This window comes from Atractosteus spatula, chromosome 5 (genome assembly GCF_055471065.1).
Source record: "Atractosteus spatula isolate fAtrSpa1 chromosome 5, fAtrSpa1.hap1, whole genome shotgun sequence".
In the NCBI taxonomy this organism is placed as follows: Eukaryota; Metazoa; Chordata; class Actinopteri; order Semionotiformes; family Lepisosteidae; genus Atractosteus; species Atractosteus spatula.
In genome coordinates this window covers 31,258,839-31,380,734 of record NC_142710.1, presented here as the reverse complement: position 1 = coordinate 31,380,734, position 121,896 = coordinate 31,258,839, and the positions used below count along the sequence as shown (strand labels likewise).

At 37.5% G+C, this 121,896-nt stretch overlaps 10 protein-coding genes and 3 non-coding genes across 16 annotated transcripts; 9 read left to right on the top strand and 4 right to left on the bottom strand.

The window, feature by feature from the left end:
• Nucleotides 1-766: 766 nt before the first annotated feature.
• Nucleotides 767-15,467, top strand: LOC148834946 (uncharacterized). The gene is made up of 8 exons (XM_088916164.1): nucleotides 767-779; nucleotides 2,915-2,944; nucleotides 4,918-4,959; nucleotides 7,074-7,121; nucleotides 8,374-8,487; nucleotides 9,895-9,915; nucleotides 11,047-11,106; nucleotides 11,946-15,467. Exons 1-8 carry the CDS (start codon nucleotides 777-779, stop codon nucleotides 12,105-12,107), a joined length of 480 nt encoding a protein of 159 aa, XP_088772290.1. The 5' UTR covers nucleotides 767-776; the 3' UTR covers nucleotides 12,108-15,467.
• On the bottom strand, nucleotides 12,701-40,915 carry LOC148834943 (carboxypeptidase E-like). The gene is made up of 9 exons (XM_088916167.1): nucleotides 40,466-40,915; nucleotides 20,527-20,723; nucleotides 19,880-20,047; nucleotides 18,916-19,033; nucleotides 18,301-18,480; nucleotides 17,822-17,961; nucleotides 17,280-17,379; nucleotides 16,609-16,727; nucleotides 12,701-15,486 (listed from the first exon to the last, which is right to left on the bottom strand). Exons 1-9 carry the CDS (start codon nucleotides 40,695-40,697, stop codon nucleotides 15,388-15,390), a joined length of 1,353 nt encoding a protein of 450 aa, XP_088772293.1. The 5' UTR covers nucleotides 40,698-40,915; the 3' UTR covers nucleotides 12,701-15,387.
• LOC148834945 (uncharacterized) lies at nucleotides 28,497-32,813 on the top strand. The gene has a single exon (XM_088917795.1). The coding sequence runs from the start codon at nucleotides 28,581-28,583 to the stop codon at nucleotides 32,811-32,813; it is 4,233 nt and encodes a 1,410-aa protein (XP_088773921.1). The 5' UTR covers nucleotides 28,497-28,580.
• Nucleotides 32,305-39,760, top strand: LOC148834944 (uncharacterized). Of its 2 annotated transcripts, XM_088916165.1 has the most exons (4): nucleotides 32,305-35,986; nucleotides 36,698-36,767; nucleotides 38,598-38,657; nucleotides 38,747-39,760. In XM_088916165.1, the coding sequence occupies exons 1-4, from the start codon at nucleotides 35,876-35,878 to the stop codon at nucleotides 38,917-38,919; spliced, it is 414 nt and encodes a 137-aa protein (XP_088772291.1). In that variant the 5' UTR covers nucleotides 32,305-35,875; the 3' UTR covers nucleotides 38,920-39,760. The 2 variants fall into 2 exon arrangements, with proteins under 2 accessions (XP_088772291.1, XP_088772292.1); XM_088916166.1 differs by lacking the exon at nucleotides 38,598-38,657.
• A 1,555-nt stretch (nucleotides 40,916-42,470) lies between the features above and the next one.
• Nucleotides 42,471-50,468, bottom strand: LOC148834942 (serine/threonine-protein kinase pim-3-like). Its single transcript, XM_088916757.1, has 7 exons — nucleotides 50,429-50,468; nucleotides 44,409-44,717; nucleotides 43,986-44,080; nucleotides 43,820-43,867; nucleotides 43,027-43,411; nucleotides 42,657-42,833; nucleotides 42,471-42,562 (listed from the first exon to the last, which is right to left on the bottom strand). Exons 1-7 carry the CDS (start codon nucleotides 50,466-50,468, stop codon nucleotides 42,471-42,473), a joined length of 1,146 nt encoding a protein of 381 aa, XP_088772883.1.
• Nucleotides 50,469-51,905: 1,437 nt separating this feature from the next.
• prdx3 (peroxiredoxin 3) lies at nucleotides 51,906-57,489 on the top strand. Its single transcript, XM_088916758.1, has 7 exons — nucleotides 51,906-52,137; nucleotides 52,603-52,723; nucleotides 53,132-53,273; nucleotides 54,381-54,516; nucleotides 55,600-55,703; nucleotides 56,472-56,637; nucleotides 57,074-57,489. The coding sequence occupies exons 1-7, from the start codon at nucleotides 52,102-52,104 to the stop codon at nucleotides 57,125-57,127; spliced, it is 759 nt and encodes a 252-aa protein (XP_088772884.1). The 5' UTR covers nucleotides 51,906-52,101; the 3' UTR covers nucleotides 57,128-57,489.
• Nucleotides 57,490-59,127: 1,638 nt separating this feature from the next.
• Nucleotides 59,128-77,839, top strand: sfxn4 (sideroflexin 4). 2 transcript variants are annotated; one of them, XM_088916755.1, is made up of 15 exons: nucleotides 59,128-59,284; nucleotides 59,870-59,935; nucleotides 60,496-60,558; nucleotides 60,658-60,684; nucleotides 61,246-61,300; nucleotides 62,125-62,150; nucleotides 62,721-62,774; nucleotides 63,454-63,516; nucleotides 64,161-64,229; nucleotides 70,145-70,235; nucleotides 71,168-71,283; nucleotides 71,669-71,754; nucleotides 72,049-72,166; nucleotides 73,287-73,400; nucleotides 77,132-77,839. In XM_088916755.1, exons 1-14 carry the CDS (start codon nucleotides 59,243-59,245, stop codon nucleotides 73,362-73,364), a joined length of 954 nt encoding a protein of 317 aa, XP_088772881.1. In that variant the 5' UTR covers nucleotides 59,128-59,242; the 3' UTR covers nucleotides 73,365-73,400; nucleotides 77,132-77,839. The 2 variants fall into 2 exon arrangements, with proteins under 2 accessions (XP_088772881.1, XP_088772882.1); XM_088916756.1 differs by lacking the exon at nucleotides 77,132-77,839 and adding an exon at nucleotides 77,028-77,109.
• dennd10 (DENN domain containing 10) lies at nucleotides 76,587-85,564 on the bottom strand. Its single transcript, XM_088916754.1, has 9 exons — nucleotides 85,501-85,564; nucleotides 83,089-83,285; nucleotides 82,520-82,599; nucleotides 81,792-81,940; nucleotides 81,124-81,235; nucleotides 79,831-79,931; nucleotides 79,279-79,386; nucleotides 77,852-77,946; nucleotides 76,587-77,551 (listed from the first exon to the last, which is right to left on the bottom strand). Exons 1-9 carry the CDS (start codon nucleotides 85,544-85,546, stop codon nucleotides 77,384-77,386), a joined length of 1,056 nt encoding a protein of 351 aa, XP_088772880.1. The 5' UTR covers nucleotides 85,547-85,564; the 3' UTR covers nucleotides 76,587-77,383.
• A 1,089-nt stretch (nucleotides 85,565-86,653) lies between these two features.
• On the top strand, nucleotides 86,654-107,961 carry eif3a (eukaryotic translation initiation factor 3 subunit A). 2 transcript variants are annotated; one of them, XM_088916753.1, is made up of 22 exons: nucleotides 86,654-86,838; nucleotides 88,739-88,929; nucleotides 90,152-90,288; nucleotides 90,702-90,865; nucleotides 91,316-91,515; nucleotides 92,399-92,607; nucleotides 93,694-93,865; nucleotides 95,446-95,550; nucleotides 95,867-95,965; nucleotides 96,769-96,885; nucleotides 97,450-97,635; nucleotides 99,545-99,892; nucleotides 100,686-100,790; nucleotides 101,367-101,480; nucleotides 101,759-101,881; nucleotides 102,018-102,171; nucleotides 102,428-102,609; nucleotides 102,792-102,886; nucleotides 103,347-104,305; nucleotides 105,884-106,028; nucleotides 106,242-106,420; nucleotides 107,016-107,961. In XM_088916753.1, the coding sequence occupies exons 1-22, from the start codon at nucleotides 86,790-86,792 to the stop codon at nucleotides 107,216-107,218; spliced, it is 4,236 nt and encodes a 1,411-aa protein (XP_088772879.1). In that variant the 5' UTR covers nucleotides 86,654-86,789; the 3' UTR covers nucleotides 107,219-107,961. The 2 variants fall into 2 exon arrangements, with proteins under 2 accessions (XP_088772879.1, XP_088772878.1); XM_088916752.1 differs by having other exon boundaries at nucleotides 103,344-104,305.
• LOC148834938 (small nucleolar RNA SNORA19) lies at nucleotides 96,157-96,287 on the top strand. The gene has a single exon (XR_016091155.1). It is a non-coding gene; the product is annotated as a small nucleolar RNA SNORA19 (small nucleolar RNA).
• Nucleotides 100,289-100,420, top strand: LOC148834937 (small nucleolar RNA SNORA19). The gene has a single exon (XR_016091156.1). It is a non-coding gene; the product is annotated as a small nucleolar RNA SNORA19 (small nucleolar RNA).
• On the top strand, nucleotides 101,053-101,179 carry LOC148834936 (small nucleolar RNA SNORA19). The gene has a single exon (XR_016091157.1). It is a non-coding gene; the product is annotated as a small nucleolar RNA SNORA19 (small nucleolar RNA).
• A 2,432-nt stretch (nucleotides 107,962-110,393) lies between the features above and the next one.
• LOC148834934 (nanos homolog 1-like) lies at nucleotides 110,394-111,083 on the bottom strand. Its single transcript, XM_088915784.1, has one exon. The coding sequence runs from the start codon at nucleotides 111,081-111,083 to the stop codon at nucleotides 110,394-110,396; it is 690 nt and encodes a 229-aa protein (XP_088771910.1).
• Between the last annotated feature and the right edge of the window lie 10,813 nt (nucleotides 111,084-121,896).

The window sequence follows — 121,896 nt, the reverse complement described above, 5'->3', positions numbered from 1 at the left end:
TGTATTGACTGGGATTATATTTAATGATCCTAAGTGCCTGAAAGGTACACACTTGGTATTAAAACAGGATTTTAAAATACCTGAAAGATTGTCCTTGTGTTATTTTTTATTCTAAGTTAAAAGAAACCTAAATCTTCTGTGTCAAGCCCTAGCAATCTGATGTTTTGCTTGTTAGTCTCAGTAAGCAGACAACATTCACCTTGCTTAAAACCCAACACAAAAGTAATGATAAAATAATAGTGTCTCAGTAAATCAGTAAATCAATTCCAACTCCAATACAGTTAATTACTATCTTAATGCACAATACAAAACACAACCCTCACACCCGAAGAAGGCTCCACGGCCGAAACGTTATTTCCTTTCTTCTCTTTTCAGCATGGAATAAACCTATTACTTGTTCCTTCGCAGCCTACGCATGCTGACGCAGCTACCTACTTGAAATACAAAAAACAATATCCAATAATTTAATTTTTACTATTTTGTTTAAAACTTTTTTACTGTAACAGCCCACAACACACCTGGTTCATGAAGACTAACCCAGAGCACCTCTGCCTCTCCCAGAGTTAGTGGACACAATGTTAACTCCCCATTTCTTTAAAGAGATTATTCTCTTTTCAGTCCATGCTAACTGCTATGTAGCCAAGGGGTCAGACTTTGATCACTAGACAGCAGTTTTGCTTCCTCTTCTTTTAAGCTTTCGTAGCAGGCAGTACCAGTGACACCAGATGTGTGGCAGATCAAATCTCTTGCTTATCCTAAGCTTCTACAACTTTAAAATGGTAAGGTCCATTAACTTGATATATGTTTTGGTATTTTATTTTATTAAACAGTAAGTGTTCACACAAACAGAACTGAAAAAGAATGTAAAACATGACTACAGATTGAATAGGTGCTTATGTGTTTGTATAGCTACTCTGTGTGGAGTAAGGTTTTTTTTTTAAGTGAGAAAATGTCAGTTCAAGAGCATGAAATTTGAAAGAACATGACTGTTAAGTACTGCTTCTGTGAACTACTGACTCTTTTTCAAGTGCCTGTGAAACTTATAAATTCTAGACTTTTTTGTATGCGTATTGAAGGAGCTGTGGCAATAATTCTTGAAGTATTCGGAAATATATTTGTAAATTGCATTGAAACTGTGAAATTTAAGTGCCATTTCCTTGATTATGAAATATAATTTTAATTAGTAGACATAATAAATGCATTATCACAGATCAGGAAATGAGCCATATTAATCACACAAAAAATAAATCTGGGTCTCAAGCAAAGTGTCTGAATCAATAAGAAATTCTCATCCAGAATAATTTCTATAGTGTGGAATATGTCACTGTGAGACTCTTTGCTATACAGTAGGTCACTTGCAGTTTGTTTCCCAACTGGTAGCACTCAACTGGTCAGCCACCTCTGGGTCTGGGGTCTTAGATATACCACACAGTAACATTTCCGGTAGCGTATACTGTGACAGGGACCGATGAGCTGTTAGTTTAATCTCCTACATCTCCATTCCAGTCACTCGTAACTCTGCTGTGGGACTGGGACTTGCAGTAGAACTCCCTGAACTGGTACCATGCGTACTGGTACAAAACTATTGATAATGACTGGTTAACAGTAGGCAATTATGTGGTTTTAAAAAGCAAAATAATATGATTGTTTCAAATTTGAAAAATTCTGCCACATCACGTTGCATTTGTTTGCTTGCTTATCTATTTGCTGTGTTCTATTTCTGATATATATTTGCATGTGCTGGGTAATATACAGTAACCTACTGTTTTGTAGGCCACATTAATTGAGATTGATTAAAAAAAAAAAGTCTGAAAAATTAAGGCTCTAGAAAGGCTTTTTTCAACAAGCATATGACAAATTCTGTAATACAATAAAGGATGAATAATGAAAGTGAAGAAAGTTTTTTCATACAGTGCCTATAAAAACCCCACGATAAGATAAAAAATTGCAGAACTTACAGGTCAACGTTCAAAATTGTCATAATCTGGTTATTATAAAGTTATTATGAAGTCGTGTTTTGTCCATGTTTACAAGGAAGGATTTTACCCCAGTAATGAAACAAATGACTTGCTTATCTAGAAAAAAAAGCCTTAAATTACATTTAAGGTATAATTTGCAAACATCCAGTACATGGTCTACAATATAACTGCAGGAGTGGGTTCTCAGTAAAACATTAAGATGGTCGGTCTTATTGAACTGTTGTTGTATACGCATCAATTTACAGGAAATAAGTTATTTCTGTATTAACAGACATGCAATGCACAGGTATGATAAAACATAATCCAACTTTTGGCAGTTAATTAATAACAAAAAGTATAGATTAATAGCCTTTAATTCCAAGTCTAGTTCTAGTATAAGCAGTTTAAGTGGTCAACACATTCACCTCCATGTGACCCGCCCACACTCTTGAGGATAAGACTTCAATATTTTTTCGGGGGGTCTAACTAACAACTGAAGATTTAAAAGAGAGCAAATGTGTGTTTCTATAAATCTGTTTTTCATCAAGAAATATGAAACACATGAATTTGGTCTGGGTCAACTACATTAAATATAGCAAAATGTTTTTAGTCTCAAGTACATACTGTACACCCAGATGGTGGTGATGTTACTAAAAGAAGATAAACTGTACTCAAAAATGGAACCGCTAATAAATATTTTACTGTAAAATGCTCACACATAAAAAATGCAGTTAATGATAGAAAGCTGATGATGTGATGAGAACTTTGTTAGCCAATCATTAATATTTTCACACTCAAATAATTAGTAAATTGCAGTTCTATGTAAAAATGGAATAGGACTATGGAAGAATGAATCACTGAATAATAATGTTATTCGGTTACAGAATTAAAATGTCTGATTTTTTAGGTCTAGACGGCAAACAGAATCTCTTAAAAAATATTTTTCCTTTTCACAGACCACACAAGATACTGTTGTGTTTTTATTGGTAAGTACTGCATATTTGGTATCTTTTTAAATTTATATTCAATGTTTAATATGCTTTGTTATTGCTAAGTCTTTCCTGTTTCCGTTTCACTGATTTCTAACAAAAAGAATGAAATATGATAGTGTAGATATTTAATATACACCACTGTAAATAAAGGTGTGCATGTGTGGTTATTCCAGTAAATCCCAGGGTAGTTTCCTTATTGGCTGCAATAAGGCTGTTTACATGGTCAATCAGTGCAATAGATTTCAGAAAAGCAACATGTTTCCTATTGCACATGATCCAGTTCTGAAATAGGAGAGTTTAAAGAATAAACAACTGAAAACTGCTGCCTCTGTTATTTTAGTAAAAACACAATTGACTGGTTTATAATTCATATAACTAAATTTTGAGCAATTTGAGGTGTCACCAAACCATTCCCTGGCATATCAGTATTTTAAAAGCAAGCAACTGGGAACTGTGCTTAAGCTATACAGTACTACCCCTTGCTGGGAAAAGTTTACAATAGAGCACAATGCAGTGTTTTACAGGGTACTTGTAATTAAAAGCACAAGAGAATCTATCGCTTTCCGCTCAATGGTTGAATTGCTAATATTTCTCAGTGTATGTTGCTACAGTATGTGTTGAGTACATCTTGAATGTCTGTATTGATTACTTTATTGTTTCTCAGCTGTCTGGGCATCAGTTTAATCAGAATTCCGACATAAAGGGGAATGAAAATATTGGTTTTTGCACAGCTCAGGTTTTTCTGATACAATAAGCCAATTGATCAAACAGGGACCACCAGATGTTTGACAACTTTTGAGGCAGGGACTTTCCGCAACTGTCCAGCCAGGTCATGTGACAAATGGTACAGTATACTCAAAATGTTGACTTAGTTGTCAGGGCAGGAGACAGATGGGATAGCAAGGACAGGAGTTGGATCCTTTCTTGATGAATCAAATACATTCAGGTATTGGGTGCTGAAGGGATTAATTAAATTTAGGTGCAGAAACTGTATTTTCCACACTTATTTCCCTTTCTTTATATCTGCAAGAATATACAAGGCAAAGATTGTCTCTCTTGCTACAGTAGTATTTAAATGCATTTTTGCAGAGGGGCCAGAGTATTACTTTAGTATCAATCTATAGTGCATTTTTATTTTTGGAGTATTATTTCCTTAATGAACATGGGTCTATTTTTAAAAAATGAACACATTTATATCTCTGAGTGTAAGCATGGATGTCCCAGTGTGTAAGGGTTTGATGTGGTGTTTTGAGCTTTGGAACATATATTACATTAATAGTGCTTCGTAAATACTGATTTTGTGCCTTGTGTGTTAGTTTAGGCAAATAAATATTTGTCCGTTATGCTATTGCCACCAAAATCATGGACATAAATGAAGCTATGTGCCTTTACTCTATATTCCATGACTAGCAGGGACATTTTATTATTTAACTTTCGGAATGTACTTATCCTCAAGCTAGGGTAATTAATTAGCTTCTATGAACACCCCCCTTTTACATTATTTACAACTATTTGTATGTTTTTACTAAGTTTGATTACAAACCTGTTGAAACAGAGGAATATACCCACTCCCATTTTGAACTTCAAGTTTGTTAAAATAAAAATATTTCTAGATAAACCCAAAAATCAGAGCTATTATACAGTATTTCAGTTTCAAGAAAATAATCAATTCTATAAAACACAGAAGCTACAAAGATTTGGAAGTGGGACTTGTTCTTGAGCCATGCAAGGTAACGCTGTAGGATCTTTCCAGTCTGAGGGATTTAGATATGTGTTTTCCTTCAGAAGGCAATTTCTCTTTTGATGAGTTAATGTCTTTCCTGTCTAGACTGAAAATTAAATTATTTGATTACATGAAAAGAGGGCAATAAGGTGTCATTCTGGTGCTGTTATAAAATTATATTAAATATGTACATTGTTTATTCAAATTATGTCTGACTGCAGGATTTTCATTTTGTCCTTTTTAGACAGGGAACACCACCTCATCACCTAATGTAACATCAAAACCGGTGAGATTCAGTACTATTCCTCTTAAAGAGATGTCCGTTCCTTGAATCAAAAAAGGAAATCTCAACTAATATTCAAAAGCACACAATGAGATTTCAAAACAATGGAGTTACAACTACAAGTTGCTGTAGTCCAGAATGTTTTTTTCTTTTTGTAGCCCACATTCTGATTTAAACACTTAAGCCCAGATCATTTTGTTTTCAAAATTTCAGCTCTTCCTGTTTGAACCCACTGTACATCTGTTACCACTAGCGACAGGTGCTTCCAATTCACTAAGGTCTCCTGCAATGTCAGCCAGGCAGCAGCCTTTGCAATAAAAGGCCTACACTAAATGGAGGTTAAGGTAATGAAAGTGAGGGAGGTGAACATACTGCACACTTGTAAGCTTTAAACCTGTATATGCTGACACAGTAACAGTAAAATCAGCCCATGGTCATGTGAAGTGCTACTTCTCTATTATGGTTGAAATTTTGGCAGGAGAAACCTGTTTACTATTATTAATTGCAATACCTAACAGAATAAATAGCTAAAAGATATTCTAAAATAATAAACAATGTATTCAGTACTACAAAATACATTTGTATGTTTTTTTTAATGAAAGCAGTAAGACAGTCTTAAACTGAATAATTATGAACACATTCTAGAGATGTTAACTTTAGAAATGCAAATACGTACAAACATGACTCTGGTGCCATCTATTGGGAAACTCATTTTGCATCATTCATAAAACAAAGACTATTGGAATCTAGATAAGTGCTTTTTTATGTGTTTTATTCACTACTGGAAAAGCCCTACTAATGTTTTAAATATACAGTTTAGCAATACAAAGTTAATGTTATGGGATCTTATATAATGTAATAACATTATGTCATTTATAATGTAATAAACATGGACATACCCTCAAAACTGTAGTACAGACGATGAAAACCAACAACCACGTTCAGAGAGTATTTATATGAGTCTTACACAATGAAGTCGAGATTAGATGTGTAACGGATGAAATGGTCATCACTGGGGATTTACATTTTCTCACAGTGGTAGAGAAATCACTGAGACTGAAATGACAAACATGGCTTTCTTTTTTATCAGTTTGGCGCATCATCTACTAGAGAAAATGCTATATCGATCTAATCTTTTCCCAATGTTTAAATACTGTAGAACAAGGAGGAGAAAGGCCAATTACGAAACTATAATAATAATAACTTGGTATGTTTTGGAATATATTTTGGATCTGCATATGTAATGTCTAGAATAAAGGTTAACATTTTGAGGACATTATACTATAAAGAGTTCAGAGAACTGTGGGAGTCTGTTTACACTGTGTTATTCGAGAAACTACTGGATGAGATCCTCAAATTATTTAACTGCTAGCTAGCTCAGTTTTTAAACTTTTTTCATAGACACTTCAAATTTGCCCAAATAAAGCTGTCTTTTTCTAATATATAGTGCATTCCATTTATTCAGTTGAATATTACATCTAATATACAATAATATTTAGTTGTGTTTAAATATGTATTTATATGTTTAAATATATAAAAACATAGTGTATTTATATATCACATATATACATATTTATATAGTATTGTTTAAATATGTATTTAACCAATAGCTTATAGTTTGTTGAAATATAATTTTCTGACAGATGACGTTGCACATCATATATGGGCTTTATTGTTGCACATTATACGGATTTTCATAAAGTAAATAAAAGTGGTATTTAGCCCTTGTTGATGAAGACTTTAAGTGCACTCCTACTTGAAACTTACTCTCAAGAGGTATTTTTAAAAATGAGCTCATATTATCAATAACTGTCAGTTAAATAGAAAAAAAATAATAGACTTGATAGATGCAAAATTGATTATTTTATATTATTTTAAGCCACTTGCTTGGCTTCTCCTAACTGCAGTTTGATGTGGCAATCAGATGAAAGCAGTACAAAGGTAGGATCTTGGAACAATAACTATTAATTACAGTGGTTAATTAACAGTGGTTTAGTGATAAAAGACTTTTTGAAGGACATTATTCTTTAGATATCTAAACACATACCAATGACACAATTAATCATTCTAAAAGCAGCCCTGAGCCTTTGAATAACAATGTTTAATTTTATCCTTAGCCTTCAACTTCACCTACACCAACCATAGTCCTACTTCCACCAGAAAAGGTGAGACTCTTACAGCATACACCACGCTGTAAGGCAGGAGCAGCATGTTTTATTATTTGTGAAAATCACTGAAAACTGAATTTTCCAATTTTTAATGACCATATACTGTAGGCCATTGCAAGTATTTATAGTACGTGTTATTCTGTTGTTTTTTCCTTCACTGGCATTGATCCTAAGTGTTATTAAGGATTTTGTTTTTTAATGTAAAACAAACATCTATATCTTGCATGAATGCCAGTAGGGGCCAAAGTGGTATAAAAGTATGTGGTACTTCCTGAAATTGAACAAGCTCATGTTGATGCAGTAGCACCCGGGAACCAGACAACATTCATTATGAGGAAATTTGTCACTTTTATGATGTAGAAATCTGCTGATCACTTCATAAATTCATAGCTGCCTACACTGCAACATGATGTGCCATAAATCAGACAATGTGGGGAAGCAATAAAAGAATAAAATTAAGCAAATAAAAGGTAAACAGAAACATACTGTAGGATTCATCATTAAAAGTGAAGAATTGAAGGCAAAAATTTGTACAATGTACATGTATGTTATCTCTTTTGTAATATTTTGTACAATGTTGGTCAGTACATGCTAAAAAACAATAGTGCTGGTGAGTGGTGCAGTGGTTAGCATTGCTGCCTTGCTCGGCTGAGGCCCTGCATTCAATTCCAGACCTGGGGTGTGGTCTGCATGGAGTCTGTATGGTCTCCTACACTTAAGTGGTGCTCTGGTTTTCTCCCACTGACCAAAAACATATCTGTTGATCAATTTGCATCTGGGAAAATTGGCCCTGGTGTGTGGTTGTGTGTTTCTGTGTGTGTGTGTGTGTGTGTGTGTGTGTGAGAGAGAGAGAGACTTCTGATGGACAGCGTCTTGTCCTGGGGTCTGCCAAGCTTTTCACCCTCTGCTTGTTGTGATAGACTCCAGCTCCCCAACAACCCTGAATTGGAATATTGGAATGTTAGAAAATGGATGAATGGATATTGCTGCTCTGGAATCAGTCCAGAGACAAGCAACCAAAAATATTCCAAGACACCCAATAGATCAATGGACTTCCAAGCTTGCTGCTCAACTCCTAACTTAAATATATGAAATAACAGAACTGGGAGCCAAATGTTGCATTTGAATGTTCATCTCTGAAATAATAACAGACAGTTCAAGTTTTTACTTGTAAGATAAATTTTTAGGTAATATAAATAAATGTGTGGCTTTACTGCATAGAAAAAAGACTAACATGCTTCTTTTGAAGGAAAACTGTAATTTGGCAATTGGTCTGGCTGCTGGATTCCCAAGCTTTGTGGCTCTCTGCCTCCTGGTGGCTTTGATTGCATTACTGGTCTTAAAGAAAAAAAGAAATGCGCAGGTAAATGTACACTTCACACATTTTTTTCTAAGTCTGGTAATTTAAAAAAATTACAAAATTGTGCATACAAAACCAAAAGCTATCAAAAATCTTGTAAGGCTTGCTGGAATTTATTTAATCACGGAACAAAACAAAATAAAGTTTTGCTAAATGTATCCACATATAATAGTTAGAAATGTAAAAAATTCATAAATAAATCTACTCAAAATAATACACCTTTTAAAAAGTCTGTCTATATCTTTCTCAATATCAGTTTGTGTTTTCTTTTAATTGTTTTAGAATATGTTGTAATAAAAGCAAAAGAACACAAAACAGAATACATACTGTAGAAAAAGAATAAAGTCAGCAAAAAGCACTCTTTTAATCATGAGAAGGAGAGTGTGTTAAGAAGGTTAGATGTTATCTTATAACAAAATGTCTTTTCCAGTCAGTGATAAAGTTAGAGGAAGTACAATGAAGGTGTTGGTCTGGAGCTGAGGCAAGATTTCACAAAGAATAAGTGGTCTAACAATTTCCAATGGTCATATATTACTCTGCTGGTCCTGGAGCTCAGTGCTTTATCACTGTGATATATACATTCCTGTAACAGTTTCCCTGCAGATCAAAGTGCAACCTTTTATTTGAGGAACAGTCTATTTTAGTCAACTGAAAGTACTTTATATACATTGAATGAAATTAACATAAAAGTATTACTTATGTTACTTGTAACTTGTGTTTTGTTTCATGAGATATATATTTATCAATTTTTAACATATATATAATATAGGGAATATATTTTATGCAAATAGTGAACCTTAAAATATTTTGAATAGATCAATCTCACTAATAATCCCCAAAGTAGAACCAAAAATAGATTTAGAGTACTAGACTCCTGAAATATTGCTGCCCTGAACTCTTTGTTGGTGATTTTTGGTTTTTGTTCTATCGTTGTGTTTTGTTTTCCACAAAACATATTTCACCTAGGGCATAATAAAGCTTGAAATGAAGAACTTCTGCTGAAAATGTATTAATTACATACAGCTGTACTGATATTTAACTTTGTTAAATTATGCGTCTATGAAAAATAATGCTTAAACTACACTAGGATTCCATAAGATATATATTAAAAAATCGCATTTAAAATCATACTTTAATCAAGTAGTGAGTTTATACCTTTACTGTTTGTACTGTATAAGTGTAAGCATGCATACACAGACCATTGGCTTACGCCACTAGTGAATTCAATTTTAATTCTTCTTTTTTTTTATGAAGGACCTTATCATTCCAAAATAACAAATGGCTTGATATGAAGTTTGTTTTGTCTAACCTTCAACTACAGTGATTTTGGTTACTTCAGAATAAGTACTTTTTATTATGATATGCTTAAACATTTTGTTTTGATCTGCGTTTGTTTTCCATTTCATGTAGGTACCTCCGCAGGCATGTGTGGTAAGCCAGACGTTATTTGAAGATCATGTATCTTTCTGTGTCTTTCTGCTTACATACTCAGCCACAGTCTGTTGATTTCATCTGTCTCATGAGTCTGGCTTTCCTGGACTAAATACTACAAAATAACCTACAGCACTGCCTTTCATCATTCCTACACATGCATACTTACACCCATCCATCCAGTTTCTAACCACTTCTAATTCTGGGTCACGGCAGGACTGGAGTCTATCCCAAAGCATGCAAAGCAGGGTACATCCTGGACAGAATGCCAATCCATCACAGGGCACACACAGACACGTACACACTCCCATGTGGGACAGTTTTCCGAAAAGCCAATTAACCTACCAGTATATTTATGAAGAGTGGGAGGCATCGCTCAGAGGAAACCCAGACAAATCTGGGGAGAACATACAAACTCCACACAGATAGCACACCCCAGGTCTGAAATCGAACGCAGGGTCCCAGCACTGCGAGGCGGCAATGCTAACCACTAGACCACTGTGCTGGCCCACAAACATACATGATTTATCTTATTTCCTTTCTAAAGAGGAAATGTGTTAGCATTGTAAGTATGATTAGTATTATTATCTATAAAGTGTCTTTTGTTCACATTTTCAAAAGGAACTCAAGGTGTTTCCGTGTTAATGTAAATAGTATGGTGCTGTGTTACCTGTGGTTGGTACCAGACTTTTCTAAGTGTTTAGTCTTACTGGCAAGCTCTTGAAAAGGGCTTTAAATGAGATAACCAGATTTTCTGAATTTATTGCTTTTTTCAAACAAGTCCTTATAAGCTAGAGAATAATACAAGCTATATAATTCGTGTGTTAAAAAAACACATAGCCCAATATTCTAATGCCAAAAGTAATGTGAGAAATATTTTGTCCATTGTTATTTTTCACTCATGCATGAAGCTGTTTAATCAATTGAGAGACATGTAGAAGCACTATTAATAAATAAGCAAGTTTTAGTGTGACAAAAATTTTGTATATATTGATATATAAATGTAAATACTGTACAGTATGTTGCTAAAAACAATAAACCTGTTATTTCATAGGAAATTATCTGTTAAATAAAACAAATGTATTCGTTATTTTAATATTCACTGTTACTCCTCTGAATTATTTCTATTAGGAGTCTACCAGAGAGGACAACCGTTATGAAACCTTACAGTTTGGTAAAAACCAGGACGAGGTAAAACAAGACTAATGGTCAATATATATAGTTACAAAGATACGTATATAGATATAAAGGAAGACTTCAAATGATCTATCTGCTGTAGCTTGGTAAGGAGGATCAGTTCAATCAAATCATTGTAGGTAGGTCATAAAACTGCAACATCCTTGGTGCAAAACTCAGGCTCTGGAGAAGTGCCAATCTTTGGAAATTTATCAGATTACCTAGAAGAATAATTCAAACAAATACTTGCTGAGACTTTGAATACACCTGAACCATTTTATTTATTGATGTAAAATTGTAGACTGTCTTTTCAGACTTTGACGTTAAAAAGCTCTGAAAAAGATCGTAAAAGGAGGGTGTGGCGGGCTGGTCAAAGGAAAGACTGCAAGTGCAGGCGATCTGCCACTAGAGGCCGCCAAAAGGCCCTTATGTATTGTAAATAAACACACAAGGTGATAATTTTATAATTGATTAGATTATCTGAGGAAGGTTTTTGATGAACATACACATAATTTAGATTGTAATCAGATCATGTTTGATATATAAAGGGTGGCCAAGGCACCAGTGGTGGTTGGGGATTTTGAGCACTTTGTGGGAAGTTCTAAAAAACACCCTGCTATAAAGCCTCCTGCTCTGACTATGATGACTTTAAGGAAAATACTTAGGCTTTTTCATATACATATAATATATATATATTGCTATGTCCAATTAATATATAAATTTAGATTGTATTTAAAAAATGATCAATTTCTAAACAGCAATTTAAAAATTAAAAACAGTTCAGTTTTTATATCTGGAGTCTAATGAATGTACACAGTGAATAACCTTGGTGTTGTTCTGTCTCATTTTCTTAGGTATACTACAATATAACATGTACAAGTACGAACCGTTCCAGTTCAACCTTACCACCCGCCCAGCGCCCCCTGCCGCGGCCCCCTGGCCAATCAGAAGGTTCCTATTCCACACATTTACCTGGGACTTACTCCAATCACGCGGCAATTAAAAATTATAGATGACCTGGAAAGAAAGGAATGGGCCGCCCAAATTTAAAAGTAACATCTTCCTACAGAGAAATTCTAAGGGACAAATGACTAATTCCAACAATCCCGGCAAATTCCTATACTCATTTTTTAATTATGTGATCTTCTAAATGTTACCTACAGTCTTTCACAGTAGAGCATAGGATTGGTGGACAAAATCTGTTGTGCATGAAGTTAAAATAATTAAAAGCAAAACTAAAAATGATTTTCTTTGGAAAAACATGCAGTGTCAGATTGCATACAGTTTAAAATTTAGACAAGGGGAAGATTTATTTATTCATTCATTTTTCATGAATATCCTTAATATTTCAGTGACAGAAGCATCCACGTTTTTAAATTCAATCATGACAGGTTTGTGTTAAAATTAGGTTATTGTATTTGAGTCAATATAAGAATACAGTGCTGCTGTCTATGGATGACAAAATGGATGATTAAAGCACCTTCTGTAATGGTTTCTAGATTAGTTTTCAGAGGCATTTAGGTAACAAAATTATGCAGTTTGTAAAATGTTACAGTGAGATTCAGCAAATATTTCAGAATCCTGTAGGTGAGGAAAAAAACACCATTCTTCAAGATGAAATGAATAGCTTCATTTATTTGCTCCACAGACGTTTGGCACAGGTAGAAACTACTACAACGATATCAGCTTCTATTTAAAAAAATAATTTTCTACATAGTTATGTAAACATTCTCTCTTATTTTGTGCAACCTGACATCCACTATAACACTTGGAGTAATATAGATTACTGAATATATATAGAGTCTGAAAACTATACATTAAATAAATAAACTTTGAGTTGTACAGTATATAAATGTTTAAAAAAATGGTTTTATCCAGAGTATCCAATCAAATATTTATAACTTGTAGAGCCCTGAAGCACATTACAAAGATTTTCTGTCTCACTTGATAATATCAGAGAGATATCTTGTCACATTGGACATGTGATTTACTCTAGTCAGTCTACGGGATCACTGAGGTTAGTGAGGTGATCCTTGCAGATGAAAAATTAAGCTTGGCTATAGTGTCACCAGCCAGTATCTGTCTGGTTGCTAGATACGTGCCACATGGTGCTTTGATAAAGTAAACCTAGACCAGGGTAAACTTGTACATAAAATTTAGGAAGGAGGTTGGAATAAATTTCAACATTTGCAATTAAATTACCTGCTTTGTGAACTCTAGTGAGTTTAATGGAGCTTGTAAACTTTATTAAAAGATCATTGGTATAATTATCAAACTCCGTTGCTTATTTACTCACATTATCATTCAGTACTGCCATACATTAAATGTACACAGTTTTTAACATACTAGTTAACAGATTATTAGGTGTACATTATAAAGCATATTTTAGTTCTTGATGACTGACAAACAGCTTATTGCTAGTTTGTTAGGTATTAATGTCTAAATATGCCTTACCTTCTGATACTAATGAAGTATATAACAGGTATTATTACCGTCAAAAGGCAATTACACAGTAAACCTTTGTACATTTACTATCCCCGGTATGATAATTGCTAGTATGTTGATAATAAAGTACCAATGATTGCCTTATACTGTATACAAGAAATAAAGCATTATGGATTTATAATTATTCTTATGTTTAAAGTAATGTTAAAGTTACCACTATTATTTTCTAAATCCCTCCTACTGTACATGCAGTATATATTGTGGTTATGCAAACACAAAAGTCTAATCAGAATTTTCAGCCATTAAAAAAGGTTAAAGGCAAGGGCGTTTCCAATTTAAACATGACAAAGCTTTCACTGATGGATGTTACCTCCTTCCCACTAAAATGACCTATTGTATCTTTTTGTAACAGAATGATTCATTCTTATCATCTGAGCTTTGATTATTTTAGGCATATGGATTTGATAGAATCCTGTTTGTATCATGATTTATAGCTCATAGTGGCACATGTAGCTTTGCCATTTTGACTCAGATGTTACCAGCACCAGTATATGTTTGTACAATATGAGATACAGTTAAAGCGTATAAGGGAAACAATCAAAAAGTCTCTCAAAAAACTGACTTTATATTATTTTTTTGCTTGGAAGTACAAAGCAATGTTTGATTCAAGAGGACTTAAGATGTCGAAAAACATTTCCTAGTACAATAGATACCAGTGTTCTCCTTGTATTTTTAAAATATATGTATATATACTCATGGAAAAAAGAAACTCAACACCTACTCCTCCTCACTCTGGTCCTCCCATCTGCGTGGAACAGGCTGAAGAATGACTCATTCGTGAAGAGGACCTGATGCCACTGCTGATGAGTCCATCACAGCCTCTGTCTGGCCCAAGCCAGTCGGGTGTGACGTCTAGGAGGTGTGAGCAGAGGGCCTCTGACAGGTCGCCTTGCTCTAAGGATAGCAGCATGGAGCCTCACTGTCCTGTCACTGATGCGGGCATTGTGTCTGCTGGCAATTTCAGCAGCAGTACGGGTGGCAGACCTGAAACAATCTCTCAGATGGACCAGTCTGATCTGTTGGTCCTGCTCTTCTGTTTTCACTCGAGGGCGACCGGATCTTGGACGGTCATCTGTCCTGCTGGTCTGCTGAAACCTTCTCTGCAGTTGGGACACAGTGGAACGGCTTACTCCATAGTATCTGGCAATGCTGGCACATGCCCTCTCCCTTGCTTCTGGTGACATTCGAGGAATTATGGAATGCACAGAAAACTGTGGCCTTTTTTTGCAGTGACCTAAGCTTTGAATTAAGGCCTTTGTAAAGGTGACCTGATCAGGCATTGTTCGACCTGGTAAATTGGGTAAAAGTGCACCTAATGAGCTTTCATGTGATCGGCAACTTACAATGCCTCACTGCACAAGATGTATTGCTGGTCAGGGGGCTTAAAACAAATTGACAACTTTTTGTGAAAGTACACCACCTATAACTATAGTATTCTCATTCCAGAAAATGTTGCGTTTCTTTTTTTCATCAGTATACTTTTAACATCTTACAGCAAACATGAGCAGCTGAATCTGTTTTCAGATTTTGTTTTTCAGTTTTACTTCCTGAAAACTATAAAAGAGAAACACTGTGTATTATAAGAATAGATAATTTGGGGAAACCAAACTTTAAAATTTTTGCTTGGGTTTGTTTCATGGAGTCTGTGCATACCAAAGAAGAGAGAATCAGACTGAAATATTTCACGAGAAAAAGCCAATGATTTACAAGAACAAAGATTCACCAGTACCCCCTTACTTGTCTGAAAAGAAGAAAGCAACAGATTAAAATGGCTGAAATAACCATGACTGTTCAGAAGTTCAATGTTTCTGACATCATCTTCCACCATCTCTCCAGTTCCTGCTGTTCTTCATTGTTCTTCTGCTGCAGTGCCTTCAATCTGAAGTCCACCTATTAAAAATCACAAACATACTTACAAATTACAGCTAAACAGAAACAAGCTGACATTAAGAAAAGTGAGCAAAGGAATAGGTAAAGCTTTATTCCACACTGAAAAGAAAAGAAATGAAACACACTATTTCAGCTGTGTCGTGTTTGTGTTTTGAAATTGTGTAAACTTTTTTCTATTTATGCCAAATGCTCAAATAACAATCCCAATGTCATAAGGTATTATTATGAGGTACTACTATTACTACTTTATATTTTACATTTTAACATGAAGGATTTTTATGGTCACAACTTTGTGTGATTTGGTAGTTTTCAATATAACCTTATTTATAAATTGCATGAATGAATGATCAGGAAATGTGCTTGGCAGCAAATGTTTTCTTAAAATTATAAAATGTTTAAATTGAAGAGGACTCCTGTGAATGCAACTGTGGGTAAGACAGGGACATGTTAATTTTTAAATAATTTTCTTTTTCTGATATATCATAGTTGAACACAATCTTTTAGCTTTTTTACTTGTTTTTTAGTTAGATGTGGGGAAAAATATCTATTAACTCAATATATTTTATCTAATTATTAAAACCATGTACAACACCTTGCAAAAGTATTCATCCCCATCCAATTTTTTTAATTAAAAATGATGTATACACTTTCTAGAAGTTAATATTTTTAATGAAACACTACTGCTGAAACTGGACACTTGTGAGTGAAAGTATGACAAACCTACATTAGTCTAGGTGGCCAAAATGTGGAAAGTCACAGAGTTATCGAATGGCCTCTGTGTGAAATAGTAGTGATTCACATGGTTATAGAAAAAATACACTTTTCTCTGCAAAGAATCAACCATGAAGCCCAAGGAGCTTTCAGAGCAAGTGAGGGATAAAGTTGTATAAAGGTACAGTATGTGTCAGGAGAAATGTATTAAAAATAGTGTCTCTCCAAACTTTGCTGCTGGACAAGGAGGAAACTGGTAAGAGATGCTACTGTGAAGTGTTTTGGGCAAAAACATTTGCCAAATAAAATAATATTATTCAATCCCAGAATAGAAAGAAGAGAACTATGATTTTGTGTTGTTTTATAAACATTTAAAACAAACATAAAAAGCATCCCTTGAATCTCTATTACCTTCTGTGCAGGATTATGTGGGACGATCACTTTCCTGGTGACACTTTCATAAGATGGAGAAGAAGCTGTGACTTGATACTCCCCTGGTACCAGAAGCCTCCAGTAGTCTCCATCCTCAGCTGGTGAAGAGTTGAAAAGGGTACGAGTTCATCTCAGTTCTTAGACACTCAAGCATTGTACCAAGGCCATAAAGTCTTCCATTTACTTTTGTGCCAGACAGGGAATTGAAATCAGTCTGTATAAAGAATGCATCTAGACATATCATAGGATACTCTGAGGTGATCATTCACACTACGCCCTGATGTTCTAATGGGAACAGATTAGAAATATTGAGACCAGATTTGGTTACATTATAAAAATAAGTTGCAGTCCCCTAAGAACACTGCATTAGGACAGCAGGACTATGAAGGTAAGGACTCCAGACCTATTTAGGGAAGTGTACATCTACATTTTTGTCATTTCTTATTTTTGCATTTCTATACGATTCCCTTTTCTTAGTTGTGAAGAGTCAAAGATTGGATACTTGATCTACTGTAAGCTAGCTTTGTGAAATTTAGGACAACTTTTCTTCTTGGAGAAAAAAATTCTGCCAACTACATTTCGGAGTGAAAAGTTTGCGAAGACACAGAACCATTTCCAATTATTTGGTGGTTGAAAAGAAAGTGGCAAACCTGTAGTGATGTCATGGTCGATGCCTTTGACTGAAATTGTTGCATTTGCTATTGGGTTTCCCTCGCTGTCAGTAACAAATCCTTTGATCCCTCGGTGAACCTGAAACATTAAACTCAAAGTAAACTCTCACACGGAAATGTATCACTTCTGACAGATTTCAAAGGAAAATAAAAAATAATTTTCCTTTTCATTATTTTTTTTCAGTAAGATTCATTCTGCTAGAAGTGGACATGATGATTTTTTGAGGTTGTGAAGGCTTTAAGTATTGATACTCCACAGCCCTAAGTAAATATCACAAAATGTATGCAGCATTGGAGTCACGCTTGACCAGATAAGGATGAATGACCCACATTGTGCTACATAAACTGTTTGGTTAAATGAACCTATATCTCAAAGGATATCTCTGAATATCTAGAGGAATCAATGCAGCAATGTGTTGTAACTGTAATCACTTCTGGAGGCGAGCCAGCATGGTATTAGAACAGTTCTCTGAATTCCTGTCTCAAACAATATGTATGACAAATGAGAATTTATTCATTACCTGCTGAATGTAGTTAATGAGTGAGGCCTTGTTATCAAGCCAGTACTTCCTTAAATGTGACGCAGGGGGGAACTTTTCACAGCTCAGCTCAACCGTTATCTCAAAGCAGTTAGTGCTGAGGTAGTTGAAATCCTGCATACCTGTGAGAAAACAAAATTGTGGAGAAGCTGCCCATTTTGACTTTAAGGCTGATTTGTTGATGTCCATATGAAGATTTTGTGAGTTACGCACATTATTTTCGCAGTAATATTAAAATGAATCTTTGTCCCATGTAACCACAACCCCAGGAAATTTCTGAAATACAGAAAATCCCCAAAATGATTTGAGATTTTAACAGTAATACAGCTCAGCCCTGTAAAGATAAGCAAAGGGAGTTACTTTGAAAAGAGTAAATTGCGACAAGTAATATGCCACAGAAAGCTAGAGGAAGTCATTTCCTTGCAACGGTCAGCTAGTCTGCGGGCTTTCAGCAGCCGTACCTCCAGGGACACTATACCAGGCTGCCCCGTTGGTCGTTCCGTTTATAAACCTGTCATCTCCCTCCATGTCACAAGGGCGTCTGTGGGGGTTTGACATGACGGGGTTGTGTGAAGCATAGGCATGAGCCAGGCTTTTGAACATGGCGTCGTCAGGACACGGGGTGTACTGCTTATCCACGCCTGCATGTTTTGACAGAAAACAAGGTGTATCACAACCACAGAACGAATAAAAAAAAACTTATTTTGATGTTGAATCTCAGTCTGGCATGAAGGGCATGGTCCTTGAAAACTGAACTCACTCCACAATCAATTAGTTAATTCACATATTTCTTACATTTTCTTATATGCGACATTTTCAAACTTCTAAGGCACACGTGTTAAGGTACGAAGGCACTGCACTGCAGCCCACCAGTTGGGAAACTTTTACCTTAAGCATGGTATAATCCATCGACAAAAAAATCAAGCCTTTAGAATATTGCTCATTAAGAAATATACTACACAAGTTGTGCGTTTAAACTTTTATCAATACCTCTACATTTGGGCAAAGCAGCTCTTCTGTCAAGGATTCTGTCAAAATCCTTGTATTGCATATATTTTAGCAACATTTACTGTTACCTGTTCTTGTCTCATCATAGGGATAGTTAGCAACAATGTCTCCACCATGGAGATTAGCTGACATAACAAATGGAATTTGCATTATCCACTTGATGACAGCCTTAGTCTCTGGGGCCAGCTGCAAATTGAGATGTAGACAGATTAATATTAACAAAGTATTTAGAGTGTAACACTTGCAGGATACAGTATTTGTACACTTGCTTTCACTCCCTGTGTGTTACATACTGGAACGTCTCTCACAGTCATCTTCACAGTAGTCTGGCATAAATTGGCTTTAGGTCTGTTTGCATATGCTTCTGGGTTATCTCGATGGAGTGTTTTGGTTTTGTACTAACACACCACACACCATAAGGGGAATAAAAAGCTGTAGTGAAAGCTGCCAGTTGTTAAAACACTTACAAGCCAGTGTTTGACTCATGTAAAGCATACTGCAGGAGTGGGTGGAGACTCTGAAACTTCCCACTCAGCTCAAGTGTTGAAGAAGAGAGAGCAGAGATAGATGTAATTATACTGAAGAGAAAATGCATGAAAAGCAAAAACATCAACATAAACATTGATGAGCTTTTCATTTTGTAATTGAGGTTCTTACGTTTAAAAGTCTCCTATAAATAACATTTGCAAATGTCTTTCCTGTTGATGTCTGTGTTTGTGCCAGGAAGAGAAATACAAGTAAGCATTAGAAATTACCATCTTAAGTAAAGGCAGAACTGCTCAACCTGAGCAAAGAATGCAAACCAGTCTGGAAAGTTTACTGAACCGGGCCTAGTGGATCGCTTGTTTACTGATACAGTTAAGTCACATGTTTAGTCACAATTCCATTCAGACAAGTGTGAATTCAAGATGGGAAAAAATGCAGCAGAAAACTGCAATTGTTTTTTTTTTTTCATGGAGGAAAATTGATTCAATTTGTATTACTAATTTGATTTACTATGCCAGTGACATGAAACAGCAAAATAGGAAGTACCTTGCTGTTCTCTTTCACACGGTTCTTGATGTCCTGGAGAAGATGGTGATTAGGGCCTCCTGAGCGCTCGTTCAGATAGGCTATCTTGTCCAGGTCAGGGAAATTACGGTTGAGGTCGATGCCCTGGCCATTGGCTCTTCCTAGAAGCCAGTCCTTCACACTGCCTCTCTATATACATGAAGGCATGAATTACTTGTTTACTTAAGCTGCAGTCTTAAAGTGTACTGTATAGCTGTGTTGCAAGGCTTTCTTTAAATTGAAACGTCTGTAACATAAAATCTGTCGAAGTTTCCATAGCTGTCAATTTCAGAGCTTTAACATTCATTTCACATGATTATGATGGTTTTCCCTTAGATGCACTAGAGATTAACAAAAGGGGAAAAATCCAAAAAGCTTTTGGAGGCTAGCAAAGTTAAAAGACCTTGGTGCACAGGGAAAACAAGTATTTGAAGTGCAGAAGCCTTCAAGCATTATAACATAAAAAAATGAGAATTACATTATTGCCTTGCCATTAGATTTAGGTTTGGTTTTAAATGTAAAAAAAATGTAGTCTGTATCACTTGTACCACAGATTCTGCTAACTAGTCAAAATGCTTGTTTGGAAGATATGGGACAAGCTACCTTAGTCAGAAGATCACAAGACTGACCTGAGAGGCTGCCAGCTCAAAGCCATCAGGGTTCATGGAAGGGAGAATGTGAATGCGTGTGCTCTGAATTAAGTTGAGGATGGTGTTGTTCCCTCGCTGGTACTCATCACACAGGTATTGCGCTAAATACACAAGCAGCTCCCGACCAACAGCTTCATTGCCGTGCATGTTGCCCACAAGTTTCATCTCTGGCTCTCCTAAAAAAAAAATGAGAGTAAAGAATTTGAGTGGTCATGCCTGGTTGGGGAAAGCTAGCAAATGAAATAAAATAAATGATCAAGATTAGACTTAGGATAGAAAATAATACCATATTAGCCACCTAATATGGCATTAGCTTACCTTTGTGTGCTATCACCACAGATGGTTCAAGAGTAAAGAGGTGCATTGTTTCCAGACTTAGGTATTTCTGTGCTTACTGTAAATCAAGTGTGTACGTGCAATGGTATAGTTTAAATCATTCATACAGCAGCATTCAAATGGGCATTGATTTTCAGGCATTTTTGAACAATAAATCTTTCTGTACTCATGTTTTTAGTATGGTGTTAAATGAAGAAGTTTTATTTTCCTACAGAATTATTAAAGAAACACTTTAGTGTTCGGCTCTAAAACAAGCGAATTCTAAACACAAATATCCCAGGTTTTTAGCACCATTAAGATATTTCCTCTCTCTCAACATCTTAGCCATGGACTTAATAAATGTGAGCAACGGTGTAAATAATACTGGGTTTGCATTCAATGCATTTATTAGAACTCTTCTACTTAAACCTAATGACCCAGAAAATGGCCCATGTGTTAAGATGCATATCCCAGAAATCAGCTCTTGATTTGAGCAGTTTAGAGAATCAATCATCTTCCATGCAAACATAAACACGTACAACGGAGAAAACTCATGTTATTCATGACAAGAATAATAATCACCCCAAAATCTGGCATATGAAAAAAAAACAAGATAAAAAAACACATATGAAAAGAGCAATCAATATAAAATGTTTTTCTACTACGAGTTATCTTTTTTTTGGCTCACGGTTTGAGTTACAGTTTTTGGATGTCACTTCCAACCACATCAGTAAAATTCCACACGCATGTTAATTATGTTAATTAAGCAAGAAAGCTGCTTAAATTAGGTTTCAAGATTGAGACTTGTGCAGCAGCAGTACCTAGAGCCACAGGTGCACATGTGTGCATTGAATCCATGAGGTCAGCAGTGATATTCTCTCCTGTGAGATCTCATTCTGCTTTCACACAACCTTTAAGAGGCTACATTTAAATACCTTGTAAGGGCAAAGAGACATTCAGAATGTAATTATGATCTGCAGCACACAAGGAAGACAAAAAATGATAAATGTGAGTAATACAAGGTAGGTTAAAAATCTACTTTTAAAACCTCAACAAAGTGGGATGAGTACAGAAAAAATACTGGCATCAAATTTGTTTCACCTGTTCACCTGTCACCTGAGATCCATGTTTTATTTTTTTTTGCCTTTCACATCATTCCTGTTTTGTCTTAATTGGAACGATTGATCCTTTTTCCTTTTCCAAAGATGCGTTCTCCTCCCCTGGAGGAGAGGCTTGAAAAACAGATTTTGACTGGAGGAACATCATGAATCTTTATTACTATGGTAACAGCACTGATCTCATGGGCACAAAGGAGGACTCCCACTGTCAACACACTCCACAGTCCTTTCACAGGCTAAAAATAGACTTTGGATCGCAGCAGGAGCAGAAAACCACTCTGCTCTTTCCATAGGTTACATGGATGATTGCTTTTACAGCTCAGGCAAAGAAAAGAATCAGACCTTCTCCTGACAATGACTTCTTGTAAAGGGTACTGGATGAAACACATACTATAAATGCAAAGATTTTGTCACAGAAACAGGTATAAAATATTATATATGATAACAGTAATCCACCCACCAATATAGTTACCTGTAGCTCCATCCACCCACACTTCTTCCTACTTGTTCATATTCAGAAATCTGAATAATACAATTCCACTAAAACTTTACCACTTCAGCTAATTTACCAAATTCCTGCTTCATTTACCATACAGCTGGATGGGAAGCAATATCAAATGAAGAACAAAACATATATTCCCCTATAGATTGTTACAGGTGTACAGATGTACAAATTAATTAACCATGAAGTATGAGTAGATCCTGTATACCAATAATATAATACAGTATTCTGTGACAATTTAAGTTTAGACAAGATTTACATATTAAATATTTATTTTTTTATGTTTTCTAGAAATCCATCAGTTTAACATAACACAGTATTGCTAGATATGAAGAGCTTTGTGAGGAGCTGAATCAGTGCGTAAGCTACAAAGGAATGAATACAGGGTCATGTTTTACAGAAAAGTAAAAAGACAAAAAACAGATTCTGGCTGCGAAGCCATCTTCATACACACCTGAAAGAGGTTTCATAACTGAATTTTTTTTCTCATTACTGTTTAGCATGCAATTAACATCTGCTTGTTGTATATAGCTTGATGCTTTTGAAAAATTCTACAAGTTACAGTCAAATTTCTATGAATAAGGGTGAATTTTCAACATTATGGTATACAAGGATCTGTACTAGAAACACCTCCCATCCTATATTATAGCAATGATTTAGAATCTTGTATAATTTAATAAACTAGTCAAGTTTGCAGATGATACAAAGAAGAAAATAGCAAGCACTGTAGAGCCTGCAAAGCCAATTAAACAGATTTAAATCTATGATAAATTTAAATTAGATTTGATTTAAATTTAAGAATGGAGATAAATATATCAAGATAACCTGTTTGAATACACCATCAAGTACTCAAAATTGACATTTACAACAAATACATTTACAAGCCTGTACTTCACTCTTTTTAAAAGTCAAACATTTCATTGACAACAGGACAAGAAGGAAGCAGAGCACAAAGAAACAGCAAGACACCAGACTCACATTTGATAAACAAGCACTGATAATGATAATCAAGACTGGAGAAGATAATAACATGCATTACCTTTTCTTTGTCAAAATAATGGAGATTAAATTACTCCCTCGCAACTTTTGTGAAGATAAGCTTCAAATACAAGGTTCAAATCACAGATGACACCAAAATTCTTGAACGGAGTAGCTGCACAGATCCCTGAACCATCAATGATCAAACTAAGACATTTGAATAAGGAGAGCCAACTAGCATATACAAAACACTTGCTGTGTGATAATGTTGATAAGGTACATTGACTACTTGATCAATGTGAAGCTTTGTATGAACATAATCTTTCATCAAAATACAAATGAAAACTTGCTATATTTATAGTGCAACAACTTTTCCCCAATGGTAACATATAATGTCTAAAAAATAGAACCAAGAACGGAGCCCTATTGTACATTGCACAACACACGATTTGAACAAATTCTTTTCTATGAGTTAGTTAAGATTAAAATCATGACAGTGTCATAAATACCAAAAACCCTGTCTAATCTATTTATTTAGATGGATTGATGAACTGTATCACTAAAGGCACTAGAGCTTGACAAGAATGGAAACAAAACAACAGTTAGCAGCCATTAGCAGTTTATTATTTATTTAGTATTTAATTTTATGAGTAATTGTAACAAGCTTTCTAGTACTATAATCTTGCCAAGTCTCTGTACTATGCATTGAACTGCAAACTGGATAATAAAGCTCATTTACAGAAAAATGAGCTTCTAACTGGACAGTAACAGTCCATTTTAGAACTTTTGTCAAAGGTAAGTTGAATAATGATAAACACTGAGCAGTTTAGAGTCTATGTTCTGCTTTTTTAAAAGAGAGATAATACCTATCATTCTTAGGGATGAAGAAACTTAATTATTCATTGGTGATGTGCATGATAATGGGACAGACAATATACTCAAATAGAAATTCAAATACTTTAAATGCACAATACTGGGAACAGTGATCTTTTCAGATAATTGCTGAGGACAGATTTGCCTTAAGCATGGGATAAAACATGAAGGAAAATGGCACTGCGCACTTGTAAGATCACATCATCATCACCACTTTTAATAACTGCTTACCAAATTCTACTGTAGGTCACGGTGGCCCAGAGCCTGGGTAGCCTGGGTGCAAGGCAGGATACACCCTGGAAGGGGCACCAGTACATCACAGGGCACACACTCACACCAGGGCCAGTTTTTACATAAACCAATTGACTTACCAGCATGTCTTTGGAAGGAGCACCTGGAGAAAACCCGCATGAACAGGGAGAGAACATGCAAATTCCACATAGATAGCACCCCACCAATTCACCTCATGGCCCCAGTGCTGTGAGGCAGCAATGCTGACCACTGCACCTCCATGTCATCCCCACTTGTAAGATATCGTTTAAAATGTTGTATACTGTACGTTGGTCACCACATTGGAGGAAATTGCTGCTCTGGAATCAGTCCAGAAAAGAGTGACCAGAAACACAGCTGGAATTATTAAAGGAATGTCCTACTTTGAATGTCCTACTTCTACATAAGCAGAAACTAAGTGCATTTAAACTATAGAACAGGAAGAGTCTGCTCAAAGGCCTGTGAGAGTCTGATAAAGAGATCCAGCCAAGTTGTTGAAACCAGTACCCTGGTGTCTTTCAACAAAAGATTTAATTCACTATTAGGAACAGAAACAGCTAGATCAGCTGAGAGGTTTACTCTTGCTTGTAAACTTTCTTGTGTTCTACTTGAAACAGATTAACATGTAAAAAAAAATAATTATATTCCTACGGATTTCTAAGACATTCTTCACAAATAGAAGCAAGCAGCTTGTACTTCAATGATGAACATTTAAATGGAAAGTCTTTTAAGCTTTATACTGTAGCAGTATAATTTTTACAACATTCAAAGGTAAGGCGGGAGGGAGGGAAACATTCTTCAGAAGTTACAGTTTTTCTGTATGATCTGTTGGCTGTCATGATGACAGTGTGGGAGATAAGGGGAGGGGGAGTTGTCAAATACACTGAGCATCAAATGAAAGTTATCCCTCTTATTATGCACATATACATCGAAAAATACAGTAGCACATACAGATTTCTATGTTGATAAAATGTTTTTTTTCATTGTCTTGATTAACTGGTCATTTGTGTGACTCTCAGTGTCAAGCATGGAAAAACATCAGGGAAAGAAACACACAGATAGTAACCAAAATGACCTGGTTGTCTAAAGAAGTCTTCATGCCATGTACATCATGCATTGCTATTGTAACGCATGCGGCCACCATTGCAGGTTGTGCGAGTCGGCTCACCAGCGCGGTGACGTCACCGCCCTTCCCTGTGAATAGCAGGGACCGCAGCCGCAGCCGGGCTGACAGGAGATTTCCCTTTATCTCAACTGGCTGGGTCCCTGTTGAGTGACGCCAGAGGCCTGGGTTCAAGTCCCAGATGGTGGGGGGCCGACCTGAGGCGGCAGCAGCGAGGGCGCATACCCACGTGAACCCGAGAGCGCTACATTGGTGTCAGAAGCGGGGTGGGATAGTCCTTCGCTGAGGACGGCGAATTAAGCGGGGGAGAGTGTAATGCATACGGCCAACATTGCAGGTTGTGCGAGCCGGCTTACCAGCACGGTGACGTCACTGCCCTTCCCTGTGAATAGCAAGGACTGCAGCCGTCGGGCTGAAGGGAGATTTCCCTTTAGCTCAACTGGCTGGGTCCCTGTTGAGAGTGCTACACTATGTTAGAATCACCGCAGGTGCTTCAAAGAGCCAAATCCTCTTTGGAGATGACTTCAGAGTTTGTGTAGAGCACCCTATAGGTGTCAGTGTCCTGAATGATACACTAAGCGATGTGTATAACAGACCAATGAACAGGGAAATTCTATGTGACGGTCTGGTCAGGATTAAAGAATTTCACTCGTGACGGGGTGATTCATGACAGCCTGGCCTGCAGTTATTAATCCCGGGACCTCACCTGCTCCTTTTCCTGTGGGCATATCCTGAAGTGATAATTGGACAATGGACAATGTCCAGCTAGACAATGTACAGTATGTTCTCATACTGCTCTTGTAACAATGGTTTTCTTGCCAGATGAAAATGTGACATTCATGCCTTGATTGCCATACCCGACAGACTGGGAATTGATAGGTTTTTGTGCAGGTTTTCTGACATGAGACTGAATCCCACAAGGGAGCATTTAGAATCTGTATCACAGCTTGTCTAAGTGTAGCCACACATTCTCTCAGTTTCTGACTTAGTAGCCCCCCTGTTGATCAGACATGTTGAAAACAAATGCTAAGAAACATAAGTAAATTCATCAGTCATATTTTCAAATTGGCGATAATGCACCTGCTGTAAAAAGTCAGGTCCAAGTAACTTTGTGAACCTATTGCAAATGTAAGTAATCGGTTTCTTTTATGTCCAGTATACAGATTAAGAAAGAGCCCCCTGCTTGCGCTTGCAAAAAATTCGATTCAGGTGAAAATATTAAAATACAAAAAATATTAAAAATACCAAAAAAACTAATTTGATTCATTTAGACGAAAACAACTGGTGTTTTTCTCATAGACTTATATGTACATATAAGACTCGTACTATTTTTATTTCTTGTTAAAGGATTTAATTTAACCGAAATCATCGTGATTCTCTAATTTTATTTTTATGAACAGAACAGTCGATTTTCTATGTGAATATGTAAACTGGAGTAAATATCGATCATCTGCCCTCAGTCCCCTTAGTGTTCCGCACATTTTAAATACATTAAATATGGGTGATTAATCACAGACACAAAGATTTTCCTTCCAGTAATAACTGTAGCATGCAACTGTAAAAGCTGAAGATAATATCTTAAATGCTAACAGCGAAACAATCCTCAATAAGCAATAGGTATTGCTTATTAAGCTTTTTTCAGGCTCCAAGCGTGACTCTGTTGTGCCTCATGATTTTCTCCGCAGTAGCAATTATGAACTATTCAGACCTTATCAAGACGAAATGTACAACAAAACCTCCAATCAGGAATGAGGAAAGCAGTGTTGATTGGTCTTGCTCACAGTAAAATGCTCGTTCTTTGCCTTTCCTGGCCATTCACGGTTCAGGGGAGATTGCGTGTGATGTTAGAGCTAGACTCTTGTTTGTAAAGAAAAAATACACTTACAGCCTCTCCCGATTGCATTTGAAGGAGAAAGAAGACTGCACAGTCGTCGGAAAGAGCAAAACACACAAAAAAACAAGAGACTGCATCCCTCAAAAGACTAGGAAGGAGTAGGGGCCGAGGGAAAATCAGGTAAACAAACAACCATACCTGATAGTAAAAAAAAAGATTTTTTTATAAAGCAGTGGAGTGAACAGTTGTTGTAAGTAGGCTTAACGGAGTACCATTGGGAAATAGATTGCCCATTAAAATGAAGTTGCATTTTGCTACAGGAAAATTAGGTTTGCTTATTAGAATTGTCGGTTTGCTTTCATGAAGGTATAGTATTTTTTACTCAAAATCTTAATGTAATGGATTTTTCATTAACATGACATTTTGTAACGCACATTACCTTCATGTCTAGTCGTAGCGATAAACAATGTGTAGTCTTTGGATATTTTACTAAATGCGTAGCGAGAGTTCAGCGCTTTGAAAATAGTTCACAGTAAAGGAAGAATTAAATGGCATCTGTATAATAGTAGTTATTAGAGAGTTTTAAGAGATAACGTCAAGCAGACATGGAATACTTGCGAGCCACGTCATGATGTGTATTTTTGTATTCTTTGCTTTGAAAGAATCTGCTTGTAAATGAAATGTCCAGAAAACTAACAGCTGTAGTTAAAACTTTTAAATTGCCATGTTCGGTTGTAATTTTAATAAATATATTAGCTGTAAAATCCCATCTTAACTATTTCGCACATTTAATGGTAAAGTAATGCATTAGAATGCTTTCACGTAGTGTTCATTGTGAAAGACGTGCATCGATGCTTAGTGGTCATACTTTAAAATTGCCAATTGAAACAAAAAAAATATATAGAGGCAGGTCTGAAAGTAGAAGCAAAAAGGGTTTAAGTTAATGTCAGCTTTCTCCCTGCTGTAAAACGTTTGAACTGTGACTGGAAGTTGGACAATTCCTGTATAGCATCCAAACAGATGGATCAAGGGAAGAAATTTGTCCACGAAAAAATGTCCATCTCAACTCCTGGGCCATATCAAAAGTGCAGCCCTAATCCTAATCACCAACAAAACCAGAGCTTGTGTTTTATCCCAGTCCAAAAGATCATACCTTGCTCTTTCCCAGTAAAAATATACAATGCTTGTCCTGTCCAAGGACAGAACTATGGCTTGCTTCCTGTCCAAGGACAAATATACAGCTTGCAAACTGTGCAAGGACAGACATACAGCATACAAAATGCTCAAAGTAAGACTGTTTTTGCTGTCCAGCAGCAAATGTATAGCATGCTTGCTGTGCAAGGACAGCAGCATGGAACACTGCCTGCCCAAGGTCAAAAGGGCTCCTGTCCTCCTGTTGTAAATATAAACAGTGTGTGTAAATCTCCAAGAAATATGGAGAGCGTACACCCCATCCCAAAAGAAGTGAAGATCCCAGATTTCTTACAGAAAAATAAAAGCATGTCTCCTGCCTGTGAAAAACAAAAAGATTCATACATTCTCTGTAAAAAAATAGGAGTAGATCTCAACATAAAATCAGGTGCAGCAGAAAGGCCAAAAGTGGACAAGCAGTTGCTCACCAATGGTGTTATGCTCGAAATTCATGAATTTGTCAGGAAATCAGGCATGCCAATGAATATGTCACTCTTTAATATTTTAGACTATAACTTTGATCTTGGCTTGGAAAGTGAGCAACAGAAAAACTATTTTTCATGTAGTGTTGCGAGCTGCGTTCAAACAATGATTATGAAGAAACACAACGTTTGTGCTTCAGAGAGACTGGAATTTATGGAGCAGGTCTTTTCACTGCCTCTCCCACAAAAACCGCAGCTCGCGTCACCTGTGGAATCGATTGTCGTAGAAATTGAAAGCTGCAGTAGTGATGAAATGGAAGAAGAGCCAAGCAAGAGGGGGACTGAAGCCCTAAGGGCAGACATTGAAAAAAAACGGAAGATTATTAAGAAGCTGAAGGAAAAATGTGAGGCTTTAAAAGATCAAAAAGCCCAGTTGCTTGAACAAAGAAAAGAAAGACAACTACTGCTGCACAAGGCCAAAATGGAACTCCAGGCGGTAACAAAGAAGTTTGCTAAAGCAAAGGCAAAGCTAACCAGGCTGTGTGTCCGAAATATTAACAAAAGGATAAAGCGACGCGATAACAAGATACAGGTGCTTGAAAAGAAATTAGAGAGGCTGACACAAGAATTTGAAGCTGAGAGAGATCAATTGGAGGAGGAAAGAAAAAGGCTGGAGCTCCAAAATGCCATTCTAGAAAAGAACGTGAAAAAGTACAGATATGAAAAGAAAAAAGAGACTATGCGAGCAAATTACAATAAGAAGGTGGCACAGGAGGTGAAGAAGAGCCATCTGCGTTCCGCAACTGGAAAGAGAATCCAAAAGCTCAACGATGAGGTGTATTTTTGGCAGGCCAGATACACTGAAGTCAAGGATGAGTTGGAGGCTTTAGTACAGAAAAAGATACCCACTTATGAAAAAGCGAAGTACAATGACACGGTGAGGGAAGTCTACATGGATTTAGTGGCAAACATGGGTGTCAGCTGCAGCAAAGTGTCTCAGGTCGTTAGGACAGTGTTGGAAAAACTGGCTGGCATGAAAGTAGATAGACTGCCCAAGGGAAGTATTTGTAAAACAATGGTATTAGAAGCAAGACATGTAGCACTGCAACATGTAAAAGAAACAATTTCTAAAGAAACCGATGTCACGCTTTGTACTGATAGCACAACAAAATTTGGACACAAGTACAGTACTGCAGGCATCTTTCTGAAAGACAGAACTCGTCTAAATATAGGCCTTAGAGAACAGGCTTCAGGTTCTGCAATGGACCTGTTCAACGTGGTCAAAGAAATGGTGCAAGACATTGTGAGAAGCCCAGGAGTAGAAATTGACAAAACTGACCATTTAGAAAAGGAAGTGTTTGTCAAAATATCAAATCTTTTTGGAGATAGAGCAAACACAGAGAAGAAGTTCAATACAATTCTCTCTGACTACAGATCAAAAATTCTCCCCAACATAGTTGAAAGGTTTGTCAATTACAGTGAATCCGAAAAGGCAAAACTTTCTCTTGTGAATGAGCTCTTCTGTGGTTTGCATTTAATTGATGGGTTGGCTCATCAGGCAAATGTGACACTTGCACTGTGGGAGAAAATGATGTTTGGAGATAGTAATGTAGGTTCTCGCTGCTTGCCAGAAGTTAGCAAAAGCGACACTTCCGAATGTGGAACAGTCAGATTAATACGTACTGTGTGTAAAGCCGTCCAAGAAAAAGGCAGTGAAAAATATGGAAAGCCTGTTATTTTTAAAACATTTTTAGCCAGCAAAAATAAACAGGATTATGTGCCACTGTCCCCCTTCAGAGGTAATAGAATTAATATTGTGTTTCACAATGCAGCAGGAGTATACTTTTTATATCCTGATTTGGTGGAGTTCACTGCTGAATTTCAGCAAGAAAACAGCCTAGTGGCTGAAGTCCATGCAGATCTCAATGTTCCTCAATATGTGGCTGGGTGCAGGGCTCTAGGGCTTGTTGCCAAAATCATTACAGAACCCCTTTGGAGAGTCATGTCTAAGAAAGAACATGTTTTGGCAATGAATGACAGATACCAAACCTTAGTTTCAAAGCTTAAGGACTGGCAGAACGATGGCACAAGACTTGTCAAAGGGCAGGTATGTTTATATGATGACATAGAAATACACAGGGGGGCTGTGTTTGATAGCCTTTGTGAGTGTTCAGACCCAGAGTTTGATGAGCTGACTGTTCAAGCTGTTGAACTAATTCTTGCTAGTTTTGTGAAGGTATGCTGTAAGATGCTAGCTGATCATTTGGAGCACGGCAGATATGATGAGGTGTCACCAGATGTGGTTGAGAAAATGCAGTCAGTTCCTAAAACTAACGAGAGCTGTGAGAGAGATTTTGGAGTGCTTGACACATTAATCAGGATCAAGACAAATGCCACAGGCATTGCTCTTGAAGGAATGATCATGTACAAAGAGAATCGCACCTGGGAGTGGCTCTCTAAGCTGGATTCCAGAAAGAAAGAAGAAGTGCTGGAAGTTGCTAGACGTTCTGTCAAGGAACAAAGAGCTACATTCGGTAAGAGAATACAGAAGATTAAAGAAGTTAGGGTGAAGGCCTTGACAGAGAGGAAAAAAGTAAAAGTGAAAGATTCGAGTAAAGAAAATGAGATGACTCTCAAACAACAGCTGACAGCTGAGTTAGGCAGCTATGGAGGCCTGTGGGAAACCGAAGAACAGATTGATGAACAAATACAACTTTTAGATGAATCTTCTAGGTATGCAGCAGTAATTTCTCAGCTCAAGTTTAGAAGATTTGTCCTGGGCATGAAAAACGAGCAAGGGATTTTTAACATTTCCAGAGCTGGGAGAAAACTTGGCTTTAATGAGCTTGTGCGCAATTTGAAAAGTGCTGTAGTAAAGGTAGAGCAGGGTATTCCAAAAAGGACCTGTAGTTCATCGGCAAAATCTAGATTAACGATCTCTCCAAGCAATGGGAGCAGTCCAGCAGTGAAGAAAATTAAGTTTACTCCCAATAAAGGTTTGGGTCTAGCAGGAGAGGCTCAGGCAGAAGTCACTCTAACAGAGATGACGCCAGCAAAGGTTAAGGTAAACCCTGAAGGTGAATATACCCCAGCAGTAGCTGAGCGTGTAGCCCAAGAAAAGAAACGTTTTTTGGAAGAGGCTGTTTATCTGCAGGCCAAAGTCAGAGACAGTGGAAGAAAGAAGATGGGGTTGGGGGGGTTAAGAACCCCAAAGGTTAGCTGCCCTGAGCAGCTTCTAGGAAAGAGGGTTAGACATGCCACTGTGGAAAATGGAGAAAGAACCTGGTTCAAAGGTACTGTTATAGCAATGAGGGAAGAACAGGGGGCGCAGACCTTTCAGATCGTTTATGATGAATGCCAGATGGTCTGGTGGTTTGACCTATGGAAGGACTTTCAAGAGAACAATCTGGAGCTGTTACCAGTAAGGACTGAAGACCTGCTAGGAAAGAAGGTAGAGCACCTGTTTATAAGTAGTGAAGATGGTGCTGAGACCTGGTGGCCAGGCAGGGTTTTGCATTGTAAAGGGGATGGAAACTCTTTTGTTATTGAATATGAGGATGAAGAAAGTGACTGTGAAAGAGTGTTTGAATATCCTCTGTTGGATGACTACGTAGCAAATGAATTGAGAATTTTATCATAGGACAAGTGAAAATAATCTGCTTTTGCAGACCTACATAAGTCATTTCTCATTTCTTTGTATTGGTCAGAGGGTGGTCAGAGGTTAGAGGTGGTTAGAGGATTGTGTGTTTTTACTCTTTAAGCAAATAATGAGGGAAACAATTTTAAGAAATATATTTTGGTTTATGATAAAATAATGAAGAAACTGAATGTCAGATTGAGCAGCCTAATTGATTAGTTGTACCAATTGTATCACATGCATTTGATTTAGTTGTTGTTTGTAGTTTTATATGTAGTTTTATAAGACTAAAATAGGAAATCAAACACTTTTTGATGCTCAGTGTTGTTCAAAATGGTCTTCAGTTTATTTTCTAAATTTGTCAGAAGACAGTTGTTCTAGTAGTTATCAGAGTCTCTATTTTAAAATCAATAGTTGAAGTACAAAAGCTTATAGTGCAGCTCTGATCCAGATGTTTTCTGATCACCCAAATATCAAATTGGAACTGTTTTTCAGCAAAGTGGTTTTTGCTGTACAAAACCCAGCCTTAAGCTATGATATCTAGAATACTCTAGTGCATTAAATTACTTTAGTATAGAAATACATTTATATAGACATGTCCAAAGGCATGTTTGTTTGTGTCACATTCTTTGCATAGAAGCTATCAGGTTGGAAAACCTTTCCTCTGAACAGTTGAATAAAAATACCTCAGTATGACATTCAATGCATTTCTTTATACAGTACAATTTTTGTGTTTTTTTTTATTTAGGAGAATTAAAAAATCTTCTGAGATACTGTATAAGGCAGTACACATGGCAATTTAAAAGTGTTACTTTGGAACATTTTTTTAAGCAAATTACTTTGTACTCTTGTTTGAGCAAGAAGTAGATCTGCCATTTTAGAGTGGGAAAAGTCCAAAATGGGTTGGGCACATCAATGTAGGAAGCAGAATTATTAACCAAATAATGTAAGTTAGATTTCACTTTGAAGTAGATTAGTAAGTAAAGGAATTATCTTACAACTCCTCAGAAGACAACATGTAAATCCCTCGGTCCCCTTTTAAAAGTCCATAGAAATATTTTTTTTTAGAAAAAGTCTCAATAATAAAGACAAGCAAGAAAGATTACAAAGCTGGAAGCAACTTGAGAAAATAATTTTAACACGCACAGATGAGAAGAAGTGCTGTGCTTGATGACGCTGCAGAAGTGTTTATGTTGACACATTTGCATCTTCTACGCAATGTGGGAAGCAACAAAGGGACAAAACATTAGGATTTATAGTCAACGTATATTATGTTAAAACACAACATAAATCATCACCTGTTATGAAAATCATTTAGAATATTTTGTACCATTTTGGTCACCACGTTACAGAAATGATAGTGTTGCTCTGGATTCAGTCCAGAAAAGACCAAGCATCCGTTTTTCAAATCTTTAAGGACGCAAGGTCAACGCAATGGGTTTGAGAATCAACAGTGAAACATGAACTGGAGGACACAAGCGGAAGCAATGTTGAAGTGCATTTAAAGCCCTTACCGGAGGCACCTTAGAGAAAAGGCTGTGGGAGTCTGGAAGAAGCTATCCAGCCCGGTTGTGGAAGCTGATACCCTGGCTTCTTTCAAGAAATGGATGGATGAGATCTTTGGATCAATTAACTACAAACTACCAAAAATGGCCTCCTGTTGTTTGTAATCTTTCTAATGTTCTGAAGACTGTGAATCAAAGCTGTTTTTAACTAACTGCTAAGTGTCTGAGTTTGTTTTGGAAGACTTGAGGAAGCAGCCCTCCGGTATTGTGTACAGCTTAATTACATCTGTGGATGTGAGAAGAAGTGTAATCCTATTATAAGAATATTTTTAACGATGTGATACATGGACTGCAACACTTTATGGTTATGCAGTGTTGGTGCTGGTCTTTCAAAAGACATACATTTTTTCCAAAATGGAAAATGGGACCAATCCCTTACAAACTCTTAAGCTAATTTAAAAGAACTTCATGGGAAAACAGCACTGCCAGTTGCTTCATTTACAAATTTTAGTTTTTTTTTTTTATTCTTGCTGCTATTTCATATACTGTGTTATTCATGTACTGAATGAGCTGTGTTAGAACTGCTTTTTATCTGGTAACTTGCAATGGCTTACACTACATCTTGTGAGTCAGTGTTATCATAGACCTATATGTGAACTGTGCCACTTTAGCTAAGGTGATCCATAAGCAATTGTCAGCTGATATTTTGATAAATGAATTTCCAGGGTGTTCTAATGTATGTCCTTGTAGGTTTTATCAATGCAATCACGACAAAATTTAGCCTTTACATTTCTTGATATTAAATGTCCACTGCAAGCGAAATGTCCACTCCATAGTAAATGGATTAGGTTGGCATTTTGCTTACCTGCAACATTAGATGTAACTTACATCCAGTTATCCACCACTATTATGCACATTTTGGTTATCAATTTAATCTACTCCATGCTCAGGACTGCACCAAACTTCAACTTTTTTATTTTGCAAACATTATAAGGTAGTGTTTATCATTTGGTTTAAGAAAATGCCATTTCTGTGACTGTATTATGTGTTGTATGTGTTGGTATGGTATGGGCAAAACAATTAGGTAATATCTCGTGTAACTGTAACTTTGAGCATGAAATCTTTGTAAAACACAATCTTGTTCTGTATGTATTCTGCCATGTTATAAAGATGGGTTGTCCAAGCCACTTATAACCATGTACCCACAATATTTGCTTTCTGTTCAGAGCATAAAATGGATTAGAATAATTACGTTATTGGCAAAGTAGTCGTGGGTGGGGGGGAATTATCTGGAATATGGCCTACAATAGAGTCGTGCAGATGTACTTCTGGAGTCTTACTGAATTATTGTAAAGAAGAACCAAACTGCTCCAGATGGGTCTTTTTTGAGCCAGAAAGATATTGATTTTGGTCGTCGACTATTTTGAAGCAAGACTTACGGCTGATACTATGAATACCTCCTGGATGAAGACTACCTCTCTCTTGGTGCTAAAACGGTGAAAGGAATATCAATCACAGACTGTCTAGCAGGGGTGGGAGGAATGGCTGGTGTTGAAGACCATGAAAGAAGATCCGTGTTCCAGTCTGATGAGAAGTTCATCTGCCGACTTGTCAAAGACCCTGTCCTCTGTGGCCAATTCTTTGCCAAAGAAACAAAAAAGAACCTTAACTGTAAGTCTGCAAAACTTTTAGAGATCTTGCTAACTTGTTTCTGATGCTTAGAAATTATTTCTTCTATCACTGACTTTGGAAAAACTGCTCTGCCTTATAATACTTAACAGGCCTAGATACTTGAAAAGAGCTACCCATAAAGAAAAGCATGTGACTAAATTCAGTTTTCACTTGCAAGTAATTCCTTGCGGATCATTCGAAATGTGTTGTGAATGTCATGAGTGGCTGTGTGACAGAAAAGACCATTTAATTACTGTAGCCCATATGTAAAGTGTTCTTGAAAATGGCAGAAAAGCATATGGACAATTATAGTCCTTTTAATTAAAATACATGGCACAGTTCTCAGCATTGCATACTACAATTCAATGCTTCTCCTTGCTTTTGTATGTCTACTTATTTGTTCATGATTCAGTATTATCCAAGGTTCCTCACCACGTTCTCTACAGTAATTCAAGCCAACACTCTTTCAGAGAAAGAAATGGGCAAACTGTGAATTGAAGAATGCCAACTTGCACTCCTTTTGCTGGCTGTTTCATACATGTGCAGGACTTCAAAGTCAACTGCAGGAATAGACTTGCTGTAGGATTGTGAGTGATTCATATGGTTTTTGAATCCAATTCCTTTGGTAACTGAAACGGGTGAAGGATCTTCATATTCTGTACCATTTAGTTGCCGTTTTCCATATTCAGCAACCTGTTTGGTTTTTTTCAGAAATTTCCCATGGACTTTCCACAGCAGCAGCTGATGGGAGAAGACTTAGGTCCATACAGTTCTTCAAGGGGTAATTATATTCTGAAAAAAGCAACAGGTAGATTGTGTATAGCTGCACAATTAATATTAAGTATTTATTGTGCTTGTTTAGAATCTCCCTATTATATTATTTTTTATGGATCACATTGTATGCATATTTTACTTTCAGTAAAAGGTATAAATGTTTCTGCCTTTACAAGCCAGTAGTTCAAAATCTCTTGGTTTCTAAATAAATAAAGGAAGTTAAGCTCTGTTTTGGATAATTGTATCAATTAGAGAATAATTTCAGTTGGGCTGAATTAGATGTTACTGTATGTCTCTGCTGAGCCAAAAAGACATTTAGATGTTAGTCACTGCTCATTATTATACAAACTAGTTTCTTTCTGACACATAATTAATTATACGATTCCCCCTAGTGTGGTTTATTTTTATATTGGATTCACTTCACACTGTTTAATTTATGGAAATTTACTTTTGCATATAGCTCTTCTCTAACAGTGGCTTTAGAATACTGACCTAAACGTGCCATCTGTTCTGTGATCTCATGGAGACAAACCAGGAAAAGGGGGATAATTTTCAAATAAACTGTTTTTGTTTGTTGTATTTATCAGTACACAATACTGTATTATATTTTATATTATCTGCCATTATTCCCAAAGAGAGGCATGCAGCAATTTTAAACAGATACAATTTCAGTGAACCAGGAATTTAGTCTAACCTGTTTTTGACTGTTGAATTGCACCCAAAACCAGATTTCCCTTCTAACACCTTTACTTGTTAGAGATACTGATATGATATTTTTGCGGCACAGATAGCAAGCAAAGGTGTGTGGTCTTAGTTCATCTACTAACACATCAATGACACAAAGTTCTCTTAATAAGCATATTGGGCATGTTTATTGATTTACACCAGGCATCACATTCAGCAGGTCACTTTACCATGCCCTGTCTCTCACCAGTGAGGTAATTTAGTGCCTGTGCAACATTCAGAATCCATCTTGTATCAACTTTAGTTATGAATGGTCAATTCATCAAAATGATCCAAAAACATGTAATGAATTTCCAGATGCTGTAGGATTTAATTTTCTTCTGACATGCATTAATAGAGTGCTAAGATTCTTTTGATGCTCAGTATGACATTTTATCAAGAGTGCAGGTTCTGTTTGGGGTTTTGGGAGCTTCAATAAACTATTTCAATGCCGGAAATCTTAATTATCTCATACAAAGTGATATTTCTTAGCATCTTATATACAAAATGCTGGGTTTGTTAATTTTTATATTTCTTTATTAAAGCAACATTGTTTTCACTGTAGATTCAGATGGCTAATTTGTATAATTAAAAACAGTAAAACTATTTTTATCATTGTTAGCATATGTTTTAGAACTCTGGAAGACATGTAAATTTTCTTGAATGTAAATCACCTCAGATGAAGGAGCCAGCGTTCTAAATAAAGTAACATTTTGGGTGCAGTGGCCTGAGAGCTTAATCTATATTAAAACTTAAGGTTTGTATTGTGCATCAGTGAAATTGAAACTCTCATCGGTTTTGCCCAATTTTAATTCCTCATTCAACATTTTGAAGAAACCTTTGGAGCAAATGGCATTTAATTGCTCCACACAGTTGAGTCAGATGCTTTCAAGAGCCAATAAACGCATACAGTGCATGAGTAATATTGTTACGTTGGTACAGTTCAATGAGATTTCAGCTACTGAAAGAGGAGACGGTCAATTGCTACTACAGACTCTTGCCATTTAGAAAATGAGGGATGAGAATAATTTCTGCATCCCTCATTTTCTACATCTTTTTGCTTTGCTTGTTATTGAAGTGTGTAAAAGCTTTTTAATTCTCCATTCCTTTCTAGTTTTTCCAGACCAAACGAAAACCGTTTTACCTCTTCCCTCCCGAAAGGACAATCAACAAGGTGCCTGTCCTGTTTACTCAGTGATTAGTCTGTGCTCATGACTACCACACTGACATTTACAAATGTGCTTTTGCCATTTTGTCTTGCAGGTGCTGCCCTTTTTGACTTCTCACAAGATGGGAACTCTCAGATGCAGAAGGCTACACTGGAACTGCACAAGGAAGTGTTGGCGCTTCAGAAAGAAAAGCTCATCCTAGAGAATGAGAAACTCCAACTGCAAATTGAAAAGATAAAACTCAGGAAAGCGAAAATATGCAGCTAATCCTCCGCCATTAAATCTGTGGGATACTGATGTAAACACAGTGTACAAAATTTGATAATGTTATGTTTCAGTGTAGTCAAACCCCATTATATTTTAGCAGTTACGCAAAAGACAAATATAAATATTTAAACCACAGCATATTACCGTTATTAGTTGCCAGAAAATATAATTTTAGATCAGTCTTTTGGTGTCCTTTACTGGAACCTTTTTGTATATGAGGGTGCAAGAATCCCTCTTTCACTTACTATGTGACTAAAAGGATTCATAGTGCATTATTAACATAGTCATTCCTCCATCTTTTTCACCAGGAGGGATAGAATTGCATCTCTTTCTGAACGTTTACAGTAAAACAGTACTGACAGCACTTCTGAAAGCCTGTCAGTATAGTGTCACATTATCATTTAGAACATTTCTGCAAATGCTGTTAAAAAAGCTGCTCATGGCTGTTAAGGTTGGAGGCAGGGACTTGTGCCGTCTCAGCTAACATAAGAGGACGAGAAAAGATATCAAAATGCTCGTCGCTAGCACTTGTGTTCTCGTTTTTCAGCAGTTTGGTGATGGACTGCTTGATACAACATTAATATTTAGTTAGGGCTTGGTGATGAACTGGAAAACTGACAACATTTTTTCGGCTCAAGTTGCGTGTCTAGCAGAAAATGGACATAAACTTTTATTGTGTTCTGCTACATTTACTACTTCATAGATCGTAGGCCTAGATTCTTATTTCCCATTCTTCCAGGATAGGTTTATGTTTTAGCTGTGTTCGACTATTATGTACTTTCCAATGTTGTAAAACTTGAAGGAAAGGGATCAATAAATATAATTGATGTCGCTGAGAAAATCATTTTATTACTGTGGTCATTTTTTAACCCAATAATTTCAAATTAGTCTTTCACTTAGTGTGTGTTTTATTTTTTATGTGTGCATCTTGAAAAAATGTGGTTCCAAAATATGGAGGTCATGTTTTCTTATTTAAAGGATGACAAAAAGTTGCCCAAGTCTGTAACCAAAACGTTGTTTAACGTTTACATTTAGGTGATATACTGTACAAATTCTAACTGCTACGAATTTACTGTAATTGAAAAAGGGAGATGCTGCATGAAATTGTACACCTAAATAGGTGAGCACCTTAGGGATTAGGCGAAGCAAATTAAATGTCAAGCGTTTGCTTAATTGTTTTTTTCTTATAATGTGTTTAGATATACAGTATTAACTTTTCCAGTTCAGTGAATGTTTGATTGTGAGTCGCCTTGAATAAAGCTCCAGCTAAAATTATACGACAATTACAAATAAGTCTAACGAGTAGGTAAAAGGTTTTTGTGAATCTGCACAGTAGAAATACAACGTAATACTGATTGAATACAAAATGTCACGGACATTACAGTAATAACTGATGCATGTTTAACCTTCCGCAAAGTTAAACTCCCTTAACAACAGTCAATTTCGGAAATGCCGAAATATTCGAAACTTACTTTACCTTTGCTCAAGCAGCATTCAAAATTAAAACATTTTCCGTTATCTTAATCATTTATAGATGTTTTCTTACCTGGTTCGTGTACTCCGGGCCGGTCGCTGATTTCGATGACTAGCAGCTGTCTGCCTTGGGAGCTCTTGCCAATGCTATAGAGCCGAGTGATCTGGGGGCACTGTAGCCAGGCGCTAACGAGTGCTTGCCGCAGTTGCGGGTAGCGATGGTAAGTGAAAGAAAGAGCCTCTTTAGCCCCCAGATACTCAAAACAAGGTATCAGAAGAACAAGACCGATAAAAGCCGCCTTCATTTTAGGTGTAGCGATTGGGAACACCTTGAGAGAAATAAAAGCGGTAATTGCTACTACCAAAGCGCTAGATATACTGAGATAAAAGTGCCGGTACTAGGGATTCCTCTGCGTCTTCTCTTTGTTCTAAAATGATGAATGAAAGGCGCTTCCCTATTTTACTACTTCTTTGGTTTCCATGGCAGCACATCTGTATTGCCGGTATTGGTTTTTCAACACGTGATCGCACACGAACGCCAGCATGGTACTGTAGCTGATCCTTTTAAACAAGTGGGCGGTGATACTGCATCATAGCCAGAACAGATGTCACGCAGACGCCGCAGGATTCATTAGGCGTCTGGACTGCAAGACAAGGTTTAATACTGTTTGCGTGCAGTACATACCTAGAAACTAAACAATTGGAGGGGCAGAGACGGTGAATATTAGACTTTAAACCGAAACGTTTCCTATTTGCCTGTAGAGGGCTGCTATTAAGATACGGAAATTATATTTAAAATGAGAAAAATACTCCACTTAATAATAATAATAATAATTACACATTTAGACTAATCTTAAACTCAGACTGCATCCTTAGGGAGTCTGAGAAAGCACTGAATCTCAAGACTTGTCCATCTGTATCACAGAGCCTCTTGTATCTATTGCAGCACCCTGGAGTCTGTTCTGGAAGTACAGGGCTCAGGAAGGGCTACACTAGTCCGTCAACGAGCTCACACACACTTGGACAATTTAGAGATCAATTAACCCAGCTAGTATGCCTAGAGGAGATCGTGCAAACACCACACAGAAAGTGCCTCAGTGTAGAAACAAACTCAGGACTCAACAGTTGTAAGGATGTTGCACAAACTGCTATTGTATTGTGCTGCTTACAGAGTCTAATTCAATTTTTATATTGATATTAAAGGCCCATGCTTCATGAAATGTCTGATTTCTGACTCATAGGTAAATAAATGTTCCTTAGACAAGTACGTTAGTGTTCTTATATAAATGAAATCAAGAGTTGCCACACTGTCCATTTCAGAGAAAAAATATTTTATTTTATGAAACGAGAAAAATATAAATGTATCAATTACTACATCTACTGTAACGATTTCAATCCAAGACATTTAGCAATCTGTACTCAATCCGAAGATGTTGCACGTGAGTATTGGCAAGGCTTAATATCATCTTTCATTTTCACCTTCTTGTAAATACAAATCCTGTCCTCATTAATCCAATGTCTCAGCAAAGAGAGGGTTACTCTGGAAGATACTCATCCATATATTATGGCTCTCAGACCAACCTAAAAATAAAATGGAACAAAAGAGAAAGAATAGCTAGGTCATGCACAAAAGAGCTATAGAAACCCTGAAAGATGGTGTAGTAGTGGCAAAAGAATGAAAATTTGTTTCCTATTGAGTGGTTTAACCTGAGGTAAAACATTATAAAACACTCATTCATTATGACTTGCTTTCACACCACATAAAAGTTTCTTATTGAAAAGCTAACAAATATGAATTTCTGGGCATGTACAATAGAGCTTTAATTTCCACAGCACAAATTTATCATTTTAAAGGATCTAATACTGTCAAGACAGTATTAAACATCATATGTTACTTACAAACTAAAATCTGAATCTGTCTGGCTTGTAAAACATAAAGAAACATAAAAGATTATCACTGTATTTGTGTACCATTGAAAATAGCAATATTTGTAATAGTGCTGTCTATTACAAATGTCACTCGGAATCCACAATATAGTACAACATAGTACAACATACCCTCTTCCAGTCCGGTGAATTCACGCCATCCAGGGGTGGAGCAGAATCTGCTCGAGGGATGGGCGATTCTCAGGCCGCCTGGTCAGGCAGCAACGAATGAGATTCCGACATTCTGTGGGGTAAAAAATAAGGAGACAGTTGGTTTGGAATTTCCTTTGATTGGTTCCGAATCACATTGGTTGATCAAACTGTCTTTTCAAGCTCACCTCTAGAGATACCCCTTGGGAAGTGCAGCACTCCCTTTAGAATTTCCCCCTCTGTCTTAAAAGGCAGGTCTCCGCAGATCATGTCATAAAGTACAATTCCTAGGGACCAGACAGTCACTGGGACACCGTGGTACTTTCCATAACGAAGCCACTCAGGAGGTGTGTATTCAGCTGTTCCTGTAGACGCAAGAGACTAATTAACACTAACTGCAAAATTGACTCCCTTATTTGTATCTTCACTTTCAAATATTGCCTTTCACTTTGAAACTCATTTCTGAAAACAATCCTCATATCTACTATTTTCCCCAGTTTTCTCAACAGGAGGGCGTTTTTGGTCATGGTCAAACCTTTTCAGCTCGCCTCCACTCACCTCGGAATTGTGTTTTGGCAGAGTCATTCAGAATACAGCCACAGCCAAAGTCCAGCAATTTCAGCCTCTTGGTATCTATCTGAACAAGGATATTCTCTGCCTTGATGTCTCTGTGCAGGACTCCACGCTGGTGGCAGTGCTGCAGGGTGTTGACCAGCTGCTGCAGGAAGTTCTGGGCTTCGGCCTCCTCCAAGAAGCCACCCCGCTCCTCAGTGAAGGCGAAAAGGTCCTGGCAGGGCTCGGGCCGCTCCTGAACCAGCAAATACTCATCAGGTAGCTCAAACCAGTCCAGCAGTTTGATCACTCCAGGGTACACTGGGTCATCGCCAACTATCAACAGCAGGACCAGCTCCAGGGGGAAATCTGCCACCTTATCCTCGAGTTTCTGTGTGGAAAAGTTCATATACAATTGCACCATATTAGAATGTGACCAAAAGGACCTGCACATCGGCACAAAAGTCTAATCTACACAAACTATTGTGAACTGATCATGAATGAGAAATGCTGCAATGAAACAGACCATGTTATTCAAGGAAGCAGAAATTATGTATTTGTTATTCACTTTCAATCTCTTCCAATAAACCAAAAAGTGGTCCATAATTTTTCTTGAGTTTACAATGGAAATGTTTGTTCTGTTAGGCTGGGAAGGAGTTTTAAAAGCTTTAGTATTGTGATTTGCAATTGCAACATACAGTAAGGAACAATGAGGCCAGTTTCTTGAGGGACAGTGAAAGCAAATTTCATTTTTAAAGAGATCTAGGGAAAAAAAAACATCAGAATATACTATACTTACAACCTGAGCCCATTTCACTTTATTCATTGGAACATGTTTTACTGCCACCTGCATGAAAATGAAAACAAAAAATATTATCTCTTCCACTTCTAAACCTCATGAGCACTATTGAAAACCTTGAGTTAAATGGACATCATGGCCATTTTTAAGAAGTAAGGCTAATTACCGGAAGTCCATCTTCTTTTCTGTATCCAGCATAGACTGAGCCATATCCACCAGCTCCTAGCAAGTATGTTTCCATATAAAGTCGGTCAAAAGTTTCTGAAAATGAAATTGGACAAAGTGAAGGCTGATGCACTTTGCACAAAATAAACCAGCTGTGCCCTTAAAAAATCCTTCTGTAATATATTACCTAAAGCTTTAAAGGTTAAAGTCGAAATTCAAAATATAATTATAAAATTAATGCAAGCTCTAGTTAAAAGTCCCATTATAACAATTAATAGTGTAAGAGAACTGTAAGACAATCACAGAGTGGCAGACTATTATTAATTAGTTTCAAAGTATTACAAAGTTTCAAAGTTTACAGAAGACAAAATGCAGTTGTAATAGCCAATAATACTAAATACGAATATAAAGAGTCCTCACTAACCTCTACATTGTGGGTCTGGCGTTCTCTTAGGAGTGTCCTGGGCAGGAGGAGGTTCACTACCTGCCTCACGACTTTCACTGACTAGACCCTGTGAGCCAGAAAGCGATATTGTCTCACATGCTGAAATGTGTCCTCCATGTGAATCCTTCTTCCTTTTACAACCCATATCTTGCTCCATGCTTTCACCCATCTTTCTTTTTGACCTGCCACACTTTCTTTCTGAGTTCCTGCTGCTCTTGTTTCTTCTTCCCTCCCTGCTCTCCTGTCTGCCATTCTCTCTCGGTATGGAAGAAGCTCCTGCCAAGGATCCTTGGACCCAAAAAGAAAACACAGTTGAACTACCGGTCCTGTATGTATCCAGTCCTGTCTTTTGAAGGGTATCAACTCAGTCACATACAAATGATTACTAAATTATTTCTGTATGGTCAGAAGCAATCTGTTTCATTTAAATGCAGCTGTCGTTGTACAAACTAACCTTGAATTTCTTTATTAAGGATTTCTTAATACACAAAATATAATAATAGACTGTTAAGGAGACTGAGACAATTTAAGGTTTTTTCACATAAAAATACACAAGGGAATTGTAGTAAAAGTAAAAGAGTGAAGAGCACTTCTTCACATTATACTGTACATAATGTAACATGTTTTAAACAATAATTAGGTTTCTTTAGAATACTTCATCTTTATTTGATCAAAGTAGTGCAGAATATACATTAAGTATGGGATGAGTTACATGTTTTTACATCAAAATTTAACACCTGCTACTGAGCCATAAACATTGTAGATAGTGAAAAACAATAACAGTAAAATGAAATTAATAGAGAAACTATATTACTGAAAATAATGAGGTTTCTTGAAGAAAAATACTTCCTTCTTTTTTTCAGAAATCCCCTAATTACTAATCTCTAGAAAGAATGACAGTACCCTGGAGTTTAAAGAAGCTTTGGGTACAAGGCAGGACTATACCCTGGATGGGACACCTATCTATCACAAGGCAAAACATTATACTTAGATATTATATCACATGAAAATCAGCTACAGAAAAAAAAGATACAAGTAATTTCTGATATATAATATAATCTTTCAAAACTTGAAACCAGTTTGATACTAGAAAAAATGGTATGTATTTCTTACCGTCAGATGAATCTAATCCAAATAAAGACTTAGAATTCATTTTTAATGAGGTTCCCTTTCTGAATCCAGCTAAAAGTTTTGTAAGGTCAAAGTGTGATGAAAACACTTTATTTGCTTTATTTTTGTTGTTCTTACTTAAATTCTTGATGCCATGACAACAGCATTGATGTCACAATAATGAAATGGCTTGTAGTGGTCCAGGATTATGATGTCATCAGACAGAAGTATACTGGTTCCACATATGCTATAGTTTCCTCTCACAAAAGAGCAAGTTGCACCTTATGGTTGTTTAGCCATGTTTTAGAAAGTTTTGTTTATAAAGGAAGGATACTATTGTGGCAGTTGGAAACTCTTATACTGTATGTAGCTGAAGTGCTTATATGTTACACTCTTATATGAAACTCCAGATGTGTTGCTGAAGTTCATACATTTGTATCATTCAAGAAACTGCTAGATGAGAAGTTTGTCTTGGTTATAGCGACTAGCAACCACAGAAGCCAGATCTTATATATGTCATGTGATTGTCTAAATTCATTTTCTAAAACCATTTTCCTGCTAAATATAGTACAGACATATTCAAATCAATTAAAAATATAGAAAACACGACGATTATGCAGCGACGACTTCGACTTCGAGAACCAAGCCCTCGAAATGTACTCATTTTTCATCAACAGAGGATACCCCAGCAGTGTGATTGACAGGGCCCTTGCCCGAGCCAAAAACACCCCCCGGACCATCAACCCGATCAGGAACTCCCGCCGTAACAACCGCATTCCTTTGGTGCTTCCTTACCACCCTAACACACTTCCTATCCCCAGGACCATTAACCACAACTTTTCCATCCTACAGGATGATCCCTCCATTGGGGCCCTCTTTTCTGATCGCCCTATCATCTCATATCGCCGACCACCTAATCTGCGTAACCTCCTTGTTCACAGCTCCCTTGACCGCGCTCAACAACCATCCACACCAGGCACTTTCCCTTGCAACAGAGCTCGCTGTATCACCTGCAAATACACAGCCACCACCACACTAATTCAAGGCCCCTCAGGACAATTCCGGATCACCCAGACAGCATCTTGTACCTCCAGCAACCTTATTTACTGTATCCCTTGCAGTAAATGCCCAGCCATCTACATTGGAGAAACAGGAAGGAGACTCGGAGACCATTTCAGAGAACATGTCAGGGCTGTAAAGATTAAAGATCTCTCCAAGCCCATTGTTTCTCATTTCACCTCTGACGGCCACGACCACTCTAATCTCTCCGTCTGTGTTCTCAAAGACGGTTTTCCGAACTCATACATCAGAAAGACCACCGAAACTAAAATTATTCTGCAGCTAGGATCACACCTTCTCCCTTCCCTTAACGACAGACTACTGTTCTTTTAAATTTTCTCCATTCATTGGAAGTTTCATTTCACACCTCTCTGCACCCATTCTGACTTCACACCTCTTGATTGGCCTCTCTTTCTGTCCCCTGCTCCCGCCTCTCACTCCTCCTCCCTCCCAACCTTTGTTCTCCCGCTACTTTAACTTTGCCTACTGCCCTGTCTCTCTCACACCTGAAGAAGGCTCCACGGCCGAAACGTTGTGTTCTCTTTCTTCTTTTTTTCAGCATGGAATAAACCTATTACTTGTTCCTAGAAAACTGTATGTTCTCTATTTACAAATATTTTAAAAATATTAGATTTAAATATACTTTATTGCATATAGAGTCTTTTATAACAGTAACCAAAAGCTCTTTACCATTGTAGAAATCAGACAGGCCTGCTGTTTGTGTCTGGCTGTAACTAGTTCAGCTGTTCAGCTGACTTGGTGATATTCTCGGACAGCTTGACATTAGAAAATGCATTCTGTGAATGGTGCTGCACCATGTGTAGTGTGCATGACTGCCCTTCTGCATTTAGTGGTAAAGTATATTTTGTCTGTTTATGGTAACTATAGCTATGCTTGGAGTATAAAAAGACTTTTGAGAATGAGTATAATTAGAGAATAGCGGGAAAAGAGACATTTTTTTCTCTTTGGATAGTGGCGATTTGTAATTAAACTAATTTCAAACCTTCATGGAGCTGAGCTATGCCTTATTGTATCCCTCCAACATGAAATAATACAGAAAGCCAATTTAATATAATAATTATTATGCGCACCTACCTGTATTTCGACTAAAAATGTCAGTCATGTCAAAACATGGAACCCTTTCCAATTTCAATTTAAAAACAGGAAATCTGAGTTTCTGAAAGTCTCTGGCAGACTGTTAAATATTTTGTGAATGTTTGAAATTTTGAGAGCAGTCTTAATGTGGCCTAAAGACCTCAATGTGTCTATGGAAGTGTAAATGAAAAGAATTATGCCAGACTAACTGTCTCAGACCGGAGAAACTTTCGAACCCCAACTCCGTGACACAGTTCATGTCACATTGGAGTTCCCAGCCCTCTGTTCATGCTTTTTCTTCTTGCATGCAAGACCATAGTGTTAATCTGAGATCCAACTTCTACATTTGAGCTTTTTTCTTCTCGTCTTTGTGTCCTAATCCTTTTTCCAGGTGGGATTTGATCACTTTTTAGGGTATGCTCCCAGCCCCAAGCCACACAGCACCTCCTGCAAACAGTGGCAAACTTAAGCTGTTGGAAAAAGCTGGCCTCCTACACTATTGTGAAAGAATCCACTGCTATTGAACATCCTAGTGTGTTTCATCAATATAACAGGCTACTGTATACTCAAATGTACCCATATGGTGCTTAAAAAAACAGGTTTAAATGGAGTTCATAATTTTTGTTCTTCTTTGTTATGTACAAAACACAAGGCTATCTTGTGTGTATAGGACTTAAAGCAACAAAGTAGATTTCTATTTAAATCAATCTTAAATTTTTAAGGCAGTAAATGCAAAAACAAAACAGATGTGTTTTGGCAGGGAATTTGATTTTGTCAGGACTGTACATTTTTTCATACTTTCACCAATCAACAAAATGCACAGGACAACCAATATGTTAAGCTTCGCAATCTTCAAAGACATTAAAAGACAAAGGTGTGTTTTACAGTATTGAAGTCTTAAAGAAATCATTGAGTTCTGGAAGAGACAAAGTTAAAATTGAAACAAGGCAATGGTCTATTCCTGAAAGAAATAAAAATTAGATCCATCTAATATTGGGACCAGAACAACTGCGTTTATGTATAAAATTGTTGCCATCACAGGTAAAGTTAGTAAGGTAACGTATGCCTTGTCATTGTTCAACTTCAATAACCTGTAAGTACAGTAAGTCAGAGAGAGATTCATTAAACATCATTCATTATTTGAATGTTGTTTGTGTTTTGATGAACCAGCTATCACAAGATATTGTGACAGCATTTCCAAAAGTTTCTAGAAGGCTTATGTTGGACAAAATGTTTTAGGAAGGTGTATGACAGTCCTGAATGGCTGGGCTTTTGGTTATGTCAGACATTTAGACTTAGTGTTGTAGTCACATTAGAAAACAAATCAAAATGTAAATGTTTAGAAGACATTAATTGGGGATAATAATTTTATACATTATAAAGATGTCAAATTACTACAAAAAATGAACATATCCTGGAGGCTGCAGCTTTTCACTGCCACCATGTTTTACTTCATATTCATTTAATATTTGGTTAGTAAAGCTTATTAAAAAAAGTAGAAATAACCTGATAAAAGATATAAAACGATGCATTAACACAAACTTCTTTCAATTTTATAGGTAGCATTGAAGTAATTAGTTATAATAACAATTAGTCTTAAACATAGAGGAGCCCAAAATATCAGTCTTAAAGAAAATAAAAATATAATAGATTTTTTTAATTCTTACCTGTAGGTAAACATGATAATGACACAAAATTAATATTCATTGTCACGAAAGATTTAATAGGATAGGTTTTTTCAGATCGTAATGTATCAAGTCACTTCAACATGTACATTTAATGATTTGTGCAGTTACCTTGTTCGGGATGTTAGTTTGATGACACGTATGATGTCACAAATTATGAGCCCTGTTACGATGTCCAGTTTAATGTGATAACATTAATATACCGTAACTTACACAACACATACTGTATACGTTAATATTAACATATGTGTTAACAAAAATCTCACTGGAAAGTTTCTCCCGAATTACATTTTTTAAATTTCTTTTAAAGACCACATATATAGTATAACATATTCATAGTTCAACATAGCTTTTAACCAAAAACAGAAATTAGCTGTCATTGTACAAACTAACCTTGAATTTCTTTATTAAGGATTTCTTAATACACAAAATATAATAATAGACTGTTAAGGAGACTGAGACAATTTAAGGTTTTTTCACATAAAAATACACAAGGGAATTGTAGTAAAAGTAAAAGAGTGAAGAGCACTTCTTCACATTATACTGTACATAATGTAACATGTTTTAAACAATAATTAGGTTTCTTTAGAATACTTCATCTTTATTTGATCAAAGTAGTGCAGAATATACATTAAGTATGGGATGAGTTACATGTTTTTACATCAAAATTTAACACCTGCTACTGAGCCATAAACATTGTAGATAGTGAAAAACAATAACAGTAAAATGAAATTAATAGAGAAACTATATTACTGAAAATAATGAGGTTTCTTGAAGAAAAATACTTCCTTCTTTTTTTCAGAAATCCCCTAATTACTAATCTCTAGAAAGAGTGACAGTACCCTGGAGTTTAAAGAAGCTTTGGGTACAAGGCAGGACTATACCCTGGATGGGACACCTATCTATCACAAGGCAAAACATTATACTTAGATATTATATCACATGAAAATCAGCTACAGAAAAAAGATACAAGTAATTTCTGATATATAATATAATCTCTCAATACTTGAAACCAGTTTGATACTAGAAAAAATGGTATGTATTTCTTACCATCAGATGAATCTAATCCAAATAAAGAATTAGAATTCATTTTTAATGAGGTTCCCTTTCTGAATCCAGCTAAAAGTTTTGTAAGGTCAATGTGTGATGAAAACACTTTATTCGCTTTATTTTTGTTGTTCTTACTTAAATTCTTGATGCCATGACAACAGCATTGATGTCACAATAATGAAACGGCTTGTAGTGGTCCAGGATTATGATGTCATCAGACTGAAGTATACTGGTTCCCCATATGCTATAGTTTCCTCTATAGTATACAGTTGCACCTTATGGTTGTTTAGCCATGTTTTAGAAAGTTTTGTTTATAAAGGAAGGATAATAATAATAATTGCTTACACTTATATAGTGCTTTTTTGGACACTCCACTCAAAATGCTTTACAGGTAATGGGGACTCCCCTCCACCACCAATGTGCAGCATCCACCAGAACACTCACCACACATCAGCTATCAGCAGGAGGAGAGTAATGTAGCCAATTTATAGAGGCAGATTATTAGGAGGCCATGAGTGGTAAAGGCCAATGGCCAATTTAGGGTTACACCCCTATTCTTTTCAAGAAACACCCTGGGATTTTTAATGACCAACAAGAGTCAGGACCTAGGTTTCATGTCTCATCCAAAGGACAGCACCTGCTTACAGTATAGTGTCCCTGTTAGGACCCACCGGGACCGCAGGGTGAGCAACCCCTGCTGGCCCCACTAACACCTCTTCCAGCAGCAGCCTTGGCTTTCCCACAAGGTCTCCCATCCAGGTACTGACCAGGCTCACACCTGCTTAGCTTCAGTGGGTTGCCAGTTGTGAGTTGCAGGGTGATATGGCTGCTGGTTAAAGAATTGTACTGGTTCCACATATGCTATAGTTTCCTCTCACAAAAGAGAAAGTTGCACCTTATGGTTGTTTAGCCATGTTTTAGAAAGTTTTGTTTATAAAGGAAGGCAGTTTGAAACTCTTATATGTAGCTGAAGTGCTTATATGTTACACTCTTATATGAAACTAGAAGGCAGCGGGGGAAGGAGCTTACAGTGGTTCACAAGTGTTTGTATACACCATTTAATACACATAATTATCAGCTCATGTGAACAACAACACAATTATTCTTTTTAGTAATAGGCATTTTTGTTCTGAATGGGACTTACAACTCTTTAGGGATAAACTGACAAATTGTAAAAGAACAAGTAAAGGTTTATTTCATTGTCTAAAAGAAAAGAAAGGAAACACGTTTCGGTTGTGTAGCCTTCTTCAGCGTGTGGTTTCTATTTCTTTACTTATTTTATTATTAGGCACGTGATTATTCCTCAATAATACAATTACGTCAGTATTTTATAGATCTATTCGACATAGTACGAAATCCACACGCACATTAACAGCGTTTAATGGCGTTTCAGAGTCCTTGTCTAGATGGCGCTATAAAGCCGAATGAGAATTACAGCAAGAGTCCAGCATATTTCTTTTATCAGTCACCGTGCCTCTGTTGTTTTGAAGTGACGCTGCTCTTGCGCAGGAACTGCTGAGGACCTGCGCGGCTGGGAACACTCTTCAGACCGTGGATGCGTGACCTTGTACAGTTTTTCTCCAGCTGAGTTCACGCAGACGCAGAATCTGCACAGAATCCGCGCAGAGTTCGGCAACTCTACGGACAAGAACGCAGCGTGTCAGAATTTCAAAATGGCAGCCACCTTAGGAAGAGTATTTAGAACTTCTGTAAGTATTTCAAGGAAATAATATTAAGAATTAATATTAAACTCTGCTTTTTCTGTTGCATTTTTCCGTCATCTGTTTGATTGGATTATTTGATATTTTGCAATTGTTGTTATTACAAAGATGTGACGGAATGGGATGTTTTCTAAGTATAACCTTTGGCATTCAGTTTATATAACGACTTTACCAGCTCCAGTGGACGGTCACATGCACATTGCTTTAGGATTTAATCCAAGGTAATAACAAATGGACACGCAGAAGTTTAAATACAGACGCCAAAGACGTAAACCATTTCCGATTTCCCTTCTTGCTTATCTTTACATTGATATGAAAAAAAATATGTGCATGCCATAATTACGCTACCGTTATAGTATATTATCAGACAGGATAATGGGGTTTAGACTATAAAGATGTTTCCATGTACAGTATTCGCTAACATGCCCCGCTGAACATATTTTTCTATATAAGATCTCTAGAGTTTCCTCCGCTGGGCTGAAGTCTGCTTCGTCCCCAGTTGGATCATTGCTATATAACTCTTCCAGAAGGATCCTCGCCTGCTCAGCCAACCAAAAACTTGCCTTCAGTACAGGTAAATTGCCGTTTTGCATCCGTGACCGTGGTGTGAGACGTTCTCTAATGCTGTAAAGAGAAAAGGTTATTTTGTTAAGGAGCTTGTTCTTTATTCACCCATGACTTTGTTATATGTAGTTTACTTTTTATGGATTTGTTGTATTATGCAACAGAGGTAAAGTTTAAAGCATTACAAAGTCTTTTTGTTTGACATGAGCAGACGTTTAATAATGAGGTGGATTATTAATGTGTCAAAAAGTAGTTATGGAAGAAGTCACAGTTTTCGCAGCCTAAGGCACTGATGTAAGGTCCGAAGACAAGGTTTAGTATTCTAGTCTTGTGTTAGATTTGTATTGATTTTGTGCTTAGAGTGCTAATCCAGAAATTCCACAAATGACCTAATAACCCTAATGTTCTCCTGTTCCAGGCTGTGTGAGGTTGGCTCCTGTTGTCACCCAGCATGCTCCGTACTTCAAAGGCACTGCTGTTCACAATGGGGAGTTCAAGGAGATCAGCCTTGATGACTTCAAGGGCAAATATCTAGTTCTTTTCTTTTATCCTCTAGATTTGTAAGTGTACCTTGTCTTTGAGTGTCAGAGCTTTTCTTTCCCCACACACTGTATTACAATCTTATGTGTGGATAAATTTTTAAATTGCATCCTTGTTATGGGGTACATTTTGTCTGCTTATGATGCTGTGATCTTTAAACAAGTAAAATGATTTTCTAGAAGGTTAACAAAAATGAGTTTTAACCTCCTGTCTAGTTACTTTAAAAGCCTTCACGTTGTGAGAATGGAAGTCTGTTTGTCACAGATAAAATACGTGACTGGGTAATAGTCTAGCACTTGGGTTTATAATCTGGAACTGCTTCACAGTTTCTTTGGAGACAAAAACCTTTATCTGAGCTAGCGTAAATTTGTGTTGTTCTTTTATCAAACCTGCACAGTCAGCCACTGTTCTCAAGGGTGGGGCAATTGCTGTAACGGCAAAGCCTGCTAATATAAGTGTTTAACTGTAGATAACTAGACACTAACTAAACATAAAAGTAAAAAAAAAAAAAAAAGTTTTTTTCTGAAATTGTTGTAGGCAAACTTAACTGCTCACATTTACTCCTGTATAACACTTGTAAAAAGCGCCTTGCTTGAGTAGCGTGGGAGAACAGGCCTTTTTGATGTTGGGAACTGCAGACACTTCTTTACTCAAAGGGTTGTGGGAATATGGAACCTGCTGCTTGACCATGCTGTGAAACCCGATACTTTCTTTCACTTTAAGTAACGACTGGCTGATATAATTGATTCAAATAATTGTGACCTACCAGTCGGTCTAGATGGGCTGAATGGGCTCTTCTGGTTTGTAATCTTTTTTTTTTATGTTATGTTTATGTTAGGTGTAAGCCTTACGTTAATGAGGCATTATTGCAAGATAACTAAAACAGGAAGTAGCAAACTTTTATTTGATCTTTGTGCTGTCAAAGCCTCCCTTAAATTGCCTCCAAATTTAAATGCAGCCGTTTCTACATGCCATTAATAGATGGAGATCATTCATTGCAGACTGAAGCACCTGTTCCAAATTAAGATTTGAAATTCAGTCAAATTTAACATTGTCCAAACTACAGGTCCCTGTCCTACTTGTAATTTTGTTTTGCCATCTAGCATGATTTTTTTTCCTTTCTGCAGCACTTTCGTCTGTCCTACAGAGATCATTGCCTTCAGTGACAAAGCCAGTGAGTTCCATGATGTCAATTGTGAGGTTGTCGGGGTCTCTGTGGACTCTCACTTTACCCACCTGGCCTGGACCAACACTGCTCGAAAGGTGGGTTTATAGAAATGCGTCACAGAATGTTTTCCCATGAAGTAATATTGTTCCTTGGTCACCTGTATTGAGTATTGATACCACTGTACAACCAAAAGTATATCTATGCAGTAATAAAAGCAGAAAATGTTACAACCTGAGCCCCTTTTGTGCTCCTTTTTGATTGATGACTAACTTTGGGAGCACATCCAGTAAGAAATATAAGTATTGTAGATTTTAAGCACATTTAGCAATAATATGTTTCTGAAGTGATGGATAGAGGCCTCTTAAAATGTTTCTGGCAAGTACGTTGCAATGCTTGTCACTTGGTTAATCCAGGGTCAATCCCTTCAGCTTCTCTAGACTTCCAGTAGTTTTAGTTGCTGACAGGTAATATCCATGATCCGTCCAGAAGCAGTCATTACTTGTCCTAATGACCTAACAGTTTGATTGTCGGATATGTCCATTAACATGAATGACAGCTCCATTTGTAATGGCAAAAGCAGATGTTTCCTGATGAGTCTTGATTTTATGCATCTTGTGGTGATGGCAAAGCCTGTGTATTCAGGGGAAACCACTCAGTCTTGCCTCCTATTGCCATTTTTAGGGCTTGGCCTATTGTCTCACAATAGTGAGCAAGTTTTAAAATGTTTAACATTGTTTTGTGTCCTCCTAAATCTCTTAATCTTGCTACATGATGCTTACCTCTAAGACAATCTGAGGTTGAACTATTGAAGAACACACCATGTTTTAGTTACATAGGAGAACCTATGTAGGAGAGGCTGATTATAATGCACCAAGTCACTTGTACTACACATTAGCTTTGAACTGTCACAAATGTCTTTTCAGACACTGATTGTTTTGTCCTAGTCAAAGCTCAGGGGAAAAAGGCTAGCCTTCTTTTGTCTAATGTTGGTCTTCAATGAGGGGTTGTGTTTTAAACCATTTTCTGTATAGTATGAACTAATTAAGGAAATACAGAAAAAAATACATGAGCAACCCAATAAGAAAAAACGGAAACACGTGAGAGAAATGGTTCTGATCATTACAGAATGCTGATTTTTCACATGGCTGTTCCAAGCTCTTCCTGTCTGTTTTTTTCAGAGTGGTGGCCTGGGTCACATAAACATCCCCCTGCTGTCTGATCTCAACAAGCAGGTGTCCAGGGATTATGGAGTGCTGCTGGAGGGGCCTGGCATTGCATTGAGGTAGCAGCCCCAAACTGCACTTGTCTACTCATAGAGATTATGGTCTTGAGACACAGGTTGAAAGTAATTTATTAAGAAGCATTTTGATATCTTCCTTCATCAGTACTAATGGTCTGTATTGGAATCAGGATGTATAAAATGGTTATGTTTATACTTTTCAGTTCGTAGTTTTGAAACTGTCAGTTACAATTGATACTCTTAACTATAGCTCTGTATTTCCTTGATTCTTGCGACGTCCACATTATACGGTCCATCCTGCGCTCTGAACAGTGCGTTTTACTGGAAGAGCCACAGAGGAAATGCTTGTTTAACCAACTGAAAGATACCTTTTTGGTGCTAAGTCTGGCTCTATTTGCAAGGGACTCGAGAATGATTGCTGCAGTGCTGCTAGTTTTGAAAATTGAGAAACACATTTTTAAAGTCCTCATGAAATGTGCTTTTTTTGTGAAAAATCCTGTCTGGTTTATGAAACTGTAAAGGTGTTCGAAATGTACAGAAACATCTCCTGAGCTTATTGTCTGGAACTATGGAGGACCATACCATATTAATTTCTCTCCGTGGGTCCCAAATGAAATGAATGTATCTCCCATCCATCTAAACATCATGTAAACGTTTTCCATAATGTTGACCACAGTTGCAATCCAAGAATCATTATTCATGAGGCTGAGGGGAAGACAAAAGAACTGACCTTTGTATCCAAACCAGCACCCGAGCACCTTGTTTTTATTGTCTAAGACTCATATGAGCCTGATGGCCTTTCTTCTGCAGAGGTCTGTTCCTCATTGACCCCAGTGGTGTTGTAAAACACATGAGCATCAACGACCTGCCGGTGGGTCGCTGTGTGGAGGAGACCCTGCGGTTGGTCAAGGCCTTCCAGTTTGTGGAGACCCATGGAGAGGTGTGCCCTGCCAGCTGGACCCCCGATACTCCCACGGTATGTTCCGGCACACACCAAGACAGCGGTACTAGAAGTCCTTTTTTAAAACGCGTTTGTCCTTGGAGTTGTAGCTTTAAGAGAAAACATTGACTACTGCAAAACTAGTCCATTCCTCCATTTTCTATCTGATTTATCCAATTGTGGTCGTGGGGGAGCCACAGTCTGTCTTGGCAAGGGACGGGGTACACCCTGGACAGGACGACAGGACATCACAGGGCACACACTGACACAGACGCACTGCAAAACTAGTCACCCTGTTTAAAATTGGCCAGTTCATTCTCCGCGGAAGTTAAATGGGAGATTGATATGGGTGCAGCCCGTCATATGATTTTCAAAATATTTTGCTATTGTTTTTCTGATTCTTTTGCTCATGGCACTCTATGCTTCTGAATACAAATGCTTTTAAATGTTTGTTTTTCATTTTGTTTTCCAGATCAAGCCAACCCCTGAAGGTTCGAAAGAGTATTTTGAGAAGGTGAATGAGTAGGAGATTCAGTAAGAGTGATAGAGTTTACTGCACTGGCAAGCAACCTGAGCACTACATTTGTAAGCTCTTAGAAGTTAAAGTGGGTGCAGTCCGAGTTGGCATGTTTAAAAAGCCAACTGCAACCGACACTTAAAAGTGACTGAAGATGGGAAATTAAGAAACAAAATATTCAAGAATAAAATGAGACTTAAAAATGAATGTACTTTGCATTAATGAGCTGAATTCTGCTTTGTGCCAATGATAGCTACAATAGTACTTTATTGTTTTAGTTGCAGGATTGTAAATATCCCACTTTAAAACTCCTGAAGATTTGTATGATTAAATATGATTCAGCCACATTCGGGGTTTCTGAGCCAAATGAGGTGTATTTTTTTTGTCATTCTAAGCACACATTTTGCTTCTTTAGTTTTGCCTCTAGTTTATCATTCAGCATCCAGGTTTTACATTTATGTTACTAAAGGAAGCAATAATTTAATAAAGGCAGAACATACAATATGGGTTAAAGACCTTTCTTTTAAAGTATAATGGCATTTTCCCTTTTTGGTCAGTATAAATCTTCAAGTGGGCAAGCATAGGAACACACCTGAAGAGTGCTCTGCAGCCGAAACTTTGTGTCTTTTCTTTTCCTTTTCAGCACGGAATAAAACTTTACCTGTTCTTCTGCAAGCATAGGACCAGCCTCATGTTTCAACCATTTTTAAAGGTTCCAAGCCAGAGCAGTAGTTGGTCCTGAAAAGGTTGTTTTGCTTTTCTTTCACCACCAACAACATACTTTTTATATTTCTTTTTGGAGCTTCAAACATTAGGATGGTTGCAGCTCTTATTCTCAAACTTCACAAATATGTTGATGACAGCATGCTACCTAACACGGGGTGGTGGAGAATGATACAGGGCTGCTATTTTGAGTTATGTTTTTTTTCCATAAAATACATCTCCTCTGCCACGACTGAAGCTAAATTTTAGGTTTATTTTTTTTTACACACAGCACATTCAGGTAGCCCAAGAGTAACAGCTGGCAAGTACTGCAGCCAACTAGCAGTTGCAAAGATACCAGGACCCTTCTCCTTGCTCAAGCAATTACCCCCGGACAAGCAGCTTTCTTTTATTGTACTTGGTTTTCTATTACAGGCAGGTAAAAAGAAAAGTAGATATCCTGTGGTATTTGCTTTTATTTAGCATCGTTGGAAGAATTATTTGCAGGTATACATGCTTAAAAAGCAATAAACAGGAGAAGGTTGGATTACCGTTTCCCATTTCACCATGAGATGAGGTTTCATTTAATTGTCTGAAATGAGACATACACTGGTGGTGCTGAACCTGGGAATAGTTTTGGGATAGCAAGCACAGGCACATGCAGTGTGTTTAACATTGGAAACAGTCAGGTACTGACGTCTTCCGATTTCCTTAGAATGACCCTACCTGCGTCGTAGTCAGGAGACTGCTGACCCACGGTTTCCAAAAGAAGGGAAAACGTATGTCAGCAAAAATGTTATGTGTATATGTTTTATTATCTTTGACAATACATTATCTAGCACTATGGAGCAGGTTTATTATCCAATAAAAGGTTATAGGTACCGCAGCTTGCAGTGGTGCATAGCAACATTGTTTATTACTAGGCATTTTTATGCCGATTGTGTATCACAACACGTAAGGGATAAACTGACGTGTATACCTGACACTCTTAAACAGTGTAAATTCAATTACAGTACATTTTATATAGGTTACTAATCTACATTAAACCCGTGCATTGCCAAAAGCACATTTGATTAAGTCTTCTTAAACTAAGTTGTCAGTATTTCCTGTATGTCCGTAGCAGGGAACTCGCGCACATTTATAGCGTCATTCATAGGCGTTTCAGACATCCTGACTAGGGGGCGCTAGCAGCTGCACATGAAGATTTCATTCGGTTTCCTGAATACTTAGTCAATCAGCGCTCCTCTGTTTTAAATTCACGCTGCTAAAACGCGGCTGGGCTCACTTTGGATATCTTGGGGGAATGACCTTGTACTGTACGTCCTGTCCGCATACCGAGTCCACGCCGACGCCAAACTTGTGCAGATGTGCTGCAGAATCTACTGTCAAAAACTCTGCTAGTGTGCCGGTGACACCGGTTAAATGGATCATCATAACTTACAGTACTGGAGAAAAGAAGGACAGGTAGAAGCTTAATTTCTACATAACGTCTTCACAGATCACCTGTGGTAACAATATAGATTATGTGCTAAATCCACCTCTGTAAAAGTATGATTTTGGTACTAACTAATTATAAAGTGCAAATGTTTTATTTGCAGTAGTAACCTGTGCTTTGCAGTACCACGAGCAATCCGTACATGTCGTTTTTTCCAAAGTATTTTGCATTCTTTACTTTATTAGGTTAGTTTAATATCTATATTAAACTAGCTATGCTAACAGTATATCTATAAATGGCATTCAGCACATTACACATTAATACGAATACTAAATATATTTCTTGTTATGACAAAAAGCAGTAGGACAGAAGTTACAAATCTTAAAAGTGTAATGTGTCGCATAATAGTTACACGCTTTGTTTTTCTTGTAGACATGCTTTACAGATGCGGTACTTCTGATGTAAAAATGTTTACACTTTGCTAGTGCTGGGTGATATTTAATTCATGAATTATCAGTAAAAGTGCATGTGGTGCATTTAAAAAAGGTAGTATGCATCCCATCAGAGTGCTGCATTTATTTCGTTTTATGTTTCTCGCTTTTTTGTTTGGGAAGACCTTCATCGGGAGGATTTTGAATTGGGTTGATATTTTAGACCCAGTTTCTCTTCTTGCATCAGATGTAAGTATATTTCTTGCAATCCAGACACTGTGTGTTAAATACGTTCATTATGAAAATTCATAAAAGTGGATTGGCTATCTGGTTAAATCTAAATAAGATACACACATAGAATAACGTATTTGTAAAAAAAATAAAGTTCAGTATCCATCTAGATGCTGTCAACTGAGGTTCTTTATTATTTATAATTTAATTCAAAAAGTTTATAAATATACACAAACAAGAAGTAGATCAGTTTGTTTATGTAAACAAAAATTATTCACTGCCGTTATAAATGTTTCCCCGTTTATTGCACACATTGAAGTTGTCTCGTTATACCAGTGGTTCTTAACCTGGGGGTGCGAGATATGCCAGATTTGTTTAAAAGGTAAATCTAAACACAATTTTAGATTTTAGATCCAATTTTAGATCCAAAACACAATTTACTTAAATGAATTTTGATAAGGTATGATAACATTGTGAGAACCAAATTTGTGCAGACTGTAGTAAAAGGTTAAGAACCACTGCGTTAAGCTATGAATAACAAACACGTTTCATTTGTGCTGGGATTCCATTTTTTTCAGGGCGAAATTAAAAAAGCTTGCACTCTGCTGGAAAGCACAAAAGAGAGGTCTCTGGACAAAAAGGTAGCGTGAGTCCTAGTCTCTTCAGGCATTACGGTCTATCAACACTGTTCCTGTTACCCTGTTTCTGAATCATAGTGTACTTTATTTTTCTGATTTCAGGATAGAGATGCCTGGAAGCTGAGTCTAGTAAGTAGTCACTTCCTTTTGGTATGTTAATTGGTCAGAAGAAAGCATATTTAAATATTTACACAACACAGCGCCCGTTTATTTTAATTGCAATGATAGGAATTAACACAGGTTAATTTAATTTGAAACTTTGTTTCTGGCACACAGCATCAATACTCCAGGGTCAGGCAGTCTTGATAATTCCAGTTCCTCTCATTGTAGGAATCAGTGCTTCAATCAGTTAACAGTTATTAATTTAATTGACATTGCTGGTGACTACAAACAGCTAAGGATTATAATGAGCAATGGAGTGCATTAGACGTTATCGGGTTGCCAACCTTTTATTGCATATCATGAACATAGACATGTAGTTCCAATGTTCAGAATGGAAACAGCAGATTAAGGCTCTATGTCCTTATGTCCCAAAAAAGTCACGGTAATATTTTTATTTATAAGCTATAATTGTTGCTGTAATTTTTCTGATTGTGTTTTTGTCTTTTTGTTTTGTTGAATTGGCATGGAGTCCTAAAAATGCAGGAATCGTTATGTAAAATAAAGCTTCATTTTTGGTTTTATTTATAGGCTTCTGTTCATTCCGACACTGGTAATGTGATTCCACTTGTATTCCGGCCTCCAGGTAAGAAAAGATTTAAAGATTTTGGGCAGTAGCAGCTTTGCCGAAGTATTCACCCCCTTCTAAACAAGTCAGTTTATACAGCTGGGCATTCTCAGGGACAAGCTGCTTGAAGTACATTGCTCAAGAGTAAGACAGCAATGGGAATCCCCAAACCTTCCAGCCCTAATGCTGAGCCCGACCCACTACTCCACACACACTACTCCTTACAATTCATTTCTTCCGTTTGAGCAAGAAAAGCCTTGAATTTATTTACAATGGCTTACAAAAGTATTCACCCCCTTATTTTGATGTTGAGTTACAAAGTATATCTACACATTTTTTAAACAAATCACTTTGATTATAACTCGAATGAACTTGAACTTGAACTTTATTGCCATGTGCAACTGGTACATGTGCTGGTACAATGGAATTATTACTTACAGAAAGTCTCTCAATTGTTAAAACAAAGAGCACACAAGGGCTCGTCCGGGATTTGAACCCGGGACCTCTCGCACCCTAAGCGAGAATCATACCCCTGCTCAAACTTGACACTTTCATGGGTAAAAAGCGTTAAATATCTGTAACTACTGCAAGGAAAATAAAAAAAAACTTCTGTTTGTATAGCAAAAAACTGCACAATATTTTCATTGTTAAATATTTAAGGCTGTACCTTTCATTTATATCTGATAAACAATTGTCAGCTATGTACTTAATACTATTGTAGAATCATTAAGGGAAATGGGAAATAATCAAAAGCCCAAGCCATATTCCGTATGTCAATAATAAAAACTGCTGATGGCATATTTGATTATTTGGTAACACTGATCTTGTTTATTTCATTTCAGCTTTCCTACCAATCGCTGCACCTTTGGTGAGTAAGGTGCTTCTATGTTACATAAGGTAAAAGTTAAAAAATATTAGATGTGTAGACCAGCATGTATTTAAAGCCATTATCTTGTGTATTTTTCATTGTTAATTTTTAATTGTTGTAGTTTGTAGTTGTTGTTGTCATTCTGTAAAGTGCTTTGAGAAAGCAACTTTAAAGGTGCTATATAAAATAAAGTTTATATTATTATTATTATTATTATTATTATTATTATTATTATTATTAATAATAATAATAATAATATAGATTCTTTAGGAATTAATTGCAATATTTCACATACTTCTTTTTAATTCATGGAGCTACAATTTGATCTCATACATTAAACATTTTGAGAATGGTTCAGTTGGTGTTGGGATAGTTTTAGCAGAATTAATCTAAGGTCAATGGAAAAAATACTGATGGATATCTATTTAAAAATATATATATATATGTCACAGTCTCCATAAGTACAGTATTATATTACCTTCAACTGTTTAGATATTGATATTTATTAAACCTGTTTTATCTTCCAATAGTAAAGTTGTATTTTTAATTATTTTTCTAACTTGCTCTCAGGTTATAGCCACCCTCATTCCTCACAGAGGAATGAAACCAGCTCTATTTTGGCAGGTAAATGTGCTATAACAGAATGATGTCTTGACAATTCACCTGTCAAATTGAATTGTTGATTTATAGCCCTAATGCCCCTTATTTGCTGAAGATCAAGGGTTCCAAGTAAACTAAATGGAAAAACTTGTTTACAGCAAAATGGGTCAAAATCCCATAAAGAATCAATCACACTCTTTTCAAATGTAATGTGTGGGTTCAGTTTTCATTTAAATTTGTTTCTCAAATGAATCTTTCCTTGCATTGATTGGATTGCAACAATTTTGTAATCATCTGCAGCTGATTTGCAAATCACCCTTCACTTTTGCAAAACCAGGTGATAATCCTAATGAATTGATAAAAATAGTGAAACTTGAAGTGAAGTATTTACTTTCTCATTTCATATGTAATTTAGCTCAGTTGTGACTTACGACTTACTGCCTATGACCATATTAGGCCTACTTAAATAGCTGTTTCACTATTATGTTCTTAATTTAATTGACAGACATCAGAGACGATCCACAATTAAGACTGTTGACTGGCATTAAATTCTCCTTATTGTAGTGAAATAAAAAATACATTTCTTGCTCGACAGCTGTAGAGCTGTGAATGTTATGGTAATACATACCATTCAGTAAATAGAATGTGGTAATGAATTACTGTATATTATGTACAGTAGCTGTGATAATATTCTTCTTTTCAGTTTTTATTTCACAGTTACAGTGCTGGTTTTAACTATGCCAACAGAAATACCACAGTCAGTCAGGTAAGATGGTTGCTCTGGCTTTCTTAATTTGTTGTATATGTCATTTCAGGTAATTAATTTGGACTAGGGAAAGTAGTTAATTATCCATTTACTTGTCTTTAAAGGGTGTGTTGAATTGCCAGCATATTGCAGTTCAGTCAGTCCCCACTCATTACTGTTGAATGATGTTTGCCGGGGTGGACCTCTGTAGTCTTGGAGAATCATGTTGCCAACTCATCTTGTAGGTGTCCCTTAATGATTAAAATGATCAGGACTTGGAATACATGAGTTTTGACTAGTATTGTATTAAAATGATCATGTTTAAATCAGGATCAGCTAATAGTCGTGCTTGTGATCTACAAAATGTCATTCTAGATGGGTTGCACAGTGGCTTTCAGGTTAGCACTGATTGGGTGGCTGTGTTTGATTTGGTCTGGGGCACCTTCTGTGTGGAGTTCACATGGCCACATGGCTTTGGGTTGGTGCTGAAAAATAATAATTTCAGCTGATTTATGATTTGAGGATTGGCCACCTCTGGTGTATACTATACTTCTTTAATATTATGCAAAAAAGGAGAAAAATATGTTTGGTGTGTCAGGCAGATCTATTGAACAAAATCAAGTGTAAAAATGATTGTAATTTTGTCTTTCTCTTGTTCCTGACAGGAAAACAAGATGTCATTTAAGCAAGTTCTTTTGGTTGCTGGATCAGTTTCATTTGCAACATGTGCTGGGGTAGGTGTCTAGAGATTGCCCAGGTTTTGTTATTTTGTACTCTGTGTGATGGTGTCTTGAACTTTTTAGGCTTCTTCTTAGGTGCACAGTTACATGTATGTTTGAGGGATGATTTCTTTATATAGGTGATGCAAGAGGAGTGTGTTTCAGTAGGAAGTAAATAAGAGGGGAATTATAAACTGATGCGGAAAAGTTCAATTTTAGTTTGATTCATACAGATGCAGCCATTCAAAGTGCGCGTTACAGACACGTACCGCAGGTGGCGTCGCGCAGCGTGACGCAAGATGACGCGTGGCACCGCAGTACGTGATTGGTTGACCAACAGGGGCACTCGTGGTCCGTTGGTCTGTCGTAGAAAGACTTACTGTACAGTAAACGTCTTTGCTGTGCCCGTTGTAGATATTGAATTTTACCACTGAAGGGAAATCTTAGTAGCTGAGCATAAAAAGAATAGGAGCATACTGTAACGCGTGTGAAGGCCATAAACTATATTAATTTTGGAACATAAACATACAGTATATACAGTAGCTGGTCTTGGTACTTTAAAGAAAAAAATACACACCAGTATTCCATTTCTCCCTAAACATTTTAAGCTTCGAAGTCTTTAACTAACGTGATACCGGAGTCAACAAGCATACTTTTAGAATTTGATTAAAAGGGAATATAATATGGAATCGCGTATCTAAAGAATTTAATAACGGTATGATTATATCCGTGTACTGCGACAGGGCTGTGTAGGGCTGTTTCGCCTCTCACTTCATGCAACTGTACCAGGAAGAGGATTTCTTTCTATTCGAAACGTGTATTTTAAAAGTTTAAGAAGTAAAAACCTTACAGCGTACACAGATTTCTAAACTGATCAGGATCGTTATCTTTGTCTTATGCATAATAATGTTCACCGCTCTGTCCAGCAAATTAATAATAAACTTTATTTTATATAGCGTTTTAAACGAATAAGTAATTAGATTGCTCACAAACCTAATCACTTGCTTTTTCTTTTTATTTAGGCTCAGATTTCAACTATAGATCGTATTATTAATAACCATAATAACAACCAACCAACAAAAACAACCATATAAACATAATACCAACCAAAAACATAGATAACGACCACAATACAAAATCAAATATATCAAACCAATATACTCTCGCAATTCCTCCAATTATCATAATCCCGCCCCTTATGCAAAACCAAACCCTCCTCCCATCCCAGTTTCTCCTCTTTATCATAAACAAAATCCACTTCAATTTTCAACATAAAGCCTTACTGCTTGCTGGGTTTTTGAGGGGGGGTGTCTTTCGCTGGAAATCTCGCCTGCTTCTACTTTACAAGTACAACACCCTCTCTGCAGGAGTGCTGGCTGTGACGAATTAAACCGGTTTCACAAGTATTGTAGGAAGTACAGTGTTAACTGGTAGCTGGGCACCTCAATTAAGTCGCTTTAACATGCTAATGCGTTGGTGTAACAGTCCGGGAGTGGCAAGCTTCTAATGTCAACTCGACTCGATTGGAAGACAATGAACGTATTTTAGCCCTAAATGAATTAATAGCAAACATGGTTTACATAAAATACATTTTTCCAAGAAAGTTTATAATAATGCGATCTATAGTTGAAATCTGAGCCTAAATATAAAGGAAAAGCATTTTCAGAGAGCAATCACGCTGTGTTTATGTAGAAAAAGCGATTAGGTTTATGAGCAATCTAATTACCTATTCGCCTAAAACGCTATATAAAATAAAGTTTATTTAGAGATGAATGATCAGTGTCGCAGTTTAAATAATTTTCGTAGGAGGGCTTGGACAGATTCCAAGTGCATTTTTGCAATTTACGTTGTAATACAGTTTAGAATACAGTTAGTCTAAGCTTTATCAGCTTTATTTATGGGTTGCAATTTAGAAAAAGTCAAAAACCGCACTCAAAATGCAATTTAGAGCTTTCTGGCAAGGGGAGACACCCAAATTATAATGTAACATGCCACTGTTTGTGCATGAACAAAGTTATACTGCAATTTTCCTTAGATACACGATTAAAAAAAATAAATTTTTTGAATCCCCGGCGGAACACACTCCATAAGAATCAGCGCTTTTATACAGTATATCGCCTTTAAACACATATATTTAAACACGCGTTTACGATTTAAATCAAAACGCGATTCAAATCAATATAAATGTTTATTTTGTAACGCATAGGTGACTATTCATTGTTATTAAAAAGACTTAAATTCGATCATGTTGTGATATTTAGAAATATAAATTTGTTTGGTGCGAGTGAGGTTTTATTTAATCTCTGACCAAGGGAAACGTTTCATTTTTTCAAAGAAATGTTTGTTTAAAAATAAAGTGATACACCAACGCATTAGCATGTTAAAGCGACTTAATTGAGGTGCCCATCTACCAGTTAACACTGTACTTCCTACAATACTTGTGAAACCGGTTTAATTCGTCACAGCCAGCACTCCTGCAGAGAGGGGGTTGTACTCGTAAAGTAGAAGCAGGCGAGATTTCCAGCGAAAGACACCCCCCCTCAAAAACCCAGCAAGCAGTAAGGCTTTATGTTGAAAATTGAAGTGGATTTTGTTTATGATAAAGAGGAGAAACTGGGATGGGAGGAGGGTTTGGTTTTGCATAAGGGGCGGGATTAAGATAATTGGAGGAATTTGCGAGAGTATAATGGTTTGATATATTTGATTTTGTATTGTGGTCGTTATCTATGTTTTTGGTTGGTATTATGTTTATATGGTTGTTTTTGTTGGTTGGTTGTTATTATGGTTATTAATAATACGATCTATAGTTGAAATCTGAGCCTAAATAAAAAGAAAAAGCAAGTGATTAGGTTTGTGAGCAATCTAATTACTTATTCGTTTAAAACGCTATATAAAATAAAGTTTATTATTAATTTGCTGGACAGAGCGGTGAACATTATTATGCATAAGACAAAGATACCGGTCCTGATCAGTTTAGAAATCTGTGTACGCTGTAAGGTTTTTACTTCTTAAACTTTTAAAATACACGTTTCGAATAGAAAGAAATCCTCTTCCTGGTACAGTTGCATGAAGTGAGAGGCGAAACAGCCCTACACAGCCCTGTCGCAGTACACGAATATAATCATATCGTTATTAAATTCTTTAGATACGTGATTCCATATTATATTAGCAGAAAAGCTTAAACTACCACTTTTTCACACGCTATTTCACGTTAGTTAAATTTAATTTATTTATATATTATATATTTATATCTCTGACCAAGGGAAACGTCTCATTTTTTCAAAGAAATGTTTGTTCACAACGGCGACTGTCAGAAGATAGGACACAGCGGCTCAGGCACCCGCTGAATGGAAAAGGGGCACTTTAATGTTCTGTATGGCTAATACTAAAGCCAATACTAATATTCAATACTTTAATATCCTTTTCTGTATGTTTAACAATAGTGGGTACTGGCCTAATTCGTCCCTGCTCCCGTTGTTAGGTGTTAATGTGTTGTTAAGTGTGAATTTGTAGCTGTTTCCCTGGGGTCTGGCTTTTTTTCTGGAAAACCATAACTGGTCTTGTCCAGATTGACTGTCGGCGCCCAGGTCTGATCTTTGTCTTCTAAGCTCTATGTGTACAGTGGAGCCTCCTGTCCAGCCAGCACATGTCCACAGACATTCGCAACAACGACATATCATAAAACGTTTGCACATATAGTGTGCAAAAATGCACTTTATTTACTAAAAATAAGACAGAGATACTGTATCAATTTATGTTGCATTAGCCTGATTATGATTAAAAAAACACATATAATTAAACACGCGTTTGCGATTTAAATCAAAACACGATTTAAATCAATATAAATGTTTATATTGTATCGCATACTGTCCAGCCTCCATTTCTCTATAAAAATTTACTCTATTACACACACACACAATAGAAGCAGGAAGCAGAAGCAGGGACCGTTGTCAGAAGGGAAGAAGGTGACTATTCATTGTTATCAAAAATGACTTAGAATCGATCATGTTGCGATATTTTGAAATATAAAAGTCAATTGATTGTCCATAATATCGCTATTCTATTTTTTCGAAGAAATGTTTGTTAAAAGAAAAGTCCAGCACCAGCTGGATTTGAACACACAACCTGCAAGTTGTTAATCAGGCACGTAGACCAGTAGGCTACAAGACAACTCGCATGACAGGGAGGCGAAACAGCCCTACATAGCCCTGTCGCAGTACACGAATATAATCATATCGTTATTAAATTCTTTAGATACGCGATTCCACATTATATTAGCAGAAAAGCTTAAAACTACCGCTATTTCACATGCTAGTTAAAAACTTCGATGCTTGAAAGGGAGAAATGGAATACCGGTGTGTATTTTTCCTTTAAAGTACCGATTCCTGGAATCTGACTGGCTGACACCCTTCTGAAGTGGTTCCATAAAATCTGGTATACGGAAAAGAAAGCATTGATAAAAAAAGCCTGGATTCTCATGTATCTCATACAAGTATATTTTAATACAGTCTTTGCTGTGCTCTTGAGGATCCTTGTGATATTTTGAGCTCTAGTTGAATGATAAGTGTCGCATTTTAAATCATTTTCGTAGTTAGAAATTATGAAACGCCCTGTTAAAAGCAAGAGAGTTTTTATGCCCTTTGAAGTAAAACAAAATGCCTGACAAAGTATGGCTTGGACAGATTCCAAGTGCTTGTACAAATGTGCTAAAGAAATTATACTTTGAGTATACAGCTTGTCCAAAGTCATTCATTATTAATACTATTAGTAATATCTTCGGTAAAGGCTTTGATGCATAAATATTTCTGATAAAGGTAGGTTGTGTACTTTTGTCCAGCTGAGCAATCTTGCTTTCATAAAATATATATGCGATTCAATATTATATTCAATATTATATATTATATATATAAAATGTTTAGGGAGAAATGGAATACTGGTGTGTATTTTTTCTTTAAAGTACCGAGACCAGCCATATACTGTATGTTTATGTTCCAAAATTAATATCGTTTATGGCCTTCACACGCGTTGCAGTATGCTCCTATTCTTTTTATGCTCAGGCACTAAGATTTCCCTTCAGTGGTAAAATTCCATATAAATATTCAATACTTAAACGGGCACAGTTAAGACATTTAATATACATATACGTACGGTATACAGTACAGTTTGCATACGGTAATATGTTTATGTTCCTAAATCAATCTCTTTTATGAGCATGTGTAAGGCATGGTGAATCGATTCTCAAAAATTACTGTACTTTGCATGATTGGAAAAAAATGCGTGATTGCGAAATGCTGTGGTGTTACTTTTACAAAGACGGTCAATGAAAAAAAGAATGTGGACCAGGGCAATACTTTGAGTTTACAGCTTGTCCAAGGTCATTTATTATTAATACTATTAGTAATATCTTCGTTAAAGACTTTGATGGCTACAGCTCAAACATGAGAGGTTGAGCTTTATTAGCTCCACCTTGCGGAAATTCCGGATACTATTATTTTGCTAGCGGTATTTACCGGTAACTTGCGGTATTTACCGGTAACTTGCGGTAGACTGCGTACAGCATACCGGAAAATAATGCGGTATCGCCTGCGCATTTTGAATGGCTGCATCTGTATATCTGAGTGCAACAAACATACCTAAATGTAAAGAAGTGTTTGGAATAATACAAGATATCGTACATGCCAGAACAACTTTGGCTAGATTTCTATTATTTTTATGTTGCCAGTACACTCATCGGGAAAGCTCCCGGAGTGGAAAACGATGGATCACTTAGCTACACAGCTAGAAAACATGCTAAGTGTGGGAATTATAGGTCATTTTAAATTCCGATCTGTTGATTAGGGATTACGATTTGCTCAGAGATAGTGTGTTTCTTCTCTCCAGATTGTTGGTTGAGCAATCTACAAATTCAGTTTTCTGTTTTCCATCCATAGGCCATTCCTCAGTATATGATGAAGCACTATGGAATGAAAAACCCAACAGTCCAGTTATTCTTCAGATCAGTCCTACCTGTTCCTCTTTTTGGTAGGTTCCAAACGTTGTATTAAATGATGTTAACCGAGTCCTATTCTGTCACAAGTGCCTTTAGATTTTACTTGGTTTGTACACATTATTTACACTTAAAACAAATATTGCCCTCTGACATTGTGCCTGCTGGTTCACCTCTTGGTTGTCTTTATCACAAGAAGTCCTGCCAGTCAGCAGAGGAGGACTTTCTTGATCTGCTCCTGTGGACGCAGCACACCTGGAGTCAGCACAAAATGAATTCGGGATTATAACCAAAGTCTATAACTTGCAACTTTATGAGTATGACGACAGACGTGTACAATTTCTGGGATGAGTTACAGTTGATAATGTAGCCAAACTATTCTACTGTGGTTTATTCACAAAGTGCTCATTGTGGTACTTGTGTATCCTGCATTGTATTAAATGTTATTCTTTACGGCGAAGTTTTTTCTTTCATGCATTCAAGTAGGAGTATCAGCTGGGAATGTGACGAGTATTCCCTGTATACATGTATTGTTTCCTTCAACTGCTCTGTTTGTGTTTTAGTAATTTCATGCTGACTGAACTGATGGGGATGCACTTTATTGTTTTTTCAGACAGATTTTTTTTTCAAAATTTGCCAGCTTTCTGGTAGCAGTACTTTTTGTAGGTACTTAGCTTTACTGAGTCACTGTTGGTCTATAGCAAATGATTTTTGATTAAATGGCATTCTGAAAAAATGGCCCACTGCATCAAAGGCAGATCCGATATCATATAAAAATTACTTTTGAAATTTGCAGGTAAGTGGATCTTTTAAGGAATATGTTGTGTCTGTGATCAGGGCAAACCTCTCATCGGGTCAATCATCTCCAACTAGTATGACATGTATGGGTTATTTATTTTTTTTTACTTATTCTTAATATGAATGTAACTGGTTGTGTGATGTGAATGGTGTCTTTTATTTCTTTTAGCTCTTTTGAGCGCCTTCAGTTTGTTTGTTGTGAGATCTGAGGAGTTTGAAAATGGGATCCAAGTCTTCGATTCCAATGGGAATGCAGTGGGAATGTCACAGAAGGCTGGGCTGAAGGTAAAGGGAAAAGCCATTCACCTTGTTTAGGCATGTTCAGTTGATTATCCAAGGAATATATCATCATTTTTAAGAGTTTTGAAAAGAAGTATGTTTGATGCTTTCATTTAAGTTAAGCTCAAAACTATTTGGTATTTGGTGTACCTCATTTCAGACAGAATTTAAACAGGTTTAACTCTCATTTCTCAAGATATAGCTAAAAAAATGTAGAGTTTCAGTGCTGGTAACTTTTACAAAGGAAAACAATACCTGGAATGATGTAATGTAGATCTTCATTTCTTTGTCAGTCCTATATGGCTCAGTTTTCTGAAAAGTCAATTTGAATGAATGGAAGACACCTTTGTTTAGCACCTCTTTAGATGACTGCTTTCTTCCTTTTTCTCAGGCGGTGACTGAAACTGCAACATCCAGAGCTGTACTAATTGGCACCACGACAGTAGTGCCCAACCTGCTCATCAGTTTCCTGCGCAGGTGAAAGATTTGTTCCTGCAAATTATTTTCTGTGGTGTTAAAACACTTTTCTTACCCCATTTCCAAGAACATGTTAATTTCATGGTTATTATTCCCACTGGAGTTACTTTGATGTCAGTGTACTGGCAAAGAGTTTTTACCAAGTTTACATGGGACAGGCAAGGTTTTTCTTCTTCCTGGAAGAGGCGGTATTCCTGTATAAAGGCTTTTTTCTCCAGGTTGAATGTAAGCATAGTTGTTATGTAAGGATAGAATGCGGTACATATTACTTAAACGTTTTTTTTTCTGTGTTAGAACTAAATTCATTCAGGGAAGACCTTTGCTTCTGGCACCACTTAGACACATAACTGCAGCTCTGGTGTTTGGATTAATGATCCCTGTGTCCTTCAGCTTGTTCCCACATGCTGCAAAGGTAAGACTCTGTGTGACTAAAATAGTATGAATACAGTGTTAAAAGTGCAAGAAAGTTTCCCTTTGGTATAAATTAGTTTTTCTAATAGTCTGTTTTGGTAATTAAATTAGAAGAACTTTAAGGTCCTTTTTAGAGAGTTTACATACAGTGTATCCCTTGGTTGTTTTTATACTGCAGGAAATTATGCACCGTAAAGCCATGCACACTCATATCTGGCTGTAGTTAAACACACAGGCATGTTGCCTGATTTTCTGTGTGCTTGGATCTCAGGCTTTTGTTATTTTATTTGTTGAATTTTAAGACAGGAGACCGTTAAGTTAAGTGAGACCAAACTGATACTGACTGATACTTCGGAGAATGTTACTTATAGGACTTATTATACTTGCTATAATAGTCATTTCTTTAAAACACTTCACATAGAATCTTTTAAAGTGTTATACCTTTAAAGTGTTTGAAAGTTAGGGAACACATTATGAAATTGATGGGTTTTAAATGTCTTACAATTGATAGGAAGTTAAGATTGTAGTATACGTTGTGATATATCCAGTTGTTAAAACTTAAAGACCTTCTTGTATGTATGATTAAAGAATTATTACATTAAGTAAAACTTGGGAAAATATTTAATGCCTGATTACATGTAGATTATTATTCAGTTTAGCTTCTTACAGAATGAAAATGCACTAAAAAACAAAATTGCAAAAGCAGTGTAAGCTGCTCTAAAGGAGGGCTTAAGGCATACATTTTATTCATTAGAAATGAGAATTTATGTTATGATGTTTCTGCCTAAACAATATGAGGCATGTAGCCAACATAGAAACAAAGGCCACTCATTCATGTTAATGGGCCTGGAATTCTAAAGCAAGTACTGCAGCCTGCCTGGTAGTCAATGTGGTGAAAGTAAATATCTATGAAGTCAGTATGCTGTGGCTGCAGTAGCTCAGTTTCCTGTTTTCAGTAGCAAGTCATGATCCCCCTCTTTGTAAAACTCTCCTAAAATCCTGAAATGTTCCCACTATTTATTTCCTATGTTTCACTTATTCATTACCAAATATTGATCAATGGTTATATTTGTCAGCCAACCATTTACTGTATTTTCTTTCTATATTGTTTTTTTTTATAGGTGCAAAACAAGAACTTAGAAGAGGAGATCCAAGCACTGACAGCAGACACACATCTGTACTACCACAGGGGCCTCTGACTTTTCAGCGATGCTGTTCAGATACTGTAGAAGAGGGTAAGAAACTACTGAGACACTTAACTGGAGAGATGGTACAGTAGTGTTAGTATAGAGCCGGAAGGGGCTGAGACTTCAAAACCTTAGACAAAACCTTAATGGTCTACCTCCAGTATCTGGCTGGAAATTCAGTGCCTAAATGGAGCTCCTACATACTTTTCAGTTTAACACATTACTACAAGGTAGCTGTTTCCATAGTACTGTTTGATTGCAATAGAATGGTTTTCTATGGGTTTTGCCATCTATATCCCATATGGTTTAAAAATGGTACTTTGATAAATTATATTGGATTTTGGTAGCATTCAGATATGAACAGATTCCACTTCAGAGCAGAAGAAGATTAGTTGATCTGAATGAAGCCCACCAGGTTCAGTAGTTCAGTACCTTCCTTTGCTAATATTCACACTCTGAAAACACTATCTGGCTAGGTGACGATATCACAGACAATTTCTGATTAAACCACAGTGTGTTAAACTTGGAAAACAAAGACAGAGTAAGACTGTGAATTTATTTGGCACGGTTATTGTATTGACTTGAATCTAAATGAACAGCAATACATTTATCCTTCAGATATATACAATCTATTAAGCCCAGGAACCACTTGTATTTTTAATATTTTTGTGAATCAGCTGCCATTGTCTTACATGCTTTTCATAACATCAGCGTTATTTATTTCAATTCATTGTTTTAAAAATGCAGATTTGTGAGCTACACATGTATATTGACAGAGAACATTCTAAACATGGTGGTGACATGACAATAAATAAAAAGATTTTGTTATTTTATTTTTTGTTGAGGCTTCAGTATTACAATTCAAAATAAAATCCCAGTCACACAAAAACTTGTGATGATTAATTCTTGATGCAACAAAATTAAATCAGTTCTTGTTTATTATGTATGATCATCTTGGAAAGTTTTTAATTGAACTTGGGAACTCGGCTCACCATACTGCTGACTTTAACATAGTTGTACATAGACAATTACTCTGTATTCTTAAACTCACAGCTTGTCATCTAAAACAAAATAAAAAATGTTTATTTACACATTCTTGATCACACATCCAATTTTGCTGTGTTGTGTTTTCTAACCCCTACAGAGTTTCTTGATGAAGGGACCTGCAAACTGTACAATATACTGTACATATTGTATATAACATAATACTAATATTACTGACATAAGTATACAATATTAATGATGGATACACAGAAACATCATGTAGCATTCTTATTAGGCATATATATTTAAATGAGCCTTTGGGTTACTGAAGAATATTGCAGTGTATTGGCACTGTGATTTAAAAACATCATCACTTCTAACTAATCAATTCAGAACAGTCATTTAGCATCATACTCATATTAACAAATCCTGTGCACAAAATCACTGTATCTCTGTCAGCTGTAGAAAGGGGAACAGTTTAGTTCAAAATTAGTGAAGCATGGTTTAAAAGTAAAGCTGTAAGTCTTCTTTTATAAAACAAATTAAACTCTATAAACAATTTTAGATTTAGTATTTTTTAGCCTTCTGGTGAATTTTGACTTGCAAACCTAAAATAAATACATTTGGCTTGTGAAGTTAGCCTATTTTTCTGTTCAAGACTGTTATTCTTGTTCTCATTAGCAGTTCAGTTACAAACCTGTAAATATATATGATCAGTGGAAAAGCTTCATTTCCCCTTATTATTTCTTATGATAATTTAGAGTGCAACAGGAGTTTGTTTGGTTTACTCCTCAAAACAATTTCAGATAGTAGTGCATTATAGATGTCATGTTAAACAAGACAAACTATTCATAGTACTGCGTAGCATGCTGCAGTACTGGAAACTGGTTGGGAAGAACCTGCAAAGTTCTGGAACTAAATAGAATAAGTGCTGAAAATAAAACATAACTTTTTTTCAGAGAAACCATAGTACTTTATGAAAATGTAGTTATTTATCAAGAAATGCATATACTTTCCTAAGATGTGTATGGCTTTTGTCAGAAAAGGGGAAATGCTGTTATACTTGCAGGATTAGTTTCTTATTCATTTCATTGGGATTTGTTAAGTGGAATCATGTTTCCCATGAAAAGGAATTCAGATACCTAAGAATAGTTCTTCAGTACACTTGTTCATTCAACATTTTTGGAATTACTGTAAAGATCTCTTTTTTTATTCACTTTTATTTTCCTCTTGTTAATTTTCTTTGTGGCTTGTTTGTGCTGCTGCACATAGTTCATATCAGTATGCCTGTTTTAACCCCACTTTAAGTAACAAACATCTCATTCTTGTGTTTTAACCCAGGAAAGAAATGTATTACATTTTGTATTTTTATTATAAGGCTAGTATTGACATCATTCATTAGGAAACATTCTTAAATTTGGCAGGTCAGAAACACTTCTAGTGGCATGAATTGCCATAAATGAGTTTTGTTAAGATGTTTGACAAATTCTAAACTAATTTTAAAATTATTATTCATATTCTTTTTTATGATTTATAGTGCTTGTTTATCGAAAAGGATCCTAAAGCACTTTACATATAAAAAAAATAATGATTTTACAAAAACAAAAGATAGGTCCATCTAAATGTAACAAGGTACTGATTATATAAAAAATACAAAATCCTTTCTTCATAAATTAGTCTCTTATTTAATCACATAGCTAGCATTTAATAACTACCAATGTAGCCTAAGACTTTCACACTGACTACAATTGCAATGTAGTAATCTGTTTTATGCTAAAATAAACAGTACTTTGTAGGGAAAAAAAAAGTTGGCACTCAGGCTTTTTTGAACACCTTTAAATGAGATTTTGTTAATTGCAATTTCATCTGTAAATAACTATTACATTAATTGAAATTGAATTAGAAACTAGAACCCAGTTTTAAAGAAGAAAGGTAGTTTAATTTTCATTTTTGATACTTATGGCAGTCTAATTTCTAAATCAAGAATGGATGGTGGAGCTAAGGAGGACAGTATTTGTATTGAAACACGATATGTCTGAATTTGTACTGTCAACCGATGTTTTTTTAATCAGGCACTGATAGGGGTTGAATACAAGGCATCAGTCCTATGGGGTTAATTGTTGACTTTTGAGTAGTCAATGAGAAGGACTTGCAAAGCATGTTTACGATTACTTGTAGTAAGAAGACAGAGTTCACTTAATTCAAAGTGTGGGACAAAAAGCAGAAGGCACACCTATTCAGGCATGTTGATCACGGGGATAAATGGTCTTTATTAGGAGGGTCAGTTGAGACACACTGACTGCAAAAAGCACTGTTTGCCACCTAGATACTTTCAAAATTGCTGATCTCCAAAGCTCTTCCTCATTTCCCCAACCCCAATCAAATAGTTTTGTTTGTACTGTTTTTTTGTGTCAGATACTCAGACTATCAAACAATTGAAATAGTGACTGTATTTCATTTCTGTAAAAATCACTTCCACTGTAAGTCACCCCAGAATTGTTCTTATGTAGACTTATGCACACACTTAAAGAGATCAATTGAAACAAAACTGCTTATTATTTCATGCCCTTCGGCTACAGGCTGCATTTTACTTCTTTGCTGCAAGCAGAGAAAAAGCTCTCATTTCTTTGTATTACAGCAAGTTAAAAAAAAGAGCTTTAACTCCTAACAGTTCTTTTATTTTTGTGTCAGGAGAACGTGTCTCACGAAAATTAACGGCAGTCTGAGATTGAACAGGTCTTGCTCGTCACTGGATCAGTTCTGCTAAGCAAAGTATTTTCCGTTTTGTAAAACAGAAAAACAAGAGATGATGGAAATCGAAAGGAAGCCCCCCATCTGTCAGTGGAGCACAGACGAATGCTCTGCAAAATGGAAATGCATCCATTAACAAACATTTAAACATTGGTGTTAAATGCTGAAGCTTTTGTTTCTTGAACTTTGCTTTCTAACTGAGGCTACATCATATAAAACGGATTCAACTGCTTGACTGAATGGACCTTGGTCCCCTAGCGCCTGCCGTATGGCTGTGGAAAAGCGACATGAAAGTGTCAGATCTGCAGAAGCTGCTCGGCTGCTGCTAGGTGATACAGGAAGTTCTCTGTTGCCGGGGGGAAGCGCCGCTGCCTCAAGGTCTCCAAGGTGATCTTGGAATTCTCGCTTTCTTCTGCCAGAGATGCCAAGTTGGTAAGAATCTCTCTGGTTTTGACTGCAATGTCCTGGTACAAAGAAGTGTGAAGTCAAATGCGTCATTCGGCCAATTAGGCATAGAAATGATCAAAGCTGTTAAAAGAATTCTACATGCTACTTATTATATTCTGTATTGTTCTGTTAATTTTGCAGAGCTTGCAGTCACTTGCTGTTTATTTACACCTCCCACATTTTCCGAAAGCATGAATTATTTTTTTTTAAAATGTCAAAACTGCTTTTAACATTTAACTCAAGCTAAATACTTGTATTTATTTGTGCAGAAAATAAAGGGAGGAAATCCTGGCAATCCTGGTTTAGCTCTGCCTCACCTTAATAACCTGACTGTCGGTTCGGTCAGCATCCTCTGCAGCCTGAACGATGAGCTGCCCAATGTCTTTGTGGAGTTTTCCCATTGTCATCGCCTCTGAAACGGGAAGCAAAGCTGTGAGCGGAATGGGGTTCTGAAAGTGTTTCTCGTGTAGGCCATAGCCATTCTTAACTTCAATATTCCAACTGTAGTCAAATCAATGGAGTTGATTAAAGTTTCATGTCATCAGAGGCTTATGAAAGTAAACCAATTTGCAAGTAGATTAAAAAAGTTGGTATTGATAGTATGGATCTATTTTGATGTACTAAACTACATTATACTGAATTTCTGATTAATACGCTAAATGTTCCTAATGCAGACTTTGGATTGTAGGCATATGATTCTGTTGTTCATATTGGTTCACCTGGCTTTACACTGTTGCAGCTGGAATTGACCAAATGAGAATAAGACACACAGGATTGTACCAGAATTTTTCTCTGCTAGTATGTGTAAACTGCAAGAGGCCCCAATAATGGTTGGAAACTAAGGCAAGAAATAATATCCTTAGTAATGAAGCATGTAATTTGCTAAAACATGCACTTTAGTTTACTTAACATCTGTCTTAAGTATTTCTTACAGTATTAGTGTTTTCAAAGAACAAAGCCTACAAAATAAGTCCTTCACAGAATTATTAGCTATTGTAAATGTTAATATAATTATATATATAATTATATATTATAATATAATATAACTAATATAATTAAGTACTTTACAGTCTTTTTACAGTTTACAGTCAGCATTCCTAGTGAAATTGGTCATTTTTTTAATTGTTGTGAATGTATTTAAAGACTTTAACAGACAATACTTTCTTTGGTTTCTTAATTGTAGTACGCTTTACAATGAGAGCTGTACATTATATCAGAATAATAATGCTGCAGAAATTATGGCAAAAAGTGAATTCTGATCTGCATTAGTCAGAGGATTTTGTTATATGAACAAACATTCCTGTTAATTAAGCATCTCCTGGCATCATAACAGAAACACTGTAGCCTGAACAGTGAAACAAAGTCCAGTAAGGAAAACACAAGTAGTAATTGAAACTTAGAGTAAATTGTGATATACAGAAATCTGCTGTTTATTTTAACAGAAACTCATGCAATTAACAAATTCTTGTATTCATTTTTTAATTCACTGACCAAGAACCAATATACTGTATGCAGTTATATGTACTTTGTTTTTTTTTTCTGCCTAAACCTAATGCCATTTGACTCATTTAGATAAACTTGGTCCTTGGAACCTCAAATTATATATCTTTTTGACCAAGAGGGAGTTAGAACAATCCTTTGTGTATTAACTGACAATCTCAAAAACCCCATGGTAGAAAAACCTTGACGTCAAGACAACAACAGTGTGACAGCTAACATTAACTAATGAATTCAAAGCACTCACCTTTTGCTTGCGGTGAAATTCTGATTTCACTATCAGGCAGATTAACATAAACATCATACAGGTCAGATCTATTGCTTACTTCTGGATCAATAAATCCTGCTACATAACCTGTAAGGACAGCAAACACAACCTGCACTGAATTCACAGAAAGAATACTGGATGTCCTGCTTACATTAGCATTACAATGCATTTTATCACTGTGGGAAGGACATCTGACATCTATAATGTTTTTTTTTCTTAAGAACCATAACTTTAGGTAAAAGGCTCTCATGACCTTATGTTGAATATTTTTACATTTGGCCATTTTAAATGTTGTCAGTTACATAAACAGAATTTGTATAAAGTCTTTATTCATGAAAACGAGGACACATTTATTGAAGAAAGACCTGGGTTTATCCCATGGCAGGCAGGGCCTATACACGTATTTAACTGTTCTAAAAGAGATCTTCCACTGTCGAGTTGAATTTCAGAGCCCTTATAAGTGGTTGTGAAAATGGTATACCAAATTGCAGACAATTCAGCTTAGAATGAAAGTAGTTTATTTGTTCATACCTGTGCACATTTGTAAGGCTTCCAGTTCATAATTGTTAAGGTCTACATAAGGGTGAAGGATGGACCAGTCCTTTCGATGCCATGTTAGTGCTGGGAGGGCCCTGAAATGCACGCCAACATTTGGCGATTTAATAAATCAGATCTGCCTCTGACAAAAAGTGACAACCAGTAACGATGGCATGGACTCTTTTTTTTAGCCTTGCAGGTTTAAAGGGCAACTGCAGTCCCAATTTCTCAGATCAGTTATTAAATCTCGGTAAGAAAATAAATTCATTGATGTTATAGAAAAAAAATCTACAAATTTCGCATCAAGCACAAAATCGTGAACTTTGTGAAAGTACTGTAAGTTGCCATATTATGGCAAAGTAGTTCAGGTGGGTAGCTGCGTCAGCATGCATAGTCTGCAAAGGAACAAGTAATAGGTTTATTCCATGCTGAAAAGAGAAGAGAGAAAACGCAACGTTTCGGCTGTGAAGGCTTCTTCAGGTGTAACGTTATGTTTTCTCTCGTCTCTTTTCAGCATGGAATAAACCTATTAATTGTTGCTTTGCATATTATGGCAAAGTTGCATTCGAATTCCCATGAATTGCGACATGATGTGGCCCTTCCTGCTCACTAGTGACTGTAATGACTAATGTAATTCAGTGTGCGAGCAAATACTTACAGGTTGTGCAGCAGACATTTCACCCAATGTAATCTGCATGTAAAGTTAACAAGTAGTATTTGTCGTCAAAACTGTCTCAAAGTCAAGAGCAATATTTCTACTGGATTCAAAGAGATGTGTTCACAAGTCTGCTTCTTTACAATGTCATAGGACTGCACACGGCATCGTAAGTTTTGTTGCCTTATTCTGAATTGCAGAACAGGGTGCTGGAAATTTAATCTATTTTGTGATTTGTAATTAGTTTTACAGGTTACTGTGTACATTTGACTTTTCTTGATGTTTGAAATGCACTCATCCATGCTGATTCTTTCTAACCCCAAAATATGAAAATAGTGTTGCAGTTCGCCTTTAACCCAATTAAAAAAATATTCCAATTTATTAGATGTAAAACAAAATTGAAAAAAAAATCAAATTTTATTTAAATATTTTCTAATATCTACCATTATGGGGGGAAAAAATCTCAAATATAGCTATAGAACAAGTAGAACACGTGAACTTGTTTGAAACAATATAATGGTATAGAATTCTACACAATTTAACAGAACATACTACAGCAAAATCTTCAACTTCACACCAAAGTGAATTTGGAAAGGTATACAATTTTAGATACCCCCCACCCTCCATATCACCTTGTGAACTCCTGGAGTGCTTCAATTCGAGGGTGGTGGACCACGATCCTCTTTTTCAACATCAGAGCAGTGTAAAGGATAATGGTTTCCATTCCAAACTGAAATACCACATCTGAAAAGGGAAACCTTGTCAGTGCAGGACAGACAGTACAAAAAATCATGGACAAATCCTAGTGCTGTTGTACATTGTCCATGATTTTTATACCATCTAGTGCTGTTGTACACTGTCCATGATTTTTATACCATCTAGTGCTGTGATACACTGTTACATGATTAATAATTGAATGGACCTGCATTACAAAAAACAATGCACAAGGCAAGAGGCAAGTTCGGCTCTTCCTGTTCTGGCAGCACAATCTGGAAGCCCAGAAGCAATGGCAGGTTTGGAAATGTTATCTTAGATCTTAGTTCTGCTAATTATATTAGTGTATAACTTTAAACATTCCTTTTTATCCCTCCACCTCTAAATAATCCTTAGTATATTTGGGTTTTGTGTATTAATTTAATTCTGTTTTGCACATGACTGGCTGGTATTCTAAGGTACAGATTCCTAAATGTAGAGGAACGGCATATTTTGATTAGAACAAACACCTCATTACTTTTTTTCCTGGTAGATTTAGCTATGACTTTAGGGCAACGTGGCTGCAATGAAACTAAGCCATTTTTACCTTTTATAGAACCTGCTAGGTAAGCCTTTCTGACATCATAGTCCTTAATGAGAAAAGACCCGTTCTCATCACTCTGACAGATGCCTTTGGTGAGTACAGCAATGTAGCCTTCCATCATCTTGACAGGACTGCTATATTTAATGTATATCCTAAAAACAGGAAAAGAAAAATCCATGCTTGTTACAGTTTTGTGAACTTAATCTCTTCCTGCTTCATGATCTACCTTTGAATAGATTTTTCTGACTCTGACTGCGATACTTTTACTTCTCTACAGTTTAACAGAATTCAACAGTTGCATCATCCATTCGCCTGCAGATGACGCTTGTTCTAGATCTGCACTAATGGGCATTGTCATATTCTGGAAAAGCCCCAGTACACTACAGTACTACTACACTACATAACTTGTTAAGTTTAGTGATCAAGTAGTCAAATGTTATGTACTCAAATGTATGTGACATTTGGTGCGTCTACAAATAGTACCATGTGGGAACATGTTGTACAAGAGAACACATTTAATAAGCTGATGACTATTCCTGTCACATACTGTACTATCACCAAGGTGCTGCTTCAGTAGGTTCAATATGTTACAAAAGCTTGTGTGGACAGTTAAAGAAAGGAACTATTCATTAAAAGGCCTGGATTCTTTTCATTATTTCATTGGTTAAACCCTTACTGTATTTTAACTGTTACTATCAAAACTCATTGTGTTAGGGATTAATAGCACGTACCTGCAGAGCACTCTGCTAAAGGCAGCATACTTCTCAGGGTTGAAGTCTTTTGCTGTAAGCACTATTGAAAAGTGGGTGACCTAAATACAAAAGGGGATAAAGCTTTCTTTGAAACTACAAATTGCTTTTGAAAAGCAACTGCTTTTAAAGATGCTATTCAAAATTAATTTGATCGTTGGACTTTATTGGTAAATCAAAATTTCTCAAGTCATGCGCCATACCTTAGCTAAACAGTTCCATAGCTAAATTCCTCCTTTGTGTGGATTACATTTAATAGGAAAAAACAACGGAGTTGCAATTTTTCCCTTTTAGAATTTCTGTGGTCTTATGGTTTTTTTCCACTGGAGGTGGTGATGCAAAAATAATGCTTTACAAAAGAACCGTGCAGTCAACTCGATAGATCTAGAAAGAAACCCTCAAAAGCCTGCTGTCTGATTCACGATGCCTCAATTGCTTCCTTGTAAAGATGCATTTTTTTATTATTAATGGCAAAACGAAAGAAAAGAAAAGAAAGACTTTGCTCTGTGGGCATTTCGGCACGGACTGCGGGAACCCGGCAGCACACTCGCCTTCTGCAGGCCGGTGGGCTCCTGCACCTCCGCGGTGGTGATGTAGTACCACGTCCTGCGGAACTGGCCGAAGACAAAGGTGTGGAGGGCGAGGCTCTCCCTGGTCAGGCAGCACTTCCCCAGCAGGAGCTCCCGCAGCTCGGGGCCGACCGAGGGGTAGCACCACACCCACAGGGCATCGCCGTTGGTGTCTCTCTCTGAGGCGGGAGAAGATGTGCACAGTCAGAACGCACAGGAGCAGCATGTAAGTGAAATAGCTGGAAGGCGTGCTTCTGGACAGAAGCTTCTGTCTCTCTTGCCAGGGCACCGGGGCACCGGGACCGCGGGTGAGAATTATGTGAGGGAAACGCCTTGGCCAGTTACAGTGAACTTGTTTTACGAGATTGTCATTCTTAACACCATTAAACACATGTGGAAACAGGGTGCTTACATGGGTTACCTGCGTGACCAATTCAAAACGGCTGCAGTATGAAATCTGTAGACCATGGGATAGTGAGATTTGGTGCGTCTACAAATAGTACCGTGTGGGAACATATTTCCAGCAGAGGGCGCCACATCAGCTCAATGTTAGAACCAGTTAAACCCATGAAGGCTTCCTGTGTGGAAGGACATGATACAAAGCTGCTTGATAACTCGACTAGGTCAAATCACTTATAAGCACACTTGAGCTTTCTCAAATACTGTATCCATTTTTTTACTGCTGTTTTTTTTTATCAGTGATACTCTCCACATCCCAGCTACAAGTCAGACCTCCTCATTATCCCTCATCAGAGGAGGACAGTAAGCTATTCTCGCTTGATGCTGGTCCTCAGTGGGTGCTGGTTCAGTAGGGGTTGCAGTGATGAGGAGAGCCAACATGAACTCCCTCAACCCACAGGAATGTAGTACTGAACATACATCTGTTCATGTAGACTCTGTCGATATGGTGCCTCTAACCTACAATAAATATCCTGTGTTACACCATGTAGTCTTGAGTCTTGTCACACATCTTTCTACCTCACTGGGGTAAACAATCTATTGTTATCCAAATCTCTCAGGAGCTCTAGTCTTTCTGTTTCTGTTCAACCTGAGCTCTCAGTTGCCTTGCCAAGCTTCTCCCTGCTCACATTTTTTTGCTAATCAAATTTAAACTTTGTTTTCAAACATTGAGGTTTTTAAATAATGCTTTTCACAGTAACCAAAAAACTTTTGCTAATATCAAAATATAAATAGAGAAAGAAAATACAATAATACTGTGGAAGGTGTTGCTATTAGAAATAACAAAATGATTAAAAATTACAGTAGAGCCGATTATTCGAATGAGACCAATACTGACTCAAATTTGATAAAGTGCTAGTTTATGAAAACTCGGGCTTTTAAATTAACAGAACCAAAAAGAGTTTTATTTGGTAACTCTGCACTACTATGTTCACGTACGTTTCTGGGGTAACAACTGCTATGTTGTGTAAAAGCACTGACCCAAGCGATTCAGTAGCGCTGTACATCGCAGAAAGGCCTGTTTTAGTCTCAATCGCACGATTGGTGACGTCACGCTTGAACACAGAACGACAACTCAAAATGCGAGAATTACTGCGAGCTGTCTGCTAATATGACCTGTTTTCACACAATTAGCATTGTAAGTTATACTGCTACACGTCAATTTACCTAACTCGTGGTAGGTCTAAAGTAAGGTCAGCTCTCACTTTTGAGACGAGTTCGTGCAATTCAGTAGTTGGGAGGGAATGCAAAATACACCGAAACAATATGTATGGCACAATCTGAGAGAAGGTTAGGATGTGCAGACATAAAAATGAGCAACGGAGTCATTTTGAAAAATGAAAACATTCTGAAACAGACCTTTGAAAGCTTACATGCCGGTGTCTGTTTCTACACAAAAAACGACTTTGTTTATTTTGCATATTCATCGATAAGGAAACATCATTCATACGTGTCAACAGTTATAAAATAAATGCAATAAAACCAAGACCTTGCTTTACATTATCTTCTAATTTTAAATGAAAAATCATAATACGAAATGACAACTTTACTATGAGCGATAGTGAAAATGAAATCATGTGACTTCTAAGGTGGACGATGAAAATCGTATTAACATTACTAGGGCTGCATATTTAAAGCTGAACATTTATCAAGGACTGGTGAGCTAGACAAGTGGCATTTTAGTAAGTCATGGCAGAAACGATATTCGTTTTTTAATATACTTTTCAACCACTGGATCACTGGCAATCGTCCTGTCTCAACAATATTTCCCTATTTCCGCTAACACACTGCAGTTCTCTCTCTCTACAAAAAACCTCTCAGATGACACAGAAGCGGTATCTTCACCCCATCGTTAATGAACTTGCTGCCACGGACAAAAACTGTGAAATGTTTAATGAAAATTCCGTTTAAAATGAGAACTACCCAAATCCTTACCAATCAGTCCAACGCTTAACATCAGCTGAGTTTCAGCTGCAGCCATCTTTCGCCACCCCCCTCTGCGCTGGAAGATTTATAACAACTAAAACAATGAAAAAATACCTTACGACATCTTTACGCAAAACTGCATGCCATCAATTAATATATAACTGTAAAATGTACATTCATTCCAGTAAATAAGATTTCAACCGCGTATCGAGGAAAACATTTTCTTTGCATTTTTATGCATCGTTAAAGACATCATGTTGTACAGCATTTTCAAAACTTGAAAATGTTGCTGGTCTGTACTATATCCTTAGCAAGTCAAGCACAGCGTTTGCTCCGTATGCGGTGTTAATAGCGAATCAATTTATATGATCGTATAAAGAGGTGACAACATTAATAGCATGAATCAGTCATTAAAAATAATTTCAACCTCTATGTAAAGAGGTACATACATGTGACTGTTAGTCATAGTGCTAAGTCCAGATTTCACCTTAAGTATCTTTAGAGGCTCATATTATCATATAAAATTGATTAACCTTTTTTTTTGCTGTGACACAATTTCATCTACAATTCTTCAACAATTTAGTGACATAATTTCTTCTCTTTGCATTAGACATTATAGGGATTTTTTCTGGAACGGCAAGTTTTTAGTTAATTGTATTAAAATACAGTAATACAGTTCTTTAAAATTATTGTAGCCTACTTCAAGGGTCATGTTTTGGCCGGAGTAATTTTGCTTTAAAGTCATGTTGTAGTGTCTTATTGTGAAAGAAAATATAGTTGCTTTCACCTTAACGCAATACAAGGTTTTGTCTTTTCCCTGCAGACATTATGGCTAGCCGTTTCATATTCTTAAACAATGAGAGGTGTCTGTGCGGTATTTTTGCATTAAACCCGGTTATTTAAGGGGTGTCTCTTAATACCATTATAATTTCAGATATGTTACATTGTATTTACAATGCAAGGCGATCAGTTACTGAATTATTTGTCTGGAGAATTATAGTCTTCAAATGTGTTAGAAAAACGAACAGCTGGATGAATAGACGCATCATACCACGCTGTTGCAAGTGCTGTTGCAATTCCTTGTCTATCGCCCCCTATTGGCCGTCAGAATACTGCACATACGGGAGCCGAGTGTGTCGTGGCTTGTGGGCGGGTCACGTGATCCCACCAGTCCTTTCTGAGGAGCCTGATTGAGCGGGTCTGTAGCCGGACGGCGCGTATGGACGGGTTTAGAAGGGTTTTTATAAATGTTATACCCTTTTCGACGTGAAATTCATTCCGTAACCAACTGAAAAAACATGCCGGCGTATTTTCAGCGCCCCGAAAATGCCCTTAAGCGGGCGAATGGTGAGTTCGGGAAGGGGTCCAAGCCTGCAGGGTGGTGTGGGTAGCGGCGTGGGGGAAGCCATGTTGAAGATAAACGCTCATTTAAAACAGGCCATCTGGGTTAACTGTAGGCCCATCACAGTTTTAAGTTAAAAAGAGCAAACGTGAAGCATCTGCGTAACTTTTTTTTTCATAATTTCTTGAATGGTCCCACGAATAACCCTTGTGAATTGCCGAGGATTATTAAACCTGTCATAAAATCGCTGCGGCAGAATATTTGGTTAACGGGCCGAGAGTCTAATTGTTGCGTGCTAAGGAGATCCGGGCTTCGTTAGGTTTTTGATCGGCCGATTGCAAAATTATGATGCACAGTGGGTCAGCATATGTTCAGCCAGCATATTACATCCTCGGCCCACGCCGACAAATGGAATAATTAATCTTTTAAAATGAAACCGTTTAACAGGGGGCCTCTTCTTACTGTAGACGTTATTTATATTTTATAATCTAGCTTGCAGCCTGACTGCTGCGGTCGGTAAAGCCCCTTTCTAACGTGCCAAACAATAGAAAATGGAAGTAAGCAACGTGCTGGTGTTCAGTCGCAATCATGACACCACTGTTCACTCCTCGTTTCGCGTGTGTGTGACGTGAGGAGGCACATTCCGCCATCTGCTGATCATGGAGGAGGCTCTTCTCGCATGTTCGTGCAACATCATTTTAGTTGTGGAGTCTTTTAGCCAGTTGCAACCCATAAGTCCACCATTGACAATTTAGTACTGCTAAATTGCCTGATATTGGCATTAGTTTTATGAACATGTGATTCTCTTTTCCCCTGTTGGTCTTTTATAGGGGGTCCAAGTTGTCAGCTGCCACGCAGTGCTTACTTCCAGTCGCTGTTTAATGCGCCTGTTTGTGCCGTGATGAATTAAAAACTTGACGCTGTAGTAAAGCAGACGCGCATGGGTGCTCATTGTTTCTGATCCTATCAATTTATCTTCCAGGTAGTAGTAAAACAGGTGTAAAATTTAACAAGCACTTTTTGCATGTGTTAGTTCTTGTACTTCCGCACCTACCTGATACTACTAAACCAAACCTGTACTGTGGGTTTGCAGTTCTGGGTCTTGTACTAATCAGGTTACTAAATTGCTCCTAAACATTTGGCTCATACATTTAGAGAAAACGGGCTTTAAATAGCCCCGTGTTGTCGGCTACATTTTATTACAGGTGGGTAGCTGCGTCAGCATGCGTAGGCTGCAAAGGAACAAGTAATAGGTTTATTCCATGCTGAAAAAAAGAAGAAAGAGAACACAACGTTTCGGCCGTGGAGCCTTCTTCAGGTGTGAACACCTGAAGAAGGCTCCACGGCCGAAACGTTGTGTTCTCTTTCTTCTTTTTTTCAGCATGGAATAAACCTATTACTTGTTCCTTTACATTTTATTACTGTCAGCGAAATATGCGACCTGTTTCAGTAAAATATATCAGATGTATTTCCAAGGTTTATTTTGTATCATACTTTTATCTGCAGTGTGGTTTGTGTGATAGAAAATATGGATTATATTGTGTAAATGTTGCTCTAAACTTTTGTTAGTGTAGTTCTTGCTTTAAACAAACATGTTTATTTCCTCACTGCTGAATCGTTTAGTAAAAGGTAGTTTTCATGGATTTACCTTCTAAGCTGAAGTAGTTCAAGTAGGTAGCTGTGTCAGCATGCGTAGACTGCAAAGGAATAAGAAAAGGCTTATTCCATTCTGAAAAGAGAAGAAAGGAAACAACATTTTTGCTGTGGAGCCTTCTTCGGGTGCTCTTCACACGCGAGGAGGGCTCCACAACCGAAACGTTGTTTCCTACCTTCTAAGCTGTTGGTCTTTGCACATTGATCATATGAATCATTTATAGACAAATGTGTCTGATGTTTAATTTTTAGAGTTTCTTGAAGTGGGGAAGAAGCAGCCAGCTCTTGATGTTCTTTATGACGTTATCAAGAGCAAGAAACATCGAACATGGCAGAAGATCCACGAGCCCATCATGCTCAAGTACCTGGAGCTTTGTGTGGACCTCCGCAAGAGCCACCTGGCTAAAGAGGGCTTGTACCAGTACAAGAACATCTGCCAGCAGGTACGCGTTTTGAGAACGATTGTGTTCCATGTGAAATGTAGCACACACGCGCATATATATATATGTATGTTTCTTCTACGTTTTATATAAATGTATTGTAAAATACATTGTGCAATAGCATTTTATGCCAGTAGCTATATTACCCTGCAACCCACAACTGGCAGCCCATTGAAGCTCAGCAGGTGTGAGCCTGGTCAGTACCTGGATGGGAGACCTCCTGGGAAAGCTAAGGTTGCTGCTTGAAGAGGTGTTAGTGGGGCCAGTAGGGGGTGCTCACCCTGCAGTCCGTGTGGGTCCTAATGCCCCAATATAGTGATGGTGACACTATTCTGTAAAAAAAAAAAAAAAAAGCTGTCCTTTGGGTGAGATGTAAAAAACCAAGGCTCTCTTTGGTCATTTAAAAATCCCAGGATGTTTCTCAAAAATAGTAGGGGTGTTACCCTGGTGTCTTGGCCAAATCTCCCTCTGGCCTTTACCAGTCATGGCCTCCTAATAATCTCCATCTATGAACTGGTTTCATCACTCTGTTCTCTGTTCTCCTCCCCACTGACAGCTGATGTGTGTCATGGCTGCCGTGGCATCATCCAGATGGTGCTAAACATTGGTGGTGGAGGGGAGTCCCCATTACCTGTTAAGCACTTTTAAGTGGAGTGTCCAGAAAATAGCTGTATATTTGTAAGGATTCATATGTTTCTCTTTTATGATAACTGGTGTCATGTCAGTTGTCCAAATTAAAAAAAAAAAGAGCATTTCTATTTTCCTGTTGTAGAAATGTGTAATGTGGCATAGGAGTGGTAGGCTAGTGCAGTGGTTACCATTGCTGCCTCGCAGTGCTGGGGCCCTGGGTTCAGTTCCTGGGCTTCTTTCTGTGTGGAGCTTGCATGTTCTCCCCGTGGGTTTCCTTGAAGTGCTCCACTGTCCAAAGACATAATCAGATGTTGATTAAAATTGATTTAAAAATTAGCCCTGGAATGTGTGTACACATTGTGTGCCCTGCGATGGACTGGCATCCCGTCTAGGGTGTATCCCTGCTTGCACACAGTGCTTGCCAGGATAGCCTGCCAGCTACTGTGACCCTGAACTGAATATGAGGTTATTTTGATGATGTGATGTAATGTGGTGTTAAGATTTTCAGACATTAAATACTGAGTTGCGAGCTTAGTCCTGGATATTTGTTGGTGACTGGGTTATGCTTTATGCTTATCTGGGGGCTTGGTCACAGGTGAACATCAAGTCCCTGGAGGATGTGGTCAGGGCTTACCTCAAGCTGGCTGAAGAGAAAACTGAAACTGCCAAGGAGGAGTCCCAGCAGATGGTGCTTGACATTGAGGACCTTGATAACATCCAGACTCCTGAGAGGTAAACTGCTACGACCGTCCATGCAGAGACGGTAGCTCAGTATTCATAGCTTGGGTAGAAAAATGAGAGCCAAGATTTAGATTTTTTTGGAATACATTTGGAATGTATGAGGGCAAGGGAGGTGAAGGATCAAATAATAAAGGGAAAAATGCCTTTTGATTTTTGAGCATATTTGATATATGTGTCATGGGTATTATGTACTATGATTTGAAGTTGTGTGTGTACATTAGATTGAGTATATCTGTCTGCATTTTTCTAACACTGCCCTTCAATATAGAAACTCAGGTGTGTTGTTAAAACAATGAGATTTTAAAATTGCTTCAATTGCTGAAACGTTTCTTGGTATATGATGTGTAGCCCTGAAAATTAAGTGTGGAGCCTGCAATGTAACTGGAGTGTGTTGCTTGTTGCAGTGTGCTGCTGAGTGCTGTCAGTGGAGAGGATACGCAGGACCGTACAGACCGCCTATTGCTGACTCCCTGGGTGAAATTCCTCTGGGAGTCTTACAGGCAATGTCTGGATCTTCTGCGCAACAATTCCAAGGTGGAGCGCTTGTACCATGACATTGCTCAACAAGGTGAAAAGCACTGTATTTATTCACTCTACAACAGTCAAGAACAGAGTTTTTTTTTTCTCCCCTCATCTCACTTTGATTTAATAAAATTACTGCTTGTTTGAGGATTTAGCGTTGTCAGGTAATTTCCTTTTTATGCCTTGATTGGGATAGGCAAGTTTAGCTCCATCTGATTGAGGTGCCACACTATCCTGTGACCTGTGGGCCACCTACATGTGTGCTCAGACTTGTGGGCCACCTTACCAAAACAACAAACTGTGGAATGTATTATCACATATTGTTTTTTTTCCCTCTTTAAAAGAAAAATGAAAGCAAGTGTTAGGTGTTCAAACGTGCTTGATTTAATATTCTAAGATTGGACTTGTTTTAAATTAAGAGAAATTTAACTACCGTAAAGATCTGCAAAACCTGATTATGGTATTTTTATGCATTTCTATATTGTGTTTTAAACAGCCTTCAAGTTCTGCTTGCAATACACCCGCAAAGCTGAGTTCCGGAAATTGTGCGACAACCTGCGAATGCATCTGGGACAGATCCAGCGTCACCACAACCAGAGCACAGCCATCAACCTCAACAATCCTGAGAGCCAGTCCATGCACCTGGAGACAAGGCTGGTGCAGCTGGACAGCGCCATTAGCATGGAACTTTGGCAGGTCGGCCCAGTAAAGTACTAGTATTGCCAGGCGCTCTGTAGTCCTTTTGGTAACTCGTTCTAAGAATGATTTAGATATCTGAGAATATCTTTTTTGATTGAGGTTGTTTGTATTATTTTTTAGTTTTGTTTAATCACAAATAAAGTGCTGTAGATTTCCTAAATCCTCTGTAAATAAACATCAGGCAATTGTCAAAATTTGACATTTTCTCAATATGAGTGAGAAAAACTGATAGTGAAATAGTATATTGCACCGTTTTTCTTTTTCAGTGGCATTTTCATTAAAGCACTACTTGCTGCTGAACAGCTGAACTGCATGGAAGATTTCATAAGCTTTGTATTTTTGGTTAGCTTCCACAGCTAATCGGATTTTTGGCTCGTTTTTAGCACGTATATATGTTATAAATCTTTCCCTATAAGTTTGCTAAGAATATAGTGTAATTATACTTATAGAATACAATAGTGCAGATTTGTTTTTTTTCAAAATAACTTTATTCTATGGGCACTTAATCATACTTTTGATGATACTGCTAAAGGGTACTTAATTCTGTTTTTGTGCATCTTTGCTAACAATGCTTATAAAACATAAGTTTACATTTTGGTCTTCACTGTAGCTACTTTAAAACAGCTAACTTTTTTGATTATGCTGTATAGCTGAGTGTTTATACTAACGATTAGGACAGCAGTGCTAATGTAGGTCAAATTAATATTCATTTGTATAGTCAGTAACTTTAGTAAACAATTAGTAAAATTCCTGATGCATTTTTAACTGTCAGACTGAGCTGAGTATACATAAATTTAAACAAAGAAACTAGAGATTCTTTTATGTAATGTGTTGGTTTAGTGTTTTTGAAGCCAAAGCTCATTTTATTTAATTTTTCTAGGAAGCATTCAAGGCAGTTGAAGACATTCATGGCCTGTTTGCACTGTCTAAGAAACCGCCCAAACCCCAGCTGATGGCCAACTACTATAACAAAGTTTCAACTGTGTTTTGGAAGTCTGGTAATGCCCTGTTCCATGCCTGTACACTGCACCGGCTGTACCATCTCTCCAGGGAAATGAGGAAGAACCTTACCCAGGAGGAAATGCAGAGGTCAGCACACAAAAATGTTTCTGCCTCCGCTAAATATGGTCCTGAAGGGAAGGTGGCACTAGTTCAGGGTTATTTTTTTGTTTGCCTTTTGTATTGAAAGCTTTGGTGAATGTTGCATTATATTGAGCATGAAAGTATCCTGAGCATCAAAAGAAAGTTCTCACCTATATTCGCAACATATTCAGTTATCAGGAAAATTATAGTTCTTTGGTAGCAGGTGCACCAAATTTTATTGAACAGGCAAAAATTCATTAGTGATTAACACTTGTCAGCAAGGTGATATGAAAGTCACAGAAGCAGTACTAGCTGTGCGTTCTTTGCACTAGAATGCAGGTGCTTCTCCTGTACACTTCTGTGCCATGCCCTTCTTCTGTATGTTGGTTCACTGGTCTCTCTGGCTTGATGCCATATGTTGTCCCAATCTATTCCCTAAAAGTTCAATGGGGCTCAGGTCTGACAAGTAGTTAATCGACCGAATAACCCACATTTATGTCTTACAAGAAAGCTGTTGAACAAATGGCAGGGAAAATGAAATTCAATTATTTATTCAGTATACCGCTGTGTAGTGAGATTTCATTCCATCACTGCAAGTGGGGTTCTGTTACAATCAGACACTCAGAGACTTGGAGACCACCATTTTAGATGGGATTTAGAGACTTGATCTCCAATCCGCTTGCTTATATTTGGCAGACTGGCTATATTTTTGTTTTTCAAGTTGAAAGTTGTTGTGCAGTAGTGCACAGTCCTAATCCAGCCTTCACCATACTGACAGCATGAAAGTGAAATTATGTATTGTTTTAGAAGCACAAAGCACTTCCTGGGATGGTAATTTGTTTTATTGTTGTATCAACATATTAGGTTCTATATATATTGACATTAAAACACTATGAAGTAAATGTAGGGTTGTTGAGTTCTGAATAAACTTGTTTTTAAATGAGTGTGCTCGTACTATATTAGACTGCTTTTAAATAGAATAGTATATGATTATTATGTCATACTTTGGTAACAGTTTTGGATCTCATCAGCTTTTAGGTTGTCAGAAAACTACAGCACATTCTTAACTTATTCTGTCTCATTGTTTAACAGAATGTCCACCCGGGTGCTTCTTGCAACTCTGTCTATTCCCATCACCCCAGAACGTACTGATATTGCTCGTCTTTTGGACATGGATGGCATTATTGTGGACAAACACAGGCGTCTGGCTACTCTTTTAGGCCTGCAGGCTCCACCTACCCGTCAAGGCCTCATCAACGACATGGTGTGTCCGAGGTCTCTTTCTAAGCTAGTACTTTATCATTCAAACTCGGTTTGTAAAAACTTTTAATTAGTTCATGATTGACAATGAAAATAAAACACTGATTTGTAGTAGAATTTAGTGTTTTAATCCGTTTTGCTTTAAGCACAAAAGGAAGATAATGACCAGAAGAAAGTTAGGACCCAATACTAGTGCTTCAAACCTTTTTTTTTCCCGAAAAGTTTTGATTTGAGTTCATAGAATTACATTGACTGGTAAATTGCTGTAATTTCAAAGTTAGGAATAACAGTGTTATTCCAAAGTACAGTACTTCACAAATTGTATTACTTTAGCAGCCTTGGTGCTTTTAAAACATCATAAAAATGTTCTTGTAGCGTTATTTTTTCAGTTTAAGTAGTAGTTCTGTGTAGACGCAAGCAGTCCTACCCAAGGTGAAGGAGAAATAAGATGTCAACGTTATTTTTAAGATTTTAGGCATTTTGTTTCAAGATAATCCGATATGTGTATTTTGTGGTGCAAGGTAACCTTTCAGCTATGTGTGTGTAGGAACAAATGATGGTAAGGACAACAACGGACATAGGGTTGGATTGGTAAATGTGAAGGATAAGCTACTTTATATATAATACTATCTTCTTGATCACCTTGAGTTTCTGAAGGTTCTTGTTCACATGAATTAGGATTCACCCAAACTGTGTCCATAAAACCAATATAAATATTGAAAACACTAACGGAGGCTTTTGAGAAAACATTTTGGAGCTCTTGGTGAGCAATAGATTTTTTGGAGAATATAGACAGCTTTTGATATCTAATTTACTAAACATAGATCATGTTGAGGAGGGACTGATAATTTTATCAGCGCTTCAAAGGGACTACAAATGTTAATGAATAATTGATAGGAATACATCTCTCATGACCTCAAATGTGGTCTCTTTCAATTACATCTAGAATGCGCATGCCGAGCTGTCCTGCTCCCAGTGCCTTTGGGATCCGTGGTGTTCCTGATTGGCCAGATAAATAGTTCAGCTTGATTAGCACTGTTGCACTTGAGATCCATTGCTTGGAGTCACCTTCAAGCAGTTCTCTAATGGGGGTGACTTCTGTTTTTTGGGGAGCTATGTTCTTCCTTGCTTACATTCAGTAATTTAACATGGAAAGCATTATTGTATGTTTCTTTTCTCCCAAAAATAAAATTTAAAAACCTTTCAGTGCCATACTGTAAACTATTCCTTGTATGTTTTGCGACTTCATTTCAAGAGACTTTCAGGTTTTTAGGCAGAATGTTGTTTGTGTTATTTATTCTTTTACAGTGTTGTGCATGTTGAATTCTTGTTTTTATGAGCTGTTAAATTCTGGTAATTATTTTCAAATTATTATGGTAAACAGTTTTATTGTTTTCCTTTTTAAAAATGTAAAAAATGTTATGGAGAGTGCATCTAATTTTTAGGTATGGGGTCTTTTTGAGCTCTGTGAATGTGACCCAAAACTATCGATGTATGTACTTCATGCTGTTCTTTTCCTTTGGTAGCTTCAGTGCCAGTTGAGTCGGTAGTATTTTGCATTACTTGTGCTAACTTTAATTTCAGGTGAGATTCAACCTGCTGCAGTATGTTGTACCAGATGTTAAGGACCTATATAATTGGCTGGAGGTGGATTTTCACCCCCTGAAACTCTGTGGCAGAGTAACCAAGGTAAATTTGAAATGGGTTGCGTAATTTGCAACTTAAATCACTTCTCATTGTAATTTGTTGATTTTATGTAACTTCTAACTAAATACATCCCAAATCTACATCTCCAAGGGATGACATCTTATAGACTTAATCATTGCCACCAAAATAGACTTACAACAATGAAAGAGAAAGTTATTTGATGACTTTTATAAAGGATTAATATCTGGAATCGTCTCCAGTGGCAATATATTCATATTTAATATAATGACAGTGTTCTGACTAATTGCTGTAGGCAGGTTTCCTAAAATCCTTGTACCTTTTGTGTTTTGTTGGGCAGCTTTTGAACTGGGTGAGAGACCAAGCTGAGAAAGAGCCTGACCTCCAGCATTACGTTCCTCATTTGCAGAACAACACCATTCTCAGGCTGCTCCAGCAGGTCTCTTTTCTTTTTGGCTTTTATCTTTTCGAAGGCACTTCAGCAAATCAGTGCAAGCAAGGGCTAATTAAACTTTAAGAATCTGTATATGTTTCTGTATCCTTTTGTAAATAAGTCTTTGCAACATAATTCCATGCTTTAAATGCAGTCAGTAATTTCAAAGGACATTCAGGATCAGATTTTTTTTTCCATTGCACATTTCATTGTCCTATCTTTTTTTTCTTTGAGAGGTGGGATATTTCTGATGTGCTATAGAAATTGTGGAGGCAAATTAGCAGTGTGGCTGCACAGTGCCAATGCTGCCAGTCTCCTTCAGACAGCTCCTCATTGGAAGGCTGGGGTGGTGTATAGTACAGGTGTAGTTAGCTTATGTGTTCTATAAGGATATGCTACCTGTGGTATTCTCTTTAAAAAATACATTATAAACGCTTAAAATGTGGAGTACATGTGTACTGTAGTTTCCAGTCTACTTCTTGACAGTACTTTTATGCAACCGGAACCTTGAATCTTAATTAGCAGATTTTTGCACAGCCTGATTATTGTAGAATTCCCTAAAAGTGCTTTGGAAAGCTGCAGGTTGGGTTGACCTTTTTGCAAGGAATAATTTGGTATATAACTTTGATTTTTTGTATTTTTCATTAATTTTACTTTTGTGATATCACACAGTTACCCTTTCCTATATATACACTGTTTATACGGTCTTTCTATGAATCTTACTGTCCTGATAATAAGGAGGGCTACTTTCTTATGGAAATTTAGAATTTAAATATGCTTTCATATAACATTGCCTATTTTTTTTGTAGGTGGCCCAGATCTACCAAAGCATTGAGTTCAGCCGGCTGGCTTCACTTGTTCCCTTCGTGGATGCCTTTCAGCTGGAGCGCTCCATTGTTGATGCCGCCAGACATTGTGACCTGCAGGCAAGTAAACATCATTTTCATCAAGTAAACTAAATTCCTGAACTCCATGTGCATGTGCAGAACACTGCTTTACTGTCTAAATTTACCTAGGATTAAAACAGTTTAAAAAGCTTATGTCCTCATTTGCTGTGTACTGCATTGAGACCGTGAATGCTGATTACTGAAACAGCTTTGACAAATGAAAATTACACAAAAAGATGGTAATAGTTTTGGGGCGATGATGATGATTCTGAAAGTTTAGTGATGAAAAGTTGAGTTTAGTGATGTTCCATTGACTCATACGACTAGTGTAATAGTCTTTTTTTTAAATTGGTGGCTTTCATGGTCTGCGTTTTGGATGTCCAGAAATTGGGAACTTCACCCACAACAAAAGTCAGAATGTCAAGCAGTTAAGTATTTTGATATGGAGCTGATTATTAACAAAATAAGTATTTAAAGGCAAGTATGTAAGTTATAGGTTTGGGTGTAGAGAGACTGAGTATCTTTTCCTTTTTCCTTGTTATACTTCCTGAATATTAAGCAAGAGTTTAAGTTTCTGAAGTGTTGTGCTTTTTTTTTTAATAGGTGCGGATTGATCACACGTCTCGTACCCTCAGCTTTGGGTCTGACTTGAACTACTCCACCAAGGAGGACTCTCCTGTGGGTCCTTTCTTGCAGAACATGCCCTCCGAGCAAATCAGAAACCAGCTTACAGCCATGTCCTCTGCCCTGGCCAAGGCCATTGATATCGTCAAGCCTCCATCCATTCTGGTAAATATAGGAGCTTGGACTTCGTCAAATCAGTTTAGCATAGTTACTTTATTTTGTGTTATTGTACCTGTGGTGCTCTGGTGAGAGACTTTCATTTCAAACACTAATGCACAGCATTACCTGACTGAACTGTTCAATGTGTTAATGATGCACATGGGCTAAAAAAACAAAGCTTAAACCATCTCTGTGAAATAGATATCTATTTGTCTTGGTCACTGATGTGCCAGACAATGCAGGCAGGTAAATTAGGGTATGAAGTGTGCTGTGCACATCTGTTTACAGTGTAGAAGGTTTGTACAATTGGAATTACGTATTGTAAAGCCTGTTTATGAAAGCTACTTTTCTGACAAAAAAAGCAGAACTGAAATTGTGCTGTCTTGGAATCCAGCAGCTATACGACTACAATTTAAAGTTTGTACTGGAAGTGAAGTCAGGCATTCTAAAAGAACTCAGTGTGTATGTAAGGTCTCTTATTAACCGGTAAGAATCTGTCATTTCGTTAAAAGGTTTAAACCTTGCTTATTTGCATCGTGCCTTATGTAATGGAACTAGCATAATGCATTGGGGCAGTTGACAAAAATAGGAAATGCCAAGGTAAAGTCGCTTAATAGGGCTTTAGGCCACCACATGTGGCCAGTATGGCTTTTATGCATAATGTACCAGTCATAGATTCTACCATCATCTGCAGTTCTGCCGTAGGAATGTGGCACCATATTTTTACGACAAAGTCAATCAATTCCCACTTGGTTGATGGGGGTAGGAAACAATCTCAGGCATTCATCAGACATTGTCATCCTGGGAGACACTTATGCTGGCAGAAAACAAATGGTGCAACAAGAGTTGAAGATACCACTCAGTACCATTCGTTAGAGATTAACACTGACCTTGCATTCTCAGGGTATATGTTCACCCAAACCATGCCAGGAACAAGTGCCCACAACATTATGGAACCACCAGATCCCTACATTGTTGGGACCATGCTCTCGGGGAGATCTTTAGAGTTCTTTAGGTTGGTTCCACACATGTACCCTTCTGTTTGTCAATATGGTGAAGCAACATTCATCTTACCGTAGAACATTACTCCACAACTTGGTAGGTCCAGCTCTGTAGAGTTCTTGGCAGAGTGTCAAAATGGGGCATGGGCCCCAAGTTAAATTTTGCAGTCATTTGGTGAAACTTGCCTATTTTGCTTTTTTGCCCTGCAGTTTGATTTAATGTATGGGTATGATGATCCAGGAGTCTGTTGCTTTTGTCCAGTGTTGCCCTTTGCTTGCTGCTGTTTTCTTTGGAGTTCGATATTGAATCACCTTAGACCCCGTTATTCAAGAAACATCAACAAGTCGAGCTGTCTTATTAACTGAAACTCCTGCTAAATGCAGCCCAACAATTATCCCCCTTCTAAATTCACTGAAGTCTCTACTTGCATTGATAATTATAGGCAGCCTGGTCTATCCAGCATGACCCTAAGCATGCTGGGATGTTGTTTGCTTAATTAACTCGTGAGCCACACCTGTGTAGAAGACTTTGCTTTCAGTAAGCGTGGTATCAACGAATTACCTTGGTGTTTCTATTTTTTGTCAGCTATGTGTATGCATGTCATGAGGCCTATTGAAAGCTGAGGTATTTTTGTGAACATATGACGGACTTCTTTAAATGTTAGAGTATCAAACCCTTTTAACACCATCTTGTAGGATTTTAACCCCAAATTATACGGAACAGGTTGTAGATGAAGATTTTCAGTGTAACACGAGAAGGATTATTTTGAACTTTAGTTTCACAGTCACTTAAATCACAATGGACCTCTTCTCATGACGTGTAGGTTGATCATTTAACATTTTCTCCTGTATGATGCTTTGGGGCGAGTGGTTTTTTGACCTCCCTTGTGCTGATTTGTTCTTCCCCACTGCAGCAAGAGCGGGAGGAGCAGAACCAGCAGGCGATCGCAGCTTACCTGAAGAACGCCCGCAAAGAGCACCAGCGCATTTTGGCCCGTCGGCAAACAATCGAGGAGCGCAAAGAGCGGCTCGAGAGCCTGAACATCCAGCGGGAGAAGGAGGAGCTGGAGCAGCGCGAGGCAGAGCTGCAGAAGGTGCGCAAGGCCGAGGAGGAGCGCCTTCGCCAAGAGGCCAAAGAACGAGAGAAGGAACGGATCATGCAGGAGCACCAGGAAATCAAGATCAAGACTTTGAGGGAGCGCCTGGAGCAGATCAAGAAGACGGAGCTCGGGGCCAAAGCCTTTAAAGACATTGACATTGAGGTAAATGACAGAAGGGATGCAAGAAAAACCTAAGCTGAAAGCTTTTGAAAGTTATGTAATCAGAACTCAGATTTGCGAATGGCCGTATAAATATTGGTTGTGTGCGCTGTGGTAAATACATCTGTGACAAAAGATCACAGTTCAAGAATTTTTTTTAAGAAAGCAGTTTTTTAAATTCCTGAGATTTTCCTAATATTAAGATATATTTGAATGTTTTATTTGATGTCAGCTATTTCAGACTCTAAATTTGAGTTTCCATCATGCTCCAGCACTTCTGCTACAGGATGAGTGATGGCATAAAATCATTTTACTTTGTACACTGTCTCTTTCAGAACATTATTAAAAACTAAGGCCTCAGTACATGTATGATGAGAGATGTCTGTTTTTCTTTGTGACAAGCACATTTCATTGTCCTGCTCTCTGACCTTGTGAGAGATGAGATATTTCTGATGTGCTAGATAAATCCTGGTGGTAAATTAGCAGTCTGGCTATGCTGTGCCAGAGCCTGCCAGTCCCCTTCAGACAGTTCACATTGCAGTCAAAAAGAGACTTAAGGTGGTGATGATGTTCATAAATCTCAGTTTAACTTATTTTAGGAGTTGTTTCAAGCTGTGTTCCTTTATATACTCACATGTGTGATATTTGTGTCATGACTAAGTGACATTTTCTAAGTGTTATGCGGTAGCAAAATTCACTACCTAGTTTCAGTAAGTATTTTTTTGGATCCGTCTCTAGATAAAGCAGTTAATTCCTGGAAGCATGGTTAGGTTAACATGTCTTCCTTTGTGATCAGGACCTTGAGGAGCTGGACACAGACTTCATCATGGCCAAGCAAGTGGAACAACTGGAGAAGGAAAAGAAAGAGCTCCATGAGCGCCTGAAGAACCAGGAGAAAAAGGTGACACTAGAACCACTTTTTTCTTATAGGTTATGACCTAAAGGAGTTGTCTGGATTCTTTTCTGAAAGTGAAGACTGATTTTGTATCTCTTGTGTGCTTGGGTACTACGCTCTAATACAGTTAAGTGTCTAAGGATTTTGTGCCTGTTGTTTTGCCACCGTGTTCAAATGTATGGATCAGTTTATCATCTGTAATAATGATACAAATGTTGATAAAATGTTGAAGGTTAAGTGTGAATGTAGCGTTTATTGCAGTGGTATTAAGCACATTTCACTATCTTGCTCTTTATTTGAGAGTTGAGATATGTCTGATGTGCAAGATTAAGTCTGAAGGTAAATTAACAGCATGGCTGTCAAGTGTCACTGCTGTCAGTCCCCTTCAGACAATTTGTTTGTTTGCTGTTAATTGCTTAATTTCTTTTATCTTGGATTTTGTCATGAGGGCCTCAGATGAGTGAGACCTGTGTCGAATCTGTTTGACAGATTATGGATTGCATTCATTTAGAAAGTGCCTTTCAGGAACTGATATTTCAATACTTCAAAGTTGTGTAATTCTTACGTTTTTGTTTTACCTAGATTGACTACTTTGAAAGAGCCAAACGTCTGGAAGAAATTCCCCTGATTAAAAAGGCTTATGAAGAACAGCGAATTAAAGACATGGAGCTGTGGGAACTACAGGAGGAAGAAAGAGTAAGAAAATATTCTTTAAAGAAGTTGATCACAAATGTTTTTCCTAAAGCTTCCAATTTTATGTCGTGTAAACAATAATAAATGTAGTAAGGAAGCTAGAAAATTTAGTTGAAGTCTTAGTCTGAAGCTGTATTCTTTGAGCATTTGTCATTAAGATTTACGTGCGTTTGAAATTCCAGAATTTGAGTTTTGTTTTAGTATTCTGAGTTTTTAAAAGTTTCTCCCGTTTTTAGTATTTGTCTTCAAAAACAGAGCTAACTAAGGCCTGTTATTTGTAGATTAACAACATGAAAGTGGAGAGAGAAAAGGCATTAGAACACAAGCAGAGAATGTCCCGAATGATGGAAGACCAGGAGTACTTTGTCTCCAAGATCACTGCTGCGCGCCGTTCAGTGTATGAGGTATGCACAAAACTACACCTTGGCTAACCTTGAGGGGATTTTGGAGTAGCCGTTGAATTAAAATGTGTTTAGTGGTGCTTGCGTTTGAAAAACAACTTATGAGCATAAATGAAACAAATTCTAATCTTCATTTCAGGAAAAACTGAAACAGTTTCAGGAGCGGCTGGTGGAAGAGAGGAAGAAGCGCCTGGAGGAGCGCAAAAAACAACGTAAAGAGGACAGACGAAATACCTACTACCGGGAGAAGGAAGAGGAGGCCCAGCGCATCCATGAGGAGCAACTTAAAAAGGGTGAGACTTGAAGACGGAGAAAGTGCAAAGAAAGGGTAGGATGCGACGGACACGCCGGTTTTGAGTAATGGATCTGAAGTGCAGATTTTCGCAGAGCAGTAGAACCCCATTTAATTTTGCGTTACAAAAGCCGTGAAGTTACGCAGCGAAAGGCCTGCATGGATGTGTTGTTGCATTCATTTTAAAGGCTGCTTGAGCAGCATAACTCAACATAGTGCAGCGGAGAACTGTCGGTGATCCTGCTGTTCCTGGGCAGAGCGTGAGGAACAAGAGCGGATCGAGAGGGAGCAACGAGAGGAGGAAGAGAGGGAGTACCAGGAGCGTCTGCGGAAACTGGAGGAGCAGGAGAGGAAGCAGCGCGCCAGGCAGCAGGAGATTGAGGAGCGCGAACGGCGTAAAGAGGAGGAGAGGAGAATGCCCGAGGAAAAGGGCATGAAGGTACTGACCGGGCACATTTAGGTCATTTGGGAATGAGAGCTTGCTTAATCAAATTTTTTTTATAAAAAGCACGCATCAACATGCTAGCAAGAGTGGAAAGATTGAAACTTGCTAAAAGAAAAGAATTGTTAGGGTTACACAGATTTTCCCCCTAAATGTTGAGGTTGAATTTGTTCTATCAGGATTCTTCCCAGCGCTGGGCTGATAAAGAAGAAGGAGGATGGAGGAAACGCATTGAGGGTGGTGAATCCGATTGGCGACGCCCTGTTCCAGACCGGTGTGTAAAAACCTTAAATCATATCCGATAATGTGAGATGACGTGTAGCATGTGCCTTTTCATTAGTTCACTTTTAATTCAGGTTAACATAATTGTAGTCCAGCCATCTTGAGATGTCTCAGAAAGATTAAATTGGTCCTGATGGGTTGGTAATGAAGTTTTCATTCCACCCAGACATCGTGTCCTTCCAGAACTGAAATTACAAAACATGTATTTATATGTGGTAATGTACTAAACCCTTTGGCAAGCATTTTATGGAAATGGTTCATGTTCTAATGGTAATAACTAAGTCCTAAAAATAAATGGAACTTGTGAAAATAAAACTATAAATTGGTGCCAGATTTAAAACCGTGAAATTGTGCAAGTAGATCTTATTTAACTATTTCCTCTGATAAGTTCATACCCCATAAGGGATTGAGGTCTAATTGGCCAAATTTTTAAGTGCTGTTTTCTACAGCAGTGATGATGATAAGCCTGCATTCCGTCGTGAGGAAGAGCGGGAACCACCTTTCAGAAGGGGAGGAGATGACAGAGGCCCACGCAGGGGTATATCTGACGACCGAGGGCCAAGAAGGGGCTTTGATGACGACTGGGGCCCGAAAAGAGGGGTGGATGACGACCGGGGCCCAAAAAGAGGCGTGGATGATGACTGGGGGCCGAAAAGAGGCGTGGATGAGGACCGGGTCCCGAAAAGAGGCGTGGATGAGGACCGGGTCCCGAAAAGAGGCGTGGATGAGGACCGGGTCCCGAAAAGAGGCGTGGATGAGGACCGGGTCCCGAAAAGAGGCGTGGATGAGGACCGGGTCCCGAAAAGAGGCGTGGATGACGACTGGGGGCCGAAAAGAGGCGTGGATGAGGACCGGGGGCCGAAAAGAGGCGTGGATGAGGACCGGGTCCCGAAAAGAGGGGTGGATGAGGACCGGGTCCCGAAAAGAGGGGTGGATGAGGACCGGGTCCCGAAAAGAGGGGTGGATGACGACTGGGGCCCGAAAAGAGGGGTGGATGAGGACCGGGGCCCGAAAAGAGGGGTGGATGAGGACCGGGGCCCGAAAAGAGGGGTGGATGACGACTGGGGCCCGAAAAGAGGGGTGGATGAGGACCGGGGCCCGAAAAGAGGGGTGGATGACGACTGGGGCCCGAAAAGAGGCATGGATGAGGACAGAGGGCCCCGCAGGGGGTTGGATGAAGACAGAGGGCCCCGAAGAGGGATGGATGATGACAGGGGACCCCGAAGAGGTTTTGATGAAGACCGAGGCCCTAGACGAGGGTTGGATGAGGACAGGGGTCCCAGGAGAGGTGCTGATGAGGACTGGGCTCCCCGGCGAGGTGGTGACGATGAAAGAGGGCCCAGAAGAGGAATGGATGATGACGGACCCCGCCGAGATGATCCTAAACCTTGGAAACCTCTGGGTAGACCAGGTATGGAAAGCATTTCTCTTACCTTCAGGATTACCTCCCTGGGGTGTAGAAAGCAGGAAAAAAAGGCTTAATCAAAAATAGTTTAGCTTTTTACTTCCATGTGTAAATTCTATTTTGACTTTTCTCATTGCAGCTACAAGTTATTTTATGTACTAAAAACTGAAATGTCTGTGAACGTTTTGAGAGATGGGTTCGGTTTATATAATACGAAGATAGGCAGTTTTTTTCTCCCCCACAAGAAGTTCAGAATGATTTTGGTTAACTAGATGCACTCATACCCCGGTATAAGAACATTCGGTATTCAAATTGTCACTAATTCTAACATTAAGTATTTGTACCTTGTAATTCGTTATAAGAACGAAATTTCACTAATCCGAATTTTGAAGTTCGAAAGTGACCAGTTTTGGCTGCGAACCTTCTGTGAACATTTGAATTTAGCGCCACCAAACCGCTTTTTCTGCGCGAGTGTAAGACAGTGGGGTTAAGGACGCTATGTGGCTGCAGTCTTTTCTTTACGATCACAGCGAAAGCTTGTGCTCTCATTTTCAGTGTTTTTTTGTGTTTTGTAGTTGCTGTTCATTATGGGGTCTTAAGGAAGAGAAAGATTCTTAGAGTTGTAGTCAACAGTAGGCACATTGTTCTAGCTGATCGCTTGGATAGCAATCTATTACGAAAGAATGAAAAATGTAGATATGATATTATTTCACCGCTATAGTTGGCTTATTTGAGTAGAACTGCAATGTTCACTAAGCTTGCTATAATCTGTCTGTATGGTATTGTATGTTAAGGGTGGAATTTTCCCCATAAGAAATAATGGAATCTTTATTTTTGATTTACAATCTCCCACCTTCGAACAGAATTTCAGAAACAAATTCATTTCGGTTACAGTGGTATGAGTGTATATTATCAAAACAATTTTTTTATATGTGGCGAAGTTTGAGGATCTACAGAGAAATTAATTTTGTTTAGAAAATTAGAACTAGTTTTATTTCAAAGACTTAAATGTATAGTAAAAAGCTTGAATATAGAGCACCTTCAGAAGTAAATACAAACCCAAGTGAATCTGACATTAAAGCTAGTAAGTATATTGTACTTACACCTTTCAACTATATCAGATACAAAACGCTGTTAAATTTATTTCCATTTTTTGTTGCAGTTGTATCTGTTGACCCCCAATATTTTTATAAAAATGAATGTTTGATAGATCCTTAACTAAAACTAGATTTTTCTATATTTGAATAGATTTATTAATAGATTGCTATATTATTCATTTTTCAATCAGTAAATTGACGATGGATACCTTAATCCTTATTTTCTATCAGACCTAATTTTTAATAGTGTATTTTGTATCATTTCTATAAAGATGCGCAAGAGAAGCAAGATCTGTGTCTTGCTGTTGGCGATGGACCGGGAGTGGGTAAATCCCCTTTTCTGTTCATCCGGTTCACTGCATATTAGAAATGTCCTGTTCTAGAGGTCTGAGTGAGTGGTTAAGGTTTGGTTTGATTTATATAGACTCCTCATTATTCAGTCAAATTCCGAAAGCTCGTTACATGATGAACTTTTGGTTTCACGCAGGTGGTTGGAGGGAAAGAGAGAAGGCCCGGGAGGAAAGCTGGGGTCCCCCGCGTGACATGGCGGGTTGTGATGATGGTGACGAGCGCGACAGAGATGACAGGGATGACGCAGACAGCGAGCGCTTTAGAGATCGTCGTCCTCCAAGGTCTGCTGTAATGTACACGATTCTGTTGCATTTTCATTCCAGTTTAGAAATGAAAACAATGTGAGGAATGTTGGTAATGCTTACAATGCCGGTGGTCTGGCTGTTTTAGACAGCTGGTGCTCTGCCACATGTTTGAAAGCCTGTCCTAAGACCTGTGATGGTGTCAAGCGCGATGCGTGGTTTCTCAAGCGAAGAACTGGGGCTGTGTTGCAGGGAGGAGAGCGGCTGGAGGCGGGGAGGTGGGGAGGAGCAGAGCTGGAGGGACTCAACTCGTCGGGATGACTGGGACCGCGGGGAGCGCGACAGACGTGATGATCGTGACCGCCGGGACTTGAGAGAGCGGAGGGATGACCGAGACCGTCGCGGCCCACCCAGAGGAGAGCGTGAAGAAGGCAAGGCTGTACCACTTTTTAACAAAAGCCAAGCTCTGGGAGCACGTGGAGGTGCTTAGAATTTAATCAGCCCGATTTATGATGCGTCAAGTTTTAGCAGCAACATCGGAAGGGTTCCTGTTTATAATTCAAATAAAAAACTTAAAATAAAATGAGGCAAAAAACTAAAATGAAAAAATGGGCAAAGTTTCATAATGAGAAGTCTATTCTTGTACATTTAGATTCTGAAACATGAGGGGTGCAGCGCTTTTTCCTGTGGGCCAGTTCCAGGCAAAATAACCAGACAAAGGGCCACAAATTGGTGAACAACCAGATTCCCTAAAATTTGCAGTCCCACATACAATCTGCAAAGGCTACAGCAATATAGGCATATATCAAAATGAGTGTTTTCTTACATGAATGCGTCTGTTGACTGCAAGGGGGGAAAAAAGTAAAAATAAAACATGTATTGTAACCAGCTGCTGGGTATTGGGCTCCAGCGAGGTGGTGACACCTGAGTTCTGCGTGCATTTTAACATCAGCCAGTACTCTTCTCAGCGTAACTTGTTCACCTACTTGTTGGGCACAAGTCTGAAGTCTGTGTTTTGCCCCACAGGGGGCAGCTGGCGTCGTGGCGGGGAAGAGAAGAGAGATGAGCGCCGTGAAGAGAGGGACGTTCCTCGCAGGGCCCCTCCTAGGGAGAGAGAACGGGACCGTGATGGGGACAGAGGCACCTGGCGCTCAGAAAAAGACAAGGAGGTCCCACGCCGCACCAAGAACGAGATTGATGATGATGGCTGGACCACTGTCCGCCGCTGATCGCTTTTCCTCAGCTTTAGTGTGTCAGTGGGGTTTGAATCTGTCCTGCTAAATATATAACCATACACAGTTGTTTCAGGTGGTGTGCTGTCATAATCTTTTTAAACACAGTAAGTGACCTCTCATGATTCATGAAGCTAGTGATGTGAAGAGAAATACCGATGCAGAATATAACTTAGATTATGCTTACCTTCACAGAGTATCAATTTTGCGTATCTTTCCAAAACTTTGTATCTTGAAAAGCAACTTCTTTAAAACAATTTATGAAAATTAAAGGACTTCCTGTGCTTATTTGAGTGTCCAAGGTAAGATTTCTTCATATGTTCCACTGGGAAGTGTGAGGTTGTTCTAGGTAGTTTTAACCATCCATTCTATTCTATGCCTGTTAGGCAAAGTGATGTAACAGAAAAAATGTGCATTTCAAGTCTGAATTACTGATGAAATATCTTGTTCTGTTGCTGCTACTAAATTTATTAAGTGGTTGTAACATCAGTAAATGTGCACATGGAAAATTAAAATTCACTGGGTTTGGCTTGTTGGCCTTTTTGAAATTTCACACCTGTCATTGTATACATCTTAAAAAGCCTTACTTGATGAGTCAAATATTAAAGAGCTGATAAACATTTTCCTATGTCAGTGTGGTGGTTTGGACTTCAAGTGTAGCATAGCTGTTCTGAAAAAAAAGTGGTTGCATGCTTTTGATCAAATCTGGCATTTCCAATAAATAAAGGTGATCAAAATTTCACTACAGTCTCCTGTTTCCTCTAAGTTGGTGAACTTCCTCTTGTTAATTTTTTCAGAGGAATTTTCTGTAAGTGCAACCAAATGAGCTGTTTGAACTAAATTCTCTTTCCTAATTTGTAATCTTTATTATCTTACATACCCGTTAGGTATACAGTTTTGTATTTGAATATACAGTTCATTTAAATCACAAAATTAAGATTATGCTATCCTGTTCTTCAGACTTTACAGTTGTGTGTATGAAACGTCTGGATTTCATGCCACCGTTGCCTCCACAAGCTTAAGTGCTGATGTTTGTTTAAGAAAAAATACGTTTACATGTTTACAGTTCTAGTGCATTTAAGTAACCACCACTGGATTAAGTGAGAAAGAAAACATTGGTTAAACTCGATGAACTTTTAAAGTTCATTATTGCCAACAGGAGGTACAAATTCTGATGTTTGAATGAATGAAGCCTTAGAAGTTAACTTGCACCAAGACCATGGTTGGATATGATTCCCATCCATTTAGCTACCTGCAGTCAACCCCAGGCAAATAGCCTCCTCCCAACATGTTCATGTTAAAATGTGTTTAATTTGTAAAACACCATGTCCGATGAAGAGGATTTCTGTGACGCAGAGGAAAGGTAAAAACCGTAAATTGATCCACGATGGTCTTGCAAAACTATACTGTCTCATTTTATTGTTAGCCTGGGCCTCATGTATTTATGAAAATGATCTTTTTAGGTTGCCTTTAGGTTGTTTGTAACCTAAAAGCAGTTTCAGAAATTTGCCAGCCTGGGAAAGCTCCTTTAAACAAGTCGCCAACAGAAATGGAAAAGGTGCCTAATGAACCGTTATATTAAAGTCAATAACTTACAGAAAAAAACAACCTGCATTATATAGAATTAGCAGTGAAGTCGATGATGAAGCTAAATCAGAATAGCTTTAATGGAATCAAAACCAAAGAGCGCTTAAACAATAAGTCGAGCATACCCCCAAAACTGCCAGTTGTATCCCATAGCCTGTGAACTATATAGGAAGGGTATATACTGCACTATGCTTAGTGATTAATTCCAATGCCATACAGAAGAAAGCTGTAGAAACTGCCGCATTAATTGGTCCTTAGACAATAAAGATAGGTTTGATTTCCTTACGTGGAATAATGGAACGTTTAAGTTTGATCATATTTACCTTTCATAACCCAATAACTTGAATCTATAATGTATCTACAACAGTAATACATTTATATACTAACAGTACAAAGCCGAATTTTGGCAGATGTTTCTGATTGATCTGCAATAGTTGCATATTTGGCCATTTAAGAACACATAAAAAAGGCTTGCTAGGTAAGACATTCGTATAATTACGTTCGTTGTTTAATGAATGTCCCACATACAGATGTACACTTCTACCTTTTGCGACGTCCGTGCCTCAACTGCGGTATTTATAACTCGCATATACTAAGGCTGTCAACAATCGCACGAAATGGAAGGTTACAGGTCTGCCCGCAATAAATGAAGATGATATGGTCATTTTTAAGGTTGTCTTTAACGGGGGTTGCATCTGTTCAAAAACTCAATTTTCAGAGACCAATATTATATTTCAGTAACGTGCTCGAGATAGCAATGTAAACTAATTTGTCCTGAATGTCGTTAGTTCGAAATACCGCCATCACATGAAGAAAACCGAGAAGGTACGCTTATTAGTGTCGTTATACAAAGCTAATTTGACCATTGCCACTTTAATCAGGAAGGTGGCGGTAGTGAGCTAGGTTAATCACAAAAACTCAATAAGGAACTTTTTAATCAATAAAGGAATTTATTTCACACAGTACATTTAGTTTAAATCAGAAAATCCAATGCTGATATATTAGCATCTAATAAGCAGATTTATTCTACACATTAATAGCAAATAACAGATTAATAAGTCAACCGTACACTTAAAAAGTTAAACCTATGGAAAGCCGGCATAAAAGGTAATAGTTTTTGACTAAGGATTAAAACCAACAGCTGAGGTAGATATTTGCACTTATCTAAGCCCATTCACTCCAAATACAATACATTCGTTATGTTGGCAAACCTTGGGAATTTGAAGTAGAAATGCAAAATGTCTACTTAAATACGTACTTTTAGTTCATTAGACCGTCCTGAATCGAGATGTTAGGAACTTGGGGAACTCGAACTTGCACAGTTTGAGAAAAAGAAGCTCATTTCAGAACTGTGAATAAATCAAATGCACGTTAATGGTTATTTGAGATACAACGATCCAAGGCGTCAATTAGTTGTACTAATAGTGCTTCATTCGGTAAATACTGAGTTCAGAGTTAAACTGACAACTTTAATCCTACTCATTGTAGAAAAAAAATATACATTAGCATCTGTACCAGTCTTCGTTTTCAAACGCAACATCAAAATGTAGCTGCTACAAAACACAGTTAATAACTAAGGGGGGATTTAGCGAATCTTCTTTGCTGCCAGGCATCTTGGTTTCAGTTGTTTCGCGGAACTGGCTTGGAGTTTGGAGAGAGGGCAGTATTTTATGGTATGCGCATTATCTCCATTGGCACCGCACAGGGGACAAGTGTACCTCCGTAAAACGGGGCAAAGGACTCTCCCGTCGGGCCCTTTTAAAATGTGCGTGCTGTAGCGGGAAATGCTTTCTTTATTATTCCTGCAAAAGACGCAGACTTGCATGTCAATTTTAGCCCTTTGTTTCGGAACTGCTTGTGGGTTCTGATGCCTGTTATCCACGATGCCCCACTGAAGAGCCCTCTCACGGTCGGCGTACTCCGGGGAACTGTTGAAGAGGGCTGGACTTGACCTGCCAGAGAAAGGTCTGAACTCCGCATACCTGTCCGCCAGAACAAGATCCTCATGTGAGCAAAACCCAAAGTCATTCAAATCCATGGATTTTTCGAAGTAAGACGCTTTTGAAGTGAAGTCTACCTCTGCGCTCATCCTCAAGTCGTTTTTAGTATTGCTGGTCACCGCTTTGGTGCAGGTTATAAGAGTGGTCAGTCCCAGATAGTCATTCCACGAGTTAAAGGCATTCTCGTACGCGTTGCTTACATACCTGGCGCCCTGCAAAAACTCCACCTGGGAATTTTCCAGCTTGTTTTCTACGGCTTGAAAAGTTTCCATCATGTTGTATACTGGGGCTGAGATAATACGGGTATTTTCCTGTGATTGTATTATAACGTAATTGTTATCCTATTAAATGCAACGTAAACCAAGTGGGCTTGAAAGGCAGAAATCTTCTATTAAAACATCAGCTTGCAAGCGATCCGCCTCCTCAGTAAAATGATTGGTGGACACCTGCTAACTTGATGTTGGAACGGAGCGTCATAGGGGTAAGAGTTTAGCTCTGTATACTTCTTTTGTTCGAGGTTTAGATTTGCTGCAGCTTTCAGGTTATATTCATACTAATCAGTTGTGTTTTAGGTTGGAAATATTGTTTAACAAGTGTATTTTCGCTATCTAAAGCAGTTGTCTGGGTAGTTATTTTTACTCGTGGTTTTTCTGGTGAATTCTAAAGGTGAGCCAAACAACTAACTATATTGCAGGGTTTGTAAGACTGAAAAAATTAGCAAATGGGATAAACTTACAAAATCCTGTACTTAACTAAATTAAAATAACAATTTATAGAACTATTTTAATTACACACGCTTGTAATTAAAATTAGTAAACTTATTTGTAACAAAGTATTATTTCATTATCGCCGAAGGAAAACATTTCAACTGGAAAATCGTAACATAACGGAAGGAATGCATCCAGGTCGGCCGGTGTTTTTTTTCTAACATTTCATACACCGAATTTCAGAATGCTGCTATGCGTTAGAAATACTACTGAAAGTACAATGCGTTCGTACACTTCTCAGTTGTACAGCTTCTGGTGGGGAAAAAAAAGAGAATTTGTCAATGTATGGTAATATCAACTTAATGACGTCTTATCTACATCAGACCGGATAGCTAGCTATTAAGGGAAAGATAGATATTTTGAATGCTTATTAACTTGCTTGTTGATTGACTGTAGGTTGTTGTTAATTTGGACATATTAATTTTGAATTGTGCTATTTTAGCCTTGCGTTTAAATGACGGCATTTACGCTGAAAAACTGTCACTATGTATCACTTATGACCTGGTAATTTTAGTACAGTGTGATTTCAGCATGAAAAATAGGATTGAACTGGGGGCTGCACAGTGGAGCAGTGTGGTTAGCATTGTTGCCCCTCAGTGCTGGGGCCCTGGGTTCAATGACTGGGGTGCTATCTGCATGGTGGTTGTATGTTCTCCCCATGTTCACATGTGTTTCCTCTGGGTGCTCCAGTTTCCACACACAGTCCAAAAACATACTGGTAAGTTACTTGGCGTCTGGGGAAATTGGCCCTGGTGTGAGTGTGTCTCTGTGCTTGTGTCTGTGTCTGCCTGCAAGGGACTGGTGTCCTGTCCAGGGTGTATCCTGCCTGGCCAAGTCCCCCATGTTCCTGTAGTGGATAAAAGCAGTTAGAAAATGGATGGATGAATGATTGAATTGGGCTCCATCACTCTTCGTGGAGTTGTAACAAAAGTTTGGGAGGGATAACGACAGCCAAGTTCAATCAGCCTCAGCTGTCAGTAATTTGTCATTATTCCTGACGTAATTTCCTCACATTTAAACTATACTACAGGTAATCCCATTCTCTCCCTCTCATTTCTCTTTCACGTCCCCCCTGCACCCCATCTGCACCTTTGCAGCTGCCCCTTGGTCACTCCTCACTCCACTCCTTGTCATGTGGCCCGGAGGTCTGCACTCAGCCACGCAGATTGAGCCAAATTAACTGTGACTACCACACTCAATAAACCTTTCAATGTGCTTAATTCTAGGCTGTTATTCATAGTGAAATTATGTTGGTAACAGACATGTAAGTTCTGTTTGTGGGGAAATGTGTGTTAATGAAATGACTAAATGATACAGGCATGACCTACTGTGCCACTTCCATTTTGGTTCAGACTTCTCATTGCACACGGGTCCAATTTCAACATGATACTGTCCCCAAACATTTAGTGGTTGTCACTTAAACCCACCTGGAATGTCAAGAGCCTCATGGAACAGTCACAAAAGTGTCACGACCTTCACAACGTCCCAATATGTACATCATTGAGTCCATATAGGGTTACATGGGTTACTCAAACAACTTAAATAAATTGTAGACTATTGGACATTTGAAAAATCATTCCTATTCACTGATATATTGTGGAAGCATGAGAACAAGATGTTGGTCAACTTGGATGTTGACTACAGCTGTTTCTGCTGATACAAATCTTTGATAACTAGAGGCTGTCTTTATTCAGCAGTGGAGTATGATATCCCTAGATATTTTATTCTGATGATTGTTTGAAGTAGTTTATGGACCTTTTTGCTGTTTTCATGTGCTGCTCCCTTTTAACACCGGTCACTATTGATTGCAATTTGTCATTAATTTTGTTAACAGGCTTTTGTTAATTACATGTAATTATAGTCATTTGCAACACATTAGTGCAGATTCACTACCCATAAAACCTGTGTATAGTTGTTGCCCTAAAATACATGTTCTTGTACTGTTTGTCAAAGACATGCTGCTTTGACAACTGCAATATTTAGTGAGAATTGTGTATAGTGAGAAACATACTCTGTTCTTGAAAAATGATGTGCACCACCAAATTGGAGCTAGTACTGTATATTGGTACCACTTGTCCTGTTAAAAACATCAGAGAGGTTTTAATCCACAGTGTGCATTCAGTGCCAAAAAGAGTCGAATTAATTTGGCATCAAATACTGTTCTTTGATAGATATCCCAAGAGGAATAGCTGACTTGACATTGGGTATGGACATGACAAATGTTTCCCCCTTTGTTCTGGTCCGTAATGTATGTAGGTAATTCCTCCTACAAATTGTGCTAGCTGTTTAGATTTGCTACAATGGGAGAAAATAGATACTACCAAGATTCAAGATTCGTATCTGAAAGATATTTGTAGATTTAACAATAAGTATTACTATGCAACAACTTTGTGTTCTACAGAAAACAAAACATGGGTTTATTTAATTGTATTTTGAAAAAAAATTGAGTTTCTATATTGGGGTCATGTGGTGATGACCTAGGGAGGTCTGCATGTTTGAAAATTAATATTTCAACCCAACATAAAAAGCTTTTGCTTCATCTTATGCCCTTATGATGTTTTAAATTCAATTTAGTAATCTCTTGGCTAGATCCCTCAAGGATTTTGCTGGGTATGATGTGATTCTGGGTGCGGATATGAAAGCTGACATGAATCATGTACTTGACAGGTCAAAGGAAACAAAAGCCTTCTCTCTGCATCTTCAGGATTGTGAAACTGGGTGTGGTAGTTGTATGATGTATGTTTAACCCCCCAGCCATTTCACACAAGAGTTGACTTTTTTAGGCTGAGCATAAATTAGATAAATTGACTATTTTTCTGCCTCTTAAGCTCCCTCTTTGCTATCAGTTCACTTTGCACATTTCTGCTCATCTGGTGTAAATGATAAGTGTTTATATTACCCTTGCAGGTATGTTATGTCCATGCTGTGACAACAATTGGACAGTTTTAAGGTTAATGTAAGGAGTTTCTTCAACCTTCATAATAAGTTGGTTGATGAACCTTTGCATTCTACTGAACTGGAAATCAATACATGATCACTTTCTGTTGCTGTTGCAGTGGAAAGCAACCTTGTTTTAAAAGAAATTCAAGCTGTGGTAGATATACAGTAGATTTGCAAAACCTTAAATTGTATTTCTACTCCTACACTCAAAGCACTTTACAGGTAATGGGGACTCTCCACCACCACCAATGTGCAGCATCCACCTGGATGATGCGACGGCAGCCATAGTGCGCCAGATCACTCACCACACATCAGCTATCAGTGGGGAGGAGAGCAGAGTAATGAAGCCAATTCATAGATGGGGATGACCACAGAGAGTCAGGACCTCCGTTATACATCTCATCCGAAGGATGGATCCTGAAGGATTTAATCCTGACTTTCCTGTATCTTAGTATCCACTTGATGGTTGGGTTTCTCCATACAGACTTTAATCATTTATACTGGTTTTCTCCTTAAACACATTGCTTTCTGGCCTCATAACTGCTACCTAATTACATTCTGGCTTTTATTGGAAAGATGAACAAAATCCGAGAAGACATAGCATTCCCACATTTCTATTTTCCATAATGAGAAACGCCTTGCAGGCAATTCTCCTTTTTCTTCCCCACATATGAGAAACAAAAGAATTCACATTCTAGCAAAAAAATTATAATGAGGATGGTCTTGGCTCATTCCACCACTTGTAATCTCAGTAAATGCTACCTGGCTTTTCTTTTTTTTTCTTCTTTCATCTCCATTATGCATCATGTGTATGGCATTCCCTGGGGGTGATGGTTGTCTACACACCCGATGTACAATCTGGTAGATTTTCAGTACAAAAAGATTGGCTTCCTCTATTTATGTTTTTCTGCTAGGTGTTTCATATAAACTTTAAGCAGCTGTAACTCTTTGGGAAAACTGGTTTGGAGAGTACAATTGAAGTACAATATTTTGGACAATAAAAAAATCAGCTTTCAAGTGTATTGATTCACTTAAATGTTCTTTATAGAGTGCACTTGATCCCTCGTCGATGCATGATCATATGATGCCCGACCATTGTGTACGTTCTGTCCATGGTGAAATATTGAGACCTTTTGTATGCATTCTGGGAGCGTCCGGATGTTGGGTTTTTGTCAATGAGTTTTTGTCTTCCATTCAGCTATTTATTACATTGTCCATCTACCAACTGAGAGTGATTTAATTTCTGGAGTTGTTTGGTGGGAAATTTGGAGAGAATCCCCACTGAGTGGGAGGGGGTAGAGGACTGGCAGGGGCATTTAATGAGATGGGAAAATGATGTTTCATTGTACTGTAATAAAATTGTTTACAACAAGAAGAGTTCTTGATTTAAAAAGATTATGAAATTACACAAGACTTACCTCTCACTAGGAGAAAGGTAAGATTGGTAGCTTTTCCAACAGCAATCTTAAAATTACCTTTTAAACTAACATTTAAGTTAGCTTGAAATGTAATTTTATTGCAATGTCTAAATCTCAGATCACCATCTACGTTTTGCTGTCCTCCTTTGTTAATGTATGCAAAATAACTCACTGTGTTACCAGATTGTCCTAGTTTATGCTGGCAGACAAAATAGACTCTTCCAAATATAGTAGATAGCTACTATATTTACTGTGTTTATTCTGAAAGATTCTCAAAAGGAAGATGTATTTCTTACACTAAATAGGATTGGACCTTTGTTGTTTTTTACATCAAAACGTTTTTAAATTTATTAATTTCATTTCATTTTTTAATTTTTATTTTAACATCTTTTATAATGATGTCTTTTCAAAGTATTAATTTATTTTCCTTTTTTTATTATGGTATGCATTTCGATGGGCTCCATTCCAATCTTTGGTACAGCAGTTCAGAAAGGAATATTAGTTTAGGTTGTGAACTTGAGAACATGTTGTATTGTTCTTTATGGCCTTATTCCTGACAAAAAGTGAGATCCTGTATGTCTTTTGTCTTGGATCTCAGCTTCAATGTACTGTTAAAGTCTGTCTTTGTTTTATAGAAATTTTCAAACTTGCTAGAGTAAGCAAGTTTGATTTTCTGTTTAATGATGCAAGAGAGCTTGTACTGGTTATCTAGAGTTTTGATGAGAGATGTGGTAGGAGGTCCTCACCTTCAACCAATGTTAATTTCCTCAGAATTTGGTGATGTTTCTGTTTCATGGCCTATTTGTAGTATTTCTCATTGCTGAAGTGACAGACAGGTGAGGTCTGTTGCTGTGTTTGCACATCTCAGTAATATCTGCACCTGGAACCCCAGACTGAGTGGAGCAACTTCAGAAAGTGGAACTGACCAGACAAGGTCATATGCCCAATTCTCTACTTTGCGGTAGACTGTAAAGTTGCAAGGACACGTGTAGTCTGATATTGAAGTGAGAGGTTTCAGTCTTCACCACTTGGATCCTTCCTTGATGTACCAAAACCAAATCGGGTATTTGGAATTTAATGGAATCATTTTAAGTTAAGGGAAAGGAGTTGTCATCTCAGATTTCAGGAAATACTTAAATACTTTTTCCCCTTAAATCCTGCAAAGTGTACTCGCTCTTGCTTGCATTTAGATACATTCTAGTATAGGGACCGATGATTGTCTCCTTTTAGTGCCAATTTAGAGTTTGAGACTGTGGAGAATAAATGTTTTCATAAAATACATTTTCTTGGGTAAGGATAATAAGTGTATTAAGATTCAGTGTTATTAATTGAGTGTTTCATGAAGATTGGATGCAATTTTTGGGGACATAGCATTCAGTTTTGCTATACATTGTAGTATGGAAATATTAGCTACTGTGTATTGACTCTTATTTGTTAGTTTAATAAATTCTTGTCTATTTCTGTTGCCTATTAGAGATTCCGCTCGTATTCCTCAGCCTAGTAAGGGTATTTTAGAAAGTTTTCAGAATTTATGCAGAATACTTTCATTAATATTATAGTCTGTTATATTCTTTATTATCTATCAACGCCCTCTTTATACATGATTATATATATGTGTGTATGTGAACAAGTATAGGCTAATTCCGTACAGAAAAGTAGAAAGAAGTCATAAAACCCACAATGTTTTGGCTTAGGAGCCTTATTTAGGTGTCGCATCTCGCTGCTCTTATATAAATTGCGTATAAAACGTGCAGTATTCTAGGTCAGTCAAGGAAAACCATAAAATAATCCTACATAATGAACCCTTGTTTGTCCCTGCAGACACTTTTGTGAGATGTCTTGGCATACTTTTGATATGGTGTGTTTCACCCCAAATAGGCAAACTTCTTGGAGATATTAATAATGCAATTCCACTTATGTCTTTGAAAATCCTCCCGGTAACCATTGTCTCCACTAGGAGCTAAAAATATTAACAGCTTATGGGAACTCTGTGCTGTTGGGAGTGCTGCACAAAGCAGCTGTAAATGATGGCTTTGATTCTGTGCCATGGTGCCATAGACTCTAACTACAGCTTTCCTTTCAGCTCTCATACCCTGGTGTTTGTACACTAATTGAATCTTCCTCAGGCTGAATTGAGGTGTTGACAAAGAGGATGTCTGTGTCAGGTCTTTTTTAAAAAAAAAAAGCCACCTTGTAGCATCTTGGCTCATTAGCATACGCTCCAATTAAATCTCATTCTGTTCAGTGTCCACAGATAACTCCCTCCTCATTTCTACTCCAGCTAATGTTCAGATGTCAGTATTGGCTAAGGGGTTGAAGCAGCAGGACTGTTGTCTCTTGTGTCCAAATGCTAGCTGGGCCGCTCCCTCATGAAAAGTGTCCTTTCATAGATTGACTGGCCGACCGCGGGTATTAAGACCAACCACCGAGCGGCAGAGAGCCAGAGGCAAGACCGTTTTAAGTGCAGGAATATCACAGGGCCCCAAACAGCTGGGATGTGCCTGTGTGTTTTCATGATGGAAGCTGCATTTCTGCTGAAGGGCAGTCCTCCATCTGCTGATACCTTTGTAGATGCTGGCTGTGCATGCAAATTTCGCACTGTTAATACTTGGGCAGTGCTTCCTTGTGGTCACCGAGGTATTAGTTAACGCAGAGGGTAGAATGCTACCCTGAAGAAAAGGGAAGAAAAAAACTGGAAGAAATGGAAACAGTATAAAAAAATTTGAATTAAATACTTTTTCACATGGCCACCTTACTGGTCTTAAATTTGTGTCTAAACAGTTTTCTTGACACTCTATAGTGCACTGCAAATAGTAAGTGCAGGAAAAAGACAAGTGTAATGCGTTAACCCTGAAGTCACAATACATCATCCTGGCCTCGTGGCTGTGCTCTGCCAGGTGTGCAAAGTCATTTTTAAAACATGATATTGTAGCAGCAATGAAACATAAATTGCTTCTGAGGTCATGTGTAAATGTTTTTATGAGAATGGGTTAAGAAAATGGTAAATGCTTTACTTGAGGCAAAAAGATATCATCATAACTCCTTCATAAATACTACACAATATGTACTGTATAATACAGCACAACCATATGTGAAAACCATTAGGTAATGGCTCATACGGAGACATAGCTTCAGCCTAAAGCTGAAAGCAGAACTCCAGGTAGAGAAAAATCAGGCGAAAATGATGGAAAACACCATTATGTACTCGAGAGCCAACACTGACTTTCTGCAGATACAGCTCCGTAACAGAGGTCCTGAAATGTTTATGTGCAAATTAATTTTTTTCTATATGGATTTATGAGTGTTGGTTTATTGTGTTGTGTAGCTCGCTGCTGTTTTATAGTTTGTTTGTTCTACTTTTTGCAGCATGAAGAAACAGAGCAGTGACTGTTATGTATTTGTCTAGTAAAGTAGAGTGTATATTGAATTATTGAGTGGGGAGCTGTGTCAACGTGCATTGACAGAGGAACATTTAAAGGTTAATTCCATGCTGAAGAGAAGAATGAAGAAACCCAAGAAGCCTGTTGAGTTTCTTAAGATGTGATGTATTAATATAATCAATATATATTGAATTATTTTAAATCTTTGTATTATCACAAGATAATGCTGTTAAGTCTCTTAAAGAGTATGCTATGAATCCTGTTGTAGTAGAAGACTGTTAAAATAGTAAATATTACTGGTGCATAAATATGCAGTCAAGAAAACAACAATTCACAATTAATAGGTTTATTCCATGCTGAAAAAAAGAAGAAAGAGAACACAACGTTTCGGCCGTGGAGCCTTTCTCTTTCTTCTTTTTTTCAGCATGGAATAAACCTATTACTTGTTCCTTTGCAGCCTACGCATGCTGACGCAGCTACCCACCTGAACAATTCACAATTGCTACCAGAATATGCATAAATGACTACATACAGAATGCAAGTTTTAACAGGTGGAAACTGAAAAGACCAACTCTGTATTCCAAATGGAGAAATACTGTGATCTGTTAGGCTATGATCTCTATTCAGTTACCCTTGTATCTTCAAGAGTACCCTTGTAGTGTGCGCAATGCCAGTCACTGAACATAACAAGAATGGTTCATGGTGCTCATGAAAGGATTTTAACATCTTTACAGCTTTGCCATAACACTTAGAAGGGAAAGTAGTCTTGGGTCTCTTGTACAGATAGGACATATTGTTAAATAAGCACTTAATAATAACAAGTGATGTTAAACTAAATCCATTTAATAGTTTTTGAATGTCCAATTTTCCATATTAAACACAAAACATTCCACTTTCTCTTTTCCATGTTAAATAGCACCATAAAAAGCATCCTCCTCAAGATAATCAGAAAACACATTTCTAAAAAGGATAAATGAATTTAGCTAAGGCAGACAACATGTAGGGTTGCAAAGCTGACACTTAACAGAGTGGGTTCTCTCTAGCTCCCAGTGTAATTCCCGTTAGAACTGGAGTTCAGCTTCAGGAAATACCAGCATCTGTGTGTTGCTGTTCCAGCCAACTCTGTCTGGAAAAGTGCTTTAAAACACCTTTGGACATATATACTAGCCACTTTAATAATGAATATCAGCCCCATTCTTTTCAGTTCTACTGAAGTCTCACAGTGCAAGTTTTATCTACCTGGATTTTAAACAAGTATCTCAGACTTGTGCTACAAAATACTCCCTTTAAGCAACTCTCTGTGTCACTCTCTATTTCTCCTGCTCTCCTGCTGCATTCACACAAGGGAATGCACACATAATTATTTGCAGGATGCTCATTAAAACTGAAGGCGGAGATATGCATATCTTTCCGTTTGCCACGAAATGTTTTGTTGTTGCTATGCACACAGTAACCGTCTTCCATATGTTGTCCTCTTTTGATGATAAATTCTTAAAAGTTGATGCTGATTAAGGAAGGTTGTGCGGTGTTTTAGCCTGTATTTGTGTATACCTTGCTTTCACATTCAAAAGTGAATGCTTTTGTTTAGTACATCTGTGCCTCAATGAGGACGTCTGCCCCAGAATGTGAAATAAAAAAGCAAATAGTCCACTGATTATTGGAACAGAAAAGAATGATTTAGTTCAACACGATAAAGATTCTGTTTTAAAGAATACAATTATATGATATTCTCTAAGGTCTGGAATTAAGTGGTTAAGTCAATAAGTAAAATAAATATTCATAGCCCCTAACTTGTAAGTGGTTTCTAGCAATATACCCAAGCGGTTGGTATAATTAGAGGCGTGTGAATTCTTTCTCTGGGACAGCTTTGTTGAGAGGAGTAATAATCCAGGCACACGCTGTTAAACAAATTTATTACAATGACAAAACACAAACTACACTACACACAACAAAACATCCAACACACACGATACTCTATGTACAGTATTTACAAAAAAGGGGTTTCAGAGGCCTTAAATTCTGATCGCCCAGAAAACCCCAGACTGCTACTAAGCATTACTCTGTCAAGTGTCACAGACCTTATCTAAAATCTTAGAGAAACTTCTCAGAAAGCTGCAACAACAATATATAACAAACATGACACCTCAGATCTTATGTTTTGCTCAAATTTGTATATTTTTCTATCAAGAAATATGCTTTTTTTCAAGTGCTGTTTTTGAAGTATTAACATTTCAGTTTAGTGTTTATTGCCATTTTACCTTAATTTACATTAAATAAAACATTAACAACATAACCCTGGCTTCAGAATGAAGGTAATTTCCCACTTTTAATTGTCATATCATTTCATCGCCCATAAAGTTCCTGACAGGTAAGTTTGAAACTCGTGATTTGTATCATTGAGTATAATCAAGACAGAAATTCCTGCATCCATACCAGTTTAGTCCACCTTTGTCTTTAGAGTGTGCAAACAGTATATAGACTGTTAAAAGCACTGCACACATTTTCCACATAATCTGTAATGCAGTTACATGATCATTGATGATGACAATAATATTAATATTGGACACTCTGCTCAAAGCACTT

Bases quoted from the DNA above. Each gene is read 5' to 3' on its own strand.
- LOC148834942 (XM_088916757.1), bottom strand. From the start codon at position 50,468: ATGAATTCTAATTCTTTATTTGGATTAGATTCATCTGATG. The intron at 43,412-43,819 runs GTAAGTATAGTA...TTTTCCACACAG, and splicing joins AAGTGAAATGGGCTCAGGTT to AAACTCGAGGATAAGGTGGC. The intron at 42,563-42,656 runs GTGAGCTTGAAA...TTTACCCCACAG, and splicing joins CCCAAGGGGTATCTCTAGAG to AATGTCGGAATCTCATTCGT.
- LOC148834944 (XM_088916165.1), top strand. From the start codon at position 35,876: ATGAAAGAAGATCCGTGTTCCAGTCTGATGAGAAGTTCATCTGCCGAC. The intron at 35,987-36,697 runs GTAAGTCTGCAA...GGTTTTTTTCAG, and splicing joins AACAAAAAAGAACCTTAACT to AAATTTCCCATGGACTTTCC. The intron at 38,658-38,746 runs GTGCCTGTCCTG...TTTGTCTTGCAG, and splicing joins CCGAAAGGACAATCAACAAG to GTGCTGCCCTTTTTGACTTC.
- sfxn4 (XM_088916755.1), top strand. From the start codon at position 59,243: ATGGATCATCATAACTTACAGTACTGGAGAAAAGAAGGACAG. The intron at 64,230-70,144 runs GTAGGTGTCTAG...TTCCATCCATAG, and splicing joins CATTTGCAACATGTGCTGGG to GCCATTCCTCAGTATATGAT. The intron at 70,236-71,167 runs GTAGGTTCCAAA...TATTTCTTTTAG, and splicing joins CCTACCTGTTCCTCTTTTTG to CTCTTTTGAGCGCCTTCAGT.
- prdx3 (XM_088916758.1), top strand. From the start codon at position 52,102: ATGGCAGCCACCTTAGGAAGAGTATTTAGAACTTCT. The intron at 52,724-53,131 runs GTAAATTGCCGT...CTCCTGTTCCAG, and splicing joins AAAACTTGCCTTCAGTACAG to GCTGTGTGAGGTTGGCTCCT. The intron at 56,638-57,073 runs GTATGTTCCGGC...TTTGTTTTCCAG, and splicing joins GGACCCCCGATACTCCCACG to ATCAAGCCAACCCCTGAAGG.
- dennd10 (XM_088916754.1), bottom strand. From the start codon at position 85,546: ATGGCTGCAGCTGAAACTCAGCTGATGTTAAGCGTTGGACTGATTG. The intron at 79,387-79,830 runs GTATGAACAAAT...CTGTCCTTACAG, and splicing joins AGCCTTACAAATGTGCACAG to GTTATGTAGCAGGATTTATT. The intron at 77,947-79,278 runs GTGAGTGCTTTG...TTCCCGTTTCAG, and splicing joins AATTTCACCGCAAGCAAAAG to AGGCGATGACAATGGGAAAA.
- LOC148834943 (XM_088916167.1), bottom strand. From the start codon at position 40,697: ATGAAGGCGGCTTTTATCGGTCTTGTTCTTCTGATACCTTGTTTTGAG. The intron at 20,048-20,526 runs GTCAGTCTTGTG...TCATGTATATAG, and splicing joins TTGAGCTGGCAGCCTCTCAG to AGAGGCAGTGTGAAGGACTG. The intron at 17,380-17,821 runs GTAATGAATAAA...TTAATGTTTCAG, and splicing joins TCATTAACTACATTCAGCAG to GTTCACCGAGGGATCAAAGG.
- LOC148834945 (XM_088917795.1), top strand. From the start codon at position 28,581: ATGGATCAAGGGAAGAAATTTGTCCACGAAAAAATGTCCATCTCAACT.
- eif3a (XM_088916752.1), top strand. From the start codon at position 86,790: ATGCCGGCGTATTTTCAGCGCCCCGAAAATGCCCTTAAGCGGGCGAAT. The intron at 100,791-101,366 runs GTGACACTAGAA...TGTTTTACCTAG, and splicing joins TGAAGAACCAGGAGAAAAAG to ATTGACTACTTTGAAAGAGC. The intron at 101,882-102,017 runs GTATGCACAAAA...TCTTCATTTCAG, and splicing joins CGCGCCGTTCAGTGTATGAG to GAAAAACTGAAACAGTTTCA.
- LOC148834934 (XM_088915784.1), bottom strand. From the start codon at position 111,083: ATGATGGAAACTTTTCAAGCCGTAGAAAACAAGCTGGAAAATTCCCAG.
- LOC148834946 (XM_088916164.1), top strand. The intron at 4,960-7,073 runs GTGAGATTCAGT...TTTTATCCTTAG, and splicing joins CTAATGTAACATCAAAACCG to CCTTCAACTTCACCTACACC. The intron at 11,107-11,945 runs GTAAAACAAGAC...TCATTTTCTTAG, and splicing joins TTGGTAAAAACCAGGACGAG to GTATACTACAATATAACATG.